The sequence below is a fragment of the Drosophila sechellia genome, chromosome X, assembly GCF_004382195.2.
Source record: "Drosophila sechellia strain sech25 chromosome X, ASM438219v1, whole genome shotgun sequence".
NCBI lineage: Eukaryota > Metazoa > Arthropoda > Insecta > Diptera > Drosophilidae > Drosophila > Drosophila sechellia.
The window spans coordinates 7,384,877-7,527,913 of NC_045954.1; the positions used below are offsets into that span (position 1 = coordinate 7,384,877).

General features: G+C 40.4%; 11 protein-coding genes and 1 long non-coding RNA gene across 16 annotated transcripts; 8 read left to right on the plus strand and 4 right to left on the minus strand.

Annotated features, from left to right (window-relative positions):
- Nucleotides 1-348: 348 nt before the first annotated feature.
- Nucleotides 349-21,706, minus strand: LOC6618998 (mucin-19). 3 transcript variants are annotated; one of them, XM_002043207.2, is made up of 6 exons: nt 13,717-13,946; nt 5,822-7,372; nt 5,265-5,759; nt 4,316-5,197; nt 4,028-4,246; nt 349-3,953 (listed from the first exon to the last, which is right to left on the minus strand). In XM_002043207.2, exons 2-6 carry the CDS (start codon nt 7,369-7,371, stop codon nt 3,371-3,373), a joined length of 3,729 nt encoding a protein of 1,242 aa, XP_002043243.2. In that variant the 5' UTR covers nt 7,372; nt 13,717-13,946; the 3' UTR covers nt 349-3,370. The 3 variants fall into 3 exon arrangements, with proteins under 3 accessions (XP_002043243.2, XP_032580197.1, XP_032580196.1); XM_032724306.1 differs by lacking the exon at nt 13,717-13,946 and adding an exon at nt 21,577-21,706 and having other exon boundaries at nt 942-3,953; XM_032724305.1 differs by lacking the exon at nt 13,717-13,946 and adding an exon at nt 21,573-21,694 and having other exon boundaries at nt 942-3,953.
- A 66-nt stretch (nt 21,707-21,772) lies between these two features.
- LOC116801960 lies at nt 21,773-33,276 on the plus strand. 2 transcript variants are annotated; one of them, XR_004362336.1, is made up of 4 exons: nt 21,773-22,308; nt 24,414-25,085; nt 25,177-25,289; nt 32,873-33,276. It is a non-coding gene; the product is annotated as an uncharacterized LOC116801960 (long non-coding RNA). The 2 variants fall into 2 exon arrangements; XR_004362335.1 differs by lacking the exon at nt 32,873-33,276 and having other exon boundaries at nt 25,177-25,500.
- Nucleotides 29,298-31,032, minus strand: LOC6619000 (histone-lysine N-methyltransferase 2D). Its single transcript, XM_032724307.1, has one exon. The coding sequence runs from the start codon at nt 31,028-31,030 to the stop codon at nt 29,393-29,395; it is 1,638 nt and encodes a 545-aa protein (XP_032580198.1). The 5' UTR covers nt 31,031-31,032; the 3' UTR covers nt 29,298-29,392.
- Nucleotides 33,277-38,751: 5,475 nt separating the features above from the next.
- On the plus strand, nt 38,752-42,443 carry LOC6619001 (protein HIRA homolog). Its single transcript, XM_032725050.1, has 5 exons — nt 38,752-38,788; nt 38,890-40,796; nt 40,950-41,314; nt 41,381-41,585; nt 41,651-42,443. The coding sequence occupies exons 1-5, from the start codon at nt 38,752-38,754 to the stop codon at nt 42,278-42,280; spliced, it is 3,144 nt and encodes a 1,047-aa protein (XP_032580941.1). The 3' UTR covers nt 42,281-42,443.
- An 81-nt stretch (nt 42,444-42,524) lies between these two features.
- Nucleotides 42,525-44,875, minus strand: LOC6619002 (negative elongation factor B). The gene is made up of 3 exons (XM_002043211.2): nt 44,678-44,875; nt 43,301-44,599; nt 42,525-43,238 (listed from the first exon to the last, which is right to left on the minus strand). Exons 1-3 carry the CDS (start codon nt 44,807-44,809, stop codon nt 42,885-42,887), a joined length of 1,785 nt encoding a protein of 594 aa, XP_002043247.2. The 5' UTR covers nt 44,810-44,875; the 3' UTR covers nt 42,525-42,884.
- Nucleotides 44,876-45,294: 419 nt separating this feature from the next.
- Nucleotides 45,295-47,986, plus strand: LOC6619003 (lateral signaling target protein 2 homolog). The gene is made up of 2 exons (XM_002043212.2): nt 45,295-45,897; nt 46,200-47,986. The coding sequence occupies exons 1-2, from the start codon at nt 45,714-45,716 to the stop codon at nt 47,678-47,680; spliced, it is 1,665 nt and encodes a 554-aa protein (XP_002043248.1). The 5' UTR covers nt 45,295-45,713; the 3' UTR covers nt 47,681-47,986.
- Nucleotides 47,987-48,331: 345 nt separating this feature from the next.
- On the minus strand, nt 48,332-51,062 carry LOC6619004 (pyruvate dehydrogenase [acetyl-transferring]-phosphatase 1, mitochondrial). 2 transcript variants are annotated; one of them, XM_032725078.1, is made up of 5 exons: nt 51,023-51,062; nt 50,607-50,959; nt 49,522-50,023; nt 48,864-49,431; nt 48,332-48,806 (listed from the first exon to the last, which is right to left on the minus strand). In XM_032725078.1, the coding sequence occupies exons 2-5, from the start codon at nt 50,718-50,720 to the stop codon at nt 48,563-48,565; spliced, it is 1,428 nt and encodes a 475-aa protein (XP_032580969.1). In that variant the 5' UTR covers nt 50,721-50,959; nt 51,023-51,062; the 3' UTR covers nt 48,332-48,562. The 2 variants fall into 2 exon arrangements, with proteins under 2 accessions (XP_032580969.1, XP_002043249.1); XM_002043213.2 differs by lacking the exon at nt 51,023-51,062 and having other exon boundaries at nt 50,607-51,006.
- Nucleotides 51,063-51,525: 463 nt separating this feature from the next.
- On the plus strand, nt 51,526-53,401 carry LOC6619005 (ras-related protein Rab-39B). The gene is made up of 2 exons (XM_002043214.2): nt 51,526-51,935; nt 52,409-53,401. Exons 1-2 carry the CDS (start codon nt 51,828-51,830, stop codon nt 52,955-52,957), a joined length of 657 nt encoding a protein of 218 aa, XP_002043250.1. The 5' UTR covers nt 51,526-51,827; the 3' UTR covers nt 52,958-53,401.
- Nucleotides 53,402-54,060: 659 nt separating this feature from the next.
- Nucleotides 54,061-56,336, plus strand: LOC6619006 (mitochondrial import receptor subunit TOM40 homolog 1). Its single transcript, XM_002043215.2, has 4 exons — nt 54,061-54,381; nt 54,569-54,831; nt 55,089-55,506; nt 55,607-56,336. The coding sequence occupies exons 1-4, from the start codon at nt 54,168-54,170 to the stop codon at nt 55,744-55,746; spliced, it is 1,035 nt and encodes a 344-aa protein (XP_002043251.1). The 5' UTR covers nt 54,061-54,167; the 3' UTR covers nt 55,747-56,336.
- Nucleotides 56,337-81,416: 25,080 nt separating this feature from the next.
- On the plus strand, nt 81,417-83,261 carry LOC6619007. The gene has a single exon (XM_002043216.1). The coding sequence runs from the start codon at nt 81,417-81,419 to the stop codon at nt 83,259-83,261; it is 1,845 nt and encodes a 614-aa protein (XP_002043252.1).
- A 1,977-nt stretch (nt 83,262-85,238) lies between these two features.
- Nucleotides 85,239-85,729, plus strand: LOC6619008. Its single transcript, XM_032726056.1, has one exon. The coding sequence runs from the start codon at nt 85,252-85,254 to the stop codon at nt 85,582-85,584; it is 333 nt and encodes a 110-aa protein (XP_032581947.1). The 5' UTR covers nt 85,239-85,251; the 3' UTR covers nt 85,585-85,729.
- An 8,792-nt stretch (nt 85,730-94,521) lies between these two features.
- On the plus strand, nt 94,522-95,695 carry LOC6619009. Its single transcript, XM_032725421.1, has 4 exons — nt 94,522-94,714; nt 94,783-94,920; nt 94,979-95,425; nt 95,484-95,695. The coding sequence occupies exons 1-4, from the start codon at nt 94,624-94,626 to the stop codon at nt 95,612-95,614; spliced, it is 807 nt and encodes a 268-aa protein (XP_032581312.1). The 5' UTR covers nt 94,522-94,623; the 3' UTR covers nt 95,615-95,695.
- Nucleotides 95,696-143,037: the final 47,342 nt, after the last annotated feature.

Genomic DNA, 143,037 nt, shown 5'->3' on the forward strand with positions numbered 1-143,037 from the left:
TTGTTCCGTGTGTTTTCTATAAATTAGCAACAAATGGAAATTATAAATTTTACCTTTCATATGAATACATTTTTTACAATCGTTTCTTTGGTTTTCGTTTACTTGTTGTTTGTCTTTTAGTTTTACATCGTCCAAAAAGTAGAAAAATGTTATGTCTAAAAAAATACAGGGTAACATTTTCATCCTAAACATTTTTGTCTTTGCTTTCATACGTACGTACATCTACGTATGTACATACATATGTATATATATAAATAGAATTTATGTTTGATTTGCTTAAGTTTTGCTTGGTATTTCTTAAGTAATTAATTGATTTACTTTGCTTTTGTATATATTTTGTATTTTATGTTTTTTTTCGTTTTTTTTTTTTGTTTGGTACAGAGGTTTTAAAGACATAAAAACAGGCGCTAGTTGAAACCTTGGAGGGCAAACAGATTGATCATCCTATTCATCGGAGAGATATACAAGTTTGTTTGTATGTGGGCAAATATATCTCAATCCGTTCGGTTTGTTCGAGATGTTTTGGATACCCTGTAGTCTGTACATTGTGTGTAGGTGAGTGTCTTATCGTTGTTATCTTTTTTTCAGGCTAAAGCAAGGCGGGGCTTAAGGATCGATTTCTTTTAGCTTCAAGCTAACACTTTAACAAACGAATCTATGAAAATTGGCAACAGTGCGACGTTTAATCAAAGCTCTACTCTGGTTTTGGCCCAGGTTTTAATATTTTTTTTTTGTTTCAACTTCATCATGGGAGGAGGCAGGCACTTACTATAGTTCAACAGAATCCGATCTCTCTATATAAACTCTATATTCATTTATGTACAACTACAAGCTATATTCACATTGCTGTCAATAGGAGTAGAAATTAAAGTTTATAAAATAACAACCCACAAAATGATAAAATGATGTGAGAAATTTAACCGAAATAAAACACATAGAGATAAAGAAAATATTTCACATTTTGATTGGTGTGTATTTGGTACGCAAAAAAAGTTGTATAATCATATATGTAAGTATATATACCATGAATATATACGGTAATAATAATAATGATGCGATATAATAATTAAAGTAGAAGAAAAAACACGGTAACAAAAGTGGTTAGCTCATCGATTGTTTTTTTTTTTTTTGCAGATATATGGTGGATTATGGGCTCTAGAATCTGTGGGTTCGGGAAGATAGTTTTATCCACCTTATCTCGGCAAAAGCGTAAGGTTGTATAACAATATTTGTTGTATATGTACTTTGCTATTGCTGTGTGTGTGTGTGTGTAATCTATATATATATATTACTCGTAGGTATCTATAGCTACATAGAATTTGTTTAAACTTTAAACTTAAGCGACAACGACAACAACACGGGCGGCGATTGTCTTTCACTGTGTGTCGTACGAAGGATTTTATGAAAAAGGGTTGTATTTTGGTTTTTTTTCTTGCTTTTAGGACCTTAAGTTAAAGCTAGGCATACAATTATTTTGTTGTTCTCGCTTCTGGTATTTTAGTCACATTCCTTCCCCAAAATATGCATCAAGGCAATATTTTTACGTAATTAAACTAAAAAAAAAACAAAAACCATAATCTTAATAATATGTTGTTGAGGGAACAAAATAGTTTTAACATTGTTTTTCTGTTTTTTTGTTTTATGTTTTCTTTTCTGGTTTGTAACAACTAGCAAATTGGTTTCTCTTTGACATCAACATTTAGTTTAGTTTCGTAATTGGTAGTTTTAATATATGTATGTATACAATTTTAATGCGATCTTTGCTTTTGCGTTTTTTGCTTTTTGCTAAAAAGGTACATGAAGTGTAAACACTTAGGGCGTTCTTTGTCAAGTTTTTCCTTCCGCCTATTTAATTATTTAATTAATAAGTATTTCTTGGTTTCCACAATATGCCTATGTAAAGATGTGCAGCATCATTTCAACAGCTCAATCCATTTTGTATATATGTACACCTGGGTAGGGAAATTGCAGGAGGTTCATTCAACTAAAATCGGCTAGCTTACGGTTGGATTCTTGTTAACAAATGTTTAGCATTTCAACTATGTACGTAACCATCTAAATGAAGCTTACAATTAGGATTTCCGGTTTACTCCCTGGCTTATCAACTAAATATCTTTGATTTAACATTTGCTTGAGTGTGGTGAGGGGGAGGGGAGCGGAGGGAAGGGGTTACTAGGCAGGTCAAAATATGGATGGGGCCTTAAATATATATAGAATATATATATATGTACTCATGCATTCGTATAACAAAGCAGTTCAAACAATTCAACATTTTCTCTCTTTCGTTTTTAGCTAAGGACTCAATATATAAGGCGCTAAATGTGTGTTTCTTTGTGGGTTTTTTTGCTTGGCTTATCTTACGTTTCTCTATATAACTCTCCATCTATATGTATATATATATATATATGTATATATTTTTATATCGCTTGTTTTTAGATCATGTAAGTAGGGTGTTTTGGATCTTATAAGTGTAGGAAAAACCTTTTCTTGCGGCACAAGACCGAAATAAAAAAGAATCTTAATTCTGGTTGCTATTTGTACAAACGTTGCGTTTGCTTTCTACATTTTTTCCTTTTTCTTGCGCTTTTTACAATTTTTTTCTTATTTTCTTTTACTTAGCTACTCTTTCCTACTTAGCTCAATTAGTTGGTGTTTTATGTGTTGTTTCCTTTGATATAAACCTTGTCACTGATACGCTGGAGAAGTTCACTTTGCTTGTGTCCCTCGTGTCGCGAGTTAAAAAACAAATAAAATAGAGTTTTGTATGTATTAAAAGCTAACAACGAATTGTGGGCCCTAAAAAACCAGATACTTTTTCATTATAACTCTGATTTCGATTTCAATTGGTTGCCATTAAAAGTAATTTCGTTCTGCGATTGGTCTGTAAAATATTTGCACAATTTAAAATTACAAGCTAAAATATAAGAAGTCACTTAACATCTAGGAGTTCTAAGAAATTGCAGCTAGGATGACTTATAAATCATATAGTAATAGTTAATCAAGTAATAATTAAATGGCCAACATTCAATTGCGGGGCATAGTAAAGTCACAGAAAAAAAACCTAAAAACATAAGGGCTAAGGTTTTAAATGAATAATAAAAAAAAAATGGTAGTCAAAAAAACTTCTATAACAAAAACGAAAACACACAAGAATTTGTAAAAGATAGAGCAATAAAAAATCTGAAGAAACTATGAACTTGCTAAGATTACGAAATTTAGTCTAAATGCTCTGTGATTTGAACAATTTTTGCTTTAGAAAGAGACAACAACAGATCGCAGGGGCGGGAGGGCGTATGGGCAGGGGCGTGGTTAGGGTGGCGATCTTTGGACGGCTGTACTAGGTCCATTTACCGCCAGCCTGTCGCCATATTCACCGCATCCAGGCGGACTTTCGCTTAAACTTGGTGCGTAATCCTCGCAATGGTTTCACCTTATTTTTACTTGCCGCCGTTGCAGCACTCAAATGCTGTGGCAACATGCCCGCCGCCACGTTCACCGAGCCCACACCGCCGCCACCGGGCAAACAGTGATTGTTCAGTCCGCCCAGATACATACTGGCATTGTGTCCAGCCGTCGAGGAGTACAAGTCCTGGTGAATCTGCTGCTGTTGAGCGAGTGCCACATTGGCGGCAGCACTGCTCAATAAAGCCATCTTGCTGCCACTGCCATTGGTGTAGACCGCTTGAGTGCTGCCAAATTGCTGGTGGTGATGTTGCTGTGGCTGCTGCAGCTGCTGTTCCCTGTGCTGCTGCAGGTGCTCCTCCTCCAAACTGTGACTCGAGGCTCGCTTGTGCGGGGATCCATGGCTGCTGCCGCTGCTGCCGTTGCTGTGATAATGTGTGGTGGCCACCGAGCCGCACTCCACAATCGAGGAGCCGGATAACGAGAGCAGGGCGTCCACGCCGTCGCGATGTCGCTGCCGATCGGCCATCTCCTCGGGCGTGATGTTGTGACTGTTGATTGAAGGGTACAAAAACCATCGGTTATAATCGAAAAACATACACGAAATCCTTTGCGATAAACTCACTTCTCCTCACTGCTATCGTAGGCAGCATCCGAGCTGGCGCAGTTGCTATCGGATCCAGCGCCTCCCTGGTTATTCTGAGCCTGGGCCACTGCTTGCGCCACGCTGGCCAGGGCATTGCCATTGGTCAGTGGCGTGGAGGAGCCGCTGTCCGCATTGCTGTTGCCACCCGCCGAGTAGGTGTGATCCTCGCTCGGCGAACTCGTTATCACCGGGCCATTACTGTGGAGGAAATAACTGTGGATTAGATATCTGGATTGACTAGAAGGTACATTCATGCCCGACACTTACCCATTCTGGAAGGGCTCACTAAAGGCCTTTGGTCCGTGTTTGAGGTAGAGCATCGCCGTCGCCGCATGCACATCGTCCATGCTGTCCGCTCCGCAATCGCGGGCCAATCGCGCGAAATTGATGCCGTCGGAAGCTCCATTTGCGTTGGACCCAGCACCACCGCTGCCAGCTCCATTTGACCCATTCAAACCCACGTAATTGTACTTGCTGCCACTGCCATTGTTATTATTATTATTGTGATAATCGCCGGACAGCTCGTCATCGAGGGCATCTTGCAGCAGTGGCTGCCCGACCGTATCCTCGCGTATATTGCGAAAAGCTTTGGACAGATTGGGGAATAGGTAGGGATCGAAGCGGGCATGACTGCCACTGCCACCACCATTGGGACTATGCGGCCTGGCCGCGTTTGTGGCCTGACTAGCACCATTGGCCAGCGCCAGACCATTGCTTTTGGTGGGCGTGGACAGAGCCACGGCTGCGGCAGCCGGAACTCCAGCACCAGCAGCCGCTGGCTGAGCCGAGGTAACCGCACCACTGCCGCCGCCATCGAGGCTATCGTATGCGGATCCACCACTGGGACTCTTGAGCGAGGGACTGATTTTATCCACCGCCGAGTTGGGAAAGAAGGGCGAACGGTTTAGCGCCTGGATGAGATTCTGGCGCTGCTGTGGCTCCACACGCCACAACGATCCCTTGCCCATGTTCGGCGCCTTCTCCACCTTGACGAAGCTCTTGTTCAGCGAGAGATTGTGGCGCACGCTATTTTTCCAGCCATTGGGAGCCGTCTTGAAGTACGGAAAGTGCTGCACAATCCACGCATAGATCTCTTTAACGGGCAGTGCCTTCTCATTCGAACCCTCAATGGCCATGAAGATCAAGGAACTGCAATTGGTTGATAACATTTAAATATAACTCAATTATCTCACTTTTCGTGTATGTATATAATTACCTAAAGCTATATGGCGGCTTGTTATTGGTATGCACTAGCGGATCGTATGGCACGTTATTGGGATGCTTTTGCTTTTGCGGCGTATTGGAACCAGCTCCGCCGCCATTCACATTGCTGTTGCCGTTACCATAAGCGTTGGCTCCATTTTTGGACACCGAATATTGCGGCGTGCTTGTGTGCAAGCGTGAGCTGACCACCAGATCGAATTCCTTGAGGGAATCCTCGTTGTCGTAGCTGGCGTAGCTATTAGGACTCCGCAGGTTGGCTCCTCCTCCTCCGGATCCTCCTCCTCCTCCTCCTCCTAGTGATCCATTGTGCACTTGACTCGTGGGCGTCATATTTGGCGGCGGCGGCGAGACGGATAACTGCAGACTGCGCGGCTGCAAAGTGGTTGTGGTTGTGCCCGCTGATGTGGTGCTTGTGGCATAATAAGTTCCTGGCAACAAAGCTGCTCCGGGTGGCGTTTCCGGAGAGGCAACATGCGCTGGTGTGGAACTGAAAGAGAAGGCGTTAGTTATTTGTGTCTAAAGAATAGAATAGATTCTAGATGAACTCACAGCACATGCGGCGTGCTGGCCACTTGATTGACGAAGCTGTAGCCCGGCGGCAGGGATCCGGCACTGATCAATGTCGTTGTGGTCACCACAGCCGGCGACTCCTGGCCATGGAGTATGGCTTGACTGTTGGGTGTGCTGTTGCTGCTGCTGCTGTTGCTGGCAGCCGATGTGGCATAGTTGACCGCCTCGAATACGGTGCTAAAGCTACTGGTCTTGGGCACTGGGCTATTGCCACCATTCACAGCCGCTGTCGAGGAACCCGAACCGGATACAGAGCCTGTGTTGGAGCTGCTAATCGAGGAATTGTTCGAGGAGGCCGGCGAACTGACCACCGTAACGGTTGAGGCCACATGACTGCTGTGATCCATCTGGACGTGCATCTTTTCGCGCAGATACTTCTTGTGCGGATGGTGGGTGGTGGTGTTGCTACTGCTGCTGCTGGTGGTTGGCGAGCTAAGTGCCGGGTTGGCTGCCTTGTAGATGGTCCCGCCGCCGGCTGGTGAACTGCCATTGCTGGTCACGTAAATCTGTTGCGGTAGCTGCTGTTTGGCGGGCGATAGTATGGGTTGGCTGGCACTGCTGACCACCACAGGCATATAGCCGTGACCCACCATTGTGGTTCTTGTCGGCGTTGGCAAATAGGTCGTCTGTTGTTGTTGTTGCTGCTGCTGCTGCGGCTGTTGCTGCTGCTGATTGGCTTTGCTGGCCTTGTACTCCACCACGGTGGTGGTGCCACTGGCTCCTTTGTGCACCGTTGTGGTGCTGTACACAGTTGATGCTGCTGGTACCGACCCACTTGCTGCTCCTCCGGTCGACTCCTGTTCACTGGTTTCACTCAGATTAGTGGGTAGCTCTTCTATCAAATCGCTGACTATACACAGATTGCCATTGGGGGCACCGGATCCCACCGTGCCTGCTGCTCCAGCCGTCGACTTGATGGCCACCGTTGCACCACGTTTTCCTGCCTGTCCGGCCGTAGTGGTCACAATGCCCTTAATTAAATTGGTATCGCTGAGCCAGGACAGTGAACGCAACTCCCCATCATCTTCAGTTGTTCGCACATTGACCAAAGCCTCGCCGGAACTGGCTTCCAGCGGCGCGGCTGCCAGGAGTACTATATTGCCACCGGTGGCACCTACAGTTCCGGTGCTTCCCGCTGCTGTTGTGGCTGCAGAGCCATCGTATGCCGTAAAACCACCATTGTGATTGTGCTGCAGAAATACATATTTTGAGGCACTTGCCGGCATGTTGCTATTGCTTGTGGATATAACTGGTGGTATTACAGGTGGTTGAGCTGATGCTGCTGCTGCTGCTGCTGTTGCTGTGCTGCTGTTGGTGCTGCTGCTAGTGCTGCTACTGCTGCTGTTGTTGGCGGGTTGTTGGGTCGGTGCAATGGTGCGGTATCCATGGGCGGCAGCCACTGTTGCTGCTGCTGCTGCCACCACAGAAGTGGGCGTGGAGGGCACCGCTACTGTTCCGGATTGCAGATGTCCACGCAGTTGGCTCAAATCACGAGTGGTCAGCAACTGTGTGGGATTATCTGTGGACATGCTGCAAAGGAAAATGGAAATGAAGATGTTTAGTCCATGTCAGAAAGGGTAATACCTTAGAAATATGAATTATTCTATTAATAATAGCAACCATTTCTTTCCAAAGAAACCATACAATTATGCAACATCCAAGTTAATTTATTTTTATTTTTATCAAAACCACAGTTATTGTTCATTACATCATCGGCCGATGATTTTAGACATCAGGCTTGGTCATTTCCTCTGAGTCAGAGTTTGCAATTCGCCCTGTTTAACTTTAGCTTGACCAATCCAAAGACCGTTGTTATAATCTGATCTTACATCACAAAATTATATGGCAAATGCGTTGGTATAAGAATCGATTGTGATATTGGTATCGTGACCCGTTGGTATGGCATCAATTGCATTCAAACACTTTAGAATGCGATCATCGAACATTATGTGTTGTCATAATCTCAGTAGATTGCCTCATCATTAGGTATGAAATTCCTTTTTGGTTATCCGGCTATTTAAAGCCAAGTTTGTATTTTTAGCCCAACCCGCTGATGATCTAATGATTGTTTGATGAAATGATCAATTTACTGCACTTTGTACGGTCATCAAATTGACTTTTCGTAAAGTGCGATTATTGTTTACTAGACGACGAAAAACCGCATAACTAATTATTTATCAGTTCAATTTTATATGTTATATAATAATATTGCCTTTCCTAATTTTACGCAATCGAAGACATTTTTTGTGTTTTTATACTGTTTTTGTTGTTACTTCTAATTTACGCGTGTTTGCTTTTTGTGGCATTTTTATGACGCCAACAGGGTTGGTACTTCACCTGCTCTCTTTCTCAAATAATGAACCTGTCTCTCTCTCTCTGTACTTGTAGCCCCCTCTCTTTCTACATGTGTGTGCAGATTATCTTATCAGTATTTCTGTATGCGGGCGTATATTCCCTTATAGCTTCTAGTTATTTTCTTCAACTAAAGTTCCGAGTAATTCGACTCTAATTCAAAGAGAGTCCAAAGATCAATGATCGATGACCAATCAAATAGAAAGTATTGAATTTGCCAGCAGTGAAAATCGTTTCTTATATTCCCAAAGATTTGTTTTAATTGGGTGTGCAAACCTCAATAAAGTTTAAAGGTCAAAATACGTTCTTTCGAACAATTCAAAGATCTATGATCGATCGAACTAAAGTAATCGAGTAATGTATACATCATTTATTCATCCATTTAGTCAGTTGCTCATCACATGCTATTACATCAAAGGCAATTAACTTAAATATTCATTTTGCCCGAGGGGCAACATATATTTGCTGTCGTGCATCGCAAACCTAAAGAGCGAAAGAGAGGGCGAATAGTTGGTTAAACAGAAAGTGAGGGATGCGAACGGTGAGGGGGGCAGCCAACAAAGTGTATTATTATTTATTGATTTTCATTTGGGGCAGGCACAACAAGAATAACTACGGAAACTAACGAAAACTTGACAATAGAAATGTCCAAGAAGCAAATTTACTTTTACTAGCTAGTACAGAGGGACCGCGATAAAAGGAACATATCAACATATAACAGACAAATTGACAAATTGTGTATTCGACCTCTTTTCAAGTCGCGTTTTAATTTTGATTATTTAATTGTATATCTTATTTTTATCAAAGTTTTTCTATTCGAGTGCGGACTGTATTTCCTTTTCTACTTCTTGCGCTAACCTACCTGATTATTACCCATTGTTTTGCATGTGCAAAACGTATGGCAAAAGGAAGGGCAAAGAGACAGGGGCGGGGCGGGAAAGAGAACGAGGAGAGGCAGAAAAGTGCGCGCCACAACAAAACCGTAACCGTAAATGCGAAAAACACAACAAACGCGACGAGAACGAAACGCACGGGCAACAAAAACAATAAAAACAAAAACGAAAAAACAAAGCTCCGCTGACCTCCAACGCCGACAGCGCAGTCGACGTCGCCGTCATTACACTGACCGCCCAAAACAAAAAGTACAGCTTGAAAGTTGTATTTATTATTATACACGGAAAATAAAAATGTATAATTTATGGTGTTTACAGAATGTTTACAGAAAAAATTGGGAATTAATATCGCGGTAGTGCATATTTGTATTAAATCACTAATGAAACTGATTAAATATTAGTCGGTATATAATTTCCTTTCAAATGTCATACATTTTTTTACTGCGTAAAGTCTGGAATTCGTGTATTGTAGCAAAAACGACGCAATTTTTGTTTTCTTTTTTTCGAAAGTCTACTCGTTGTCTTGGCAACTTTTTATTTTCCTTTTTTTTATATTTTTGTATTTCTTTTTCAGAGCAACAACAAAATAATAACAAGACGCTTACGAATATTTTATTTTGCAGCGTCGCAAGAGAGCGGCAAAAAATAGAGTGAGAGCAAAAGAGCGTGTTTGAGATAAGAAGAAGATGAACGGAGGTGGAAGTGGAGGCGGTGCGTTGTTGCTTTGACATAATTAATTAGCAAATATGGCCGCATGGAGACAACAACAATGAACAAGAACAATAAGAATAAGAGAAGCAACAGCAATTTTTGGCCAATGCAGCACTGGAAAAACTCTCCATCGCAAAATGCCGATACATATGTTTCCTCTCTCTCTCTCTCTCTCTGTCCGGTGAAAGGCTCTCTTTTCCGCTGCTCTCAGTTTGAATTTGTTTATCTCAGCTTTATTGTTGTGTTCGAAAGAGAACAAAAAAGAGAGAAAGCTACGCATTTGATTTTGAGCCGCAGCTACGGTTTGTTATTACAGTGGAACTTTCCTAAGGCGAAATAGCTGAATTCGTTTATTTTCAATTTTTGTTTGATTACTTTGGGATTCAGATTTTAGCTGAATAAACAAAATTTATTTTAAATTCGGAAAAAACTTTGTCTGTTCACGTTTTAGAGCGTGCACTGTAAACGTTGCGAGATTAGTATTGTGTTCTAGAAACGTCAACGTCACAGTCAACAAAATGCCTCTCTCGTTGGCTTTTTAGCTTTTGGGCTGTGACCTGAAGACCTTTCTCCAGCACGGAGCCGTTTTAAATGTCATCTGGAAACCCCCCAAAACCATCCACCCACAAAAAAAAAGTAAATGGACAGAAAGAGAACAGGAGAGAGTGCAAGTCTTGCATTTGGGTCTTTTCTTCTGCGAGCCAATTAACAGCAAAAGCCAAAAACAAAAAAACCAGTGGTAACTGTACCTGAGCAAACTGCTTGCTAAAAAACAAAAGCCAAAATAATAAAAAAAATGAATAGAAAATAGTATAGAAGCAGCCACGCTAATGAAACGCCATGAAACTACTGAGGAGAACATGATGATGATGATGGAGGATGAATCATCCAGATACATGATATATATGTATATGTATGTAGCAAAGTGTGCACAAACGCGGCACACGGATGCTTATGAGCGTGTCAAAAAAATAATCGTAAGGGAGCCACTTAGCAGCAAATAAAACCACCGACTAGCAAGTGGAGTTAAGTCACGATGATAGCGAGACACCCGCCCGTTGATACCCTGCAAATTATGCAATTATTAAGAAGTCACTGAGACTGCCAGAAATAGTAACGAAATATGAAGAAAGGTGCGTTGAATATAAATTTATTTACGAGTTCTTAATACATATATTTGTGCAACCGCTTAATTACATTAGTTGGAATCCAAGTAATCATGTGTTAATAGAAGCGCTGTTCCGCATAATTTTTCTGGCCCCATTTTGTTGGTGTTTACATAAAACTATTGATACCCAGCTGACGGTAGAAAAATGGTTAAGCCTCGTAAGGTAATCAGCGTGCGACTGGTTCAATAATACAAACAAACAAATAATTGACAGCCAGCATGTTTCGTTTTTCTTGCTGTTGTTGGGAAAATTGTCGCCCAATTGAAATGGCAGAGGGGAAAATGGGAAAAAATATGGAATATGGAAAAAATGTTAAATGAGTTGTTTCCTCTTTTAATAAATGTAATACGAAAAATGAAGAGCGTGAGATAACAAAAAATAATGGTATATTAAAATGCAATTACGTTTGTCAGATGCCAGAAAGAGAATGAGTAGCCGGCATTTTTGCCATTTACAATTATCATAGATTAAAGTGTAATGGAAATTGCCTCGATTTAAAATGCTTTGTTTGCGGTTTGTGTATTTAATTATTTTGATTTGTGTTAAATAAAATATACAATAAACAATAGGCGAAATTATTGCAACAGCTTTCAAAACATTCAACGTAACAAAGAGCGAGAAAGAGAAAAAGCTTTGCATACTTCCGGCAATCAACAAGAAAGCATAGAAGGCAAAAAGCTAAATGACCACAACAACAACAACAACAGAAGGTGTAATAAAATCGAGAAACAGCGAAAAAGGAAAAGCAGCAGCAGCATTTTTTGAGAGAACTTTTTTTCTTCCTTTCTTTGTGTTATTCGCCCTGTTTCTCTCTCGCTATTTCTCTTTTGATGAAATATAAACAAAAACTTCTGAAATTCATTCAAATAACAGAGAACAAAGGTGAATCAAAAATGATTTTTAAACAATTACGAAGGGTAAATTGTTTATAATACATGTTTGCGATTCAGATTTATTCGGTTTTAGGTGTTCAAACCGCGATAAGAAAAATGCTTAGCATTAATAACTTCAGTATTCAAGAAATTGTATACCTTGTTTGTTAGTTATTCGTATGATACACAGAGTTTACATATGCATGTACTTTAAACATTATGGGCATTTATCGTTTCGTTATTTTCGTTAAACGGCTTAAAATGAATATGTTGTATTTTCCCACCAATTTTCAGGTCGACACTTCGTTAATGTTTCTTTAAAGCAAGACGGTTCACTTTTATCGTCAATTTCGTACAATTTTCTCGATATACAATGCCAATAACAAAAGAAGGAAAATTATCAGAATAAATAAAATGGAATGAAAATAAGATATGCGATGGCGACAACCACGCGGCGTATACGTAATGCCTGACGTTGTGGCCGCCATGTCTGTGATTCTGCCCTGGTGTCGGTGAGTGTGCGCATGTGTGTGTGTGACTGCTCTCACGCGCTCTCTCTCACGCTCTCTTACGCTTTGCCTTGCACATTACGTATACGCCTGGGTCAAATCATCGAAAAGAATAATCAAACACCGACAACAGGGCGTATGAGTTATGAAAAAGATGAAATTGAAAAGGAAACTCATTGAAAAACCAATAAGAAGGGTGCATGAAAAGTAAAAGTTTTCGATTTGTATTATATTTTATGCAAATCCACCATCTTCTATAAATATTCACAAAGAATAAAACATGTATATCTGGCATAAACTATTTACCAAAAGCGAGGCAAACAAAAATTTAGTTTAAAAAAATGTGCTTGGAATAAATATAAATAAAGACGCAACAAATCTGTACAAATTTGGCTAAGTTTTTCTATATATGTACACGACTGAGTTGGATTTGTTTTTGGTTTTTGTATACACTGAAAAACGCAACAAGGCCGCTAGAAAAGCGCTTTTGGCGTTTATAATTGCTGTTGATCGCTTTTGTTGTTGTCTATTTATTGTTAGCTTATTCGCGTCGTTTTCATAAAACAAAAAAAAAAAACAAATGTCATTGCACGTGTGTGTGCGAGAAAGCGTAAAAGAGAAAAATAGTGTGGACGATAAGAGAATAAATATTTTTAGTGTGTCAGCTAGTCTGCAGTGCATTCTTTACAAAATATCTAGCTCCAAAACTAATTACTCATGAGTTTTAATTTTATTATCAATTTCGGAGAAGAATTTCAGTTGTATTTAGTTAGGCGTAATACAATTTCTATACTTTGGAAATAGCGATTTTGGTTCATTAATGAAGCTTTTACTGTGAAATAGCAGTTTAAACTGCTTTAAAGACAGAAGAGAACCAAAATACAGTGTCAGAGAGAAAGGGCAGCCGGAGAAAGAGAGGAATATAAACGAAATTTCAACGTGGTTTTCGTTTCTTAGGCATTTTTTTTAGTTGTTGTTATTTTTATACATTTAGTAGCTAAGTTTAAGGCATGATTATGAAATCGGAGAATGCATAGAAAATCGGGCATTACGCAAAATAAATAATATAGCTCGAATGGGGAATCGATTACAAAATGCCAAGTTGTACTTTTGATTGGAAAAAAACAAATTTAAAATTCAAATTGTAATCTGCGATCCTCCGTCTCTCTACCACACTCGCTCTTTCCCTTTCTCTTTGTTTGCCATTCGTATTTCTTATTATTATTTTTGTTTTACTCACACACAAACACCAACCAACACACACACACTTTTGTTATTTTTATTTTATTTTTATGGCCCGCTTTAAAAAATTTGGTTTTCTTCAATTTTGTAGTTATATTTATTTTGTGTGGATTCAGTATCACATACCTCCATACAAGGCGTTCTTGCAGTTTCGTTGTCGTTTTATTGGCACGCAAAAAAAAATCTTAAATGTTTAGGAAATTGTTGAAGAGTTCTCCATTTACTGTGGCTATATATTTTGTTCGCAAAATTTGTTTATGAATCCATGGAGTAATTTTTTTTTTGTTAAAAGGTTTTTACAAGATTTTCTCGTTAATCTCGAACCGTAAAGCACGCGAGCAGGCAAACGAATGAAGCGAAGCGGCGGCAACAGCAATTGAAAAACCGACCCCCACCAGCCATACTCTTTTGAGCACACACACACCGCAACACCCACACGACACACACACTCTCTCTCTCTCTCTCCCGCTCACTCTCTGGTAAAAATCACACAAAGCTTTCATTGTGTACGAGAGCGGAGAAACGAGAGACAGAGAGAGCCGGCAAAGCGACAATAAATAAAAATAAATAAAAGCCAAAGCAACGTCAAAGCGTCGTAAACAAGCTAGTGAGTAGGTACAGTAAAATATAATTTAAAAATAGTTAATGAAACGTTTATAATCACTTAATTGATAAGCAGCTGTAGCTTTCAATTCATATCTGGGTATTTTAATCTCACTGTAAGCTAAATTAGATCAAATTAAGGCAAACAGTCTGCCTATGTTCTTTAAATAACATATCGATTTCTATTGCCGATTTTCGAGTGCCTACTGTACACCTCTCAATATATTTGTATGTGTCTGTACGTTCGCGCATGACATTGCCATTTATTGAAGTGAGCAGAAACAAATACAAACGCGACAAAAATATGCGAAATAAAACTATACTTTGACAAAAAAAACAAATACTCAAATTCGAAGCTCGTGGAGGCCAGCTGGCTGTCCGTCTCTTTCCGTCCGCAGCCCTTGCAGCTTTCCCCATCTCACCCTTCTTTTCTGCTCCTTAACATAAACAACTTTTGGCAAGGATCTCGTGGCAACAACAAAAGCCAAAGGCAAAAACAAAAATAAGGCACAACAAACAGCTGTTTGGGCTAGGCTTGAATTAACACTCTTTATAGCTCTTACTTCAATTGGCTCTCTTCCAAACTTCTCTTTGCTGCGCTCTTGGGTGAGCAAATGTGACTCAGAAGTCTGTATTTTATTACAATTCTCTAAATATTTATAAATAAACAAAATGGCAACAGCAATGTGCGCTCGACAAAATACGTCATTATTTCTGACTAAAAAACTAAATTTATTTACCATTTAACCACACATATTTGATGACCTAAGTCGCCAAAAACCGAAATCACGAGTTTAAAAATATACGTAACAATCAAATAAGATGTCATAATTTTCTTGAAATCGAATTCGCATAAGAAGAAAAATTGATGCTTTTATTACAATTCATAGTATTTTCAAATAACATAGGAACTATGTTCAATTATAAAAATAAACTCAAATCAAATGAAACAATCTAGCCAATTGCCTAATTTAATTAATTAGAAGTCGCACAAGACAAAATTCGTGTATTAGCAACTGAAACTACACGTCATAATTAAAAGCCGCAGAAAAACATCGCAAACACTTGTTTACTTTCCTAATAAGAAAAACTAGCTCAATAGTTGATTAAATGCATAATTAAATTAATTAATATAACGCTAGCGATTTATCCGCTTGCCAAAATTAAAAAAAAAAAACCAAAAGCACAATCTAAAGCGACACGTGCGACACAAACAGGGCGAGAAGTGGGTGGGTGAGGAGGGGGAGAAGAGAGCCAAAGAGGTGAGCGATAAAGCAGGAAATACAAGAAGCCAAAACGCAAACGCACACACACTAAATAAATTAAGCGAACGCAAATATTCCAATACCAACAACATATCGAATGCAGCAACGCACTGAAAAAAATGTAATAAATTTTTAATACATAATGTATTTCATAATTGTTATAAGATCTATTCATTTTGTTTTTATTTACATTTGTTTTGCATATAAATATTCCAAAGAACATGTTCAAAGCTCTTTACTTCCCGTCATACGACCGAATGATATAAGTTTCTCGCAGTGCACTCGCTTTGTTTGAGTTGTTTTTAGTTTCGCATTTGTTGCTTTTCGGCGTTGCTGTTTAACCATATTTAATTTTAGCAATAGCAGCGGAAAATTGAACAACGACGACCGCTTATGTATCATCCTATATTTGTTGAAAATATAAATAAATTTATACAACTTTTTCCCCATTCCACGGCGCACGCACAACAACGAAATTGAAAATGAAAACGCCAAGAAAAAAAAACAAAGCTAAAAACAAGAAGAAGAAGAAAAAGAGAAAATCACAGAGCGAGAGCGCGCTTTTCAAAGAGAAGAGCGTAAATAAAAACGAAGTTTGCCGGCTTTTTGGGCACGCCAAAAAAAGACTGACAGACACAAAAAACTAAAAAAGAAACCAGAGGCATGGGCAGAAGAAGACGGTGAAAACTGCAGCAGGAGAGACAACAAAAGAAAGAACTAAATATAAATGTATGCATGTAAGGCAAGTATATATTCTGTATGTGTACATATGTACAATAAATAGATGTACATATGTAAATTTATCTATGTAACTAAGTACAAATCTGCGTACAATTGCGGTTAATATGATGGCAACTTTAATTATACATCAGCACTTCGTAAAGCACTTAAATAATATTTATAATCTTACAAACTTAGATGAAGTGCATAAAGTTCAATTAAAACAAACCACTTTTCATAGTGAAGCCATTTTTAAAGTTTTTAATCAAATTCGAATATTATTTGATTTAAATAAACCTTTGTGAAACATAGATTTCAAATCTATACTTCATGACTTTCTTATGGTTATTTTATTGTTGTTTAATTGAATTTTAGTGGTGTAGTATCGCAAGTATATACTTAATGCCCGCAAATGCCTTTCTTTACATACATTTATGTGTTTATGCAGGCATGTTGCTAGTACATTTTGTTTGCTGTTTTGTCGCTTTGGCATTTAGGTCTTTTTCGCTGTTGCCAGGCCAACTTACAGTCCCCGATAATCCCCGCAAATACAGCAACAAAAAAAAAAAAGAAAAAATCACCTCAATGATCATCTGAGACGACGAATTACGGACTCTACCTTTCCTTCGACTGACAATTTCGATTTTATTCAGCTCGATTTTACTCGACTTCTTGTGGTCGGCGAAAAATTTCAATTTCAATTAATTTCGTCGTCGTTCAACCAAAATAAACCCATCATGTGCTCTTTTTGGCTTTTCCTCGTGCACATCTGCATTTCACCGTCTGCTGTGTTTGGTTCAGTTTATTTTTACTATTTTTCTATAATTTGTTGTTGTTTTTGTTTTATTCTTTGTTTTTGCTCTAAGCAATTACACAAGGCGTCGCCTGTGCAAGAACAACAAATTGGGTCAACCGCAATTAATACAACTAAATATAGCCAAAGCGCACATTTCCCTCGAGAAAAAGCAGAAAAAAAGAATAATAATAATAATAACATGAAAAACAATATGTGTGCATACAACAAAAGCCTGGGGGAAAAAATAATAATGAATAATGAGTGTGTTCAGTGTTGACAGAGCAAAAGTTGTTTACCCTTTTGTGGGCAGCAGCCGAAAACGTTCTCAAATACAAAAAAAGAAAAAACAAGAAGAAAAACCAGCAATCGCTGATAAGAGCGGGAACGATGTGCATCGGTGGCGTATACGTGATGCGGCTTTATAAGGGAGCATACTTGTCCCCTAAATGAAATCTGAATGCCACAATTGCATTTCACACAGCCCACCAAAGTGTCACCACCCATGCATAACACATATATCAGCAACTGCTTGAAAATTGATTGAAATCCACATTTTAAAGCATCACAAACTACACTGGGCTCTCCATAACACTGTCCTTTCACGTTGTGAATGCTTTGTACAGTAGCCCCTATTTTAACTAACAGCTTCATCCAACTCATCATTTGGTATTTTCAAAGCCACTTCAATTAGTGTCGTTTCAAGCGAGTGTCCACTGTGACCAAACAGTGCGTGCTGGCGAATGGTTAGCAATGGGATGAAAACTTTCGACAAACACTGTGCTCGTTTGTTTGTTTTTTTGGCACACTCGTACAGTGGGCATCAGGCACAGTGGGATGCCCTTCAATCAACCAACTTAAACCAATTGACACACACTCGTACGTTAAACGTTTCCCACTAATTAGCACATTCGTAGATGATAGAGAGCAGGAAAATACAATAAAAGAAAAAAAAAACTAATATGGAGTACCAAGCCACGTTATTTTTTCGTTAAACATTTGGTTAAATGATGGATTGATAATTGATGGAAATAGGAGCAGGTCGGATGGCATTACGTATTCGTACTGTTGGCTAACGATTAAAGTTGTATTATTTTCTCTTATATTAATTTGCATTGAGTGAAAAACGAACATGTGAACATGTGCTAACAGCTGGGAAAACATTCCATATTGGTCTGAATGGGCGCAGAGTGGGAAACAGGTGTATTCTAAACAATTACAAATGGAAAATATGTATGCTCGCTTGAGTTGAAAATGAAAACGAAAAATATATGTACGAATATATCGCCGCAAAGTGAAATCCAAAAACCAATTATGAGTCTTCATTGTAGTTCGCATAATACAGAGTTCGTTATTCATTCAAAAAATATGCCATGATGGTTGAAACACTATATACTCAACCTCTATTTGATATCTCAATAATCTGCATATCTTAATTTATTATTTACCATTGATACATTTCTATAAACTAACATATTGCTAAACGTGCTTTTGACCTGCTATTTCCGCTGCTTCTATTTTCAATTCGATTGTAATTGCAATTCGAATTCCAATTCTAATTTGGATGCAGATGCGTCGCTCTATTTTCTCCGCCTTTGCCGTTGTATAACAATCGACGACGAAACAACAAAGTTGTCGTCTCCTGTTGCTACTTTTAAGTTTTTTTTACTTTATTTTTTGTTTTTGTTTAGTTGTTGTTTTAATAGTCGCTATATCTTATCGCGCTAACAACTTGGTTGTGAATATGTTTTAGTTGAGCACACCAGCACACACCAGCTCACACACACACAGCATTTGTACATACATACATAATTATTTTCATTTTTTATGTAATCAACAAACAGAAAAAGCAACGCCTCAGCCTCAGTTTGCCTTCTATGAGGTTCTCAAAAAAAGCACACCACACGCCTCAACAGCAGCGGTCAGATGAATAGCTCTCAAGCAATTCAATTCTTAAAGTAATATAAATTTAGTGCAAATGGAGCCTAAAACCCATTTTATAAGTTCTACAAGAGCTAATAAGTTGCCCATGGTTGTCATACTAGCACAAAATGTTTATTGCTTTGAAGAATTATTTAAATTTTTGTAGTACCTCTTCCTTAATTATCATTTTAAAAAACTCTATCCAACTGGAATGAAACATAATGAAACATATGAGAAAAACATAAATAAACGCGGTGAAATAGAGAGAAGCCACTTTGGCAGCACGAGTTTTTCGGCTTTATTGTTGTTTTTGGGTGGTGCGCGTCTTGCGTGCCGCCGACAACCACCCAAACGTCCGCCACCGCCACCGCCCACCAAACCAAACCACCCACTTGCCGCCCCCGAAACGTCGGAAATGTTACGGCCGATATTCAATTAGTTTTTAATCCCGCCCAGCGTCAAGGAATTTCAATTTCCAATTGGTTTTTAAGTCGGAAATTGCCGCCACACGCATACACGCAACCAAAAAAAAAAAAAACTACAACAACAACTAGTAGGAAAAACAATAAACAATACACACAACGCAAAAAGCTTTGAAAGTCTGAAGTATTCATTGGATTTTCTTGAATGCTCGTCGTTGCATAATCGTCTTGCTAATTGCACAGAGTGCTTATGAACCCTAAACCCAAACTTAAAGCTACTAGTTCCACGTGATCTTCACAATCTGCATAACTGCTAGCTAAGATTTTTCGTCATTCCAATTGATGATACAACTGAATTTTACAAACTATAGTAGACGGTTAACTATCAGGGGAAAAAATACAACAGCAACAACAACACGAAAAAGAAGGCAGGCAATGGCGAGGTCGCTTTATCAAGACACGACGCTATATGCTATATAGCACCACTAGCAACAACAAATTAGCGTCTCGGTCAGATAGAGAAAGGCAGCGAGACAGGGAGAGCAACAGGGAGAGAGGGACAAAGAGAGAGAGAGCGAGAGAGAGAGGGTGAGTGAGAGAGTGCCGGAGAGACAGGGAAGAAGAGGAGAGCAACAAATCACACGATCGCAACTCACACATGAAATATGCAAGAGGAGCAAAAACAACAACGACGCCAAAATAAAACCAGTAACGAGTATTGTCGATCAAACATAGCATACCCTACATAGAAACCAATCGCGATCATCAGTTTGTAACTGCTAGAAATCCCAAATTCGGGCTAGCTTATTATGTAAACGACTACCAATCGTTGTAATTTTTTTTACACATTTTTGTATTTGGATATGCTGTATGCTAATTATGAATCAGCGTAGCGATATCTGCCTAATATACCGCTGTGGTACATAAAATACAGGGTGGTATAATCAACGACAAAGCGTTGTCGATATTCTGCGCCTCGTTTCTCTGCCAGAACATTTTCTTGCTGACGCAGCGGCGACGCACACCCCCTCCCCACCCATTACCCCAACTCCCTTTCCAAACACACTCTCGCACACACACACACCGCGCACGTGTGTAGATTTGTGTGCGCATGTAAGGGTAACAGGCCAACGCGAAACCGAGAAAAAAGTGACAACAAACCAAAGTGGATTACAGTGGAAAATCATTAAAACCTCAAAAAACGTGTTTTTCAAATAACAAAGAGATAATTCACTGTCTACTATATATACACAACTTAAATATGTGGTTCCGAAAGCTCTATAAGCGGGATCTTTTGAAATTCATCATAGTTAGGTCCACCAGTAGCTGGTGTAAATTGTAAAGCGCAAACATTCACTTTTCGGGTTAGAATAGGCTTAGGTAAAAGGGTGTCAAACATTCGGCATAGGATTTGCATTAGAATTGAAGTCGAAGACAGGCAAATAACCCAGATTTTGATTGATATGCGTTTATTGCACGAGTGTGTGTGTGTGCGAGTGTGCTTATATAAAAGGCCAACAGGTGGCGACGATTTAATTTCAAAATGATTGATAGAAAGAATCTCAAAGATTCGAAATTTGTGGCTTAACTAGAGTTTATATTATTTTCAAGTTCTTCAAATTCCAATGTGGCATTGTTTTGACTTTAAAATTCAGCTATTTGGTCTGAAAATAATATCAAATTTTGTTTTCATTCTCTGCGTATGGTAGTTTGAAAAATATTGCGTTTAACTAACAATTGTGCCTTGTTTTATTTTAATTTTTCATGCGGGTGCCCCGCCCCCTTTCTGTAGAAACGCCCCTATCCTTTTTTGTTTTGAGGGATCATTGATAATTTCGCTTGCTTCCAGTTTCCAATTTTCCCGTCTTCCAAGCGGGGGGCGTAAAAAGAAGTGGAAATAACAGAAGCAGCAGCAACAACAACAACATAGCGGGGGCACACACTCACATTTGGTGACACACAAACACACACATACTGTGGGCAGCACTAAAAATACTCCTACAATATTTGCTGTTTACCACGTTGTTTAAGCTTTTTGTTGTTTTATGTGTTGTTGTTGCTTTCCCTGTTATTCTTCTGTTGTTTTTTTGGCACTCACTGTTTCTTGGCTCTGCAGCACACTCTCTCTTTTTTCTTTTTGCGAATATCAGTTTCTTTTTTTGCTGGCGGCACTTGCAATTTTTGTTTTGGATTATGTTTAATTATCACAAATGAATTAAACACAAATACACTTGTAAAAAAAAAGGTTTGGCATACCTACTGAATTATTTTTGGCTTATCAACGGCGGCGTTTCGTTAGCTTTGCTTGGTTTGTTTTGGAGTTTTTGCTTATGTTTACTTATTGCAGTTTATTGTTTAAGAGGGTTTCTTTTTCTTTTCGTAAATACTTTACGTGCCCACGTCCGCTGCGCTGAAAGGCAAAAAAATTAATGCGGAGGCAAACGCGAGAACGTCAAGCAGACAAGCAGCGCAGACGGCGGCGGCGTCAGCTGAGGCAGAACAACAACAACAATGGAAAGCGTACCAAAAAAAACAAATAAAACAAAAACACACACAGTTGTTCGCTTACTTTACAGTCGAAACATATATCGTGTGTAAAACTTAAATCTGGCATTGCTGATATTCTTCGAGCTGCCGTATTAACATAAGGATCAAACGGCTAATTGATTGAAATGGTTGCAATTTGTTGATTTTGATTTGTTTTTGAAACGCAGCAAAGCAACGGAAAACACATGGCATAGAAGAGAGTGGCGCTCTCTTGCGCGCTCTGAGAGCACAAGAGCGCAATGAGCGCGTGGCAAACACATGGTTTTTGTTGTTGCCAAAACGTAGAAGTAGCGAAAGAAGAAGAAACAGCGCTTACAGTTACCTCGCGTTGTTGTTCTTGAACAGTGGCACATTTTAAAGAAACAAACGCAAACGTTAATAATATTGTAATATGTTACAACTTTATGGAACTACACAATAAAACTGCTTTGAATTGTAAAATTAGGTAAGATACAAATGTTTGTATGTATACATTATTATATTTGCTAGTAATGATGAAACCAAAGATAGATATTCATGCAGAGTATAGCAAATTTTTGGCTCACAGTATCCTCTTATTTATTATCGACAAAAGGTATTCGTCGCATTTACATAAATGCTACACACTGTATTAAACCGCTTCTGTGTGGGTGAACATATGTCACACGCAGCGGCGAAAAAGTCAATCACACTCGCGTTTTCTCTCTCTTTATCTCTCAGAATTTGTTGTTATTGTTCTTATCGGTCCCCACCCGCGCGCAAATAACAAAAATACAATGTATCGGCATTTACTAGGTGAGAACGAGTGAAAGAGAGATAGGGATGCCGTTATTGTTTTTACGCTGCGTGCGTATCTTGTATTTTAAAATCGCTCTAGTTTTGGTAACTCTCTTCGCATTTTGTTCTATTAATGAAAATTGTAATGCGAACGTGTTAATTAGAGAATGAAAAACGGTGAGAAAGCTGAACGAAACAAACAAAGCAAGCTAAAGAAAGTCAGAAAGACGATAAGCAACATAAAGAAAGAAGGCATGTTCTTATCGTTTGGTTTGTCATCAAAAAAATATACAAAATTTTGATGATTGCCTAGAACACAACACAAGCGCACAGAGAAAGAGAGAGAAAAGATCTCTCGTAACTCCAATAGGAATTGTTTTCCCAATTTTCCGGCCGGTTTATTCGCCTCCAACAAACCGATTTTTCCAACAACGTGGCTTTGGCCAAAAATACGCAAAAGAGATAGAGAAAAGAGCGAATTTAACGAAAACGAAAAACGTGTGTGTTGGAAAATAGAACACTCACACACAGAAAAACAAAGCAGAAGCTCGTGTAGAAGCAGCTGAAAAATATGGTTGTCATACTAATTTTTTTTTAAGTTTTCTTATACAATAGGCAACATATGTATGTAAAAATTGGGAATCTAAAGTAGATTAGTACAATTAATAATTCATATAAACATTTTTGATCACTTCCTAATAATACCTACATATGTACCTATGTTGTAATAGTAAGACAACATTTATATAAAGAAATGGTCTACTTTTCTTGAAATATGACAACCCTAGAGAAAAACTAACAAACAAAAATTATGTGGGACAAACGCGCATAAACAAACTCTCTCGCAAAGATGTGAGTGAAGAGACGCTAGAGAGCGGCCCCAATTGTTTACTCACAACTTTTTTACGCGACGCCACTGTGTTTGTGTCGCTCTCTTTGGCTCTCCCATTTGATTTGCCATGCGGTTATCGTTGTGGTACAGTGGAAGCTACTTTAATTGGCAATAAATGAATATAAAATTTTGTAATATTTATAATATATATAAGCTGATAAAAACTAACCTATAACAGTAAGTTATTTAAATCATTGAACATTTAATATTTAAGCTACAATAAGTTTCGCACCTAATTGCTTATTTGGAGGCCGTACTGTAGTTGTTGTCGCCTGGTCTATATACACGATCTCACATAAATAGTTATACAACTCGCTCTGGGGGCCAAATACCAATGGGCAAGTGAAATTGCAGTGCGAAGGAATTTCAAAAAACCAGTTAGAACCATGGCAACGTTAATAGGGGGCTTACATTACCAACCCGCCCCTGCGCATCAACAAAACAACGCTTAAAACGGCGAAAAAACAAAAACAGTTAAACAGGTGCAAAAAAAGCACAACAAGCCGGAGTCAAAAGAGAGCTAAAAGAGAGTGGAAAAGCTTAGAAAGAGCATGCTTTAGAGGGACCATAGCTACCAAACTCGTCGGACCTAACAACAACACGTGATTTAACAATATAGTTGAATCACACATTACTTACCCTATAAAATGTTGTAAATTCAACATAACCTTTAATCTCGCGTACTTATAATTAATTCAAGTTTTGGTTTTCTTTTACTTTGTTAATGATAACTTTTCTGAATGTAATGGAGGAATCCGGTCTGCATAGCAATACCAAAATATGTACATATTTTATCATCGATTCAGTGAAATGATAAGAGCTTGTATAATGGGAAATAGCTGTAGAAGAGCATTAATTGATCGACATCATTAGCACTACTTTTGAATTCTTAATATTTGCAGATAACAAAAGAATGAAGGTAAACTTTGACGTCACTATGCGCATGTTGTTGCTGTGCAGCGCAAACGACGACGACAGCGACAAATGTGTAGATCAACAGATCAGTCACTCAAAAAGCGAAACTAAAAAGTAACCAAATAAAAAAATGAAACAAAACAAAAAGAACGTTTCTAAAAAGACATTTTCCACCGAACAAACACACACACGCACACACATACAAGCCGCAGGTATACTACATATCTGTATCTGAGTGTGGAGTATGTTTGTATAATCATGTGATACCAAAATAAAGAAAAATTTGAAAATCAAATAGCAGCGACAGCGGCCAGGGCACTAAAAGTCACAAGCAAAAGTGGAGCAATAAAGCAAACAAGCCCGACAAATTTTCTGTTGCCATGTACAACCCCAGACCACAACAGCACCATCCCCATCCCCATCGACATCGCCATACGCATCCGCACTCCCACGAAACCATCCCATCAAAACCGAACGATCAAACCATCTTCATCATCGCCACTATCACCATCAACCCGTCCAATGTCGCATGTAGTTTCGAATCGGATTCGAAATATGCAAATGCCGAGCACCGAAATTGAATGCAATTAAAAACCACACACAATATCACACACAGTTCACATAGGAATCGTATTGAAGATATCAGCTACAGTATCTGTGTGAGTAGCCAGCTAACTTCCTATAAGGGAGGGGAAAAGTGTATAAAACCGCGTTATCCTAACCTTATAATCTCATATTTTTACATTGCAGAACATTGCAGAACTATACCTTCTGGTTGGATATGTCTTTAAGACACTTTTGACCTTGAGTGGAAAAATCCCAATGTGTTGTTGGTAATCCTACCTAACTAACATTTTGCAATGGTAATCATAAAATATAACCCTTTTCGAAATAAGACCTTTATAAACAATTATAAAAGCGAAGTTATCATTATGTCTGCCTAAATGTTCCGAACCTGTGAATGGTGCCGGCGGCTGTATTAAATTTCAATGAAGTGAAAACAAAGCGATCAAATGCGCGGCACTGCATAGAGAAATACACACAATTAAAGATACAGAAAAGCGAAAATCCAAAGGCATTAACAAAAACATTTTTAGCAGCCAGAGGTGTAGAGATGTGGATCCGAATCGGTGGCTATATAGCCCCAAAATGTTGTTAATGGGACGCCAAAGAAAAATGTAGCTCATGCGGTGCACAGTGACACAAGGCTTGCAAAAAATGGCATATAAATGTGGAAAAGTAGAACTACATTCGAATTAATGTTATGTATCTAGTTATAAATAGATTTTCCCAGATCTTCTATCTAAAGATTGCGCTTTCAATATATTCAATTGGCATATTTAGCCTACCTGAGGTCTATCCATGTAATCTGTAGTTTTCTGGATTTCTCATATGTGCGTATTTTGGATAATTAGAATTTCAAATCCCAAATTCCCATTTGCATATCCACTGTATCCATTGATTGATCTACAAGCATATGCACATTAGTAATTGTTTTATCCCATTGCCATTTGCATTTTCGTTCCACGGTGCCTCTTCATCGTCTTCTTTTGTCCCTTCTACTCTTCCCTCTGTTTGCCTTATTGTCTAGCTGAGGTCGTTGAAAAGCGTTGATGGGCAGGGGGAGTGGCGGCGGGACGGTGGGTGGCGGGCGGTTGGACGCATTTAGCCATGTTTAATATTTTGTTGCATTAAGCACGCTCTCTCGCTCTCTCTCGTCATTCTTCGCATAAAGAGCGCGTAAAAATAAGCGGAAAATTGCATAGAAGTCAACGATTTCCCCCATCCACTCGTGTTCGTTAATCTTTGTTTATTTTTATGGCATTTATCTTAGACGCTTTTTGGTGCTGACTTGTCGTTTTCTTTTCATCGTTTAGTTTTATTCAACTTATTGGTTTAATTTTGGTTGTAAATTTGGATATTGTGCATTTTGTTGTTAAGTTTACTTGCTTTTGATTTCAAAGCGTCATTTTGTGTTTTAAATTTTGCTTTACTTACTTTGCTGTTAAGTTAATTTATAGTTTTACTGTTTGTGTTTTTGATAAGTCGTTGTTCTTACATTCTGAATGGTAACATTTTATTTTATTGTTATTCTTATTATTGTTTCTTAAAAATGTCAAGCAAATGACTACCTCCATCTCGCTTGCCCGCACTGCATTTGTTGTTTTAGTTTCTTGTTATTGTTGCTCTTGATAAATGTCAAACAAATAACGGCAGCCTTCTTCTTATTCTCTCTTCCTTGCTCTTTCTCGCTCTTCAAATGGCGTTCTCTTTCACATCTGTCGCTTACTCTCTCTCTTTCTTGTTGGTCCTGTATAGCACCATCCCACTCGCACCTAGCCCCACTTTGTTTTGACGCAAAATGATCCCGTTTACATTACATTTGCCTTTGATTTTGCGTCTTCGTTTTTGCCTATCTTCTTTTCTTGTATTCGTTTCTTTACTTTGAACCCTCCCCAGTTATTGCTGGATTTTTTGTTGATCAAATACGCATTTGAAAATACCTATTCAATAAATTGTATAAAAAATATTTTACTATTTTTAAAGTTACTTAATCGTCATATTTTTAATAAACGTGCTGCCACAATTAATAACTTAGGACCAAGAAACTAAGCTAAATAAATACCATAAGCAAAAAATAAAAAAAATCATATCGCTATCTGGAAAATTTTCTCATAAATATGTATGAGCAAATAAAGCGCGTTCCTCTCTTAATATAATCAGCATTTCGAGCTCATTTACAAGCATGAATTTAATACAACAGCAAAGTCAAAAAAGTGAAAAAAGACAACAAAAGCAGAACAAATAGACAAAATAATGCGAGCACTCACAATAACATGATAATTTGCCGAAGGCCAAATAAAACTCTTTTGGTGGTAAATGCAAGACTGCCTTAAGGTAGTCTGATTTAATTTGTTTGCCAAGTTGGGACCAAGTTCGTAGTTGCTCGAATTTACTTATGTATTTAGTGTCTGAAAATTAAAAGGAACAAATGAAAATTGATTAAAAAAAATATTTTGAACGGGGCGCCAATTCTGTGCTACCCATGAAGACAATATAAGTATGGGTAGCATTGGCCGTCGATAATCTTTTTAAATGCTCGATGTAACGGTTTTGTATGTGGTATCTTAAGTCATAGATGGCGCTCACTGTAACGGTTTCTTATGTGCTAACTTAATCCATAGATGGCGCCACATGTTTCGGTTTTGGGTAATTTCTGAATTACAAAAACAAATTTTTCTGTAATTTTTCTTCCTAAAGTAGCAAATTCTGATTTTTTAAAGTTAATTTAGATGATGCAGTTACAACTTATTCAGTGTTTTGTGAAATAACATATTTTTGTAAATTTAAGTAAGCAATAAATATAATCTCGAGAGATTATAGCATTAAATAATCCCATTCCACCCTATACAATAACTCTTTTTCACGTCTTCTTTAATTTCCTTGCCTTTTAGACAAACAAATCTATCAATTAAGGGGAAAGCTTTAAGCTGTCAACACGCCCAAGTACTTTTGTCCCCTTGGGAGATGCTGCATTCATTGTTTGTTAAAAAAGAAACTCCACCCCATCTTCGCCCAAAGGATTTTCAACGCTTCTTCGGGTTTTCTCGAAATATTTTCCTGTTTTTTTTTTGTTTGTTGCCAGTTAGCCCGAATTGTCATTGGTAAAATTTGTTTTCAGCCGCAAGTTGATCTTATTGCTGGTTGGAAAATCCTTACCCACACCCACTGTCATCCCCATCGTCTTGAGTGGAAACCGCTGCCAATTGTCGACTGTTGCATGAATTATGAGCGTCTGCCAAGATTTATGAATTTCGAGAGGATAACAAAAGTACGCAAGTATTCATGACAGGACCCTCCTCTAACCGCAAAGAACTCCCCGCGGCAGCTAAAAGGGAAAAATCTGTCAGCTGTTAAGTTGAGTTATAAATTTCCTGCAATTAGGTTGAATTTCAATTTCGCTGCTATCTCTTCTTGCTACTTACTTTGATTACACAATCATGATGATGATGATGAGAGCCCCACTTTGCTTCTCTTTTTTTTGGCCCCGCCCCTCCTAGCGATGTCCATGCAAATTTTTATCGACACTTTTGATTCAGACTGTACTCGTTTTGGTTTTTTATTCACTTTTTTGTTTTGTTATTGCTGCTTTGATTGGCTTTCAGTGCACTTTTTCTGCCTCAATGTGCAGAAATTTGCAAACTCATGAAAATCCATACGTTTGATAACAATGTTAAGGGGGGAAAAACAAGAAGCAACATAAATAAAAACGGAAACGGAAACGAGCCTGGTGAACGCACAAGTCGCCACGCCCCCACCGTTTTGCATTGCAATGTGTTCATTAAGCAACCGGGTAGCAAACAAAATCAATGAATGGTGTAAAAATTAATATCCTGTGGGGCTCAAATGAAAAAAGAATAAAAAAACGAGGAATGCAAGAGAACTGTGGCGGGAAGTGGGTGGCATTGTCATCGTCAGCCAGCAGCCGGCAGCAGTTTTAATTTACACAAAGCGTAGTCAGGCGTGTAATGCTCGGTGGCGGTATGATGAAGGCTCCTTTTTTATGTGGCCAACGTTGGTGGGCCTGATGCTCGACAATTCGCGCAACGACATTTAAAAAATGCCTTGAGGCAGCAAATACGTGAAAGATGAACCAACAGGCGACGACGACGGCGTGAAATGATTTATGAAATTACTTTTACCGCTGCATATTTCAAGGGGCAGGGAATCTTCAACTTGGGCCAGAGTTTCAGTTACAAGCTGTCATGTTTATTTGCAAAGAATCGTTGATTGAATAGATCTTTATCATTTTGTTGTATAAAAATCATATTTGGCGAGTGACTGTTTCTTCTTATTTTCCAAGTTACTTACCTTCTTAAAACCCCCAATTTCCGTAGAAAATAAATTAAACAATGATCATATCATGGACACATTAACTTTATTCGTATTATTTAAATATGTAGCCTCAATCGATTTGCGTGATGGAAGCCTCGTCGTTGCTGGAACATCGACTGCTCTCGCCATCCGTGCGATACTTGATGGAGTCGATGATCTCCACATCGATGTCACAATTGCCCTGATTGCCGCTCGTTCCCTCCAAACCGGCGCCCGTGTCACTGGAATTTCGTCCCAGTGAATCTTCATCGCAGAGATCGGGTGCCGAAAGTGAGGCACTAACCGATGCCGATTCCGACTTGGCATCGGTATCCTGGCTCTGCACCTGCGCCTGATGGGCGGCAAACTGACTGTATAGGCGTGGCAGGTGTTGCAACATATAGCTGGCGCCCGATTTCGATAAGTTCGCAGCTGCAGCGGCGGCAGCAGCGGCTGCCGAGAGATTAGCAGCCGTACTGGACGGCTGATTTTCCTTGGTCTCGCCCAGATCATAGTATTTGGCATAGTGCTCGAATTTGTTGCCCAATGTGCTGGTGGTCACTGCACCACCGCCGCCGGCGGTTGATCCAGCCGCATTGGCGCACAGATTGATCGCATCGTTTTGGGCAGCCTTGGGTATGGGTACGGTGAAGGCGGAGCCATGACGTTGTTTGCTCAGCAAATTACTGGCCAAACCGGAAGCGGAAGTGGCGCCCGAGCTGGAACACGAGCCGGGTGAACCTTCTTCGGCAAGTGCATTGTTGCTACTCGAAAGCGGCGAGACATTCTCCTTCTTTCTATCGTATATGTGTCCGGAAACGCGGAGATCGATGAAAAAGTGCAACGGATCGATGCCGTAGGGTGCATAGAGTGGTGGATACCAAACCGGTGGTGGTGGCGGCAGGACCAAGTCCTGTGGTGGCAACGATGCCGCCGGCGGTGTATTGTCCTGCAGGTTAGTGTCCACGGCACCACCCAGACCACCAGTCTTATTGCCAGCCGTTGGTGGTGCCGTCTGCGGCGTTGGTGGTGTTATACCCAAAGCACCTGGTTTGGTTTCCATTTTGGCATAGCCATAGGGTGTCATTGCTTTATTGGTTAGCTCCAGAGGTTTCTCCGGCACCAGTTGCTGCTGAAGTTGCTGATGCTGCTGCTGCTGATGCTGTTGATGTTGCTGCTGCTGCTGGTGTTGCTGCTGCTTCTCCTCTGCATCGCGTCGCTCCCGCAATTGCTCGTAGTATGGCCGGTGCGACCAGGAGCGTTTTCTTGGCCTCCTCACCAAAGCGGCCTGATGTTGCTGCTGCTGTTGCTGCTGTGCCTGCTGCTGTTGCTGTTGCTGCTGCAGCTGCAAGACACGCGCCGTCTCATTATTTCGCGCTTGCACCAAGGAACGCAGCATATCGCTGAAAAAGAAATTATTTGGTCCCACGGGTGCGGAATACAAATACGGTGGTGTGGCCGCCATTAGACGACTGACGTAGTCCTGATTTCTTAGCTCATGGATGTTGCTCTTGCTGCATTGCTGCGGATTTTGCGGATTCGTTGCGGTTGGGTCTGCAGCAGATGCTGCTGCCGCCGCTGCTGCTGCTGCTGTTGTGGGCGTACTAGGCGCACTGGGCGTGGCATTGCTGGTGGTTACCCCTGACGACGTTACTGCTCCTCCCGTGGAGCATGGCATCCCTGCTGTGTTGCTCGACGAGATGTTGCTGCTGTTGCTGCTGTCCTTCATTCCAGCTGCTGTTTTTGGAGAAAAAAGTTAAGAACAGACAAAAGACGTTGGCTCAGTTCTGTGGCTGAAGTCACTTGAGATTTATATTTGTATAGGGATATATTTGCATTGTCTTGGACGGGCATTCCACCGCCTTTTCCATGCTCCCGCCCAACCATTACCCACGGGACAATTAAATCTGAATTTCCTGTTTGCTCCGAGTGAATCTGTCTCGGTGTATGAGTGTGTGAGTTTACTCGGTTGGCAAGCAAGTCTAAATAATGGCTGCAGGGACTTGGTGTTGAACTTAAAAGCGTCTTAAGATTGACTGAAAAGCCAAGACGTTAGTAAATGGAAAGTAATTGTTAAAGAGCCATATAGAAAAGTAGATTATAAATCAGTCCAAGCCTTAAGCATCCAACCAGCGACCTTTGGATTCCTGTATTCGTATCATTGTAATAGCATAACTGCCATGTGCATCAAATCCATTGTACCACAGCTGCCGTCAGCTAAGCTACCTTTATTATAACTTTATTAAGCCAACATCTGTGGCCAGCACCCAAAAACAAATGAAATTTGCATAGAAAAACAGGCGCGGAAGTTCCCCCACTCTCCGTTATCCCCTTAATTTTTTTCCGTCTCCAACTCCCCGCTGATCCCCCAAAAGCTGTTAATAAGCTTACACACATCGCGCCAAATTCCAGTAAATTAAATGTTTCAACAGCAGTGACACACCCACCCCCATTGCCGCCTCCATTTCCGCGAACGTTGGAGGACAAACTCAATTGTTGTGTTGCCAAACTGTTGAGGCAGTTGACGCTGTGTCCTGGCTGCTTGTATCCTGTGCCGCCTGTGTGCCTGTCAATTCTAACCAGGAACAGTACAGAACCACTCATTGGAGAACCCCAACTCCATTTCCACGACTCCATTGCCTTGTTGCTCTTTCATTTTCGCATTTAAAAAGTTTTTAACAACCCACAGACGACGCCTGCAACCGAATACCCTATAATAAACCGAAAGTAACATCAAGGAGTACCAATTAAACAATTTGAAGGCATTAATAGTTGCTGAACTTAGAATATATGCTTCATGTTGTTCTCCTTTCTATGGTTTTTTAGCAAACGAAAAACATAAATTGCAATTATTCATTTTAGAATGTAATGAATTTTTAGGTATCCTCATCTTCTATACGATTGCTGGGAACATTCATTTGCATTCCTTCTGTTTTTTCTGTTATTCCATTTTGGATTTGTGGAATTTTTTATTTTCATTGTTTTTTCATTTCGTTGTAAAAATATATAAAGTTTTCAACCGTCGCAAAAGGAATATATGATTGGGGGTGTCGGAGGCGGAGATTTTCAAAGGGACGGGGTGTTGATTTGCATTTTTTGGCAGCCGTTGTTCGGGAGAGGTAAAAATGATGGTTAGGGGGACATTTTTGCGACAAAGTTAAAATTAGACTATGCTAATTAAGGCGCGATGGGTGTGGGCGGTGATAGGCGTGGCCAAGCCGGCATCTGGTCCTCGGTGGAAATTCCGTTGATTTTCCCCGGCACTGATTGATGCTGCTGGGCAGAGCTTTAATTGCCGGTTTCTCTTCCCGTTTTTAAATTGGGTATGGCTGTGGTGGCTCTGGAGCAACTGGCAGCATTTTAATATTCAATCAGCAGCTGTCGGGCAACTTTCTTTTATGGCCCATGCCCAAGTTTCTGCATAAGTTTTGCAGCTGAGAATATGTCCGAGAACTAAAAATATGGAGCTGAGATTAATGCGCAAAGTGCATCCGACTTTTGTTTGTCTTTCGTCTGGTGATAAGCTGAGTACTAACTTTTGCGTAATTCTTTTTTTTCGCTTCTCAAACAGCGTGGCAATTAAAACCAGAGTAGAAAGTAATCCCTCCACTGGATTCCCCTTGGGTGGTGATCCACCCACTCAAGGCTGCCCAGCTGATTGATGTCGCATCATCGATGTTAAATTCAAGCCACCACCGGAAAATAGAAGAGCCGACTGGGATTGCGGGCAACCCCTGTAAGCATACACTTAACTGGCACTTGGGCTGGGCAACCTTATAACATAATTACTGCATATCAAACAGCGATAAGTTGCCCACGCCACTTCACTCCGAAATCACTCTGGAGTTCATCTTCCCACCCATGGAGTTGCTTAGCAACCCTCCTCGTGCTCACCTGGTGTGCAACCCTGAACGAAGTCTATGTTCGCCATTCAGGCGCGGTTGTAATCTTTGAAAAGCGTGTATCGTGTAATTGGCGCCCAATGTGGGGCTTTATGAACAGTGGCTTGTAATCATTATAGTTAAATAGTTTCAAAGGGTAAAGAATTGGAAAATAAGTTGCTGCCTAAGAATGTAAATCCGAATATAAGCTAATAATTTTAAACATGAAATGATTTATGAGCAAACTAAATCGCTCAAATAAATAACATTTTTAACCCTTGCTCGTTAAGCGTCCTGTTCCTGCCCTGTGTTTAAGCCACCCCGTTCATAAGCACGCACATATGGGGACAAATGAACTTGTTGGCTTGTTGGTGACATGGCGTTGTGGTGTTAACGTTACAGCGTTTGACTGCGAATTAAAATAATGTGCCACTTGTGGCTTTCTGTCCATGTGTGTCGGCTACAGCAGACAGTTACCCCTGCCCCGGATCCGGAACTCTGTCCTTTGTATGTTGTCCGTATTCGTGTCCGTTTGGGTTGCCTGAAAATTTGACAAAATTTCATTTGCAACTTTGCCCGCTGCCAGAGATACGCATGCATCACAACGTTTCCCAAAATCGAATTTGCGTTGAACCCTTTCTGACAGGTTCTTCGTGTAGATTGATCTGGGCTTTTGCAAAGTGTTGAATTCAAGTGCAACCCCTGCATGCGTTTGAATTATGGCTAAATAATTTCTTCAATGACAATTTGAAGTATAGTTTGGATAGTTTGGGTTCATAGACTGATTCAAGTATTTATGGTTTTATTCCAATCATTTGGATTGAATGCTTGAAGAAAGTTTTGTAAAGTTCTTGGATTTGTTAGGCTTTGATCGAAAAGTTTAATTGAACACCAATGCCATATAAAGCTAATATTGATTACATATTAAGCAACATTTTTATTTTTAATCTTAAAACCTGATCACTGATAAACCTGATAATTATTAACAACTCCCAATTGTGTTTTTTTAAAAGAGGGGTTTTTAAGTTTGAATATAATCATTGATTGCAGTTTCACATTAATATTTGTTATCCACGCGATATTTTAACACATTCTAATCCGATCTTGCGAGCGGATCAATTTTCTCACCTATGATTACTAAATTGATAAATATATTTGTTTATAACTTATTTCACTTAAAAAAATATATAAAATAATATAAGCACAGCTTGGGTAACGCGTTGCTAGCGGTCTGAACTACCGTCGATGACAGTTAAAAATCAAATGAAATGAGTGCCAGCAGCGGCAGCAGCAGGAAAGCAGAGCAGCATCCAACGAGTCCTGAGACCGAGACAGAAACAGAAAAACACAGACCGAGTACCAGAACCAGAACGAGGCGAGTTCGGTGCGATTTTAAAATTATGAATTGTTGTAAATGAAACGAGGCGTAAGCAGAGCGCCAGCAGAGCTACTAGGTGGGTGGTGGTGCGCCACAGTCGCTGTGGCATTGGTGGTGCGCATCAGCAGCAGCAGCATCGGCTGTGGCAGCAGCAGTAGCAACATCACCAGCAGCAACAGTTCTAAAGTGTTCATGGAAACCACCCTCGAAGAAAGGTAAAAAGTTTTCAAAAAGAGGACCAAAACTAGAGCGAGACGTAAGCTCATTGGTCTATGGGTTGATCGCTTCCGGTTGGTGCAGTCTTGCCAAATTTTACACGTTAAAGATCGACTGGAAATCGGAAGTCAAGAGACCTTTTTAAAATAGTTATGCTTAGGTAATGAACTGTTTATTTGGCGCCCAACGTGGGGCATATGTGCTTTGGAACACTAAGTTGAAGCTTTGCATTATCATAAATCAATTCTAAGAATTAAATTAGGGAATAAGTGTTATATATTTCTGTGGTGGAACTTTTTTCCCACATTTCTCGTTCAACGTTGCCCGGTTTCAATTACCATTCTCTGGCGGATGTTGCCAGTGGAACAATGGATGCAGTCCTTGGCTATGGGCAACGTGTTGCTAAAACGACAGCTCAACTGCGGGAGTAGGTGGATGATGGGCTGGTTTGAGCAGGATAAGCTTATAATTTCTATTACAATGAAGGCATGCGGATGCGGTTGGATATGTAGAGCGTTGCGTTGCTTTCTTTGCTTAATTTTTTGCTGCCACCGACTGTTTGCGACTTCATTAGCGACACCTCCCCACAAGCTGTTGCCAAGCCATTGCATCGTGTGTCTGTGTACGAAGATCACTGAAAAAATTCAGTGTTATTATAGTTGCCATGTTCTAGTACTGAGTGCTAAGACTTAAGTAAGCATAAATAATTAACATACTACCACATACATTTCTGTGGATTTTGGTTAAACATTTAACAGTTGCTATAGGTTTTTTTTGGCCGTGCATCTTTGCAACTTGCCATCGGCAATGGAATCTGAATCCAGAGCAATAGCGTTGGAAAACTCGTGTTGCTTTTTTTGCAGTTTGCTGGGCTTGTTTGAAATAAATACCGCATTTTTTGGCTCGTCCTTTTTTGCAGTAGTTGTTAGCTGTTGCCACACGTCGGTTGCGTGTTTGCCACCCACTCGCAGTATTACAAAAAAAAAAAAAAGAAAAGCTTCCATGGCTGCACATCAAACGTCAGCACGGAAGGAAGCTGTTTCTGTCCAGGGAGTTTGGGTGTGGGCGCCTGGCATTCGGCATTGTCTAGCATTCCCCGCCACCACCCACCAAAAACCCACGGCAAATCCATTTTTCCCTCACCCAACGGAGGCTGTGAATGTTTACACTTTGGATTTGGTTCTGGTCGTCGCATTTCCCTTCCACCTTTTTTTTTAATTTTTGGTTGGACTCGACTCTGCTCGAGATTTTAAATACATCTCGGTTAACGGTTGTTATGGCAATCCGTTCGGAAAAGGGACCTGGTTTTACAGCGTGTAACAGCGGCTGTTGCAGTGGGGAATCCCCTCGAATAAGTTGGAAGTTTGGGCGGTCAAAAGATGTGGAATTTTTGAAAAGTTCAGCATATCAGAAGTTGAAAAGCCTGATCTAGGTAATCTTAATAGTGTCATAAGTCTTGTAACAGATGTAGATTTAAATAAGTAGATCATAATTTGTTGGAAATGCAGAGTTGCATTTCGATATTGTGTTGATCGATGACAGTTTGAAGTGATGTTGATTCCTACATAAATTATATTTAAAATTATATTTATAGTTCTATTTAAGGGACAAGTTGCGTGCTTTTAACAATTTAAGGACACTATATCTTCCTCTCTTTTATAGTCGCATGCAACGTCTCACACATGCCACACAATTTGTGCCACTTTTGTGATGCGCATCCATTTCCGCTTGGGCGGCGGCACCACTTCCAACGAACCCCACCCACCCGCCAAACCACTCGCTTGCCATATTATCCTTGCTTTTATTATGATTTTTTCACATTTCACTCGAGCGTTGATTGAAATGTTGAGCGAACATATACGTACACACGCACATATACAGACGGAGAGACAGACAGAAGGTTTGAGGTGGTTGGGTGGTGAAAGCAAACAAAGCGGTGCGAAAGGGAAGGCCATACGTTGAGTGGTGGTGGGTGGTTTTCTGGGCTGGCTGGGCTTATTTGTTTGTTTGCATGTAAATTGCAATGTACCACCGTTCTTAGACCCTCCACCCTCCACCCTCCACCCTCCGCCCCCCACCCCTTTAGCCCGTTTCAATTTTTTAGATTTTAAACTTTGTTTCTTGTCTTTTTGTTAAATGTTTGCCGCTCCCTCCGCTGATTGTCATTTGCTTTTAGCGCCGCATTACCACCCTCCATTCTCCGTTATGAGTGGTTCCAGCGGTTGGTGGAACGTCCATCATCCATCCATTTCATCCATCCATCAAGGACAATCAAGGCAAACGCGCGAGAGCTTTTTGTGGGTTTGATTTTGGGCTCCGGCACAAAAACAGAATTTCTTTTCCTTTTTGGCCCAAAACCGGGAAAAAAATGCTTTTGGGGGCAGCGGCTAATGAATTAGTGGGCGGGATATTTAAAACTTTTTTCGTTGGACTTTTGCATTAATTAAATTAAAATTTTATTTCCTGTTTGGTGGGGGGTGTCTTTTTTTTTTAATTTATTTTATGAAAAACGCCTTGTAAATATTAAATATTTATTTTAATTTTTTATAAATTTCATACATCTGTTTATTGACATTATAACTCTATTAGCACGTCACCACATACATATGTAAGTATATCTGCATTTTCTCTGCCCTCCGTGAAAACCGAGCTTGCAATCCTGACAATGCGAACAATCTTGAGCAGCTTAAGTGCCGCTGGCGTCGGATTTGGCAAATATCCGTCAGATACACACAGTGTATCACAAAAGATATCCATGGAGCAGGAATCCCAGGAGCAGGATCCATTGCCGCACACCCATTTCCATTTCCATGTCCCTGCACTCACGCAGACTGTAATCGCTTTACGTGCGCTTTGTTGACAATTGTCAAGTGGCATTCAGAAATGGGTGGGAAATTCTGTGGAAAAACTCAGGGAAAGGGGAAGACCGTTAGAGGAACATCATTGACGCCACATGTTGCCGGCGACAGATGCGTTGGATTGCAAATTGTCCCAGGTAAAGTGAGTTGGCACTGCTTTTATTTCGCTTTTCACTTTATTGAGACAGTTCGGATTGTCAGTCAATTGGAGGCTTGAGATTTGCATTGGATGAATGAGACGAGTGGAAAACGGGAAAAAACCCACACACCCGCACAACTGACAAGGCAAACAAAAAACTGGGCAAACAACATATTTTGAACGACAATTTTCACGCATGCAAATTAAGCAAATGGGTACATTTTGCAAAAGCAATTTTCTAGCTAAATCGCTGGATAAACTTGGCGTTCGTCTTCTCAAAATATTAGTCTTGTTTTGATTCATTTGATACTACCCACAACTCAACCCCCAATCCATTGTCCCCAGCCACGCCCACGGAATAGAAGGAGACCAATGGCAGTTAAGCGCTTAGGAAAACTTTCGGCGTTTTTGCCGTTGTTCGTTTCCTTTCGTTAGTTTCACTCCACCCACCCAGTAGTTATGAAAAAATAAACTAGAAAAAGTGGGTCCTATAGCGTGAGAGGTTCTTTAAAAGGGAGGAGCTATTATCGAAAAATAAATTGTGATTGTTTTCACAGTCATAACAATGAAAAGAATAAAAAAGCGAAGTTCTATTCTTATATGAATGATGTAGAATTAAAATTAATAAAGTTACAGTAAGAAACATATGTGTTCTTTTAAGCTTTGCATTTGTTTCATTTGTTATATGTGGGATCGCTAACATTTTTTAAAGATTTGCGAAGTAGTTATTACTTAAAGCATTAAATGTACTATTTCAGTATTTTTGAAAATTTCGCGCCTTTGACAGTGTGCCCATTCGATCTCTTTATCGAAATATATAGGTCGGCAACGATAATAGCGCTTATCGATGATAAGCGATGATGGGCATCGTTATCGATACCGATATAGCGGTAGTTTATCAACAACATTAGTCGTAAAATAATCTTAACATCTTAACTTAATTGCACTGAAAAGATAATACCTATAAGTAAATCGTAAATGCGGCTCCTTAAGCCGGCCTGGGTGCATCACGATGGTAAGTTTGCACGATGCGGAAAATCCGCAAAAGCCGGGCTTTCCAATTGGTGGCTCCAAATTTGATTGAAAAATAATCCAATTCCATATTTTTGCCGGCAGACAAACAGATATTCTCGGTGGATATCCACAAGGATTGCACGAAATTCGCGACTGGAGGGCAGGGCAGCGATTGCGGACGAGTGGTCATCTGGAATTTGCTGCCGGTGCTCTCCGACAAGGCGGAATTCGATGCGAATGTTCCGAAGATGTTGTGCCAAATGGACCAGCATTTGGCCTGTGTCAACTGCGTCCGCTGGTCGCAGAATGGTCAGAACCTGGCATCGGGATCCGACGATAAGCTCATTATGATCTGGCGCAAATCTGCCGGCTCGAGTGGAGTTTTCGGTACCGGCGGCATGCAAAAGAATCACGAATCGTGGAAATGCTTCTACACACTGCGTGGTCATGATGGCGATGTCCTCGATTTGGCATGGTCACCCAACGATGTCTATTTGGCCAGCTGCAGCATTGACAACACGGTGATTATCTGGGATGCCCAGGCATTTCCACATTCGGTGGCCACCCTAAAAGGACACACGGGTCTGGTTAAGGGCGTCTCCTGGGATCCGTTGGGTCGCTTTTTGGCCTCGCAATCAGATGACCGGAGCATCAAGATCTGGAACACCACGAACTGGAGCCTATCGCACACGATAACCGAACCGTTCGAGGAGTGCGGCGGTACAACGCATATCTTGAGATTGTCCTGGTCACCGGATGGCCAGTATCTGGTCTCTGCACATGCCATGAATGGCGGCGGACCCACCGCTCAGATAATTGAGCGCGAGGGCTGGAAGTGCGACAAGGATTTCGTGGGTCATCGCAAGGCGGTGACGTGTGTTAGGTTTCACAATTCTATCTTGAGCCGCCAGGAAAACGATGGCAGTCCCAGCAAACCGTTGCAATACTGCTGTCTGGCTGTGGGCTCTCGCGATCGTTCACTATCCGTTTGGATGACCGCCCTGCAGCGTCCCATGGTTGTCATCCATGAACTGTTCAATGCGAGCATTCTCGATTTGACGTGGGGCCCCCAGGAATGCCTGCTAATGGCCTGCAGTGTGGATGGCAGCATAGCTTGCCTGAAGTTCACCGAAGAGGAACTGGGTAAGGTCATTTCCGAAGAAGAACAGAATGCCATTATACGGAAGATGTATGGTAAGAACTATGTGAATGGTCTGGGAAAGCATGCCCCACCCTTGGAGCATCCGCAGAGATTGCTGCTGCCTCAAGGCGACAAGCCCACAAGATTTCCACTCAATAACAATAGTGAGGCCAACCAGCGACCCATAAGCAAACAAACGGAAACGAGGACGAAGGATGGCAAACGTAGAATCACTCCCATGTTTATACCTCTCCACGAAGACGGACCCACATCGCTGAACATGAACATTGTGTCCAGTAGTGGATCGGCCACAACAGCTTTAACTTCTTGCTCGGCGGCGGTCGGAGCGGTCTCGGCTGCTCCTCCAACGGAGAGCGCTGCCACGCCCCTGATGCCGCTGGAGCCTTTGGTTAGCAAAATCGATCTGGGTCGTCTGGATTCCAGATTGAAAACCCAACCCGCCAGCCAGCGCCGTCAATCACTGCCTTTTGACCCCGGCCAGAGCAATGAAATGTTACGGACTCCACGGCTGGAGGAGCACCAAAGTAGCACCAGTAGTCCCAGCAATCTCAATGTCACGGCCACCGGAAAGAGTGAGTTTGTGAAGGCCGCTCTGGACTATCGTCTGCATGTCTCGAACGGTCACCTAAAGACACAACACGGTATGCTGGCCAAGGTCACCGCATCGGATTCCAAGGAAATGCTTTGGGAATTCTATGTTGGATCTCCGCTGGTCAATCTGAATCTGTGTGGAAAATACGCCATGCTGTGCTCTCTGGATGGGAGTATGCGACTAATTTCCATGGATACGGGCTGTCCAGTCTTTCCCGCCATCTCGCTGACCAGTTCCGCAGTGCATTGCGCCTTTGTGAGTCCGGATAATTAGCACTTATATAAAGCAGCCATATCACGACTCGATTTTGCATTAGATCCTGCTTTTTTTTTTCTTTGAGAAACCCCCAAAATCCAGTCGCGATCATTGGAGTCTTAAGGAATTTATATTAATTCCTATTTATTCCAGAGTCCGGACAACAGTTTGGTTGGTGTGCTGACCGAGTGCGGATTGCTGCGTATATGGGATATTGCCAAAAAGGTCATCAGCCTGGCCGCCGGCTGCCTGGAGCTAATAAACAAGCATGGCACGGCCGCACAGTTCTCGATAACGAATCAGGGGATGCCCTTGATTGGGTTCCCCAGCGGCAACTCGTACTCCTACTCGACGAGCCTGCAATCGTGGCTTGTGCTGGCCACCAAGGATGCGATCATGTACCATGGAATCAGGGGCACACTGCCTAGGGACATGGACCAAATGCAACAGAAGTTTCCGCTGCTCAGCATGCAGGCCAGCAGTCAGAATTACTTTAGTTTCACTGGTAGCATGGAGTTGTAAGTGAAAACTATTCATACCCATTCCAATATATGACTCTAAACGCAATAAACTATACCTTTTAGGAGACATTCGGAAAGCTGGCAGCAGTGCGCAAAAATCAGGTTCATCGAAAACCAGATCAAGTTGTGCGAGGCCCTCCAGTCGCTGGATGAACTGCAGCACTGGCACAAGATGCTCACCTTCCAGCTGGCCACCCACGGCTCCGAAAAGCGCATGCGTGTGTTCCTGGACGATCTGCTCAGCATGCCGGAGCCGGGAATATCACAGGTGAGCGAAGTCTACACATATGTGATTGTGTTGTTTATAGGATCTCTACTTTCATCTCTTTCTAGTTCGTGCCAAAGTTGGAGTTAATGCAGTGTGTTCTGGATACGCTCAAGCCACATTCCGAATGGAATCGCCTGCACTTGGAGTACACGGAGCTGCTAAAGGAGTGCAAATCTGAGAGGCAGAAGGATATCTTTGCCGCACCAGCTCCGCCACAGCCTAAAGCTGCCTCTTCGGCGGGTTCATCGCCAAGGTCAGGGGAGGCAACCGGTGAGGAGGTCACAGAAAAGGATGGTGCAACAGCAGCAGCTGCTGCCGGTGTAGCAGGATCACGAATGGCTGTGACAACGGGCACAAGCACTACAACAACTACCACTGCCAGCAGCTCACTTTCTTCATCCGGTTCATCCTCATCCACTTCCGGTTCCGGATCATCATCATCGTCATCATCCACGTCTTCGCTGTCTGTGCCACAGCCTGCTCCTAGTCTCTCGCCAGAGATTCAAACTCTAGACTCGCCCACCGTTTGCATAGATGATGAAATTTTGTCGGCCTCATCTTCACTACCTCCGTTGGATACCTCTCCCGTGGAAGTTTCGCCAGCGTCCACGTCCGGTGGGGCTGCTTCCACATCTCCTGCCGCTTCCGTAGCGGGATCAGCTCCATTTTCCAGTTCCAAAATAGATCAGACATGAGACGAAAGACTCCTATCCCTTATAAACCACCTAATTTGTGTGCATTTCCCTAAGCTATAAGCGTTAAAAAACTTTTATACCGAAATTTATTAGGATCTTTCAATTCTCCATGTCCATAAGAAACGCCAGTTATGCAAATCATTAAAATTGAGTAAAAATTGCACTGATCTGTGTATGTGATTACAAAAACTGGTACCGGGAACCAATATTTCTTTCAAAAACCCTGAAACTAAAAGACATTGCCTTAGATTTGTACTCTATATTGTGTACTAGAATCGATCGTTACACTAATGTAACAGTAATATATAATATATATAATAGCCAGCGACAAACGATTGTTGCCTGCCACAAAGCAATACATTTGTAAATATGTAAACTATATCCGATTGCTCGGTCGCAGTGCTGTATGTTTAGTCTAAATAGTAGAATTATGATTTGCGCATGCATGCTAATTGGGGACTGCCATCCCGTCCGCTGCTTCAGAGAAGTATATGAGGTAGCCACATACATGGCCTCCGAGCATCATCATCATTAACATCATCATCACAAATAACCGTCATCATCCGATGACAGTCGCAGGTGGTGCGACTGCCGGTACCTCTAGCTATTGGACATTATAGTGCGGTCCTGGCGTTGGCACACTCTTCAGCGGCGAATCAAACTCCATGGGCGGCGCCTCAATGACCGGCGTCTCCGCCACCCCGGTGCCGATCCTCTCCTGCAGGATTTCGTACAACTTGTGGATGTGCTCGTTATGGGCCGTCGTCGGCTGCATGGCCTTCATCAATGTGGCCAAACGACCGGCGGGCAGCTTATTGTGCACATACCACAACAGTTTCAACATGTGACGAGAGGTCACATTCTCGCGCGTCAGTCCGGCAAAGATGAACTCGTCGAAGAGCGTGGTGCAGAAGTCTTCCGTGGCAAACTCCTCGCTCATGGGGATGAGCAGGGCAATCTGTAGAGGTAAACAATTGAGTCATTAAAGTAAATAATAGAAAAGCAGATATAAATGCTAACCAAAGAGTGCAGGAAGGGATCCTCATACGCGCGGTCGTCCTTGCAGGCGGACAGAATGGCCAGGACGCGCAACACGCCCACGCGATCCTTCAGGCGCGCCGTGTGCAGCGTATAGTACATGGCCAATATGCTGGCCACGGAACTCTCTTGAATGTACGCCTCCACGGCATCCGGTGCCGGTCCCGAATGCTCTATGGTGGTCAGAGCAGATTCACGCTCGTCCGGCGGTAGTTTGGCGTGCAAACTGCGGCACTGGTCGTCAACCATTAACGACATGAGGGCGGGCAAAAACTTGGTGACCACCTGGCAGTCTAGTTTGGGCTCCTTAAAGTCTTGCGAATCGATCATCACCCAGGCACTCAAGCCCAAGGCCAACATTCTCAGCAGCAGAATGAGTATCTGATTGTCACGCGGCATGCCCTCGTTGTTGATCAAGTGATGCAATATCTTGATGGCCGACGTAGCCAGGAAGTTGATGGCATACGGATCGCACAAAGTCATGGACAGATCGCCCAGAACCTGCTCCTGGCCGCGTTTGATGTTGTCAAGAAATCCCTGGAGCTCCCGTGAACGTTTAATGTCCACATTCTTCTCCCTTATGCAGGCGTCCAGGCACCAGGTGAACTTGTGACAGGGATCTATCGAGATGATCTCCTGCACCTCGAGATCGTGTAAGGCCATCAGTAGCTCTGCACGGAGCGTGCAATAGTGGACATTGCGGGTTCGCAGGAATAGAGTGCGCAGGAACTGCAGCACCATATCGTACAGCTTGACACTAGTGCCAATCATGTTGGCCAACTTTTGAACCACTTCTCCCTGCCTTCGCACCTTGGGCGTTGGGTGGAAGAACAGATTGTTCAGGTTGGTGTGATCGAACAGGATGTGCTCCTTCTCGCGAATATATTGTGAGAGCAGAGGCGACACCTCATCACCAAACAACGATTGATTATCACGCCATATCTGCCGCTTAACTTCCGTATCCGTGTCCGCATACAGTTCGCGATCCCTCACAAGGATTTTGAGGTACTTGTCATCGATGTGCTGGGTATTCCTCAATATGGCCATGACCACGGGACGCAGCGACTTCACCCGAACGACGGGGAAGCTCTTAACGAGCAGCTCCTTGAGCTTCTTGTCCCGCTCCCGTGACTCCTTTTGGCCCATCTCGTTGATGTGAGCTATCAGCTTGTCGCGCAGCTCTTCCATAAGCGAGGTATGAAAGTCCAGCCGACGCACGCCGTGCAAATCGAGTAAAGGCAACATGGGGCGCAGTGAAGGCAGCAATACACCATTCTCAAGCTAAAAAGGCAGGTGGTATTTGGATGAATAAGCCCACCTAACTTTTGGCGCCCATTTCGCGGTGCAACGTAAACAAACCTGAAAACTCTCGATGGCCTTCAAGGGATCAGTGCAGGAGGTCAGGGCCTCGCGCAGATAGGCCTGACCCGGAATATTCACGTCCTCCAGTCCAGTTCCATTATTATTTTTCGCCGGTGTACTCATTATCATGCAATTCGTCGGCAAATGGAGCAAAACAAGACACGAAGCTACACAATTGTGTTGTTTTTTATTGCTAGCGAGGAGAGAAAAAAATAAGCGCAGGCTTGCACATGTGCAGTGTTATCGATAGGGCACGTAGCAGCACGGCTAGTAATAGCCAACTTTATATATTTATTATATAGCTATTAATATTATTTGGCCAATTTATTTTATTTGTTTTGTATTGTTATTATTAGTAGAATGGTAAATGGTACAAAAAAATAATAATGATAATAAAAAATATTATATGGGCCACAAATACAATATAAGTACAATTTCTAATAATGTTGGTAGAAAAACTGAACTCGCAAAATAAAAACGTTTAATCTGTTTGTCTTGGAATATCATTCTCGTACGACTAAATTGGATCAGAACGAAACTTTTAATTGATAATTATATATACACGGAAGAGGTCTATTACTTTTCAGTGACGGCGAAAGAGAACGCCAATTCCGCGAAGTGTCATCCCTAACGCGAAATAAGCAACAGCAAAAACAGCCAAAAGCAAAGCAAGAGCATCAAGCGCAGTCAAATTCGCACAATTGGAGCTGAACGCCAAGGACACGGCGATTCTTGTCGAGATTCGCGCGCCATAGCGACTACAAAGGAGATCCTGCTGCACACAATCGCTATCCTTTGCATCGAGTGTGCACGAGTGTGTGCGTGCGTGTTTCTACACCCACATAAGCTGGTGTTTGGCTCCGTTCAAGTGTGCGTGTATTTATGCGTGCATCTCGACGAGAACGAAAGCCTCTCTTTTCGTGGGTAAACAAAAACAAAACACTTGAATGTGAGGAGCAGTATTGGTATCGGGATAAGGATCATCAGGATTTGGGAGAGCACAACAGTGGAAACCCACAGAAGCAGAAGCAACATGTCCTCGTCGACACAAGAGCGCAAGCGCTACCACAAGGACAACGCGCCCACGGACGACGTCCTTACGCTGATCAACCTGGTGCGCCAGAATCCGGTTCTCTACAACTACAAACTGCAGCCGAACCAGCGACGCCGTTCAGATGTCCTCAACGGATGGCAGGAGGTGGCCCAGCAGATAGGAAGTGAGTGCTAGTCATGGCGGGAATTTCTTAGCCTGCTCCTTGTCCGACTATTAAGCTTCTTCCAGAATTAATATGACCTGCCGCTAGGGTTGGTTATAAATGGTTTTAAATTTTGCCTTTGTATTGATAGGCTATAGTTCTGGCGCCGGCTACTATAACACAGCTCATAGTTTCATCGTTACCGAGAAACATTTTCATAAATGTGATGCCTTTAGAGAGGTTCTACCTTGTATTAATTATCTGGAAAAGAATACGATTCCTTTGAAACCCCTCTCATATTTCTACTACCTCTTTCTTTCCAGACAAGTACTCGGTGCAGGAGGTGCGTCGTAAGTGGAAGAACCTGCGGGACACATTCCACCAGTACCGTCTGCGCACGCCCAAGTACATCGAAGGGCGGCTATCCAAGTGGCGCTACGCCAAGGAGCTGGACTTCCTTTCGAAGGTGTACCAGCCGAAGCTGAAATCGCACCGGAACACACAGATCAGCTACGAGACGAGTGGGATTGGCGGAGCCGGTGTAGGCGTTGGAGGCGCGAATAGTACAACATTGCCCATTGGAGCTATGCTGCATTTGAAACAGCATGTGGTCGACGACGACGACGAGGTTATGGACGATGACGGGCAGTCGGATCACGATACCGCCACACTTTCCTCACATCACGGCACCTCACAGATCACCCTGGTCAGCGATGAGGCGGAGACCTTCATCCTGACCGCCTACGAGGAAGGCGTCTCGGATGACACTGTATCGCAGCACCACCATCACCATCATGGCCATCACCAGCAGGAGCATCACCACCAGCCGCACCACCACCACCACCACCATCATCATCAGTCGCAGCACGACGGCAGCATCTCCAGCATTGAGCTCTCCCAGATTACCCACGATGACGATGTGGTCGATGATGTCGATGACGAAGATGATGTGGTCGACCACGACGGTCAGCTAGATATTGTGAAGCACGAAATGGACGAGGACGGGGCAACCGGCGCCGAGGTGGACTACGAAGAGGTGTGCCTGTACGAGGAGGCCAGCGGTGCCCATGTGGATTGCGAAATGGGTGTGGGTGACGCCGTGGACGGCGGTAGCGATGTTACACACGGCAAGGGTTTCCACTACATCGATGCCCACGAATTTTGTATATCGGACATTGAGCCACAGACAGTTCGCTCCAGCCAGCATCAGTTCACGGCTAGCGGTGGATCGGGCAATGGCTCAAATAGTGTCCTGACCGGTGGGACTGTAGTAACCGATGGCAAGCTAAAGAATCTCACGCTGGTCACCACCACGTCTCCTGCGGTTGGGGGCGGTGGATCAAACAATCGTCATGATTCATTGGTGTCAACGCAGCAAATTTCCCTGGTGGATGTGACCGAGGCGACCAGTACCAGTGTGACCATTTCCAGCACGCCGGCCATTTCTCTGAATGCGACCACCGTGACCACCACACCAGCAGCGGCTTTGTGCAACACCACATCCTTTACATCCACGCCGACGGCCACGATCATTCAGATGCCCTCCTTGAACTGCGGATCTGGCCAGCCATTGGCCGTTAGTGCGGCGGCCAGCAGCTCTAACAATCTCATCAAGGAGGATGAACAGCATCAGCAGCAACAAGTGGCCCAGGCACTGGCCAAGCGTGATGAGCTCGATCTGTTCTTCGACTTTCTCAAGAAGAAGATGCAGTGCTTCAGCAAGACACAGATTACGCACATTCAGATGGAGTTCCTCAACTGTGTCAGCCGACAGGAAGCGGTCGAACAGGATAGCAAGGATTAGGGACACCTGTATTTAGTTCTGTTCCCCAGAAAACAACCAACACGATCCCTGAGTAGTTGCCTAGTTTTTTCCATGTATAGGATTAGGATTCGTACCGTTTACCAGTTTGCAAGTTCGTGAATTTCGCGTTCTTCAATTAGCTTTATCCTCCACCCACGAAACCCCGGATCCCTGTATCCTTCACCCATCTACACCATCCATTCGATTAAAAATATATATATACATATATATTAGCCAGCGTTACAATCAATTGTAATTGGAAATAAAAGAAAATAAATCGATTCTCAAAAACTACACAACATAAAATTCTTGAAGTTGATTAGCTTGGTTGCAACAGAAGATCTATACCTAAGTCTTAGGATTTTCCTGAACGCCCACCCCCCCCCCCCCTCCTCCCCCCTTTTATAGACCGAACTAAATTTAAAACAAGAAAATTGGCGTAAATTATAGAATAAGAAGTTTTAAATTGAATTAGATTATATACATTACAACTTGATTGTAAATTTTAAACAGCAAAAATTAATATAAGTAATTGCTTTAAAAGAAAATAGTATCTACTTAACAAAATCACGAACTATTTGAGAATAAATATATGAAGAAACCTTCTTGATTGCTTATAACCCTTGATATATATGTGCATATTTGCTGGGATTTCAGTATATCATTTTTATTTTATTAACAAATGAGACGACCGATCATCATCGCTCTTCATAAATAACAAGACAATTTGCATATGTGATTTTTCGCTTTCCGCGTGCGATTTATTTGGCGGAGCAGTCGTCCGAGGTCCGATGGCGGATGAAACAAACTTAAACGCAACACTTAGGCTAGTTCGGCTGAAGGTTAGCTCGTTAAATATACACATATGCACTCTCGCAGAGATCATGCTACCGGCGCAGTGACCTCCGTTTGATCCACATCGCTGTGCAGCTTGGCAATGTGCTCCGAGTTAAAGTAGATGACAGTGATTGTGATGTCGTCGCGATACAGACGCACCACGTCCCTGGGCAGCGTCAAATAGTACGAGATCTTGGAGTGCTCGATCCCATAGTCGGTGCCGCCCAAAGCATGCCGGATGAGATGCGTGGCCGCGTTCTGGTCCACGGGTTTGCGAGTGAGGCCAGCCCTGCAAGGCAATAAAAAAAATAATAAATAACCAGCATACATTTAAAGGATAACTGACTTTCTTTCGGCCAGCTGCTGGGAGATTTCCTGCAGCGTTGTTTCGCCTTCCGGCAGGCGCATCGGTTCGAGGATCTTTTTGGAGTTGATGTGCTCCCCCACCAAGCTGACCACCTCGCTGGGCGAAAGGAAATCCCACAGGCCGTCGCTGGCGATGACTAGAAACTTGTCGTTGGGCCCCAATTTGTGCTGCTGGACATCGGGGCGGGCGGTTAGGTACGGTGGCGTATAGTAATTCGGGGCCATTGCCTGAACGCCGAACATCGGCAGCACCTTCTGCTGCATTATTTCCTGGGACCACTTGTAGCGAAAGTCCCCAAAGGCACGCAACGGCGCCAGCTGGCTCAGCAGCCTGCCGTTTCGGATCACCGTCTCATGCTCCTCCTTGGGATGCTCGGCCAGAATGCGACGCACCTCGGACATATTGTCAGCATTGTGCTCGATGTTGAGCTTCTTTGGCTGCCACTGCTGAGTCTCGGGATCGAGAACGCCCAACACTGCGCCACAATCACCCGTGCTGGCCACGTGCATCTGCAGTCCCTCAATGTGAACCAAACAGGCAACGGCTCCTGGAAAATAAACACATGCAAAGTTTAGAAAGCGGCAAGTATGAAACGGGTGGCAACTTATATACATAAATAAATGGATACATCACCCACCAGAAAGGGCCACGTTCATGGTGCGCACATCGTTGCTGGCCAAAGCCTCCTGCGAGATCTCTTCATCCAGCTGGAGGAAGGCGTTCACCAGTTCACTGGACACATCCCGCTGCGGTGTCTCTAACAATTGGTTGACGTACTTTAGGAAACTGGCCTCGTAGATGGGCTTGATCATGCTGACAAAGTCCACGTTGTCATTGTGGCACTTGAGGAACGACTGGCTGTCGGCACCCTGCATCATCTGCTCCCGGAGCACCTGGCGCGGCAGCGTGGCCGCCGAAACATAGCGAAGCAGTCGCTTGGACACCACTTGGCCACATGCTGCTCCTGCATGCCCGTCGAAAATGCCACAAATGAAGCCGTTGCGGTGCAGCAAGCTGGCCTCAGTGCGGGAATCCTCGCAGGGCCAGTTGGATCCCAGCTGATTTGATTCATAGCTGCGGATGACTCCATCCACGGGGAAGTTGTAAACGAACTCGTTCTCCCTCAGAACAAGGTTAACCTGTGAAAATAGTTTAAATTAAGAAAGGCTCTTACTCTTTTTGTGGGAATTACAAAGGCTCCCATGGTAATAGTTAACAATCAGTTAATTCTTATTCGGTTCCTAAAAACTCTGTTCTTAAGACGCTTGGTATGGACTCTTGTCCAGTGCACTCGCTCCAATGAAATTACCTGCTCAGTAACGGGGCTATAAATGGTGGCTGCAGTTGAAATATGAATATGGAAAATCGAATGCAGTCGGGTCGACGTCGTTCACTTTGTTTATAAAATACTCGGGACTTTCTTGAAAGCCCTTGAAAGTAGTTATTGGATCTTCAGACAGTTGTAATAGTTATTATAGTTATAGTTATTATTATTAGGCTTTATAGTTAAATTTTTAAACTGTTTAAAGATTCAATGATGAGAGCTGGTTTCTAAAAGTAATTTCTATAAGATAAATCCAAAAAAATTGATAAGTAATGAATTGCTTTCAATTGAAGATCTTACAAACTGATTACATGTTACGAACCATGCCCAACTATATGCTAATGGTCCCCGCCAGGGTAACTAGATCTAAGGCACTTGCCAGGAATCCCGGATCTTACATCGTATGGACTCAATTGAGGCAGTTGCGGCAGCAGGCGCAGTGCATTCAAACTGAAATCCCGCACATTGGATCGCACGTAGCAGGCGGCGTCGTTCAGCACGAACTTGAACATCTATATGGAGATTTTGTATATGCTCTCGCCCCGCTGTGGCTATAATTAACGGTAATGATATTGGTTCCGTAACCAAATCGGGGGAGGAGTAGGCAAGGAAGATGGAGGAGAACGTGGTGGATTCCGTATCCCGGAGCCTCCGGCTGATTCACCGACTCCGGTTGCCGGCTGCTGAGAAAGGGATCTTATTTTCCGCTGCTGCTTTTGATTGGCCGGCGGGTTGTTTGTACATTTGTGTGCTGTGAAATACGAACTGGACAGTGTTCACGGAAACAAACGTAAAAAGAAAATAGAGTGCGTACTAGCGATGGGGTTTTCTCTGCACGAGTCAACCTAAAACGAAAATTAACACGCACGTTTAAATTTATATGTCAAAGCACTGTACGCGGTAAAATCTTTTTGAGTAATTCATTTAAATTTATTAGCTTAATATGAAAGAATATTTTATTTGTTTGTTATATTTTATCAGAACAATTTAAACTAACTACATTTGTATGCATTCATCGTGTCACGCGAGACCGCGTTCTTTGACAATCTCTATTGGGCGGCGGTGCCAGACTGGCGGCGGGCCAGATTAGTGGTGTTGCCATTAGCCGGTTACCGTTTTCAAGCCAAATCTAGCTAGCTTTTGTGTACCGCCGAAATATACCTCTAGACCGTAAAAAAATCTACAAATTGCTAAATTTATGTGAGGGACTATTTTTGTTTAAATAATTTAATTTATAACTGTTTAATAATGCTAATGAAATATTTTCATTGTGGCTACTATCGATTGCTTTTGTTGGTCCGGCAACACTGCCATTATCACACACACGCGCACGCATATGAGAAAAAAAACACAAAACAAAACAATATTCAAGGGAATTTGAATTCTCGAATATTTATAATTTGACAACCACCAGCGGCAGCCGAGAATATCGCATTGCAAAGCCAGTAATCGTGCGGAGAACAGAAAGTTTCGATTTGCAGTAAAACTCCAGGAAATAAGAAGAAAAACGAGCCGTAGAAGGGAATCAACGATTTGCGTATCAAGCGTTCCAAAGGGGAGGCAGATTTTTTGCTGCGGACTCAATTCCAAGAGACAAATCCCTCGAATTCGGCTTCGGAATGGTGGAACCCATTTTCGAGTATCAATTTCGACTGATTTTAATCGGCGACAGCACCGTGGGCAAGAGTTCGCTGCTCAAATTCTTCACAGACGGCAAATTCGCCGAGGTGCGTATGTTCAACGATTTTGGCCACTGTACTTGTCCGCTTGACCCACTGTGCGATCTTCGTGTAATGCAGTTAATGCGTTCATTACATAATTAAGTGATTGCAATGGGCGAGCAACAACAAATAATAGACAAAGGAAGTGGATTTTAAAAGATGCTGTCTTAGTCACCTTGTCAGTGTGTGTGTGCTGGTGTGCATGTTTGTGTGCTCGCCTGATAATGCAGGCAACAAAAACAACACACAAGTCCAAAAGGAACCAGGGTTACTCAAATAACTGCGCGGAAAATTTAAATACGTAGAGATATCATGAATCAAATCTTTCCATAGAGTTAAATCACATATCAATTGGTTCTATTTGTTTGTGTAGAAACAAAAGTGTTCTCAAAAGCATTACCAGTTCTAAACTGCGTCTCTTTTTACTGCCTTCCAAGAACGCGTCTAATCATAAATAACACATTTTTTACATCTTGCAGCTATCCGATCCCACAGTTGGCGTCGACTTCTTCGCCCGCCTCATCGAAATGAAGGACGGCACACAGATCAAGCTCCAGCTGTGGGACACTGCTGGCCAGGAGCGCTTCCGTTCGATCACCAAGTCCTACTACCGGAACTCGGTGGGCGTGCTGCTGGTCTACGACATATCGAACCACGCCAGCTTCGAGCACATACCGCTGTGGATGATGGAGGCACAGCGTCACATTGAGCCCCACCGCCCCGTTTTCGCATTGGTCGGCTGCAAACTGGACCTCATCAATGCGGGCGGACACCGGGAGGTGACCACGGAGGAGGCACAAAAGTTTGCCAAACAGCACGGTCTGCATTTCGTTGAGACATCGGCCCGATCTGGCGCCAATGTGGAGGAGGCCTTTCGCATGGTCACCCAGGAGGTGTACGCTCGCATTCGATCCGGCGAATATAAAGCGGAGGATGGATGGGATGGCATTAAGTCTGGTTTCTCGCGACCCAATAGTCTGGACTTTAATCTCGTCGTAGCAGAGCCGGAAAAGTCATCATGTTGTTGATTCACCCCGACCTCATTCTCTATTATTTTCAATACTGTTTGTGTACATTGATTTGTATCGTATGACCCACCAGCACCCTCTTCCCCCCTAAACACCAATTTGTTGACTCTTTATTCTTATTTAATCGTCTAGTTTAGCTGAAAAACCAAAACATTTACGTATATTTGTACAATGCGTTTTTTTTTTCGAAATACATGTAGTTTCGCTTTTAAGTTAATATTTAGTTAGGTGACTCACGGTAATTAGTGAAGAATGAGTTTGGCCCCCTCTTTCCAAATTAAGTTTATTTCGCCCTTATTATTGATAACCAGTCACACGAGATATACGTAGCCGAAATTCTGCGCTCCTAACTCATACAACACATAACTCCACATACACAAATATGAACGGAAAAGCTATACATATACTTAAAACTTGAAATATAAACGTTTTTATTAATACGGACGGCATGCATTTGGTTAATCAAGGGTTAGCTTGGGCTTTGTTTTTGTCTAATCTAATCGGTTTAGAGATACTGCTCTTTTATAAGTCGTTGAAAGGGTGAATCTTAATTGTGTTTTAATTTTGGGTTTTTATGCACATTCCTCCGCTTTGTTTAATCGAAGGAGTCTGGAAGCAATTGTCAAAAAAGTAACCTGTGTGATACACATTCGTTCGTAACTGTGGACGGTTTCCAAAATTTACAATTTTACAATAAAAGCATTCGCGGCATATTTGGCGACTGTTTACATATCTGTCCTATATTTATTTTATTCAATTTTTCGCATAGTTTAGTCATAGATAACTCAAAACAGCAGCTACTTTGTTCTATTGTTGTTTTACACCTCCGTAGTTGTGCTTAATCAATGTAGATTCTGTTTGAAATCGCTATAAATATTGGAAGCCGCAGCGGTCTGGCAACTACAGGTAATTCCATTAATTCATTAATCATTACTTGTTTCTTGGTGGTGCAAATAGAATAATGTAATCTAAAGAAGTTATAAAAATGTTTTTCAAATTTGCTCGCACACTTTACAGTGTTCCCAGATGAACTTTTTCCGCAACGTTGTGGTCTTTTTTAGGCATACATCATACTGACATCTTTTCGGCAGGGCAAAGAGTATCTTACCACCTGGTAACACTGGCCGAGACATAATAACCTCCGATATAGAAGTCCGATATCGAAACGTGTTGGCTTTGAAATTACATAGATTACATCGGGACATTCGAAATGGGCAACGTGCTAGCGGCTTCCTCCGGCGCCCCAGGCAGTGGCGCCTCAAATCTGGGCCTCGGCCTCCAGGAACCGACTCCCGTGCCCTCTAATTCCGGCTCACTGACCGAATCCTCTTCGTCCGCCGAAGGCTCGGACTCGCTTGCCGCCGCCAAGGACGCAGCGCTGGAGAATCCTGGCACCGTTGAGGAGCTTCACAAAAAGTGCAAAGGTATGTGATGTTCAGTCAGTAAATCTCAGTCAGTCCGGCCGAAAAAACACCGCAAAAAGGTCTCCGCACCTATGATGACATAACCTACAACATGTGGGAGCGAGATGGGGCATAACGGGGGCTGGCATCGGACGGGGTGTTATTATATATTATATGTTATCAACGGACTTTTCACTCCTCGCCACAGATATTCAGGCCATCACCTTCGAGGGCGCCAAGATCATGCTGAACAAGGGCCTGAGCAACCACTTCCAGGTGTCGCACACCATCAACATGAGCAATGTGGTACCCAGTGGATATCGCTTCGGAGCCACCTATGTGGGCACCAAGCAGTTCAGCCCCACGGAAGCTTTCCCCGTCCTCCTGGGCGACATCGATCCGGCGGGCAACCTCAACGCCAATGTTATCCATCAGTTCTCCGCCCGTCTGCGCTGCAAATTCGCCTCGCAGGTGAGTTCTGGCCGGGATTACGCTGCGGAGCTGCTATGGCATCCACTTAAACATACATATCGATGCACAGAAGTGACCATTGAGCCTCGTGTACCTCCCGTGCCAGTTAGCATTAGGCTAGTTAAGTTTGGGCATCAATAGAGCTCAAAATAGAGTAGATAGTGAGACCTAAGATTCTGTTGTTGATTCATTGTATATCACATTTATCCAAGCCAATTATTTGCTTTACTTATTATATCCTTTTCTATATTCCACAGATCCAGGATTCCAAGGTGGTGGCCACACAGCTGACGACCGACTATCGCGGTAATGATTATACCCTCTCGCTGACGGTGGCCAATCCCAGCATATTCACCAACTCCGGCGTGGTCGTTGGCCAATATCTCCAGTCAGTCACTCCAGACCTTGCCCTGGGCTCGGAACTGGCCTACCAGTTCGGTCCGAATGTCCCCGGCCGTCAGATAGCTATTATGTCCGTCGTGGGCCGTTATACGGCTGGAAACTCGGTGTGGTCGGGGACCCTGGGGCAGAGCGGTCTGCACGTGTGCTACTACCAGAAGGCCAGCGAACAGCTGCAGATCGGTGCCGAGGTGGAGACCAGCCTGCGGATGCAGGAGTCGGTGGCCACGCTTGCGTATCAGATAGATCTGCCCAAAGCGAATCTCGTCTTCAGAGGTGAGTGGGGTATACTTGTTGATTTAAACCATAGCCATACTCGTAGACCATATCTTTGTGAACCCTTCGAACCCAATAACTCATCTTTTTGTTCTTTCAGGCGGAATTGATTCCAACTGGCAAATCTTTGGAGTTTTGGAGAAGCGTCTGGCTCCATTGCCATTCACACTAGCCCTGAGCGGACGCATGAACCACGTGAAGAACAACTTTAGACTCGGCTGCGGGCTGATGATCGGCTAAGCCGGATCTTTGGACAGCCATATCCTACTTCAGCCTCAGACCCCAAGCACACACCCATCCATTGTAACTTTTTCACATCATCCGCTAACAACAAGAAGAAGAACAACAACAAACAAAGAGATATATAAATCTGCTAACAAACTTTTTTTATAATGATCTGTCTGTCGCTTGTGTGTATAAAAAATGCCTTGCATTGCAAAAGAGGCGGCCAGCAGGGATCTGGGATCCTATGGAATGGCTTTTATTCTTTAATCCATTATGTACCAGTGTGCCACTGTTTGTCGTCCGTTGTTAATCGATCAATTTAACCCACTGACAGAGTCATAAACGCGGAGTTCAAAATACAAGAATGAAAACTATTCCACAATTAGTATACATTTCTTCACTGAATACACACACATCCAAAACTACAGCAAGAAACTGTCACTGTACATTTTAAGTTGCTTCCTAAACGTACGCATTTATTTAGAACAACCAGCTATTTCCTCCAAACATACAAAAATGAATTAAATAATTAAAAAAAGAAAACAGCAGCAAGCAGAGACAACAAATAATAAATGCGTATGAATTGTATGTTACAAGCTATCAAATTCTTAACAAACTGCTTTAAGTTTATTACTTATAAATTTACAATTAGTTTTAATAACAAAATCTTTGTTAAACCAACCTTAATTACCTTATGGCGTGGAAGAATTTGGCGGAATTCATATAGAGTCGGCGCCGAAATGTTGTGAGGGGATAGAAAACCAAACAAATCAAGCTCCTTAAAAAATAATTAAAACTCAAACAATATGTTAAACATGTGAAATAATTAATTTAAATTGTAATTTACCCGTACCGAAACAAGAACCATAAAACCAACAAAGGAAAACCAGATGATAAAATAGGTTTTAGAAAAAATAAACAATTTAAATAAATCTGCTCTAGTTTTATTCCCATTTTATGCTGTTTGCCGCAATTTGCTGTTGTAACCATGAAATCATATGGGCCACGTCAAGTTCTGGAGTTTGTCCAATGAGATAAGATAACAAGTCACAACTTAATGTGTTGCTAATGAGATAATTTGATTTTAAAGATAAGTGCGTTATTGATATATTTCTGTTTTTTGTTTCAATATTTAAAAAATAGCTTTACTTTTGTCTATGCAAACTTCTTGTTTGGAATGTATTTACTTTTCTTTCAGGTGAATCATAATATTGAATTGGATTCATTTATAGTTTTTCGATATTTGTGTATATTTCTTGTGACTTTTCAGGATTCTTGTGACTTTTCAGGATACTTTCCAAAACTTGACCATCTTTTTGCTTAGAATATCAAGTAAAATCCGATCACAGTCCTCGGCATCACATGCTGTTGACAAAATAACAGAAACAAGTACATAGTGTTGTCATTTTCCCATTTGCAGCGCAAAACTTAAAAAGTTAGCGAAAAACTGTGTAAGTGGCGAACTTTTAATACCTATGAATTTTAAATATATCTAAAATAAAATATTTGGTACTTAAAAAGGAGTTTAGCGGTTGGCTGCTTTTAGACTAGCTTGCTCTTGTTTTAAATTATTGATTTCCGGTTTTCGGAGCATCCCATTGATACCCTCTATTTATGACAACAACTTTACAAACTTTGTTCAATCAGCCATGGAAGCGATTCGGTTGTTGTTGTCGCTTTGCAAGTGCAGTAGTCGCAATATTGTTTAGATAAGAAAATGTTGCCACACTCACACCGACACACACACCGACACACATGTGGTGCTTTTCCGCTTTTCCTGCTTGCCCCACTGTCTATCAAAATGGTTTTTGCTATGCACATTTTCTTTTCGCCCGTCTCCTTCCTTTTTGCCAAATGCAATTTGAACTTTGGCAAAAAGCGGCCGCTTTAGCTGACTTTTTCCCCGTGCCCCATACCTCTTTTCCTTTTCCCTTCCCCCCTCCGTCGCAACATCATTCCCCCGTACCCACCATGACAACCCTTTGCCTTTTCCCGGCCATGCCATTTGTACGATAAGCAGGACAGCGACTTTCATATTTTGTGAAATTTCCAGCGTTTCCTTTTCCCCCAGAGAACATCCCATGTTGGGGGTCGTACACATAGGAAAAATGTGTGAAATATTGAACAATACGCTAATAAGCATTTTGGTTTATTTTTTATATTTAAGATATATTTATATTTAAGATAGATAAGTAATTTTTTTGGATATATTATTAACTCTTAGTGTGGTTACATTTTGTAACAGTGCTCGCGTTATGTAAGCCGCGAAAGCTGTTTTCCAATTCAATTGTCGCAAACCACAGACTCCACTCATGGCCAAGACAAAGGAAATTTGTGTCAAAAGAAGAGCGAACTTGGCCAAGTGGGGACGGCAGAAACTCATTAACATATAAAGTAGCCGAGCGAATTGTGCAGACAAATCTGGTAACTAATTACGCAACAGACGTCCAGCGTCAGCGCCAAATCCCGACATGGCTCATAAGGCAGGACCTCGAGAGCAGGACTCGAGCCAAGTGCTGGCCATGCTGCATTGCTGAAGTGTTTATTCGCTTTTTCGCTAGCTGGTAAAAAGTGGAGCTTAGCGAGTAATTAGCAGTTCATCCCCAATTTTCCAAGCTTACGACTGCTGAAGGGGGGATTTTAAAGTTAAATCAAGACGGTATCATTAACTATTTTGGCTTTAAAATATTACTTTCTTCAATAGTAAGTAACCTTAAAGTAGTTAGAGCATATGCATGTATATTGTATTTCAAAGATCTCGAGTGAAGCAATATGATTTCGTTGAAAGCAAAACGCTCATTTCAACCACATTTGAATGAAAACGCAGTATCCATTGCATACTTTTCGGCTTGTGTGCGAAAACCGGAAGTCCTTGATGCAAATGTAACCCCTGTTGAGAGGCGGCAGCATTCTCGTCAGTTGTTTGCTTAAAACAAATTACAAGCAGAGTGAGAGAAATTAATGAACTTTAAGCCAGGCCAACAACAACAAGTAATTGCGTGAGCAATTGTCTTTTGCCAGTAACTCAACTCCATTCGAGTGGGTGTGTTGTATGCTCGGCATATTTACGCCAACTTTAGTTATTTGAATTACGTGACTTCAGCAACAGTTCCACGACTGACTCGGCACCCCGCACCCCTTTCCCCCCCGCCCATGCACACGTGCATACAAAGCTTAAACTTTGTGCAATTTTTTAAGCACACACAGGGAGCAGCATGCGTACTACTTACTTTACTCATCCGTACTATCTACGTCTGCTGATTACAAATGCATGTTAAAAAAAAATTTGAGAACTGGCAAAGAGATTCGTTAGGGCTCCTATGTGCATACTTGTGTATCAATAGTGCAGGCTGTTGACAGATGATAGGCCCAAAAAATCTTCACAGATTTCAAATCAACCAAAAAGGGTGTCTTAAAATAGGCTAGGATAAGCTGAATCGTATAGATACTTATATATCTTATAATTGGGTTTCTATGAATTAACTTCTGTTCTTGTACTATTGGAAGATATCCATTAATCTTTAATTGCGATTTTTCGATGTAAATAAGCCCATTCAAAAAGGTGCCCTAATCTTATAGAGTGTATTAAGCTCGTGGCTTTTACTATTGTACGTTTTTCAAGCTCCAGACTTTTACTTCTGGCTGCTTCAAGTTGTTATTGCTATTTTTGGCTTTGAGTTTTTAGCCTTAAGCCAAATAAGTGTTTTAGCCGTCATGCAGGAGATAGAAGGCAGGTCATGGGTGGGGTTTACAGGGGGGATTGGGCCGAGACATGGACTTTGGCGTCGACATAAACGTTGTTGCAAAAGCAGTTTTAGTAGAAGAAGAAGAAGAGGAACCGGAAGTTGCCACGACAGCTGCAGGAAACTCTAACTCACTTACACAAACAGCCAAAGCGCGCACCTTTCAAATATGTGTGCGTGGGTGTGTGGGCGTTTGGGTTTTCTGGGTGAACGTGTGACTCTGTGTGTGTGTGTGTGCCTGCCCACGTTTGTGTCTGTGAATTGTTGAAAGTTAGCAATAGATTTTTAACGGAAGTTGCACATGTGCGCACGTGTTCTTCCAAAAATTTCTTGGCCCCTTCAGTCCCACGCCCCCTATATCTTCCACCAGCGGTGCCCTTACCACCCTTTTGTGGCCACACCACAGCAATTCATTCGTCTTCTCCAGAAAACCAAAAAATATTCGGCTTAACTCTTGGCACGTTGTAATTAAGGCTGCGTCCGTGTGTGCATGTGTGTGTGTGTAGCGGGCAGAAGGCTGTGGGCGTGGCACATCATCATCATTCAAGCGCAGCAAGATTAGACCAACCGATTAATGCCTACTACACTGAAATCCAATATGCATAAAGAGACCTAAGGTAGTTGAATACTTATATTGGTATGTTCATATCCTAAACTTGGAATATTATGGTAACAAAAAATTATAGAAAAATAGGTCAACTGCTTAAAAGCTTAAGATTATTTTCGTTTGTTTCGGTGTACCATGCCCACTCCCTCGGAACACATCTTCATCTTCCGGACTTGAATTCTACGCGAAGTGATTCTTCTACTTTCTGGCAGCGATTGCGTGTGCGCGTCTACTTAACGAAAATTTATATCTTTACTGCCGCTGACATATTTACCACTTTAACACAGCTACTCCACGGGATTCTCCCCCTTTTCCTGCGGTTAAGCCAATTATGAGGCTTCGCAATATTTAACCCCTCACCACCCAGGAAAAGAATCGAGAAAAACGCGCAGAACTATAATGGGAGCATTTTCTTTTCGCCGAATTACCATTTCCCATTAAGATTCCTGGCGGGATGGCAGGGAAGGTCGGATTTCTGGTAGTGTCAGTGCAGCCAGTTTCGGTGTAATTTAATGGAAAAAACGCTCAAGATCCGCCGACTTGCCGATTAAGCAGCTTGTAATGCATAATGAATGCGAACTGATGCCATCGCAGGAGCGGCAGAAGCAGCAGCCGCATTGCTCATACGCCTATTTGTCACTCTTGTTAAGGGGTCCCCAAAAGGCGGATAAGGGGCCAAAAGTAGGGGGGCGTGACTGTCTGCTGTTTGTGAAATGTGCGACAGCGTGAGCAGACAGAAATCCGGACTCAAGTTGTCTGCCATTTGCACCTCAATTAGTTCATAATCCTGACAGAGACGGGCGCCACCTGGCGGCAGGCATCAGCACTTCTCTGTATGGCAATTTTTTGAATTTATTTAAATGAGTATATATTATTTCTATGTCCTATGCTTTCTTATTTGAAATATGTTTGCAATGCAATAATAATAAAAATCGGATTTTATTTTTCATTCTACCCTACAGCATAAAAGTCAACATTTTTTGTGGTTCCTTTGATGTAAGAAAGAAGCAAGTAGATAAGTTGGACTGCGAGGCATTGTTTATTCAAAGGATTTATTATTATTTTGCACAGTTCTTGGCTTAGGTAGTGTAATTGCAACTGCAACTGCAGCAGTCAGGTAATAAAACAAAGTATGCAATGCTTTGTAGCTTGCCCAACTGTTGGGATGAAGCCGTCTCCAGAAGCTGTGGACAGCAGCCAGTTCATAAAGAAATGCCCATTGTGCACATTTGATTCATGGATTAGGTCAGCAGATAGCTAAGCTCAAGGCAGCAGATTGTGAAGTACTCTCAGATAACCCATTCGGTGCCATCAAAAACAAGTGCTTTTATTTTAAGGATGATATATATACTCTTCTGATGAAAAACTTATACTTGATTTTGTAGGTGAATTGGAGATTTTAAAATATTCTAATATATGCATAGGCAATCGAAAATACAATCACTCCAACTTAAGTGGTGTCCCATCAATTTAGCAATTTAGTCATTTTCTATAGCTTCAAGGACTATTTCTTTTCCAAACAAAACCGAATAATAATGAAATGTGCTCGAAAGGAATTGTCGCACAAAAGGATCATACAGTCGATGGTGAAATGGAATAAAAATTTCAGCTGCATCATAAATAAATGTTTATTGTGTTCAAACATTGATTCATGGGATGATGTCGTAATGGATTCGGCGTCTGCATGTCCTTTGGACGCCATTCTGGCCATCGTCCATCTGGAAGAGAGTGCGGTGGAAATTAAGATTCAATTGTCTGCATTCAAAGTTGTCAATGTTCATTATCAATGGGACAAACGTATCAGGCTTAGACTTGGATATCGATGCATCCTTCGTCCTTAGTCCTTGTCTTTTGTCTGTACCGAATTTTAGGTGGTGTGTGTTCTTATTTGGGGGAACAGTGATTCTTGCCTGCAGCGATAAACATACTTGATATTCAGTTATAAGCAAGGTTAGTAAATAAAAATATATAGATTTATATAGAAGAAATCTTCGATAATAACCTTGTCATTGGAAATCTTTCTTTTCCGTTTAATCATCCTTTTAATTTTGTACTCTTTTTGAAATTACGCTTTTGGAGTTTCCTACACCCTTGATTTTATTAATTTGTTTATAGATATATAGTTTATTTTACTTGTTTTGCCACATCTTCCTTAAGGACTCTCCACTGTGTCTTTCAGTTGATTAAGATAATTTGGGTTGCAGGACCCAAACTGGCCATTCCAGACCGTGCCTTTGCCGCTTAGGAATCCCTTGGATGTCCGAGCTCGAGTAACGATGCAGCTGCAGGACGCAGGTCGAAGGATGCGGTCCTGCTAGCAATTGTTGTGCCGCATTCGCTGCACATTTGTGCGCTTAATGGACTTCGTATGTCATTTTCAAATTGCAATAGACTTTGAACTGGGGTCAATGCAGAAAAAATGTCACCGCCAGACGAAGGACGAAAAGGAGCTGGAGCTGGAGCGGCGCACCCAACATTTATCTGTCCATCCATCTCGTTCTCACCCCTTCGACTTTGCAAGGATAACTGTCAACAGACTGCGTGAGTGTGTGCTTGTGTGTGCGCGGGGGTATCTGTGGGTGTGAGTATCTGTGTGAGAGCTTCGAATAGCGCTAAATGACCGCAAAGTGTTTTCATTATTTGTGGCTGCCAACAATTTATATCGTTCATTTAGGAATTTCTCTTTTTACACTCTCCATTTCGCCACTCCGCAGCTGTGCAAGTGTGTGTGCCACAAAAAAAGGGATGCCAGTTAGTACACTGCAAAAAAATTCATAGAGTTCGGATATTTGTTTGAGAGATGAAGCAAAACAACATATTCTCATTGTACTCATAACATTTTTATATACATCAACGTTAATAAAGTGGTTTTAGTTTAGAAAACCTCTATGAAACTGATTTAATAAATCAGTAGCTCTTTTTTTTCCCTCTGCCGTATGAAATAGCTGCAAAAAGGCATAAAGGAGTGGCAGGGCTGTGAAGGGGAATGGTGGACAAGCTGAGAGGTCCGGCAAGTGGCGGACATTGGTCCTGTGGCCGTGACTGTGGCCATGGTTGTGTCTCCTTAACGCTCCTCCCATCCTCCCTTTCCCGCATCCAGCAATCCACTCATCTTCCTATCCTGCTGCCTTCTAGTTGGAACCGCATGTGCATGGCTTCATTATCGTTCATCGGAGGGGTTTTGGGGGGAGCAGCAAGCCCATCCGCACCCATCATACCCAATACCCCATCATCATCATCAGCATTATCGTCTTCACTTACAGTCGCATTGAAATGGTCGTTAGAGCAACAAAAATGCCGTCTCAACTTTTATTCGATTTGCGCGATTCGCTTCACAAGCGATTTATCGAAAGGAACTAGTTCAGAAAAAGAAGCATTATGTTTTTCAAAAAAAGTTAACATTTTCTGAGCTTACTAAAAATGTATAGTTAAAAGTAATACCATTATATTATAGTATATTAGTTGCAAGTTAAACGTAATTCATAATAGTAAAGTAAATAAAATGTATGGCCTAAAAATACAGGAGTGTTATTATATTAGTTATATTGTCATAAAAGTCTTACAATTTTTCAATGCTAGTATGCCGCTGTCCAGATTACCAACTCTCTCCCCGCCCCCAAAAAATACAGAGTAAAACCAGACATGGGAAATCGAAGCAACAGCCCAAACAACTGCAAAGTTTCCACGGGCAACTGTGCGGGACAGTTGGACAGTGTTTTGTGTGTGCAGTTTATAAATGTCGATGACGATGCGGTAAGGACATGGGTGGCGGAGTTCTAAACGTTGAGGGGGGGATGGGCGAAAAGTTAGCTGGTTGGTAAATGGCAGCGGAGGCTGAGGTTGTCGATAATGGTCATGGCGTTGACTGTGGCGGTGTTGGCGGTGACTTTCTATGGCTCCATTGGAGTGCCTTTTTCCTACCTCCTTGGAAACCATCCCCCCGAACCACGCCCCATCCTGCGTCACACGCACACACACATCCACTAACGCACACACACTGAGCCAGGCTTTCGTGTGGAAGTGTTGGTGCATCCTGTGCGTCGATGCAAGGAATTTTAGTTGATAACGACAACATCAGCCATAGTTGTTGTTTCACCCCCCTGTTTTTGTGGTTGTTGTAGTTGATGATGGTGTCGTCCTGGCACCGAACACTGAGAAAAATATATATATATCGCATTCAAAAATAATGTCTTGCATTTTTTTTCCTTTTTGGCTGTCATAAAGTATTTAAACTCTACATAATATTCATAGAAATATAAATTAATAATTGAATATAATACCTTTACAATTCACTAGAAACTCAGGCATTATTTTGATAAAAGCAGTTATTGTTATTTGTTTATAGTGTTTTGTGTCGCTGTTTTTGCAATAGTCTTTGTTGCAGCTGTTAGTATTAGTGTTGGGTCGCTGGCATTGGGGCAATTGAGTGTTTGGTTTTGAATCGCAAGTGTCAATTTGGAAAATGTTTATTTTATGCGACACTTGGGCGTTGTTGCCACGCCCTCTGATATGGGCGTGCGGGATGCCTCTTAACCCTCGATTGCCACCTTGGGGTTATTATTGTGTGCATTTAATGCGATCCGCTGATAAGCCGACCGGCAATCGTCATCGCAATCGGAATGCAATTGCAATTGCCATTGTCAGCAATTCAATTGCGACTTTATTGAGCCGTTTGTCTTCGAAGAAGTCCACAATCTCCAGTTTTTCCGGGCGTTTTCATGCCAGCTCCTGGCCCAGCCCAACGATCAAGGGCTTGGCTCCTTTTGCGGACAGTCATAAATTTCCGGCGAATAGAGAATCGGCATCTATAAGTTTATTCCACTCAATTGAATTGCAATTTCGGTTATATTGGGAGCGAATGCATTGCATCTTGTGGAATATACTTATGAAGTAAGTTCCTTTGAGTGCAGGATTAGTGATTCAAATTTCACATATATTTAAAGGATGTCTATGGCATTTGGGTCGTTTACTATCTTATTTTCTTTTAGATTTTAACCAAGTTATTATGGGTTTATTTCACAAATGGCTCAAGCAGCAGGCACAATACCATAAACCTTCTGCTATTCCCATTACTTTCCGGGCCCCTTTTTAAATGCGAATCATTATCCCACACCCACACCATTTTCGAGTCTAATCAGATAATTACATTAGTCGTGCTGAAAAGTGTGCTACATAAAATGTTGGCCTAGTCTCATTAACGCGGCTTTTCCACCCGCTTTTCCACTCATTGCCCGCGTAAGCAAATCTTGGCTCAAAAAAAAAAAACAAAATAGGGAACATAAAATCTTTATGCCACCGGAGGATTTAAGCCATGTTTCGCCTGCTTATTGATGAAGCCATTTAAACGCACGGAGGCAATTTATTATGCCATGAAACGGATGCAGAGCCACTCGAAGCAGGAGGAGAGAGGATTGGTATGGGAATGAGGTCGAGGATCTGGTATCCGCATCCGTATCTGGTGCAGTCACAATAATTGCTGGCAGCAAGTAAATCCAGGAGCTTCATTAGTATCGATTATGCGTTTAACGACCCATCGAGCGGAGATGGTGGCTGCTGCACATAATGATTGTCGCCATAAATGTCAAAATACCCAGCGGTTCGAACATTTATTGAATAAGTTTATTGATTTATACGATTTCTTTATGATATCCCTGCACTAGACGTATATGCGTGTATATGTATGGCTAAATATAAATATACTTCTGCCGACTTCTAAATGTGTATTTATGCCCCGACTATGTGTGCATGCAATTTGCAAAACTTTTAGCAATGCCAGCAATAAAACAAATGGTATTTTACAAAAGAAACTTTTGTCAGGTCCTCCGTTTAGTCGTCTTGCTCTACATTTGGAGGGCTTATACATATATATATATATATATTTGCAGCCCTTTCTATACTTTTTCCCAGCTAGTTTCCATAATCAAACTTTACACATTTACAGCAAGTGCAAATGGTTTCGAGAGCTGTCGAAAACGATGCACTGAATTTTATTTAAATAGCAGAAGTTGACGGAAAGACTGGTCTTAATTGAGGTATATTTTTGGATTTGTAAGGAGCTACAAGTTACTAGTCATATAAATCGGCAAGTTTTGGGCTCAAATTTAAAGCTGTCTTTAGGTTTTAAACTATCGTTGTTAATGCAATTATTCAAAACTATTGGCGGCAAAATATATTGATTTTATCTAAATCTGAAACTTTGAATATCATAAACTAGTTGAGCTTAAATGAAGGACTTTAACTAATGTTAAACCATCTGCTGGAGAGGATTCCCTCACTTTTGGCCACCTTGTCTGGCACTCCACTCGGTCATCCCATGCCAGAATGGTTTTTCATAAATTTTTAAGTGAAATTTCATTTGTGAGCAGAGCAAGTTGTTGGCCTAAAGCCCGTGACCAGGCCCAAAGCCAAGGACTCAACTAAAACCGACTTACGCATACACCGGAAAAAGTTTTGCATATTTTTAAGCAATGATATAAAGCTGAAACATTAAACTTTTTAAGTATATTATTATTAGCAAACGTATAACTTGGTCTGGAATTTGTTATTATAATCTAAAGTGCGCTTAGATCAATTTAATAATTAATTTATTTTTTCTCTGTGCAGCTGTGTGGGTAAAGTTCGGATAGCTAAACTTTGGGAAACGTACGAGTATCAGTGGCAAGAGCAACTTGCAATTTGAAGTGGCTCAAAGCGACTCCAGAAATTTGTTCTCAAGTCGTCCTGGTTTTTGGGGATTTGCCTTGGGTCTCCTTGCAACTAGTTGCAATTTGTTTGCTAAAGTTTTAACACCATTTAGTCGGTTTCACATGAAGACAATTAGGCGAACGATTAAATTTATATTATCAAGGGATAAACTTGGCCATGCTATCCGGTGACTCTCAGTCTTCCTCTGTCTGCCTGTCTGGCATACATATATGTACATATCTTCATATCTCCGGGTCGGTTTCAACTTGTTGGCCTTGTAAACATGACTGGTGTAAAAAAGGGCTTAAACAAGCATAAAATGGGAGTCAGCCGTAACTGCAGCTGAAACAGAGACAAAAAATGCGTTACGCTTTTCATATTCATATTCGCAATTTCAGCTTCAAGTTATTTTTTCAAGGCCCCCGCTAACGGCCATGCCCATGCTCATTAAATACACATTAAAGTTTAATTATAAACATTTTGCTCTTGCACTTGGCAGCAAAATGGCCCAAAGGGAGAAATGGTTGGAATGGTGAAAGGCCGAAAGGGGATGCCAAAAAGTGGCGAAAAGCGCAAGCGAAAGTCAAAGCAATTTAACCTCTCGGCACTCTGTTATACAAAACCGCGGGCATTTCTAAATTGAAAATATCAATACTAATATTAACATTTAAAAAAATTCCAATTCGCCGGGCAATTAAATGTTACAAAATAAATACAAAAATGTTGCGAGTAGTGGTTCCTATTTTAAAACTCCAGTTCCTCAAGGACATCATGATGCCCTGCTGGTTGTAGGGCACTCAATTCGTAATGGCCGCACTTTGCATGCACCTTACCATCCCCTTTCACCAATTGGGTCCACTCCAAATGACTTGTATAAATGCAATGAATATATATGTATATATTTTTTTTCTTGTTGTTGTTTTCCTAGGAGCGCTGCTGGCTTGGCAAACATAATTTTTAACGCAGCATTTCCTCTGGGCGGGTGGACTTCTCCATGGGCTAGTGAAGGTCCTTTGCCACATTTCGCTGGCCCTCTCAGTTGGCCATTTAACATTTTCACATTTCGCACTTTGCACTCGTGCAGCTAATTTGGCCTTAGTTCCCTCTTCTCGCTGCCCCACCAGCAAATTGTACACAACGACAATTTTATGCAACAAATTTAATATATTTATCGATCTCTTCATAAATATTCAAATGTTGGAAAACAGTGTGGCGAATCAATGAAAAGTCAAGTTCTGCGTTATTTATTTATTGGAAAAGCTTTTAATAGTACCACCTTTGTTTTATGTGTGCATTTTCCCTTTTCCCCGTTTATTTGCAGCAGGGATATCCTTAAAGTTTTTGGTCTTGGGTAGCCAAACAAAGTGCTAATAAGCTTTAAACAAAGACAGTCGGAATGCACAGACATCGAATGGAATTTCCTTCGATTCGAGGACAAAGCCGATGCTTATCAGCATTTAATGCGGTGGCTTCTGCCAGCCAACTCGTGCCACCCCCTTTGATTTTTCCCCGGCAAAGGGATACACATTCAATATCGTTTTACTTATCGTTTGGCCATAAAAACAGCCAGCCCAGAAAATTGTTTAGTCCTTTTGGCATGTCTGGCACTTTGAGAGATTGGCCGTCTTGAAGGAGGAAATAGAGATAGGGGTTTAGTGGATTGCTTGCCAGTTGAAGCTAACCGCTATCTGTTGTCCTTATCGCGGGGCCCAAGGATATTCCCAATTCGACGGCGAAGGATTGGGAGCCTCTCATTTAGGGCTTGTCTATTTTTATGGCGGCCGGCAAATGTTTCGATTTATTTGCCTCCAAATCTGCACATCGTCGTCGCTTGTCCAATGATGATGCTGATGATGATGACGGCGATGGGGCGGGTATTTTCTAAATGAAGGGGGTTACGGCTTGGATGAATTAAACTTGCAGAGTTGGGCTATTTTGCAATTTTAGCTTATTGCCAGGCATTTGCAACCATTGAAAGTCTCGACATTGAACTTGATGAGTGGCAAAAAAAAAGGATCTCCAATGGGTAAAAAGGTCAGGACTGCTGCTGTGACGCTTAAAGCTCGTCCTCCCATTTTTGGTATGTCTTGAAGAGGTTTCAGTTTAAAGTTCAAACTTAAAAGTCATGGATCGCTATGCATCTAGCACCTTGAGAAAAATATGTAGCAACTTCCGTTTTCCCGTTACCATTTCCATTCCACTTCCGTTTCCGCTGCTGTTTCTGTTGCGGTTGTCACTGCCAGCGGTTGGCTGGCAATTAAAAACTTTGGAAATTGTTGTTGCCTTTGGCTGTTCGTTTTTTTTTTGTCGTTTTCCTGATTTTTGGAAATATTTTCACATGAAAGAGTTTCTAGTTCCACATGCCAAAATCCCCCGTTGCCCTGGGGGAATTTCGAATTTTGCGGGTCATTTCAATCAGCGACGTTGTAATTCGCTTGCAAATTGCAAAACTTAAATTAAATGTCACCAAATAAAAATAAACAAGCAAACACCCAAACAAATAAACAAAACGGGGCGTGGCAGCGCGCAGGGCGGAAGGGCGAGTTGGTGCCCGGCAGGCAGCTTTTGTCAGCCAGCATAATGAAATAATTAATTGCTCGCAGGCAACGGACAACGGACATCCCCGCTTTCGCTCCAGCGGCAAGCCAATTAAATGGGCTGCACTTGATTATTAAGTGATTTATGCTGAGCACCTGGCTTAGCTCGAATCAGTCCCCCACCTCACCCCTCCTGCCGTATCGCGCCCCGCAATTCCTGGCCCTACCACGCCTCCTCCAGGATATGCCCTTTGGCACGGCACTTTGTCCTCTGCCTTGCAGCTCAATTTGTAATTTGTGCTAATGAGTGCGTTAATTTAACGCCTGATTAACGTTGCGGTCAGCTTGAGGGAGGTGAGGGCTTCGACAGCGCGGAATTACACTAAAAACAAAAACTGTGGCTTTAATCGCTCATCGCGAAATGTCGTAGAAAAAGCTGCGTTCTTTTAGGGTTTTGTGGCTGTAACTTAGCTAAAAGAAGCCGCATAGTAAAATGGCCAACTGTTTTGTGAAACTGATAAGTCAAGCTAACAATCAGTCTAATAATTCACAAAACTAAATTTTTGTAAATTTTTAGATTTTTTTAATGGGGTGAAATTTGCGAAAAATGGGTAAAAATTACGTTTCTCAGTTTTGGATCCTATTCGATTGGAAATTTTGTTACGAGTTCAACGAGCTATGACATTCAACTTTTGGACCACTATTTTCGAGGATTTGGCGAATTTTTTGGCTGAAAATCAACAATAAACTATTTGTGAGAAAATTCGTTTCTTGGTGAGGTTTTCAGCTGAAACTTGGTCAAAATAAGTCCCATAGCCAAATGACCGACTGTTTTATGAAGCTAAAAAGCCAAGCTAACGATCTGGTTCACTTTTGGAAAAATTCAGAAAACCTAATTTTTTGACAAATTTTTGACTTTTTATAAGGGGTAACATCATTAAAATTTGCGAAAATTTGACCAAAATTAGGTTTCCCATTATTTGGCACTATTGGATTGGGAATTTTGTTACGAGCTCAAAGAGATATGACATTCTATTTTTGGACCAATATTTTCGAAGTTTTGGCCAAAAAACTGATATTTATTTAGTTAGTTTCGAAATATCTGTTATCAAATATAACTGCATTGATGTGACGTAGTTTTTCTGTTAGTGTTACTACCTGTCGTGCGCCACAAGTCGACAGTCAATAGGTCAGTTAGCTGAAGTCGGCCAATGGATACGGATTTTCCACTTACAAGGAGCTTTGCGCCAGACCTTACGTCAGTTTTCCCACCCCCAAGCCCATTACCGCTCGCATTAAATTTGTATCATTCGGGGCTTTAATTATGATTAATTGTTATTATGTGATTGGTGTTTACTTTTCAATGACTTGTTCAATGGGCTGTACATAATTCGTGTGGAAAACCGAAATGAGGCGCCGTAATCAAATGAATCAGGGAGTCCGAGAGGAAGGAACGAAGGCGAGATTAACGGGTTGTGTAATAAGCAAAATGTAACTTAATAGGGAAACTGAATTAAGACACCGTGCTGGATGCATGCTTTAAGTCTCTAATATGTTTCGGCACCATATCAAAGTGCACTCAAGTAGACACATTAGTCGTCACTTCATAATCACATTGATAGCCCTGCTACACAAAAGGAAAAATCGAATGGGAAATGCCCCTTATTACGCTCACACTCGCACACTCGCACACACACACATACACAATCACACGTGAAAAAGTTTATCAGCTTTGGATTCTCCTCCTCTTCTTACCCATTTCCCATTCTTTTCAGAAACTTTGGCTAGTTACTTTTACAGTTATTATTGAAAGCTGCAAAAACTTTGGCTTATTTCATTACGCCAAAACTTTTCATTACGCAGAAGAGAGAGCGATGGAAAGTGCGTGGGAATGCTGGAAGGCAGGCACAGATCTATTCCATTCGTTCACTGAGCAAAACAATTTCCATTTTATGCGATGGAAATGAATATCATATAATATACAATATATATATATATATATATATATATAGAAGTTAGTTTTCCAACAAAATATAATTGATTTAAAAATGCTCGCCCCTTCCATTTTAGATAAGCTTCACGAAGTTAGTATCTAGTTTTTTTCCGTGTGTACTCGCTGTATGTTCACTTATCAATGCGAAAGTTTTGCTAAGCCAACACAAAGTAAACGGGAAACAAAGCGAGACGGAACGGGAGTAAAACTTGATCCGAACTAGACGACATATCATGTGACCCTTCAAACAAAAAGTGCCAAAGCCAAAGTCAAAGCCATTTAGGACGTCAAGCAAATTGAATTGTTTGGTGGCCTGGGAAGATGGATATGGTGGCTTTGTTGGTTTGGGCCACGACAAGCGACCCAGTTCCAGTTGGCTTTTAGAGGCCCAGTAAATAGCCCCGATAATTGTCATTCAGTTATGGTTATGGTATGGCAAGTTTTCTTTTTTTTTTGGTTTTCTTCTATTTTCCGCCTTTGAAATCGAATTGCCTGTGACGTGTGAGGCTTTTAAGGTTTTTTATTACATTTATGAAACGAATATCGTTTCTCGTTCGTGCAGGATAGATAGATGGATAGATTGATAGCTCTTGAGCCTGAGTGCCACGGCTATCTGATATGAAAATTGATTTGTATTTGATTAATGTCCATTGTCGCCGGACATGTAAGCCAAGGCCTTATTAATTGCCCCCTAATTGCCCACGGTCACGCAATGGGAAAACTCCGTTGTGCTCCGCTAATTGAAAAAGTCGCCGTATCAAAGTTGTTTATACAAACATTTGTAGCATGCACTTACATATATATGTATGTATATATATGTATACGGAGCTGGAGTGAAAATGTAAATTAATTTGCACCACAAACTTCATCAAAATGCGGGCAAAAAAAGAAGAAACGGTAGAAAGATGGAGAAAACAAACATTTTCACACCATAACCAAATTAAAAGTTCTGCCAACTAAAAAACAATTTTTAAGCCAAAGTTGCAGCAGTCAACAACTGAAAGAGTGAGATGCCTGCAGCACCCTCAGGGTATTTTAAAATATATATATATATATTGTTTTTGTTCAACTATGTTTTTTTTTGTGTTTCGTTTTGTTTTTGCTTATCTAATCAGCGCAGTTGGCGCCACACTTCAAAGCTCTGTGGGCCAAATGCAATTTCTCCTTCACTTTCTACTCCATGTTTTTCTATGCTCACGATATTTTTTGTGAGCGTTTTCTGCTGGGGAGCAAATGAAATCAGTGAGAAAGCCAATTGCATTTTCATATGGCAATTTATAGGAGGCAGTCGTCAAAAGGCCAAAGAAAGGAATCAAATTTGATTGAAAGCAAAGAGAAGGAAGTATTAAAAGTGCGCTTGGCAAAAAAATATTATTATTGAATATGCCTATAATATAAAGTCTTTTAGCTATGATAGTGTTGCAAATTGAAAACACATCTCCGCAGTTTGCATTTTTAAAGCGCAAAGTCACCACTTATTTGGTAACAGTTTCCCTTTTATTCAATTCCCACAGTGCCAAATTGACAACTAACCACCAAGCGATTACACAACCCATTTAAATCCATAAAACCCTAATAATTGTCTTTGACATCATGTTTATGCTTATTGCTGTGCTTTCGTTCTGTTTTCCCCTACTAATTGTTCAGTGATAAGAAAGCCAAAAAGTTAAAGGACACAACTGAACGGCACAGAATAGACCAGAGAACGGAGGATAATGCTTAAAGCTTAAACCCTTTTTGTGGGTTTTAACCGTTTCCGGCACCCGTTTAACGTCGTTTACATGACACTTGAGGCTTAACCCCGAGAAAAGCCTGGGAAATGTGTTAAACCATTAAATGAAATTGAAATTCTTGCCGAGTTTACTTGATTATACTGTCACCAATAATTAAATGTCGCAACAAGTTGCCAAACTCCGGCATTCGCCCAAAAAAAAGGGCAAAAGGGATGCCGAAGGACGAAGGACAAAGCCACCGGGTAACACTTTAAACTGCGCTCCCAAAGCCGCTGGCGCGTGATAAATTGTACTCATTAAAATATTTTAATTTACTTGCCAAAGCGCCACCCGCAAAATGTCGCGACGCCCCTGAAAAATGAGGGGAACGGGGTGGTGGGGGCGTGAAACTGGGATCCCCCTTTTAAATGTGACATTAAATTAATACTCAACACATTTTTGGCAGATGGGGTGGGGGGTGCGAAAGGAGTTGTTTGGTTCTATTTTCGAAATAATTGGTTGGGCTCATTTTCACTTTTTCAACTTCCCCCCTTTGTTATTATCGTTATCCTGCGTTGAGCAAGTAAAGCTAATTAGCTATTAACACTTTAATTATATTGAATTCACTTACTATTAATTAAAAGAAAAAAGCCGTATGTATTCTAAACAGCGGCTATAGGAAGAGCTGACTTTTTTTATAGCTCCACCATAATTGTAAAGTCGCAGCTCATTAATAGACCGCTTATGCTTCAGATAAACGATTAAGATTCGATGGCCTCGGGGATTCCCCGAAAAAATAAAATCCAAAAAAAGGTCTCTTTGGTTAAACGGATAAGCAGAATTGTGTAAATTACCCGAAAATGTCATCAAGTCAATTTGCAAAATGAGAAAAGTAATCAGAAAGAGAAACATGGAATGATGGAAGGGATTTTTTCGGCTTTGGTTTTTGGGGGGTGGTAAATACTCAACAAAACACAAATGCAAAAAGTACTTAAAATTTAAATCACTTCACAGCAAATCCTCTTCGCCGTTTCTATCTCTCTTTTTTGCTCTCTCTTTCTCTGTCTCTTCCTCTTCACACACACACACTCACACATATCCAGCCACAATATAAATTATATTTTGAGGGTAAATAAAACACTTAACGCCCTTTTAGCGGTTGACACCCTGGCCCCTTTTTGGCCAAAATCCCCACCGAAAGCAAAGCCACGACATGCTCTGTTAACGGCGCGTCCTCGCGAAGGACGCTCCTCCATTGCGGAGGCCACCAATCCAACCGTTCGCCCATGCCACCCACTGAGTTGCCACTCCACGATCCACGCTTTTCCAGGCAAAACAAACACATTGTCGCAGCGGGCGTCCTTTAAGCCATCATTACCAAAATGGCATGCGGGCTAAGGACGAAAAGTGGGCGAAAAGTTGGGCGGAAAAGCGACTAAGACTAAACAAATTTGGCCCGCTGATGTCTTCGTCAGCTTTACTTTTTCTCATAACTGTCAGTTGACGGCTTCAGAGTCGCTTTTCCAGCCAGCCAGAGTTTTTCTCCTCTGGCGTTGACGAAAAAAACTTTGGCGCTTTGTTTTTTGTGTGTTTTTTTTTTGTCATTTTCCTCACTTATCACCCGCCACCCTTTTGGGTTTGCTTTGCTTCCTTTACCCTGTAAATAAAGGCATTTTTGGGTATAAGTCATTAAGCATTTATATTTAAAAAGTATTTGAATGGTATACCTGTTCCTGCTGTTATGACAAAAATTTGCCTGTATTCTAAAGAAAATATCTGTAAATGTTAACGAATTTTAATAACTGGGTATTTAGAGTGTCGGTATTTAGGCAAACCTCCCACTCTTTAGTGTTTTTCCTTAGTATTTTTTTTCCGTTGGCTTTTCGGTTTTGGCTGGGCGATTTGACATTAACCTGTCAGCGTCGTGCCTCTGACTGCCGCCTGCCGTCTTGCATTTTATTTATGTCTGACACTGTCTGACTCCGGCACACACATAGCCACAAACACATGCAGCGAAGGCAGACTGATGAACTGACAGACTGAGTAACTGAAAGTTTTCGTGAAGTTGTTTTTTATTCGACGGCTATGATAGACTGCGATTATTCGGCGAGGCGGCAGAAGGTGCTAAATTGTTGCCATCAGCAATTGTTCTATACAAACAGGGAATTCGGTATTTATAATGTAGGTTGAATATTACTGAAGTGTCTATTTCTGGAATAACCTTTTATTTATATTCACCCCATTGAATTAACATACTAATGAAGCACCGAAATGCGTTTCCCCTAGTGTGCCTCCCCATCGATTGATAATCGCCTTGAACGCCAACGACGAAACCGCGTTCTTAACCCTTTTGTGGCATCTCGAGTGTTGCGGCGCGATGAAAAGTATGCTAAGAATTTTTGCATTCAATTTGCCAGCCCATGAATCAAGTGGCGCACTCACTTTCCCTAACACACATACACACACTCACACACAATAATCTGCGGACAACCGCACACAGATAAAGGTGCTCAAGGACATTTCGGCCCCACACGCACACAGCACGCCATCCACACACTCACACCACTCCGGCATTCTGGCAATGTAATTAGTTGCTCGAGGTGCTTAATTAAAATGTATATCCTTATTGTGCTGGGTGTCTCCGTGTCTCGCCCCGTAATTGTTCGTGCCACAATTAATTATGTCAAATGGACGAGGACCTTCGCAGTCGCCTTCGCCCAGCATCCAATAAATAAAACTGCTAGGGTGTGCGCTGTTAACTAGAGTGTTTTTGTCAATCAATTTGCATATCGATGACCTAAACATAAAACCTTTCGATCGGGGACCGTGCGCCGTTTTCAATAAATAAATTTAATAACACTAAAATGGCTCGCGGCCATAAAACTCAATGCGATTGCCGTTGCTGTTGCAATTGCAGTTGCAGTTGCATTTGCAGCCATGGCAAAAACTGGAACGGGCATACTAAATGAAATTGAAATGTGAACCGAGAAATCCAGAGTACTCCCACCACAATTCACAACACCCTGGCTCAATTCGAGCTCAAGCTGCGTTAATAAATAATCAAGTCTGATGGAGTTCGTTTTTGAGACGATTGAAATTATTGTATATTGTATATTGTATATCCATACCTGAAGGCCATAAAATGTTGTTAATGGAATTTTTATGATTTTGGAAAAGGAATGTCTCTTTAATGAAGTGGTCATTTAACCAATAGTGGCATTTATACATACGAAACATTTATGATGTTAATTATGTTGAATACAAAAACATATCATTTAATTTGCTTTCGTAGAGGAAAAATAATTGTTTTGAATCTAAGTAAATTTAAATTATTAAGTTGCAAATAAATTTACATATTATTATATTTTGCAAAATCGTAAAATATTTTATAAATAATGTTTTATAGTTCTTGGTTATCGTAACGTAATTTTAATGAAATGTCGCATATTTTTTTTTTTAACATTTTTCAAGTCCTTTACTCGAAATGAAAACGCAACCGGCAACTTTGAGTGCCAGCCAGCGACTGCTGGTTTTCCCACGAAGGCAGCTCGTTTTTAAGCAGCAATATTGCGTATAAGACTCAAAAATACTGGGAACAGTTGTTATGGGCATGGCGGACTGAGTTATTTGTTTATGTTATATTGAACCGTAAGGCAAAAGATAAGCAGGTAATTTGTATCTACGAAATAATCTTATTAGGTCATTATTAAAAAAATTTCTTTCGTAACCAAAATTTCAGTTTATATAAATGTCTAATAAATATTACCTTAAGATCACTTCCATTATGAAAGATGTTTGAAAATAACTTAATATATAATATAGTTAAGTTAAGTAAGTATTTTGTTTAGTTAATAAGTACTTTTTCGAACAAGATTAGAAAACTGACGATTGTTAAATAAGGCAACAACAACAACTTGTATTAGCCTGAAATGATTCGAGTATAGTATCACTTGATTCGCAATTTTTCCCTATATGGAAATTGAAATCGAATCCTGCCGCGTTCTCTCAATATTTGTAAAACATTTTTAATTTCTGCTCACTTTCGGCATAGCCAAAATGCACAAGGAGCCGGCTTCTTTCTTTGTCTTCGATTTTTTTTAAGTTTTCCTTTTTTTGCGGCTGGTGGCTTTGGCGCTTTATTTGAGTTACGTGACCCTGCGCCATTGAGATCTGGGAAATTCCTTGCGACATGAACATGGCACACACGATGGGCGTATGTGCCCCGAAAGCAACATGCAACATACGTACTTACCAGCCAAATACCACCCAAAACCATCCAGAGCCACCCATTTTACCACCCCTTTGTTTGACTTGTTCGGTTGTCTGTCTGTCTGACTGTGGGTGTATGTAAGTGTATGTGTGTGGGTGTGTGTGTGAAGGGGGCGGTGGGCAGGAGTCCTGTGTCCAACAGTCGTCCTTCGGCCGCCTCGTCCTTCGTCCTTCGGCCCGTCGCTGTGCGAGCTTGTTAAGTTCATTAAGGTTGAATAATAACAACAGTAACTACATTTTAAAGGAGTTGTCAGTTGTCAGGAGCGTGGCCGCCCGTGCCCTATCCATACAGTGAAGCCTGCCCTAATGACTTTTAAATGATTGGCTTAAAGTCACTTTTTATTCACTTATTTTAATGCATCATATATTATAGTAAGTGGAACCCATAGTAAGGGAACCTTCGAATGTATGTCTCATTTATGGGCGAGTTTCTCATGTGGTATCCCCACTGTAGCCACGTTCGTTCCGTGACGTTCAGGTGTCTTGGCTTTCTGCCCGCTGTGCGCTCGCCTTGACTTCACTCATGTTGTTAACTGCTCTTATTACAACTTATTCTACTTATGCGCTCCTTGTTTGTCAACAAGAACGGCAGCAACAAATATAAGGATAAAAAAAACAAAAAAAAACGAACACAACCTGTAACCGAGTCCTTGTGGCCCCGTGTGCCGAGTTTAAGGTGCATCTACATCGGGAAAGAAGTCTTTATTTTAAATATTTGGCCACAAACGTATATGTACGTACGTACATACATCTTTCTATACTTTTCCCGGAATTATTTTTTTTTTTTGGGTGGTTGGAGTCGAGTGAAGCTAATCCCAGTCCGCTGCTTTCCTGTTTGTCTGCCGCGGGCCCAGCATCCAAAACATCTTCCGAGTGGGAGCAACATGGGCCGGCGATTCCTCGACATGTGTGCTGGCGAAAAAGAGCGAGATGAAAATAATCAAGTTTCCGACAAACATCAACATGACGCCAAGATAAAAAGCTTCCAGGATGCGCTGGCATAGCTCAGCCACTGCAGGACAAGATAAGACACATCATCAGGAGTAGCGGATGCACTGGAAGAAACGGCATACTGCCGTATGACTTCTGGTGAGTAAATGAATCCATAAGCTGAAAATATATTAGTCAAGCCATTTATAATTAGCTTTGGCAACTTGAATGCAGTTTCATATATCTAAACATACAACTTGAATTAAATTATTGCCTAAGTATTTTCAAGTGCAGCTGCAGGACTACAAGTTGGTCCATTTCCAGGACTTGGCTTGAAATTGGCTGACTGCTGCTATTGCAGGGGGGCGGTGGGTGCTTGGATGGATGCTTATGTGGGTGGTGTTTTTGCCGGCTGTGGGTTCAAGTGTCAGCCCTTGCCATCTTCTTCTTCTTTGGGCCTTGTGGCAGCCTCAAGTTGTGTTCGTGTTTGCTTTGAAAAGTATATTGGATTGGCCTAGCCACAAATACCCATATGTCTGTGTATGCCTGCTCATCTATCCATCTATATCTATATCTATATCTTTATACATTATGTATATATCTGATATGTATTAGCCTGTTAGCCAAAGGCCGCCTGCTGCTGACGTTGAAATGTTTCCACTTCTTTGGGTGGTTTTTTTCTTTCTCGTTTGCCCCATCTTGCTTTGTTTTTAATTTCGTGTCTATACAAATATTTTCAATCGTTTGCGGTGCACAATTTTATTTTTATTTTTTCCAAAGGTTCACAAACAAAGCCACTTTAAATGTTAAACAAAATTATAACTGAGTTCGTGGGAGGAAAATGGGGAAAAGGTTAGTTGCCCACACATGTCGAACACATGAAAGGAACTGGAATGGGTTAAGGATGTGGCCGAGCGGGGTGGTGAAGAATAGAGTGTGGCGCTGTTTGAATTTCTGCTGAAGTTAACATTTTTATAATTCCATTAAGCGAACGGTCGTGTCTCTATCTCCCTCGCTCCTCCGCTACCCCACTCTCTCCCATATGTAACATGAGGATTTTCCCACTCACACACACACAAAGGCAAAACGGCCGTACAAAGTTGGTCCGAAAAGTTTTTGCATTCATAAATCATTTCCCTCTTTTTTTCCAGCCTCACCTTCACATCCATGTTTAAAGGTGGAAAATACTTTTCGCTGAATTTGTAGAATTTCTCGGTGGTCGGGGGTTGGGGGGTGCTCATGTTTCATATGCCATAAAGGGGTTTTAAGGGGAGTGGATGCGGGGGGAGCAAGATGTGGGCAACGTTATGTTGCAACTTGTTGCCTTCTTGGTTACACGATGCCAATCCTCCCACCCGTCCTGGCATATCCTTGTCATTTTTAATTTATGCGCAGACCAAGCCTGAACTTTCGCCAAACTTAAGGATGAAACTGTGGCTGGGGTAAGGAAAAGGGGTTGTGCCTTGTTTTTTGCCCTTGAGCAGTAATTTAATTGGACCCATGATTGGGATTTTTTGTTTGCCCTAATCGTGTTATGGGCTTGAAATAGAATAATAGATATTAAAAGAGGTTATCTCAAATCAACTTTGTTTGGAGCCTAAAAAATGCTGCTGCGGAAATGAGGCACGAAAATGGGGAATAACTGCTAACAAGCATCATAATTACAGTTCACAAAACATGCTCACACATACGAGTATACTCGTACATGTGTATGTGCAGTTTTCCGCAGCTGCTTTACCACCACCAACTCTTACCCCCAACATTTTCCATTTTCCATCCACTTCAGCACTCCTTTTCTCTAGTGACTTTTGCATACTTTTTGGAAAACTTTTAATTTTCGAACTTTTGTCGCTTGCCTGGCATATGGTCCGTGCTCTTTGCTCTGTGCTCCTTACGCCTTCCCCCAATCCCAACTTTCCACACTTTCCCCTCGATTGGCCCAATCTGATGACGTCTTATTAGGCAAATGAAAAGCTGCAAAGTTTTTCCTTGAGAGTCACTCGAGCCATGTGGCTTTCCAGAAGGACTCTGCAAGCCGGGATTTTCTTAAATATCGTTTTGCAGCTCATATTCTTTTCCCTTTTACCCAGTTCTTTATCGATTTGTTTATAAAAGTCGCCCACTAATTGCATACATAGGTAATGGGCGGGGGGCGTGGTGGAAGCGGGCGCAAAGGGGGGTTTGGCGGAGATAAGCGAGCATGTGAAAAGTTGCCTGGCTCTCAAGGGCACTGTTAAAATTAATTAAATCTCTTTGCACGATTCTTTAAATGAAATATAAATGTATTTTTAACAAAAGGTATGAATATTATTTATAAATCAAAAATATTTATAACTAAAGAGTAAATGCAAGTATATTTGAACGAGCAACATTTTCTCGCTGTGCACCGTGTGCATTCATGCATGCAGCTGGTGCTGTTGCGGTGGGGGGCGTGGCTCCGGCGTTGAGTGGGCGTTTCGGACATATCGCTTCGTTTTTACCCGGGCAACAGTACCGCATTTGCATTTATATGCACATCCTTTGTGCCCAAAGGATATTACATTTTTCCACTTCAAGCATTTTTGTGAATTTAATGAAATTTTTAATTTTTATGCGCGCCAGATGGGCGTGAAGTGTGGACAGAGGGGGGCGTGGCAGCGCCTCCTTTCGCTTGGACTAACAAGCCGCAGAGATATGTATGCTGCATTTGCTTTGCATTCTCAGTGGGTCCAGTGCGGTAACTACTTTCCACAAAGATAAATAAAAACTGGTCCTAGCCAGGGGAATACCCCTTATCCTTATCCTTTGCTCAGCCCCAACCCCGCACTTGTGGTCAAAAGGAGAAAAACAGTTGAATTGGCTTTTGGTTTGCACTTGCATTGCGTTTTACACTGTTCTCGGGATTGCGGCCACTCTTGCGATGATTGCTGCTGCTTGATTACCAAGCACTCAATGCGTAAAAAACGCAAGCAATTCTGAAATATTACATTTTAAAGTATTAAAAAAAGAGTAGTTATCATCAGTAATCAGTCTCGCTTATACAAATGTTATTAAACCCTTAACATTAAGCTAATTGGATGGGGCGATATGATAAGATTGGATCGAGGCCAAAGTGGCTAACTTAGCATTAATAAAACATGGAGCAGTGGCGATTAAGTTGAACTGAAAAGCTCACCATTAGGGAAATTAGACAGCGCATTTACTTGTGAACTCGCAACAGTTTCGTTTCAAATGTTTCACTATCTGTGGCTCCTGATGGGACTTCGATCCCTGGCAATGGGTGCACTGCATCCGCCGCAACCGGAAGTGATGACACCCCTGGTGGCAGCTGCCTTGGAAATTCTGGCCGAGCAGGTTAGTCCCTCGCAGAGCACTTTGGCCGTGATGGATCTAACGCAAGATGCTGAGCACCGGGATGACCGGCAGGAGCAGCTAATGAACATAATCCTCAGATCGGTGGGTTCAGAGATGGCTCTGAGGACGTTCCAGAAACCACCTGCCGAAGTTCCAGCCAGCTTCGTGGTCTTTCTGGTCAATTCCGCAGAGGCATTTAACACACTGGGTTTCCACTTTACGGATATCCACTCCACGCGGGAATTCAACTTTCTCATCCTGTTGACACGTCGCATGTCCTCACGAGCCGAGAGACTTGAGGTGCTGACAGATATATCGAGGACCTGTGTCAGATTTCACACTTCAAATGTTATTTTGATAACCGAGAAGAGAGACGGAGTGGTCCTGGTCTACGCCTATAGTTTGTTAAATATGGACTGCGATCTTAGCGTAAGTCTAGAGTTAATAGATATCTATGAAAATGGATTATTTCGGCATGGTCACGAGGCCAGGTCCATTAACCGGGGCATCAGTCTGTCCGGATGTCCACTGCAGGTCAGCTGGTATCCATTGGCACCATTCGTGTCTTTCATCGGCAACTCGAGTGATCCCGAGGAAAGGGCACAGACCTGGCGACTAACTGGTATCGACGGAGAGCTCATTAAGTTGCTGGCGAGCATCTTTCACTTTCGCATTCTTCTCGAGGAACCGTGCGATAAATGCCTGTCGCACGACATCAAGGATGATTGCAGTGGCTGCTTCGACCAGGTGATATTTAGCAACTCGTCCATACTGATCGGTGCCATGAGTGGTTCGCATCAGCATCGATCGCACTTCTCCTTCACGAGCTCCTACCATCAGAGCTCACTGGTCTTCATTATGCACATGAGTTCTCAGTTTGGAGCAGTGGCCCAGTTGGCGGTTCCGTTTACTGTCATTGTTTGGCTAGCACTAGTGGTTTCCAGTTTGCTGGTGGTCTTAGTACTCTGGATGCGAAATCGACTCGTGTGCGGACGATCGGATTTGGCTAGGCATGCCCTACAAGTGCTCACCACGCTTATGGGAAACCCCTTGGAGGCCAGGAGGCTGCCGAGAAGTGGTCGAGTGCGCATCTTGTATGCTGGCTGGTTGCTTTTGGTCCTGGTTTTGCGAGTCGTTTATCAGGGGAAGCTATTCGACTCCTTTCGATTGCCGTATCATAAACCGCTTCCCACGGAAATATCAGAGTTAATCCAGTCTAACTATACACTGATTAACCAGGAGTATCTCGACTACTACCCGCGCGAGTTGACTGTCCTAACCAGAAATGGTTCCATGGATCGTTTCGATTATATCCAAGGACTAGGTAAGGAGGGCAAATTTACGACTACCTCCCTGATCGCCACCATGGCGTACTACAATATGATGCACTGGAGCACCAGTCGATTGACCCACATCAAGGAGCACATCTTCCTCTACCAAATGGTCATCTACTTGCGCCGCCATTCGTTGCTGAAGTTCGCCTTCGATCGGAAAATCAAACAGCTCCTGTCGGCCGGCATTATTGGATATTTTGTGCGCGAATTCGATGCCAGTCAGTACAGGAAACCCTTTGAGGAGGACTATGAGGTGTCACCCATTCCCTTGGATTCCTTTTGTGGTCTTTACTATGTTTCCTCGATTTGGCTGTCCGCAGCTGTTGTTGCTTTTATTCTTGAGCTTCTCAGCCAACGGATTGTCTGGCTGAGGAGAATCTTTGAGTAGTTGATTTCTTATACTTAAAAATAGGAATATGGTATAAGTATATTTATAAATCTTTTTTTTTTTATTAATTTAAAAAAAAAAATACAAATCTACTTACCTGTTCTATCTAGTCTAAAATTTCTATTCTCAAATCTAAGTCCTCAAATCGCCATATGGGTAGCCAGTTGTTGAACTGCCGCTGGCTTTTTGGTTGTGGCATCAGAAGACAATGGAAAGTCCTCGTTAGCCGGCATATAAAGAGCAACAACAGCAATAAGGCAACAAAATCAAGAGGAGGTTTTTGGGAGGTACAAAAAAAATAATAGGACAAAAACAAGACACGTCCGACATAGAACGAACTCATTAGCCTACATGGCCGCATTTTCTGCCTACACATGTGGCAGCATAAAAGGGGTAAAACATATGTACGTACACCAGCGGTCCAGTTAATAGCACTGAAAAGTTATTTCAAATATTTAAGATATAATCTGAAAATGGTAAATTTATAAAGAAATTTGTATTGTAAAAATTATCTTATCTCATATTCTAGGTAATTTTAGTATAATTTATTGTTGGAAATGAAAAATATAATATTAAATAAAGCTCACATTAAATTTCAAGAAGAATTTCTACATTTTTTAATTAAAGGCGGCTAAAGCGGAATACTATGAGCGTTTTTGAAGGGCTGAAGGGCACACAGGTTCCCAAATGGAACACAAATGCGCTCTGGCTGGTTGCAGCCGTGTGCTTTCCTTGTTGCTACATATTTTGTTTGCTTAAATGCCGGAAGTGTTGCAGGCCACATCAGGAGTGGGCGTGGACGCCGCCCACCCTAACCCCTTTCGTCCCTAAAAGTGCCTGCAAGCAACAAATGTTGTCAGCATATAGAATTCAATTACAAGGTCATAAGTCACTGTCAGCATACTCTACCGTATTTAGGTTAAAATATACTAAAAGAAATATAATAACCAAGGTCTTTTAAAACCATTTTATCATAAAAGCCGCAGTGATTTTTTGCAGAACTTGTAAGGGTTAACAGTCTTTAGCTTTCTTTAAAAAATTGCACATATAATTGTTGACATTTTGACATTCAGTTGTGCATAAAGAATTTGAGCAATATATCCTTTATGACAGAGCCATGTTAATAATGACTAGTTCGTTACCTTACCAATTTGGAATAGGCTTTCCTGTTGTTGTTGAACAACAACAACATTTACCGCCTTCCAGTTATCACAGTCTGTTGTTGCTGCTGCAAAACTAACTCGTAATTATGCGTTTTGAGGCTTAGCAGACTTGTTCTTGCCAATCGACAAACAAAACAAAAGTTTGTGCTCGAATGATGAGATTTACCTGGCCCCGTATTAATTGCATTTAATTGTTGTGGATTGGAGTGGGATGGGAGTGGGCGGGTAGATACCATTTGCCTTATTAGAGAAACATATCCAACCAATGGGCGGGCACTTCACACCCAGTGGATACCGGTGAGACGCCGTGTGATAAGATCTGATAACAAAGGTAAACAAAGCCGTCGCCAGATGGATGCCCTGATGCCCTCCATCATCGAGTTTGGCGGGAAACGCTGTAATTCGTCAGATATTCTGCCGCCCAAGGCGCATGCGTCGCAAAAATCCGACATTCAATGGTCGGAGATGCGTCGGTTTTTGTTCCCACATTTTTGGTATAAGAGCCTCAAAACCAGTATCTACAATGGGACCCAAAATATCGGGAAATTTATGCAAGATAACGAGCCAAAAGCGAAGGTTTGCCGCGCCGCTGAAGATCAGGATCAGCATACGATTATGTCTAATGAAGAGCCAAAATATGAATTCCTTAACACAGTGAATTTTAAACAGTTTAGAACTAGGTCCAAATACTAATTTCAGCACAAGGTCTGACAGACTGCAAGTGAATATATAAAAGTGCATTTCATTTGCCCTTGATAAATCTCGCATAAAAGAGAACTGCAATTTGGGTATTAGCACAGTTGAAGCTCAACGACGAAGACACTAAGATGCTGAGACATTCTTTGATCCTGATTCTAATCCTTTTGGTTGCAGTCTGTTGTTTTTCGGCGGAATTGCCAGGAAATGCCTACTTGCCACCGTTGAGACACAACCAACGGCTTTCCGAAGATATCCCACTAGCTGAGAATGGATTCCTCATCGATATTGAACAGGATTCCTTCGGAAGGTACGCACCCATCTTTGTGGACTATCCGGGAATTCATCATTTGCTAAGACAGCAACAGGAATACGCATTGGATCTGCCGTTCGAGGAAAAACAACATAATCGGAAAATAGACCTGAGTCCTGAAAATGATTCTGCTGCCAACAGAAATTGGTAGGCGTCTTTTGAAGTACGATGGTAATAAATAAAGGCAACGTCAAATGATTACGATAGATTTAAAACTTGGTCAAGAATATATTGTTGTGCTGCTTATAAGAGCATTCACTTTAGAATTATCGAAAACACAGCAGTTTAAAACCGACTTAAACCACTTCGAAGGGCTTAAATACACTAACTATTCTACGTTATTTCTGAGTGGCCTTTATTTTTGGCTGGAGTGTGGAATGAAATGTGTGCAACTTTGACTTTCCGTCAGTGGAGTGGATAACCGCAACTAAATCCCCGACCTGTCCTTAGCCGTATCACAAACTTTTAGTCCGATTCGGGTTTTTGGCTTGAACCCCGCCCTACGCCCCTGGCTCCTACAGTGTGCTTCTGTGCGTCTGTATGTGTGTGAGTGTGCGGTTTTAATCAAGTTTCGCCACTTAAGTTTGTGCTCAGGTGGAAAGCACTCAAAAGCCGCCTGACCGAACCGAACTGAAGCCCCCTTTCCGCACGCCCCTGCAAAAGTTTCAAGAGCTTTGCGACGCGTTGTGTTGTTGCTGAGTTTCGTTTTTGTTATTAAATTTTTTTTTTTTTTTTTTTTCAGCGCTTGTGTTCTATGGCTTTTTTCGGGGTGAGGTGCCTTTCTATGTGGTCTACTCGGCATAGAGTGGATGGTTTTCGGCCAGGTGGGTCAACCTGTTACACATCTTTTTCGCTGCAGGTCCGTTTGCCATTGTGTTTGCCACCATCTCAACCGAAAACTCTACGCTCGCTTCTGGTGAAACTTTAAAATCAATTAAATTGAGTGCCAGCATGATTGGGCAAAATGATTGTGCAAATGTCTTGTGGCGCCATTAACTAAACTCAGTCAAGTTATTTATCAAAAAGGGTAAAGTCAAGAAAGAGGGAGAGAGAGGGTTTGGGAAACACTCAGAATGTATATTTCAATTTATAGTTAAAGAAAAAAATCAATTTACTTCAGTAATTTTACTATTTTCTAATAAATGAATGAAAAAATCTACATAAGACCGCACAAAACCATTTAATTAAAAAGAAGCGAGTAAAGGGGGAGATTTTTTCTTATTCGGTAATACATCTACTTGTGCAAATTTCCCAGACCACGAAATCCAAATTGCTGCCCTCATGAATGAAGCGTGAATTCGCATACAGGCATATGAGTGTGTGTTAGTAAGCCAAAGTCAATTGTCAAATTGACACACACATACGCACACATTGAGAGCGACATATGCTGGCAAGTGTATGTGAGTGTGTGTGTGGCTGTTTTGTTGTTAGCTTCATTATTTGCCAAGTAAAAGTAATGAGACTTTTGTTGCCTTGTTGGGTTGCACATGAGTGCGCCTTCTATGAATTCTTTGTGCTTGCACACACACAAGCACACACGGATACAAGCACAATGCGTTTGCAGAAAATAAGGTTTCACACACACAAACGCGCGCGTTGTGTCTGTGTGAAAGTATGTGAGCGTTGGTCTTTTGTGTAGTGGGCAAACAAAAGCGCAAACCGTTGACAGACAGTGGGTCGCACAGTGGGACGATGGTCAAATAATAACTAATTAAATATTTGAATACATACCCAGAGAATTATCTCCATTACCAAAAGTTCTTATAAGAGAAAGCCTAGGAAGACTTGAAAGTCCAACAGATACTTCTTATTTTTATATCAACTAATTATAGCTCGAATTGATCCCAGTGCAGTTGGGCAACAACAATTGCGGGGGGAAGTAAACAAAGTAAAAGCATTTGGAAATGCAGGAAAGCAGTGGGCTTTGACTGCAATTTCGGTGGATAAGTGGCCAGGGGCCAAATAGGGCTCTTTCAGGGGGGTAATGCAATGGAAGCTCTCCTGCTGGCTGCTGGCCAGTTTGCGATAAGAACCAGCTCCAGGCGCGTCCTTTGGCCCCCCTGCTCTTCTCGCCATCGAAAGGTAGCTGCCATTTTGGCTCTGTCCTCATATTACCGATAGAAAATAAATTAATTTTCATAATAATTGGCTTACGCTTACACCGCTTAACCCACTCGTCGCCCAGGAACCAATTCACTGCATCGCCCCGGGGCCTTCCATTCGCAACCCTTTTTCGGAACTGGGCGCCAATAATAATAACATTGTTAACACAACGTGCGCATGTAATAAAATCGTTTATTGAATTGGCCATAAATTTTCGCAGCTACAACAGCCGCAAAAGGCGCACAAAGTCAAAAAGTTGCAGTCCACAGGGGGCAGTAGGGTGTTAAGGGCTCCGGGGATATATCCATTGAGGGCTTGCCTTTTGTGGAAAAGTTTAGAGAGGAGTGGTAGAGTTTAGGAGGAGAGGAAGCTGAAAATTTCTCGAAGGAAAAGCGAGCAGGGCATTGCTCAGTGGCGTAGGGAGAGGGGGTTAAGCCTCGCCTTGCGGGTTAACCCATTTCGGGTTGGGTTTTTATCTCCTTGCCTGTGTGTTATATCGTTCACCTGTAAGCTGCAGCTAGCTAATTCAACTCAACTGCTAAACTGCTTCAAGCAGTCGAAATTGAGGGTAATGAGCCTTAATGAGCTTAAGTAATTAAATTGGCCGTCAGCCAGTGCGTTTAAATGGCTAAAGTGATCTTTGATATGCTTTTTAGTTGTTCTTTAACTGAATTGCTTTTTAAATATTTCTCATTTATAGCGTTTTTCGGCTCATCAATATTGGTCTGTAGTTCTTTTCTTTCATTTGTAATTAGGCAGAACTTGATCCCTTTAAGCTGATTTCCTTCTCGAGTGATGTGCCCAAATCCTTGGAGGACATTGCACATTGCGTCCATTTATTTGCGCGGCGTTTTAACTACCGACATAAATTGCATGTAGTGTCATTAATAAGCATAAAAGCGTCTTCAAAGGGGGTGTAAACTCGGTCGGAAAAGCGTCTCCTTGGTGGCCACTTCGGTGTGCCGAAGGATTCGCTTAAAATGTTTTCGATGCTGTTCAATAATTTCCCGCAAACGGCCAACAACGGAGGAGGAAAACAAGGACGGAACGAGGACGAAGATGCGACAGCGACTAATGAGCTTGATAAACGAGCCGAGACGATAAGATCCTCTTTCTCCCTTGTCACTTGTTTGCTTAAAAAATTGCGCGCTCAATGAAGTGATGTGTAAATAACGGTATTATATTTCAAAGGCTCTCATCGCATTTAAGCTTAACTTTAACCCCTCTTTTCAGCCCAAAACGAAGTTCCAGTCCCCTTCGTTAATTATTGCATGGCTATGCAACAGGAAGTGCAGACTGTGGATTGAACTGTGGAATGAGGACTTATCTCGCCTAGTGGTACAAAGGACATTCCACACGAGGACTTGCCAATGGTGAATAATGAATGGCATCAGGCTGGCAACAATAGAAGGACTTGTGCTCCTCCTTCGAAATCACATTCTTCTGCTCCCTTTCTCCAGTTTATTGTCGGATTTTTCCAGAAGTAGCCCGATGCACTTGAAAAATCGAACAATTAACTTCGATATCTCATTTTCAAGGTGTGCTGTTTGTTAGCATTACTTTAGTTGCTATTCAGCATGTCCACTTCCGCTATCTATTTTAAAGTGTATCCATTTTGTATTAATTTTTCGTCATCATTCCGCTTAAGTGCAACTTTTCTGTCAGTGTGCCCACTTCACTTTACTTTTAATATGTTAAACTGCGAGAGTTGACGACGCACAAAAGTGCGGCATGCCAAGCATGTGGACCATTACCCCCCAAACCTTAGGCCACCCTTCAATTTCCCCCAACCAACCCCTCGCTCGCCCGCTAGGCAACCAACTAATGTGGAGTTCATAAAAAATGTAACGAAAGGAGAACAGTGGCGGGGCAGGGGGTGAGGTTCATGGAGTATGTGGAGAGGGGGCAGATAGGACACAAAGCAAATGCACAAACTGTAAAACTGTAGCCAAGCACTTTTTGATTTATGGAGAGCCAAGCGGGACTAGGTTAGACACAGTGGGCTAAAACGGGGGCGGCGGTCGAGAGGGGCTTTTCTATGAGAGAGCGCAGTTTGGTCGGAAGTGTAGACAATTTGTTAGAATTTATACAAAAAATGCAGGCCGCTTTGCCCGAGATAGAAATGGGGTATACTGGTGTGTACAATACATATACATATGAAGAGGCCCGGAAAGCAGGTCCTTTTCGGCCATATAAAACATGAGAGGCATTTCATTTTAAAGCAGCTCAAACAATACAAATGCCTCGGCTTTTGTGTGGACTTGAAACTAATGATTTTCACTTACCACAGCGACAGAGGAAAAGCCGGGCCAAAATGGGGGATACCCCACACCCATACGGAATCTCAGCACAGATTTACATGACATTATGTCATTGTTGTTGCTGCTGCCGCTGCTGATGCTGCCGCTGTTGCTGTTGCTGCTGCTGCTACTGCTGTCTGTTTTTATGACGTCAATTATGTTTATGAGTGTCTAAACAAAAAGTCTTATAAAGCCGTCAGCATTCCCGTTGTCCTCGCATATGAGCGGGTTGTTTTTGGCTGGCCCACATCCTTGCAGTGGTAGTTTGAGTTTAAGTGAATTTATTACCATGAGCAAAATTTATTTAAGCAGTCAAATGCACGTGAAGTGCATCTCAAGAAAGCTGTCACACAGTCTGCCTCCTCCCCACATCACCCACCCCCCTTTTTAACATTCTGCACTGTCGTCAAAGGAAGGACGAAATGGTAAGGAATCGGGGGAAAACCAGGGCCAAACTGCAGACACATGCATGTGTAGCAAGATGCTGTTTTTTTCAGGGTCTTCTTCTCTTAAACTCACATTAGGGGGTTTCGGGATTGTAAAACTATGTAAACCAAAGAATTATAAAAGAAATTTTATAATCTAAATGAATGTCTAGACTTTAAAAGGGTTGGCTAATTGCGATATAATTATGTGTCCTCTTATATAAATAATATTAAGGTAATGCAAACCACATACAGCTTAAGAGCTTGATTCAACAAAAGCATAGAAGTATTTTTGTTTTCTATGATTAGTTTAGTGCTTTTTTGACTTGTCTAATTCGTTGACTCACCCTCGTGTGGGGCATTTGTGCCAATGACTGACAACTCTCGCACACACACAGAAACTTACGCAGACACAGGACATACTCGCAGGACACCCGCTCACACACCTACAGCCACTCGCACACACACCAACACACACGAGGCTCGGGGCAATGCAAATTCAACTTTGCCGCTGCTTGAAGCAGTTGTCAGTAATTTCAAGCGAATGGCAGCCCAGGACATTTCACTGAGCATCAGCCGAAGGACACAAAGCAGGAGCAGTAGCTGCGGCAGGATGCGATGGATCGGGATCAGAAACGGGAGGATAAGCATGAGCAGGAGCAGTAAGGGCTGGAAATGGAGGTTGCAGTGCCAACATTGACGAGGACAACTCCTGATGCAGTTGCAGTTCCTGGTTGCCTGAAATCAAATCAAATTCCCGACAAACATCAACAACAACCAGGACATGTCAGCAGTGTCATGTGTGTGTGTGTGTGTGTGTGAGGGTGTTAGGATAATCAGTGTGATGGGGGGAAATTGAACAACAAGTTCCCGATTGCATGTCTTGGCCAGAAATTAAAATTTTTAATGCCAAATAATTCGGCCTGGCTGACAGGCATTGCCTGCTTTTAAAGTTTTCCCCCATTTTGGTTGACAATTTCCGGAGCTTTCGTTTTCAGCCAGCTCCATCATTGAGATTGGCCACCAAAGGTAGATTCAATTAATTACCAATGTATTTATCAGAACCTTGAATGGAATACACTTTCTCATGTTATACTCTCTATGCGATTTTTGAATTGAATGCCCATTTTTGTGGCCAACTTTTATAATTCAATTTATGTATGCACGATTTGGTGTCCTTGAAGGGCGGTGGGCGTGACCACACCTACAATTTCCGCATGTCAACTGCACTTTGCATGAGTGCTCAGCGAGGGGGCGGGGTTAGTGGGCGGCGAAGCACACACAAACACAGTCACCCACACACTTGTGCCACATCAGCACTTCAACTCTTGACTCCTTGGTTGACGACTTGGTTGCGCTTTTCCACTGGATCGTCATCATCATCGGTGTGGTTCGTATTCCCAGTTCCATTTTCCTGCCCGGGTTTTCCGCTTTCACCGAACTCAGTGCTTTGTTTTTTTTTTCTCTGTGGCATTTCCACTTGATTTACAAAACTCAACGCAACAACGAGGATAAGGGGCAAGTGGAGCAACAACAAAGCCGCATTTGACTGACTGACGACTGACTGCCACGCCCCCATAGGCCCCACTATATACCGCCGCCCCCCCACTCACTGTCTGAGCGTGTTCCTCTGTGTGTGTGTGTGGCCTGTTATAGAGTTGATTTATATGCACGTCGATTCGACGTAATTGAAGACGTGATCGAAATTCAAATTTTTGATTTTTAGAACCCGTGACTGGATTGGCATTTGTACAAGGACCTTCCGTTAGTTCCATCCACTGCCCGCCCCTTGTTGCCGCCCACTTTCCCCGTCTCTTTTTTGGCTTAATGTGAATTCGGTTTTCCATTCTCTTCGCCTTGGATATGCTATAAAATAATTTTCATCTCTTTTCGGCTTCTGCCTTTGGCAACAAGTTGCGGATTGTGGGTTCCTATAGATGACATGTTTTTGAAGATGGCAAATTTCCATCATTGAATCTGCTTTAATTACAATTTTTAAGTTAAAAATAATTTTATAATACCCAATTACGTATAGTATATATACAACATACTACAACCTGTACTTAATTTGTGCAACTTATAATCTTACAATATATTTATTAGCAGCCCTATAGATGCAATAAACTATTATGACGTTAATACCATATAATTCAAAGGGTATTTGCAGTTGTATCTTAGCAGATTAAGTCCCTTAACTTGTTTGTCGGTTCTCCGCTGAGACGAGTTCCATCCCATCGCCCTCTCGATCTGTTTGCCATCCCAATCCGGAGCTCAGTTCCAGGATTTAACTTGGGTCTTCGCTTCTGTCGGGGCATTTCCAGCCCAAACCCAAACTCAAACTCGGTTAAATCAGCCATGAAAACGGATTGTCGTCTGTGCATTTTTGCATTTCTTTTGCTCATTTCATTGACTGTAGTTCAGGCTGGAGGGACTAACTGAATGAATGAGTGACTGAGCGAATGACTGAGTGGCGTGGCCTGACAAAACGTGACCTGCTGTCATGTCTAACAGTTTTCAATAATAATGGCAGCCAACTGGCGGCCCTGCCCGCCCACAATTTCCACCTTTCTCGCATTTTTCGCCCCCCCCTTTTGCTTATTAACACCGCCTTCATCTTGGGGATTATGTCCCCTTCAAAAACACAGACACACACTCGCACGCATTCGACTGACATTAACTTCAACACCTGGTGGAAAAAGTGGGCGAAGATGGGCGGCTGAGAAGTGTGGACGGTGGTACATCTCGCACTCATCCAGATGCTAATGGTTGTGTTGTCGACACTCCAGACATTTGCAGGCTTGATGTGTCACCCGTTTGTTGCTTCTGGGCTTCCACCTCCTACCACTTTCCAACTTTTCCACCTTGATCCTGTTGTTCTGGCTCTGAAAGTTCATAGGCTCAGTGATGAGAAGTGATTTCGTGTGGTAAAGTCACAGAAAGAAACTGAAGCAATATTCTAGAAAATATATGAATGCAGTTTGTTTAAATTCATTTTTAATACTTTTTTTTAGGTCTTTTGATATTTTTTATGACAGTGAGTAGCAGTATTTTCCAAGACCGTGACTTCACCCCTTTAAAGAGGGGGTGAGTGCGTGGGAATGTCTGGATGTGAATGTGTTCCATTGAGGTTGCCTATGTTGCGGCTGTTGTGCTTTTGTCTTATGTTTCGTTTGTGTTAATATTTACATAATTGTGGTTAAAAGTAGCTTTTAAGATGTTTTTAACTGGCAGGTGGAGAGGAGTGCTCCGCGTCGCCCCCTCCGTTTTCCATTTAGTCAGTTTGGCCTTTGTTGGCATCTCCTGCATTTAATGGCCCACCCAGTAGCAACAGCAACAACTGACAAATTTTAGAATCCGTTTTATTGCTGAATCTCCGACCCCTTGGCCAAATACTCACTTCATCACCAATCCCAATGGCTTGACATTTTAATAAAGGGAAAGACTTTGCGGCGGGATGAGGCGTAACGGACAACAACTTTAGATACCAGTACTTCGGTTTATTTTGGCTAACAAAAGCAGCAATTTTTCACTATTTACACATAGAAATGCTGAAAATATTTTTGGCAAACCTCAAACATTTCATTTAGAATTTTTCTTTCGATTCTTTTTTGTTACTCATCTCAGCTTTTTTGCTAGATGAATTTGTTGGCAAAATTGTTTGGGTTTTAAAATATTGAAGAGCGGTGTGCGGTGATGGTGGTGATGGTGATGGAACTATCCACATATCCGTTTGTGTTTAGTTAGGTGTACCCACTTTCCCACCTACCCCCCTACCCAAAAATGTTTGTTGGTTTCGCTCAGAATCCGAATTTCCATTTTCCCCTTGCTTTTGTTAGCAAACGTTTACGCAAGTGGGCGGCTCTATGTGTGTGCGGGCGTGGCACTTGATGGGTTGCAACTTTTGTTGTTGGCAGCCACGGAAACTTTAACTTTTTGGCAACTTCGTCTGGCCAGGGGGCATCGAGGGGTTAAAGGTGGTCAGCCGCATAAGGCAAAATTGTGGCCGAGAAAGCTCAAAAGCGCCACAAAGCGGAGAACAAGTGATAATGGTTAAATCTAAGCGGTAACGGATTAGCTGAGCGCTGTCTAAAGTTTCCCAAGATTTCCCTTAGGATCAGGTGCGTCTGGTCAAATATGTTATGTCCAATTTAAAAGACAATTAAATTAGGGTTCGCAAATGGTATCTTTGTACATGTGTATGGAATGTATATTAATGTATTGGAGTAAACTCAGCAGGCCAATTTATATCCTTTAACAGTTTCACCTTTTATATCTCAGTTCCCTAGGTTTATTTTCAGCTATCGAACAAATAATTCAAATATATATTTTTAAAATTTGTTCAAAAACGAAACCAAAGCGAGCATGAGGAAAGTGCTTCTTGGACTGCCCATTTGGACGCCATTGTTCATCCTTTTCTTGCTTTTCCTAGCCGGCGTTTGGGGTAAGCCTTCGTGTAAGCAGAATATATATGTGCATAGGTTTAGATATTCCATAACTCAATTGATTATAATAACCCAACAGTTGGTGTGAATCGCCATGGTCTGCTGGACTCTTATCGTGAACAGATTCATGGAACTCCTTTAACTAGGAAGGAAGTCGAGTGTCCAGAGGATGGAATTAAGAACACCAAGCAAAGCCGTTACGATAGATCACTGAATCGTAAGTTTATCGGATGCTATTTATTTATTTATTTTTTTATATCTTAGATTTTGTTTAGCTTTCAAGGCCTTTCTGACTTGGCCGGATAAACATAAAGTAGATAAGGTTGATAAATATAATCCACTTGATGGGGATTTGTATGTCCACGAAGATCCTCTATTTGATTTTGATATGTCACAGTACCAAGCCGGTGCACCGCTATTTGATAACAAAGCTGATCCCTTTCTAGCCCAAGATTATAAGTCAGAATTTGATCGCAAGCTGGGTGGGATGGATCATGATTATCCAGATCATTTTAAGCTTAATGCTGATCACTTTAATCTCGATGCAGATCAGTTTAATACGGTGTCACCCCGCTTGAATCAGAATGAAAATCATTTCAGTCTGGATGCAGATCAATTCAATCGGGATGCAGATCAATTAAATCGGTATGCCAATCACTTCGACGTGGATACAGATAACTTTAGTCAGCATCGCGACGTGGATATGTTTGACAATTTTCAAGGTTAAGTACCAATTTGGATTAGTCTTTTCGAAAATCTAAGAACTTCCATCAATTATAGTTAACCAGCCCGAATTGGTGAATAATCCCATGATGGACTATAAACGTGAATTCGCCAGCGATGAGGCCAATCCTTATGTTGAGAGCCTTCAGCAGCGTTATGAGCCCTTACCACATGCTTTTAAGGACTAGTACATTAGTACATTAGTTACATTTGTATTTATATGAGAATGTATATTTTTCTATAAATTGTTGTGTATTTAAAGCTTACAATTTGTTAAAATTTCGAGTTCTTAAAGAGCAAGTTACAGTTCACAGCTCAAGCAACTACCATTAATTTCTTTCAACTGAGACAAGTTGAAACTTAATTTATTTTTTTTGACAAAACAATACTTAATTATCTCGTGTGCGGCTGTCCAATTTCAACTGTCAGTGGAGGAATATGGGGCGCATGGGTAATGGGTGGGAAATGGGTGGGAAACGGAAAAGCTCGCTTGATCGGTGATTTGCGTGGCGCCCTCTGTCGTACAATTTGGGGCAATTACCAAGCGATTAAAGAAGAGTTTCCACGGGAAACTCCGTGGAAAAAGTGATGAAAGTTTTTCGACCAGAGCAGCTGGCGCGCAATAAACGTAATCAAATTTAATTTCAACAAATTGCTTTTGAATTACGCGACCTTCGCTGGCGCCGTTCAAGCGCAAAAGAGTTGGAAAATTGTTAAAATAATAATAACTTTTCACCCGCCACCCACCCATTCAATGTGCTTGCGCCGCAAAATAATTGCCACAATAACAACAGCAATTTGCGCTCGAAATAATGGAATGAGTGGCCGCCCACGCGGCGTATACGTAATCATAAAAATTATGATTCATTCACCCAGACAGACAGTCAAATAAAATGCGGCGAAAATCGGACGTGTATTGGAGTTAGAGGAGCTCCAAGCTCTGTTCCTAATAAACAAATTAATTTGATTGAAGCCCGAATGCAAAACTTTCCATTACAACTTGCAAAAGCAAATTTATTTTGGATTTTCCCCATCTACTTTAGTGTGGGCAAATCCATTTGCGAGAATTAGCTTCAGGGAAAGTTTCTGCTTTAAAATTGCAGCGAAAGTGTATTTAAATTGAATGGTTTTAAAGTATGAAAAATTAAAACTGATTTCGATTTGTAATTAGTTAAAGAAAGTTTCAGGCATGCTATTAAAAATCTGCTTAGTTAACGTTAGTTAATCTGTTTAGCTTTAACTAAAGCAGACTGCATTTGAAGAAGTTTGATGAAATCATGTCAAACGAATGCTTGGTATTTTATTTTACCCAGAATTCCCAATGAAATGCCAATGGAAAGCGGCTAATTAAGGATTTCTACGTTGGCCCTTTTGTTCCCAGGTAATTTACATGTAAACAATTGCCCGATCCTGTTTGTTTGCTCTTGTTTTTCAAGCCCTATTTTTGTATTTTTGTTTTCCCATTTCAGTTTAAGCCATCATCAACTGACAATTTTGCAGCTCTGCGATGTCCTTCTCGCCGCCCGTTGCACATTTACGTTTTGGCCGAAAGGGGGAGGAGGGGTCGAAAAGTCAAACTAATCTAACAACTGCTAACAATAAGAACCAGGATTTTCCCCTTACCCCGTTCCTCCTTTTTTTAGCGGGCCATCTAAGCGCCAAGGGCAGCCACTGGTTTTTGCCCCTTTTCCCTACCATTTTCCCCCGGCATTTTCCCGGCTTTGTGCAAGTTGTTTTAACAAAGCATTTTGTAGTTGGCAAATATATCTCTGTGTATCTGCATGTGTTTGTATATATCAGTATATATCAGTATATACATATATATATGCACGTTGACAATTTTGCGTTGTCAGTTGTTGTTTTAATTAGAAAACTTTTTTACCAAACAACAACAGCAGCAGTAGCAGCTCAGCAGCAAAAAAGCTGCTGGAGCAACAGCAAAACTCAAAAAACGATTTTGAACGCCACAGTATTTTCATTCGCCGCCGCCCTCTGCAGTATTTGCATTTTCTATTTTATTTTGCTGCCTGCCAAATGAATAATGAATTTCTCTTCATTTTCACATTTTCGGATTTCTGTTTCTGTTTTCCATCTGCTGTATATACATATTGATATGGGTGTGTGTGTGTGTGCTTGGGCTTGCATTACTTATCGCAAAAATTCATGGGCTCAAATAAAAGCTTTCCACTTTAATCAGATCCACAAAGCAGATATCCTGCTATCCATCTGTGGACCAAGAAACTGTAGTTACCCTCACTGCGAATACTTATTCCGCCATTCCTTCAAACATTTTTTTGGATTTTTCTTTTTGTTTATTTTGCAAAATTAAATCCAACGTTTTAGTTTTATGAGGCAAAACTTGCTTTGTTTGCTCAATGGGAATGGAAAGGGGGTGGGGCGCGGCCAACCACAAAGCCATCTGCCTAAATCGAGGTCACTTCAACTATACGATACCCTGTAATTTTCCATTCTCAGTCTCAGAGCTGAAATAGTTTACTATATAAATTAGCTGGAGATGAGTGAAGAATATCTGCAAACTAACCTATCTTCTTTTACGTCAATATTTATTTGAGATTATTATTTAATTCTCATTGCAAAGCTAATTTAATGAAAGCCAAAATTCATCTTTACCTCAATAGAAGATGGCATTCGATCAATTGGCAGAGTAAGTACTTGATCTGGGAAAGAATAGAAATGAAAACGCTGCATCCGATGATACGCAAACACACACAAACAGACAGACCCACACATGTATTAGAGTGCGGTTTGTTGTCAATCTCGTTAGAAACGAATCCTTTCGTAATCCTTGTGCTTCAACTGCAGCTTTTTTGTCTGTTCGTGTGTGTGTGTGTGTGTTTTTGTGTTTTTGCGCGTTGCTTTATTTTTGTTGCTTGCCCCCATCGCTGACGTCACAGGGCGGTTTATGCGTTTATGCTGCTTAATCCGCTGCCACCATCAAGATGAGCTCCATGGGAGTACTTAGGGGGAATAAAGTTGGGTCAGGGGGTGGCGTGGCTCCATCCTAGCACTATCACTATCCCTATCAGCAGCTGAGCATCTCGGCATTCGCCCATCCAACATGCAGCGCTTCCAATTTCACGACGAGCCCTGCAAATCCCACATAAGAATTTGTTTTCCAGTTATCTTTCATTTTCCGACATCGCTTTCTCTTTGCTCAATGTTTTGTTGTTTTTTTTTTTGGCAGCCCAAAAAAATGGGGGAAAAAGCCTTGTAATTATTTGGGCTAGTTCAAAATGTTAAATGCCATTGCGACATCAACAAATGGGCATCATTATTTATTTTCCAAATACTCTGCCATCCAGCTAAATATGATTGATGTCCCTTGTCGCGTTACGTAATCGCTGTCCTGAGTGCGTGTGAGAGTTTGTGGCTGTGAGCCCTGCGAACTCAAGCCGTAAAATGCCATTATTTTTGCAGGTGCGCCATCAAGGGTGTTAACACTTTGTTGCCGCTTTTGAGCCACTGACATGCAGACGTCACAAAGTTGTTTTCGTGATTTCTAGATAATTATCAACATATTTTGTGCACTGATGGAATGTACTCTCATGTTCAGCAAAGTATTGTGGATGATTAAGACACGTTTGTGCTAACATTGTTATCATTCTGTAAATACTTAACATGCGAGGAACTTACCTTTATATAGAATGCTTCAAATACCCTGTGGCATTAAAATATATACTCATTTTATATCTTAAGGTACTAAAATTGTTTTAGCTATCGGCTTTACAATTGTCCTTGCTCGATTTTGTTCGATTCGATTGAGCTCAAAGGCAGCCGCGTCAAGGACGGGCAACAAACAGGAAACTCGGAGCATTCGAACGCATATTTACGCATTAATCAATGAGGCAAACACGGCAAGAAGATGGAAATAAAAATGAATGAAGGAATGGCCGAGATGGCGAACAGGTATCCCCCACTTTTGCATTTTCCATTTTCCGCCACTGCCTCTGTCCTTCCAGACGTTTTTCCTCCCTCTCCGTCATCGACTCATTTCCATTTTGATCCTAAGCTTGGCCTGGCCTATTCATGTGGAAATCGAGTGCGGTTTGCGCTTCTCGTAAACATAGCAAAAAATTCGTATATTTCAAGAAGATTCGAATTTTGTATACCTGTTGATAAGATACTTAAGTAATTGTTTAGCAAAAATGTACGATAGATTATTTATAAAAATCAAAAATGCTGCATTTAGCCCTTGTAGATTCTTGCAATATAGGCTCTTAGGAAAGAGCTTGGTTGGTCTGTCAAACAGCTTAATTGCCATTACTTTTCCTACGAATCTAGCATACCCTTTAGATCTAGGATTAACAGATATAAAAATATTCGACTTGCAGGGTAGCGAGACGGTGGGGACAGGCGCGTGGCCCCTTAGGACATGGGCGCCATAATGATATGAGTCACTGACTCAATAACGACAACCGACGTCTTCCGCAAAGGGGGATGCATAATAATCGGGAAAAGCGTGCAGAAAATCGGGCGGAAAAAAATGAGGATAAGTCTAGCGTTGACGTTCCATAAAGCAAATCAATTCGATGTTGCCGTAACAGTTTTGTTTCTTTCTGCTTATTTCAGCAAATTGTGTGTGCGCCCTTAGGGCCAACAATGTTAAGAAAGGGGGCGGGTAGTGATGCGGCATGTATATTGACAGGGCATATAAATAAATTATTAGCAAAATAAATGTTTAGCTAAGGGCGTGAGAGTGCCACCCCCCCATCAGCAAATATGGCGTGCCGAGCGAGCAAGTGTTTAAAAGATTAGAAGAACGATAAATAGAATATATTACATATATAAATATCTGATATGCAAACATTATAGAAGTGGGACGTTTTATTTTATAAATTTAATTATATTTTCATACTTGTTTTATTAATTAACATGCATTTTCCGCAAATGGAAAGTTTGCTATACTCGGATTCTCCAAATCGAGCATCGATAAAAGTGTTGCATACTTTTTGGAATTACTTTTGATTGCGATGTCCTCTCAAGCATTTCAAGCATGTAAATGGGCAAACAAACTGCTGGCATTTCAACGATGTCATGGCCACTTCAGCTGCCCCCCCCTAAAAAAAGTGGGCGTGGCACGCGCATATTTAGACAGCACAATTTTGGGGCAAACTGCTGCATATTCCATGAAGATGGAGTTGGCTCCGCTTTCTGGATTTCGGAATCTGGAATCTGTATCTGGATCAATTTGCATGCGCCCCAGAACAAAGCAGCAGTAGAATCGGAATTAAACCAAGTTTATGCCAGGATGACTGACAGGGTGACTCCGTTTTGCTGCAAACTTGACGACAAAAGTTTTTAACCAAATTAGCATCTTGCCAGACAGTTTCCGGCCATCACACACACACATAGACACACACACCCACAACAGCCACAAAGGAGGCATTGGAATTGGCTAAAAACGGGGAAACTTGTGAGTCCTCCACTTTGATTTCCATATGTATTGTTATCCCGGCTGCCCATTTGTTTGTTGTTTTAATTAGAAAACTTGCCAAACAGTCGTCAACGGACGGAATTAATGAATTTCCCATGCCATTGCGAAATCCATGCCACCCCCTTTTGGACTATAAAAAATCGGCCAACCGGCAAATTGGCAATGCCCATGGCTTACAACACTATGCAGTGCTGAAAAAAATGTAGTCGAAGTTGTCCAAATGGTAATTCTATTTAAAAATATAGCAAAAGTCCTAAGAAGGTATAAATTCAAACCCTTTATTAATAAATGCCAATTTTACCCATTACCCGTTACCCATTGAAAACCCCATTGAAAAAGACATTTAAATATTGTTCTCCGTATTTTGTAGCTAATTTCCTTTTCATGTGCAGATACGAATTGCAATACATTTTTTTCGGATTTATATTGCTTATTGAGTGTGGCGCGTGCCAAATTTATTTTGGCACTCCTCCCTTAGCCTTTTTCTCGTATCAACTGGCAAAGTTTTATGACCTCCATATGGGGCTAACAATGCCTGCAATTTATGTTGATTTGCGTGTCGTGGCATTTGCAGCATTTAATTACGAGCTTTGTGTTTGTCGCCTTCTTTCTCAACTTGGGCCGTAATTAATGAGGCCATCATAAATCTGTTTGCAAACGGAAAGTGCCCAGAAGTGTCTGTTCTATTGGTGGGTACTCCTTTTCTACATATCTTTCTTCGTATTTTACTTTCATTTGAGCCAAGGGGCTTCCTCATTTTTTTTTGGCACTGCCCCCTTGAGGGCGTCAAACACTTTCGCTTTTAATTACCGCGCTGTGCTGGCGAAATTAATGTTTGCTGTCATGTTTGCCCAGAAAATAAAAAATGAACGGCCAAGAGTACTTAGCGCAAATGACAAATGTTTCGGGGTGTCCGAAAAAAAGGAGTGAGTTTATTAAGTTTAGCAAGCTTCCGGTTGTGTTTCCACCCAAAAATAACAAAAGTGAAACGATTCAGGGGCGTGGGTAGGATTTTATCGAAGCTTTTACATACGTTGTTTTTTTTATATTATAAAAATAAACATTTAAGTAGTTTTCATGTCTAACTGCTTATTGTCTTTATAATTGTAAAGGCCAGTTTGTGCATTCATTGGTAATGCTTAAAATCCCCTTTTTCTACGCCACTGAAACGATGTCCTTTGACCCTCTGGGCCACTTTATTAAAATCAAACTTAATGCCAAGGCAAATTAATTTTCTTTTGCCCTGGCAAACATTTAATCTTTGGCAGGAATAGTTTTAGGCCCCTGGACAATGGCCAGTGGACAGCTGTCAGTGGGGAAAACGGCAACGAATGGAAAGGAGTGTAATAAAGAGAGTGGAAAAGAATTTCCCTTTTGCCAGTCCGCCTTGCCCTTTTTGTCCAATCCAGAAGTATTATTTTAATAAAGCAAAAATGTGAGTGTGACATTTCACCTTTTGGTTTGTCTCCAAATGGAATTTCCATCTTGCTCTCAACTTGATGAGGGTCATTCCATCTTAAAGCTGAACCTAGAAAATGGAGAAGGGCAACTGGTAAGGAAAGGAAAAAATGTACGAGTGGAAGGCAAGCTGAAACCAAAACCGAGAACCGAAAAACCGGATCGCTATGTGAATGTGACTGTGACTGTGGCCGTGGCGAAAGCATTTCATTAAAAACTTCCAGGCTATTAAGCAAAACTTTGTGCAGCATTTTGCCAAAACTGTGTGATAAGTATCTGAACAAAATGCAAAGCTGCCAAAGGACGCAGGACACAGGACGATGGCGATGGCGATGACGATGACGACTATGAGGACGACAGCTGATGAAAATCGCGAACGCGGGCGCCTCAACTCAGCTTTCCTCAACAAATCACAATTTTCGCCGCAAATTGCTGTCGGGGAAAAGAAGTTCAAACATTTGTCCAAGGATCCAGGGATCCAAGTATCCGGGGAAGGACCCAAATCCTGCTGGAAGGAGCCAAGGCGTTGTTGAACAACAATTGAATTGCAGTTGCTGGCCGTGCCTGGCGTGACAAGAGTGCAAGAAGTGCCGCGGAAAATGTGGGAAATGCCGTGGTGGTGGGCGTGACTGGTGCCGCTTCAAATGCGTGATTCAAAGCGTCGACAACAACAGTAAATACACCGAAAAACACACAGAAAATAATACGACTAAATTGGATGAAAATCGCAGTTCAAATACTCTTCAAGTGGCGTAAGTGAGAACAGTGTCAACTCTACGTGAAGTTTTAAACATTAAAACCCAATAATGTTCTTTAATAATTAGTAAAAATGATTTGCCATTCGAGCTGAATTTTTGCAATATAACTAAAACAAATACTTGTAAATACCAACATAATAAAATTACTTGTATACCCCCAGTGACTTTTTTCAGCACATAACAATGACTTCACTTGTCGTACTTTACCTCAATTTTTTGGCCAGAGTTTGCTGCGTCAATGAACTTAATTTCCGCTGGGTGTTGGTGCTCCTTTGGCTCCTGCAGATCCTTTGACTCCATCCACTGGAAGTGTTGTTTGTGTTTGTTCTATACATTTTCTGGCAATTTGCAGAAGCCACCAGACTCGATGCTTGGCTAATGTAGCACATGATTTATAATATTTCAAATGACAGGGGCTCGTGGCCAAGGGGAATCGTGAAAAGGATTTCTTGGCCAAAAAGTTTTTTGTGCCGTGTTTTGGGCATTCGGTCTTGGTTGGTTTCCTCTTTTGCCAGTAAATATATGCTAAATAGGCTTTTTGACATTCTACCTGTCGTCCCGTGTGTCTGTCTGGGTTTCCTTCGCATCCTGTGAGTGGGGATTGCGAATATCCTGCAGGAGGCTGGCCAGCTGTAGGCCTGTGGGCCCTGGCATATCCAGTTACAATTCATTAAATTTTATTTTTGCCGTGCCGTCTGCTTTCCCTCCTTTCCATCCGTTGCCCCCCTTTTCCTGCCTTGTGGCATTTTCGGGCCATTGTGTGCGTCGTGTGCGTGTCCTTAAGCGGAAACTTCGACAGGAAACACCTGATTCGTAAAATATTGAAAAAGTTTTCATTTTTCCCGTTCTTGCTTTTTTGGCCTTCTCCAACTCAACCATTTTAAGAGGCTGTTGTCTGTTGCCCTATATTTATTTTGAAGTTTAAGAATTTGTCGTTTAAGAAATAAGTCGTAAAGAAAAGAGAGCTAATAAGATTCGAATTTTTAAGTTAAATTTTTTAATATTTGTATTTTTATAAAAGTAGGTTTCGTTAAAATGAACTTTTACTTTAGAATTACGTTTAGGATGAACGCGTTAATCGAGCTTCCCTTCTAAAGAGCATATGAGATTATTTTACATGCGAAATTTTGCTGTTGTAGCTCATGTTTGTTGTTGATGTTGATATAAAATTATTGCAAAATAAATGCAAATTGAATTTCTCATGCATAATTTGCTTAGAAGTTGAGCAAAAGTTATCGCCCGAACTTTGATGTATTTTGTGGGTGTTTACAGTCATCCCTTCTTTCAGTTCTATAAAATGTGTTTTGAATTTTAATGCGACGTGTGTTCTATGCTGCGTACAAAATCAAAAGAAAAATGCCGACATATGGAAAATTAGCGCTTAGGTATCAAATCACCAATTAAACTTAGTTAGTAACCTTTATTTTTAAAAATGTGTTTCTTACTTTGTGTTTCATATTACAATAATAATCAGATGTTTTAGTTCACAGCATCAGAAAACAGTGGATCATGTGGCGTTGCGGCATATCATAATAATGAAACAGTTGAAAAACCAATTATTAGAAACTTAGTTTTTACACATAGTGGTTTGTGCTTGTATACCAACAAAAATCCCGAAAATATTAAAAATAATGGTCCAAATGTGGAATGTCATGGCTCGTTGGACTCGTAATAAAATTTCGAATCGAATAGGGTTCTTAAATGGAAAACCTAATTTTTTCCCATTTTTCGCAAATTTTTGATAAAAAATCGAAAATTGCCAAAAATGAAAATTTTCCAAAAAATGAAACAGATCGTTACCTTAGCTTTTTAGATTCATAAAACAGTTGGGCGTTTGGCAATGCGGCTCATTTGGGCCAAGTTATAGCTGAAAACCTGACCAAGAAACGAATTTTATTACAAATTGTTTTTTTAATGCTAGAACAATATTGTCGCCATTTCTAATGACATTGAATATTTTTTAAGCATGTAAAATTTCGGAACAGACCAAAATGTGATACAGATTGTTGGTTTAGATGTCCTTTCAACAGGACCTCATTAGGAGTCGAACTTAACAGTTTGAAACGTTTGCAAAGGCTGTACATGGCACTCACGTGTGAGTTCTCGTATTTCAGCACGTTTCTCATATTTATTTTGATTAATGTCCACTTATCCACTTGCCACCAGCAATTTCAATCGTCTCCAACTTCTTGGTAGCCTGCGAGCAGCACGTGCTGCCAAAAGCGGGGTCGACGAAGGGAATTGTCTATTGGCCAGATAGCTAGATGGCCAGTTAGCCAGTTGGCAGAGACAGCAATTGATGTTCCACCCACTTTTTGGGACCTTTGCACCTGGCCCAAGGTCCACGTAGACAGCTCCTCATCTCGGGTATCTCGGATATCAGAACCGTCTTGGCCATACCGGAATCCGGTTTGTCCGCGTCTCAGAGATCCAGGCATCAGTTGCACTGGCCCGTGTACGTGTTCGCACTTCGCAGCGCACGTGACTACCAAAGTAGAATTTATTGAATATTTGCCATTGGCCATTTGATTTCTTATTAGGCGAGGCATGTCCTTCTATAAGGGCATACTATATGTCCGAAACGGAGCTTTAAGCGACGTTACGTATGCTAATTTAAAGCCGGCCACACGTGGCTAAAACAAGCTGTGAACGGTACTTACATAATTAAATGCGACCCACAACTGCCAGATTTGTTCGCTGGGGCATTTGGCATTTATCTCTCATCACGACGACCTTTGGCAGTCAGGCCGACAAAAATGACAAAACTCGTGCCACACAGAAAAAGGTGTGGGGCTATAACAACCATCAAATGCACTTTCATTTTTCTTAGGCTTAATGTAACCTATCTTAAGTATAAAAAGTTTTATGAGCAGGTATACAAATTAAATAATTTGTTATTTAAAATAACACATCAAAGTTTACTTGGCTTATTGCATTTTTAAATTTATAGTGGCTCTAAGCACAGGTAAAACCTAAAATCCTCGCAAAACTGGCATGACACACCCTTCCGCATTTTATGGTTTGCAGGGCATAGAAAAACACTAGCTGAAACACACTTACAACGGGGGAAAAAATAACTTTTTAGTTAAAGCACATTCCCATACGCGTACGTGTATATGCATATTTTCATGATTTCCCATGCTTTTATGCGGCATACGAGAAATGTTTTTGCAGCGTTTTTTTTTTTTTTTTTTTTGATATTTTTACACTCGGATGCTGGAAAACTCTGAACTGTACTGGCAGACGACTAAAATGTTGAGGATGACACTTCCGTGTTATCAACTCTCTTGGAACTGGGAGCTGGGAACTGGTAACTGGGAACTGGGTTAATGTGGCAAGCTGACAGCGCCAAGAACTGCAAAAGTTTCTGCCCGAGAATTTCGCCACTAATGTCCTTCGAGGAGGCGAGAACGATGAAAGTGGATGGGTGGATAGCCTGTTTTTGGGCCACTACAGTGGCATTTGATGTGTTAATCATGCGTGAAATTAATTCGTTCCACAATGTCTCATTAGTCTGCATTAACTGAAGCGGCCAAGCGCTCAGGCCAACAAGGACACACAGCAGCAGGACAATGGGACGGCCGGATAGCAGGCAACAGGACATGGACACTCGCACACATGGCTCATATATTATTAAGTTAATCCCAAGCCATCGCCTCACCATCGTCGCTCGGTGCGCTCAAGTGCTTAAAATTAAATAATTAATTAAACTTCAGTCTGGGAGCGGAGGGATTCGGAGGATATGGCTGTGGATCCGGTATGGTGCTCAGTTGTAACAGCATTGTATCTCTATTTAACATCGTTTGTACACCAAGAGAAAACTAACATATGATTTTATATACAATCAAAGTACTTAACTGGCTTGCGCCAACAATAAAAGCTAATGATTACGCTATGCAACTGGCAAAGTACAAAGTAACATTTAATTTTATAGATAATTTCCACAGCTTGGAGCAAACTTTTCGGCCAGTGTACCTGGTATTCGGTAACGGACACTGTATCACAATGCGAGTCACATCTGCGCTTAGCAGCTCATGAATATCGTATTAACTTTTACTTTTCGTGCTCTCAGTGGGGCTACGTGTTTGGTTTTTGGCTTCTTGGTGTTTTTAGCCAAAAAAGGGGAGGGCGAGAAACAGGTGGATGTGGTGGATCAGGGGTAGCTCAAATGAGACTGCCACGACAGGGGAATGACAGGCAAATCTCGCGGTTGAGTATTCAATCTCAGTCGTAAAAGTGCAAGAAAATGCAAAAGTGGAGTTTTGGCTTAATAAGCTAGGTTATTATCTTCAACTAACTTTAAATCAGCTTTAAATATGTTCAATTAGACAGCTATTTATACAGATGCAAGTGGTTGGTGGGGGATGGGTGTTTTTGGTAAGGGGGTGTGGCGTCAGGTGTCTTGCCAATTTTATGGCCAGTCGCCGCTGTTTGTCCATCGCTGGAAGTGAAAACAAAAGAAACAGATGATTTATGTGCTGGCTTAAAACTTTGCGGTTTTTACTTGTCACCGCATTTTTGTTTGCTTTTTTAACTATGGTCTTTGGTCTATGGGGGCGTGGTCAGGTGAGCTATAAAGCCCTCGAACATTTCATTCTAGAGTTGGCCACGTGATTGCAATTTAGCTAACGAATTCTTTGACTTAGTACTTCGAGTATATACCCTTAAGTTATATTGATCTATAGAAATTCTCATATGCAATAGATGTCATTAAACTTTTTTTGCTACACTCGTGCTCATATCTCTGTTACACCCTGCATTCGCACTTACTATATTTCTTAGTTATGGCACATACAACATCCCAATTATACTGTTGCAACGCCTTGCGAAGGAGGTTTCCAGAACTGGGGATAGAGATTTCGGGGTGATTTTGGCCAGAGTGGGCGGAAGTTTCGGCAAATGCTGCCTGCAGGTCACGTAGCGCAAATAATGAACTTGGTTCGACTGGCGACTGCAACCGTCCGTTGGATGGCGCAGTTTGTTTTGGCCAGAAGATGAAGTCCTCGAAATGGTGGCAAGTGTTAAGGATGGTGGTGCAGGGGTCGGGTACGGACCACCCTACCCCAATCCATCGCGTCCAAACGCCAGTTTTAATGGCAACAACGATGGACCATTCGAAATGATTACGGGTTACTGATTACTGCTTCTCCATTGGCGACCGTACAAAAGGGGTAATGGACGGGCTATTCGGGAGCCGGCCAACAATCGACTGGATTGAAGATAAATCCATGGAACATTTATCTGGATATTGGGCAGGAGGAGCATGGTATCCGGGAATAAGAAGTTAAGCCAGACAAAACAATTAGCTTTGCTTCGGTGAGCATGTTTCCTAGCAATCAGCAGGATTTTTTACAATCAGAATCGGAATTGTTTTCTCCTGCCAGTGCCATTTATTCAATTTCATTTCATTACTTTTTTATCAGAAAATTTTTAAAAAGTGGATGTATGGATTTATTTTGTAGACATTTAAGACTTTTTCTCAATCGAATGTTTGGTGTTGATCTCCCATTGGTGCTAGTTTAAGTGCATCGATTTGCCTGTCAGACCTTTCAAGATATCGAATATCATAGGACTATTCGACAATTACTGGGGGGAGGTAGGTGCGTCCTTGAATGGCAGGATTATGGGCATTATGGGCAATCAAAGTCGACAAACTGTCATTAGTGCCGACAGGCGAGTGAATGGCCATATTCAATTTGCTGCCATATTGATTGACTAATTGAGCAATCTTGATAATTCGACCGACTTTATCCCCTCCCATTTCCGGAAATTATACACGCGCTATATGCGAACTTCAATCAACAAATTAACCCCAAGAATTGAGAGCAATATTTGTTTAGATTACATATGCATGGGCCTGGTTTTAGGGGTACCCATTGTGTTACCACTCCGCCGTGGTTGAAATCAAAATGCTTAATTAATAGATTAAAACTAAATTATGTTGGCCAACTTCCCAATCTGCCCATCAATCATTCAATTGAAACGTAAATAGTAATTTGGGATGTGGAAACAACTGGCTACCAGCTGCAATTCAATTCAAATGAGAGTGAATATGAATATGAATATAATTACTGGCGATTGTTGAAACTCAAATTAAGTTGGCACAGTGTGTGCTGCATTTATTTCTAATGCAATAATCTACTGACATTTCAATCAGACTTTGGCCACAACGATTGGTTGACAAAGTTGTAAATTAAATGACACTTTTGATAAACCAACAATTCGAAATTCTTTACTTCATGTTTATCAGCTAAATCTAAAAGAGTTTGCTGTTTTTAGATGTTCCAGCTTTCTAATCAACGTATTTAGTAGAAGTAGTAGTATTTCTATCTCTGCAGCTATATCTTTTTGGACCAACATTAAATGTGATTTTAATGGCTTTACGGATATGTGTGCATATTAGTCAATGATAACTATCACCAAGTACGCATTTATTTATTGTTTGGATAATTACCGAGAGTTGTCGTAGGACATTCGACTTTGGAGTTGTGGGATAATATTATTCCGTCTGTTGTGCTTGGCTTGCCATAATATTACAGCTAATAAATGTTATCCTGTCATGACAATCAGCCGGTGTTTGCCGACTTGGGGAGCGATTGGACAGGGATATTTCTGGGAAGCAAGCTTCCCTTTCCTGCCAGATGAATGTCTGATGTCCTCCGGTTATGCGAACTACAATCACCCCAATAAATATGCAACATGGACGGCACAAATAAAATACATGTATTTAGTTGTATATTTATGTGTAAGTGCCGGCACAATGCGTTTGTGTGTGTGTGGCAATTTTGCATTCCTAATGCGACAAGGCAGAAAAGAATTCATAACAAATTTACAAAAATACATAACGAACATAAATAAAATACCCAAAGCAGCCCCGCACCAAAAACTCAAATATATGTTTATGCACTGCGGGAAAATACTAAATATCTTTTCTTTATTTCATCTTCTATATAAAGTCAATCTAATTCTTTATATATATATTACAAAACAAACTTTTCAGAGTAGATATCAATTTAGCTTGTTCATTTCATAGTTTCCAGTGCATATCCATACAAATATATATAGATATATATTCAGGAAGATAAACAACGCGCGTTGCGGCTGTCCAAGTTATGGATGAGCAGTAAAAGAGGGGGAGGCGGTGGGGTTTTGGCCCGCAGCACAAATCAATTGGATTAGAAAATTGTCAACGAAAACGTCGAAGGGAGGGTCCTTTTTCCCGAATGTGAGAGCGTGTGTGTGAGGACGAGACGGGGTGGTGTGGCAAGGACACCAGCAAGACGACGCTGAAAATGTTGCAGCTTACATTGATAAATTATGGATAAAGGCGACAACAATAATAACAAATCGAATAAATATTTATGAAACTAATGAAATGACATCAGCGGGATTTCTGCTGTCTGTAGCTGTCTCCATATATACATATGTATCTGTATCTGCGGCTATGTGTGTGAATATCCTGAGTATTCATGTCTTCGTTCCGGTATGTTAATCTGTGTGAAGGACGCACCTTACAGCTGAGGAGAAGCGAGGCAACAGAATGATAATGACTCTGCCACGGGGATGATATTTTGATGGGGCTTATGATGATGTCGGCACCGTATAGACTAGAAAAACCTTTTAGAATGTTAATGACTTATGAGACTTTCGCTCAACCCCGCTCCCCACCCGACTATGATGTAATGTCTTGGCTGGCTGAAGGAATATTTTTATTGCTCTTGTTCCATTTGACTCAAGGAGAGTCGTTAAAAACACAAGCCATGACAAGGCACGAGAAACTTTTTGGGAACGTATTTCTATGCCTAACCAACCATCGAAAAAAAAGACAACAAAATGAAGGGATTAAAGCCAGCTAGTTTTATTGGCATAATTAAAATACGGCCTGGCACGCTTTGCCGTTACATTTCTATTATTTACTTATCATAATTGAATATTTTTTTCTGCGTTGCTGTGCATTGCAAATTGCATTCTTTGCCTGGATCCCCGAACAATTAAATGTCCTTTGTTTCCTAATTGAAATTTATTGAATTTTTGTTATGTGTATGTGTGTGTCTGTTTGATTGTGGGTATTTGTACGCGGCTCGAAGCGCTTTAATTAATTAATTTGGCTGCGTTTTAATGTTAACTAAGCACGCAATATCGTTTTGCAACCTCAAAATGCTTTGAAGTCAAGAAAAAGCATGACAAAAAATCAAAGCAGTACGGCCATAAAATAAAATCAACCGGAGACCCTTTTTGAAAAAAAAAAAAAATTATAGGAAATAGATTTAGTTTGATAAAATCTAACAATATATAGCAATTTAATATACAATTATTAATTACAGCCTAGCGCCATTGTTTGGCCCATTTCTATTTGGATAAATCAAACAAAACATACCAGTTATTATATGTAATTAAGACGGTATAGATATGTGTGATACGATTAACCAATTACGTAAGCTTTCGTAGTTGGTAAACCCTTTTTAGCTGATATATCTTTGCCGGAGCTTGAAATTGATGAGTCGGGCTAGGGTCATTTTCAACGTTTTTGTAGTAAACATTTAACGGCGTCCACATGACAAAGGATAACGTGGAACTGACCGCAAAAAGTAAGGAATCCGGGAGTCAAGAAGTTTGGAGTCGGAGTCGAAGTCAATGAGTCGTGACGGGGCCAATCGATTGCTCCGCTGCAAGACCGCAAAACGAATTTAAGAGCCCAAAAGCTAATGTAGCCTAGGTTGAGGTCGAGTTTGGGACTCGGTTTCGGTTTGAGCATCGGGGAATTATTTGAGAATGTGTCCGTGTACATGTTGCAAATCAATTTCGCAGGACGACGCCTGACAGTTGCCACATCGAGTGGCAGTTTGGGGGTGTGAATCCGTGAATTTTCGGGCAGCCTGCACCAAGTCAAGTCGGCCATCCATCAAAAGCTTTCGGCGCCCGAAGCGTTAATCGTTGTCAAAACCTGATAAAGGCTGATTGAGTGCTTAATGGCATCGCTGGGCGCCAAAATCGAACGACTGCCGCACGGACGTTGTATGATAATCAAGTTGATGTCCTTTCGTAAATAGAAAGTAAATCCGGGACGCTGGAGGAGCAGGAGCAGTAGCAGTAGGCAGTGGATGATGATCTAAATCGAAAGATGAGGGTAACGCCGTTCTAGGTGAGTTGGCCAACTGCTGACAGCGCTGATGAAGATTGAGCAGCGCCAGTTCCTGCTCCTGATTCGCTTTGAGAACGGCTCGCTTTGCTTTAAGCCAAATATTTGCTCTCTGTGGAAGGCAAAACAGTTTGTGCAACTGGAAAGATTCTGGAGCCAAAATATTAAAAGATTAGCTGGTGTTGAAAGAGGTGCAGTTTATAAAAGAGAAAATATTAGTAAAAATGCAGTCAGTGTTATTAATTTTTTATTAAAAATATAAATACATTTATTTAAAATATCTGCTAACATTTTCAGAACTTTGACTTTTCGCTTAGTGTCCAAGTCGAGATCCTTCTCTTGGGACTGCCATCACAGCAGAGCTTATTTGGACTATACCTTCATCTGATGCTCCAACGACACAGCCCCTCTGGCCCCCGATCTGTATTTTGGATCCTTGTCCCTGAATAATTCCGCCAGCGGAGCTTGTTTTTGTTTTTCGACCGTTTCTTTTTCTCTTTCGGCTTTTCAATTGCAGTAGAAAAGTATTTGCATATGGCGCTGTGTGTGGACTGCATTAGAAAATGGCTGCTGGTGTTATAAGTGTTAGTGCGTGTGTGTATTTGTGTGCCAGAGTGTGTCTGTGTGTGTTGGCCGCCTTAAGCGGCTGTTGGTGAAAAGCGGCAGCACTTGGCACTTGGCACATGGAAGATGCGGAATTTTCCCTGCTGTTTACAGTGCAGCAAAAGATGGAAAAATGTGTGAGTGCAAATAAAAGCGAAAAAGAAATATGTACACCAAGCCGTGGCATATAAAAATAAAACACACGAACCAACAAACAACTTATTTTTAAACAACTGCCAGAAATGTGTTTAAAAGAGGAACTCTCTTTTCCTAGGATGTTTTCAGTTACTAGATGGTGTAAAAATGGGTCAGAAAGTGCTTGAGAAATGTTTGTTTATTTATATTGATAAAAAACCCCCTTGCCTTTAACTAAACATTTTGATTACACAAATATGAGCTGAAGCAATTCTCGACAATTTAAAGCATTTCTTCTATTCCAGATGCCAAGCGACCTACTGTCCAGCAATAATCTTTCCGAACCTTCCAGTTCGAAGAGAGGAGGCCACACCGCTGCCACAGAATCCCCCCAATCAATTTATGGTAATCAATTTCAATAAACAATAAACAATCAATATGTCATGTGCAACGTGCATTCCATTCATCCATTTATGTATGTGGCCAGAACCAAACCATTCACATGGCTTTTTAAAGTCCTGCTCCTCCTGTTTGTTCTGCCTCTGTTCTTGGCTCCTGCTCCTTCGGATTCTCCTTCTCCTGTGACTCCTTATCGTTATGCTTATCCTGCTCCTGATCCATCGCCCATTTGAGCTCCTTTTCCACTCGCTGCAGGCCTCAAAATGTTCCATTTTCCACTTAAATGGCAGGCAGCAAGTCAGAAATTTATGCATGTCCACTTGCTCTTAACGCTGCCACGCCCACAACGTTCCTGCCTCACACACATACTCCCACACACACACACCGTACACACATTCCTATCTATTCGTGTACTTGTGTGTGCAGTTATAGCTGCAATCATAGATTTCAAACTGAACAATTCACGTCAACTGCAGTTGGATTTTGAAGAGCTGTGCAAGGGGATAGGATGGAATGGTTTGGTTTCGGGTTTCAAAATGCTACGGGGAGGCGGAAGTGCCTCCAGTGGACCGGGGTCGGTTGAGGAACTGCGCCGGTAAGGTGTTGGCATTTTGCACACTTGCAATCAGAGCGCATGGAACACTCACAGAAATGTTGGCTAAAAAGTATTGAAATTAATGTTCCTAGCTTAAATGTTGTTTATGGCTGAATTTTAATATAATTTTGAATAAGTAAGCTAAGTTAAAGAAATATATACACTAAGGTTCGTATTGAATTAGAGTGGAAATGTTACCATTAAGTTTTCAAATTCATATTCAAATCGGTTTTGGTCTAATGCAGTTTTCCTTGTGCAGCCCCTCGATTTTGCGACCACTTTTGGCCTGGTTGCCGATCCGAATGGAACTCTGACCGATGCACTGATGTCCTCGTCCACATACTCCACCTCCTGGGAAGTCTCAGATGGACTCCGGTGGCTATTGGGCCATTGTTCGTCGTGGGTTGAAATAGCAGGCGCAGAGCTCAGTTTAGTTGGCCTAGGTAAATACATCATTAAACATGTAAGGCAAATGCATTGTCAACAGCAACTGCAGCACTAATCGAGTTGTGCTGTTATTCTTGTTGTTGGGAAAGCAGAAATCGGGCGGTGGGTTATGAGGGGGCGGGCACAAGGACTTGACTTGGTGGCTGACTTCTCTCCCGAAATCCGTTCGCATTGCTCGACGTGCTCAAGTGTGTGCCATTATGTACCTGTTTCAAGGGGGGTTTTCAACAGATTAGGTCAAGCAAATAGGGATTAAGAGAGCTGCACAGAAAGATAGTTTGCAATATTATATTATTTAATAAACTTTCTTGTGATAATATAATATAAGATACGAACGATTGTATTTAATGAGACCTACATTTAGCCTCTATAATGGTATAAAATGTATGTTAAGTAATTGCACAAAGTCCTTTTCCTTTGCCACAGCTGTGCAAGGACGAGAACTAGGTGTACTTGGCCTGAGTGATTTGGAGTGCGAGTGTGTCCTGGCATTGACGTGCCAAACAGCGGGCGATTGTCCAGGACCAAGACAAATGCACATTTTGGTAACTTGCATTTGCATTTCGAGAATTTGCAATCATCCGAGGCAATGCAGGTCCCAACTCCTCGGTCGCCCCTCGCCTTGAATATAAACATATATGGCCCAGCATTCAATTGTTGCGTCCAGGACCCTTAATGGCAGTTTTGGTTTTTGCGCCTGGCTACCGTGTTTGCGTTGGGCTTTGTGTTTGTTGTTACTCCCCGGCCCCCTCGCCGGGAAAGTGGTTTTCATTTAAAGCGGAAATTAAAAAATGTCCAAGCGTGCAATGGAAACAACAGAGAGGGTTGTCCAGTCAAAAGGAGTGGTATGGAAAAAAAGAATGAAAATAATGAACAACCAGGGATTAACAAGCTGCCCCACGCCCCACGTCTCCACATTGACTACATTTTTCTTTTTATTGTTGGCCAAACGCCAGAAAGTGTTATCAACACCAATCCACCAGGGGCCAGAAAGAGAGGGCACCAGGCCAGAGGGAAAGAGACGGAGTATGCTAGCGAGCGAATTGGAGATGCAAAAATTGCTTTCGTATATTTATTTGACACGTTTATTGTTTGGTACACTGTTTTTATTTACCAGTAACCACCCCACGTCAAGCACTGGCGATTTTTCCCAATACTCGATATTTATTTTCAATTTCATCTATTTTTCGTTTGTGCCCCATTCTCTGTTGTCTTTCTATCGCGCAAAAGGTGTCACCTTTCTGTGGATTTTCCTCGATTTTCCACACTCGCCCTTCCAACTGTCTATTAGCATTAGATATCAGAATACAGCAGACTGCAGTTTTCACAGGACATGCACAGAGTGGCGAGCTGCAGAACACTTTAAGTTTTTTTTAGAGAAATGATGGTAAGCCTCCATGTTGCAAAATCCCTATGTATCAAATTACATGAATCAAAAATTACATTTTTAATAAAGTTAATGCTTAGCTAAACCGCGGAATTAGTTTTGATTTAACTACATTTTAATTGAAATATTTTACAAATATAATACACAAAAATATATACTTGTAAGATATCAATATCACTGTAAATCAATTAGTGCAGAAAGCCTACAACGAAACAAATACCTGAGCTCGGCATGCTCGCTGAAATCCGAAATATATATATATTCCCATTCCCCTTGACATGGAGCATATTAAACAGCAGGTGGCCATACCCTCGACATGTACCTTAATATATGAATGCAAAATATGAAAACGAATATAATGATGCTCATGTATTCACATGTCACTGAATATCCTTGCACATATTGGGCTTCGATTGCAGGCGAACGGAAGTTGTGGCTGCTCTATGTGTGTGTCTGTGCCACGCCCCCTGTACGAGTAGACCCCTTCCCCGCCCACCGAATAGGAGCTGAACGAGGTGAAGGGTAGCCGCTTAACCCCACTGCCATCATGGCCACCAACACATTTGTCTTCAAAGATGTATTTATGGCAGCGCACTTCATCATCGAGGGTATCATCATCATGATCATCATCGTTCTCATCATCGTTGTTAGCTTTGGTTGCCATTATTCTCCTCCTGCCGTTGTCGTTGTCGTTTTCAGCATTGACACCTCATTGATGTCAGGCCGAGAAGCGAGAAGTGAGTTCCTCAGTTCTGAATTCCCAGAACACAGTAAGAAAAGTTTAATCAATTAATCCATTTCCTATAAGCATACAAATTCAAGTAAAATCACAAAAATATAATCCTTAATATGATACATATACCATAAATTTATATATATTATTTATTTATAAAATGTTAAAAGCCGACAGGGTGTTTCTTGTCACAGTGTAGACGTTATTGCATTTGGCTCGCTGTGCTTACCTCTCTCCCTCCCTTTCCTTAAATCCAGCCGCCATCTCACTCCCACACACACACACACACGAAGACAGTTGCAGTGCCTGTCTGAGCTTTACAACTTCAATCAAATTCAATTGAGTTCAATTCAATTGTAACGTATTGTATTTTTATTGAGGCATAAAAAAAGGGAAGCTGCCGCGCCGCATGTGTAAGTGTGGGAGTATAAGTGTACGCGTGTGTGTGTGTGTGGGGGAAAGCACACTCTCAGATTTAACAAGTGCGACATAATGGCGCTGACAAGCAGCAAACTGGAACGAGATATATGTATATATATATATAACCATATAGGTATATGGGGGAAGGAACAACGCAATCACTGACACGCAGCATACGGCTCAGACCCTCCCCCTTCTGCCCACCTCGCATCTTTTTGGGCGACGACTTTTATGACTTCAATTCAATTTGTTTACGAGCCAAGTGCTCCCAAAGTGTGAAACCGTCAGCAGCCTCCGCTCAGCCTTGTGCCATTTTCAAAGAGTCGCGCACAAATGTATGCTATGCTAAATAAGTAACTCAGCGCCAGCAACAACAAGGTCACAGCCGGTGGGCGGTGGCAAGTGGGCGGTGGCAAGCTGGGTGGTGCGGAACAGCGGCAGGTGATGAGCGTAAAATTTATGCAGCCACATGTAAGGCAGACACCATGAAAGTTGCCCAAAGGGGCAACCAGTGCGCTGCTGGAACCTACACTGCGATATAATCATTATTATTATTATATTATTGAAATATTATTAAAAAACACAAAAGAATTTACTCGTATTGATATATTCTAAATTAAAAACATAATATTTAAATCTAATTGTAAATTCTTGTTTCAGTTCAATTAACCCAATTTTTTCTCTGTACCGGAAAAAGTGTAAAGTACTCGAAATGGGAAAAGGGGGTAAAGTGGGCTTCCCCGCATTAGGTTGACAGATTTTTCGGTATTATTGTCACGTCACGTCTGGCGGCGGATTTACTTTCAGCACACGACAGCTTAAAGCCCAGTGACTTCAGTAAAATTATGGGGAAGTCCTTGAAAAGGCGCCAACTTTAAAGCCATGGCCAAAGCAATCTCAAGTGGCCGTCGCCAGGTGGATTTTGGTTGCTACTTCTTGCATTTCTCGGGCCGCTCTCCAAGTGCAGCCAATTAAATTTCATGGATAAACACTGGGTGGAAAGTGGGGGACGGGGAAGATTGGGGAAATCCCTCCCCGACTGCTGAGGTGACTTTGGATTTGCGGGCGGAATAGAGGGATGCGCTGCCGCTGGCATTTTCAAGTTTCGCTACAAATTGAATTTCCAACAATTTTTGCCGCATTGGCGTTATGAAGGTTCTAACCACAAAAGCGTTGGAAAAAAATCGAAAATAAAAGTGGGTGAACAGGAAAGAAAGTAAGCAACAACAATGGGAGTGAAGAATATAAAGTGCCAGCACAATGGGCAACAAAGGGTTAAGCGCTTGATAAGCAGAAATAGCCGTCTTATTTTGGATTTACTTGGAATTGGATTTGGAAACAAATATTCAGAAGCCATCTATCGATTTAGCGATCCAAAATTTCTATATTTTCGTTCATGCGTTTAAAAATTAATTTCAAATTTTGTATTGGTTTCTGTTTCTTAAGGTTTTGTGATGCTAAAATTCAAATAGATTCAGTTTTCTCTTTGGCAAACTTTTAAGAGCATTAATAATATTCCTTAACCTTGTCCTTCTCTTTTAACCCATTGTGTTAGTGTCGAGGACATTCTGGGACGGTTAAAGGGGGTGTAACGGGTTAATCGGGATCGGAAAAGGAAAAGGAGGATTTGGAGTAGTGCCCGCAAGAAACCAGAAACAAAAACCAGTTAACAGCATTTTAAAATTACAAACAAACAAAAAGGAGGGAAAACCTAAATCAACTCGAGGATGACGTCGTCGGCTGCCTTAACTCCACTTCAGTTCTTCTCGCACCCCCCTCGTTTTTTCCTTAACCCATTCGATGCTCTTAAGCGGCGGCAATCGCGTTTTTGCACAACTTTTTCAGACGTAATAAAAACGTTCAACTTTTGCCTAGTGCCTTGCATTCTGAGCGTTTCTTTCCCCATTTCTTTTTTGTATTTTTTTTTTTTTTTTTTTTGCAGCTGGAGTTGTTTTTGCCATTTTCATTTGCCGCCGCTGCAGTTTTCCTCTAGTTGGCGCAATTTTCCGCGTTTTCATCGTTTTAATCGATGTTGGTCAAAGTTGATGGCGGCGCACAGGGGCGGGGTGGATTGGTCGGGATAAGGGGGTATTTTTCGTTCCGCCAGACAGACATTTGCTGTGAAAAGAGAGTGAAGGAGCAGAACGAAAGGGGGCCGTGGAGCAGGAGCAGCCATCGACAAGAACTAAAAATCTTTGTAACCATAATTAAAAGTTGCGCTGCCTGGGCGATCCCGCCGCCCCCTCGAGCACCGCAATACGCCCGCCCATGGCACTTGTGGTGCAAACAATAATTAATTTAAATTGAAACATTTTAGCGCGTTGGCTGCTGCGGGATGAGAGACGAAGCGAGTGGAAATATCTGGATGGGTTAAGGAAAAAGAGATGGCTATCCAAGGAATAAGTACTTAATATCAGTTAGGAAAAAATATGACAGGAGACATGGGTTAAAGGTTAAGGGAAATTATGTTGATAAGTGGCCAAGACAAAATATTTACTTATTGCACTTGTAGTATTATGATTATTATTTTTATTACTTAGCAAGACTTTATTTCCCGAGCTGTTTGGTAAGTAATCATGGTTTGGAATCGATTATTTGGCCATACCACTGCTTTAGTATTGGCAGTTATTTAATATTGATTAACAAATCGAAGCATAATTATTGCTCAATTTCCGACATATACAAATTGTGTTGGCTTAAACACTTTGCTGCCGTTGGCCATCTTTCAACCGCATTTAAGTCGAAAGGCTAACACAACTTGCGAAATATGAACTGAACTGAAATTGTTCCAAATGCACTGTCGATGATAATATCCAACTTCGAATCGAGGCAGTAGTTGCATTTGAGCGGAATTCCAATGCAAATATTTCGATGGAACTCGGACTCGAACTCGCATATTTATTGAATATTTGTCTAATGCGTTATCAACCACTTTGCCACTGGGCCTTAGCTAAAACTGAGAATTTATTTCATTTTATTTCATTCGATTTGATTTCCGTGCCGTGCGTTTCTTTCCAAATACGTGCACACCGCACACTTTCTGGCATTTAAATATTTATTTATTTATTGTTGCAAAATGTTGAAAATGTCGAAGCATTCAGCTGAAAAATACTCCTCTTTTTGTTGCCTTTTCACTTATTGTTATTGTTACTGCCATTTGAATTGTTATTGTTTTACGCTTGCCAAATTTATTGTTGTTTTTATTTCTGGCTAATTGTGATTGCATGTAACTGAAGCATTTTTAGGGGAATTATCTTTGCTTAATTGAATGACATGGCAATTAATTCGGCTACATTGATGGGCTACATAAATGGGGGTAGAAACAAGGCTTTTTCCTTGTTGCTATTGATTTCCTGAATAATAGATTTTTATGTTCACTTAAGCTGTTCTTGTAGCGATTGAAGGAAAAGAAGCATCTTACCTTTTTGTTAGTAAAACTGTAATATTACCTTTGTATTATTTTTTTGTTTAAATAATCCTTAAAGTTTTTACACTTATCAGTAGTTTTGGTGTATTTCCTGTGTAGGCTTCCTAATTTCATCGCGCTGCCAAAAGAGGAAGTGTCCTATAATTCATGACTTCATCTTCAAATCACCTGTCAGGATCGAAACATAGTAGCCTAGTTTTCAGGGCGCCATTTGCATTATAGCCGAAATGCAGCGGTGGCGCAGTAGCAACTCGCTGCGGCACAAAAAAAGGCGAAGTGGAAATAAAGAAAAATGAGACGGAACTGCTGCTGAATGGATGCGGCTGTCAAGTGCCGTGCAATTTGCCATGCAGCCCCGCCCACTCAGCTGCCAAACTCAACTCAATCTCAGCTGCGGCAATGCACAACAAGCGGGGAGGGTGTGTATGTGTGTGTGTTGCAAGTGCGTCGGTTGCAACGGGGGCACCAACGACGAAATGGGGCCATCTGGCAATCTATCTCCGACGCTCGCCATGAATTTTCGCCCCATGAAAAAGGGGCGGGAAATGCCGGGGAGCCTGTGTGATGTATTGCTTTGTGTGATTCTGACAGAATTAGCAGCAGCTGCTGCTGCCGAAAATTGCACAACAATTGCCGACTTGCTTGTCGGCCAAATAAAGTTTCGCATCTTCGATCAACGAATGGCCAACATAATATTCTTGGCCAAGCTCAAAGTGCACATTGTGAGCAAAAAAAAAGGAAGATACATATATATGTATAAGGAAACATCCCCCGCAAGAAAGCTACAAAAGGAGGGTCGTCAGTTTTAATGTACTTTCAGTCTCCAAGGATATATTAATTTGGTTTTTATGTAGCTGCGCTTTTAGGCCAGCGGCATATTTTTATGTTTATTAGCTATTAGGCTGACCACAAAGTAACCAGTAACAACAGCCCAAGTGGAATGGAAATATTCCGCAGAACTTTACCAATTAAAAGTTGATGCGACTTGGATTAAAGGTTGCCAAATCAAACGAAACTTTTGGATCTTCTTTGGGGGTAAAAGGATACTTTTGCAATTTGTCTATAACCTCAATTTGTTTTGCCCTTGATTGGCTCGGCATTTTTTTACCTACTAAGAAACCCAACTTGGCCACAATGCAAATTAATTACTCATCTCTTGAATTACTCAAGTTAATAACGTATGTATAAAAGTTACCTAGTTAGGCAACGCATAAGCCATTTAAAATTGCTTGTTTTCGTATGCATTGAAGTACAACCATTACTTGCAATTCTTCCCCATACAATTATTCCATATGCAGCTTCTCTGCACAACAATTACATACGGGCAGACACACAATAAAATAACTTTTAATTACGCACAACTAAGGGCTGCTTTGCATATGTGTGAGATATATGTACATTCTGTGCTGGAGTTCCGTAAAATGTAATTAGAGTTTTGTGTAGTGAAGTTGTCAGCTTTTGGATAACCGAAAACGAGCGTTTTAACAAGTTTAATTGGTGCAAAGTTGCACACAAGTTCATCGAGTGAACCACCCACCGTTCGCAACTTTGCCCCAAACTTTTCCCCAAAATGTACATCCGTAAATCCACGGATGCGTTCTGCGTTCGACAATAAGTTGCAAGAATGAGCGGTCGCCAGTAGAAATCCGCATTTCGACGACGTAAGTGGTGCATAGGTAATCAAATTCAAATCGTTGGTATAACGACGCATTATAATTCGGAATCTAACTAAAATCGCATCTTTAGATTCTCAGAAATGATCATTTTGCTTTTAGACCTGACAATATTTTTTGTACAAACCCGAACGAGTACTTCAGTCCGCCATCCAGGTGTGGGGAACTGCCGCCAAATCCCAGCTTAATAGGCTCCGTGTGGTCCAGTCGAGAGCTGCACGTCACGCATCTGGGCTCCCCTGGTACGTGACGAACATGGTCATCGAAAGAGATCTGAAACTTACCCTTCTTGGGGATCAGATTAATTTCCACAGCAGCCGTTATGCCGAAAGGCTTATGGCCCACCCGAACCGACTAGCAACTATCCTAGCTGATCCCATCTCCCTCCGAAGACTGAAGAGGGTACACCCCAGCGATCTCCTTACCCGGAGGATAATATAACATATTACATTTTAAGTAATTGATAACTAGACTAGATTTTTCTTTACTTTATAATTAAGATACCACTTGGTCTCATTTATCTTTATCACACATTAGGTTATGTTCAGAGGAATTACTGAACGATTCCTTTTGAAACCTTAATAAATAGAATTAGTTCCCTTAAATTCAGTCCGCCAACTTTAAGTAAATTTTTGTAAGTAGGTTAAGGCATGGAATTAACGCTTTGTGGTCTGCCGCTGACAGAAATACCCCCACTAATTTCCCCAGGTTAAGGATAAAAAGCCAAGCCAAGAGCTACAAACTTTCGCCAGACAACTTTTGTCATCTCATTCTTGACTTTAGAATTCTTTCTTTGATTTTTTGTTTGGCTTCCTGCTGTTGCTTTTGTTGTGCTTAGTGCAAAATTTTCATATTTACTAACTTATGCAGAAAGTGCCAGCCGCTGTCGCTGTTGTTGGCTAATGAAATGCAGTCGCTGCTGCAGGATCTTCCACTGTCTGAAACAAAAAAAAAAAATTGTGAAAATCATACAAAAAAAAAAAAAAAAATAGATGCGGCAAAGTGTCGGCGGCAACTTTTGCCAGCTGCCAAAACTGGAGACAGTTGATAGCCACCAAAACGAGGAAGCGGTTGGGGAAATGCAAACTTGGACCTAAGTAAATGCTGCCAGTGCACACATACCTTTCCGCCGAGTTTTTCCCGTACCCCCCTCCGATGCACACTTTTCACCTGCTGCACGATTTTCTTCTGCTCTGCTTTTCTCTGTTCTCTTGGCTGGCAAATTGCCCAGCAACAACAACAGCCTCAATTTGCCACTGGTTAACAAATTGAATTGCCAGTGACTCTGTCACTATCTTTGGTCTTTTGACACTGACAAAAACAACGACTAAATTCTCTATCATTTAAGTCTGTTTAAATATGTGTTGTTTTGGGTAAACATTCATAAATTCTTCAAAAGCATTACGACATGAAAACCCTTTTTTTTTTTACATATGACGTTACGTAAAATTATCTTTCTTTCTGTAAGTGTATGAAAATGTTCAGTTCTAATTTCCTATTAGAGAGAACAATTTGCACGTTTTCGGAGGACAGGCAAGAACCTGTTGCATTTGTGCCAAATGAATTGCCGTTAATTAAGCGTTTTTTAAATCGCAGGATTTTTCTAGCTGCCCTTAAACCCTTTCGGACGCCGCCATATCCTTTTTTTGTTGTTGACGAAATCCCGAGGACTATTTAAATGAAAAACATTGACAAACAGATACCACTGCCTGTCGAGAGCAGATCCAATTGACATACGGAATGAGGGGTGCGGGTTGACCTCAGACTCCAGACCCCAACACCTACCTATACATATACTCCGCCCAATCCAATCCGATCCGGACCAATTCTCAGTTCCCTGGGGGAATGGTGGAGCACCCATTGTGAAAACAAAAGTTTGACTGACTGAGTGAGCGGCAGTGAGAAAGGCCAAGAGCAACGGCGCCCTCGTATATTTTTTTCACCCAGTTTTCCCTCCACCTCCCACACACTTCTCCCCCGTCTGTCAGTCTGTCTGGGTCCGGTTTTCACATTGATTTACGTAGGGAATGCGAAGGAGCAGAAGGACCAGCCACTTAACGCTGCACACACGCTTCCTTGGGTGCTTTTTTTCATAACTGTCTGCCTCGAATTTTATGGAGTTTATTAATTTGAGTGCTTTCCACCCTCCGGTGACATGGTTGTTCATGGGCTCAAACAACAAATGGGGATACTTGTTTTATTGAGTGATCCAGACCCCAGACCCCAGACCTAAAAACCCAAACGCTGGCTACTCCAACGCATGTGTCGCAAAACTGTCAATGGAAATAAACGCTTTGAAATACCGCTCTTGACCCGCCAGCAACAGTAACATCTGTCAGCTGTCTGGCCAATTGATTTTCAACCTTGTCTGCCACGTAGTTTAAAAATATTTTACAAATATTGACACTACCGATTAAGCAAGAGGCGAGCACCAAGAAAATGCGAGCAAATAAATCACGTATACGCCATGTTGCTGCTGGTGCGTGAGTGCAGCAATTAGCATGCAATTAGTTGCAGAAAGCAGCCAAAACGAAACGGAAAGGAGCGGGGGGAAGGATGAAGGAGGCGGAGAGCAAGGGTAAACTTTTTGATTTGTGTCATTGTCTTTTCCCCAGCCAGATGCTATTGTTGTTCTTGTTGTTTGTGCCGTAGAACGTGCCACAAGTTGAGTTTTCCAGCCATCAAAATGTTCGTCTTGAGGGAGCCGCCAAAAATTTTTGGGGGCGCAAACTTTTTAATTGTTTTGCTGGAAAGAAAAAAAAATAAGACAGAAGAAGAACATTTAGATCTATGAAGAGTGCTGAAAAGATATCGCTTTAAGCTTGCTTCAACTTTAAACTGGGTATACCACCTCTCTGATTCCCCCTGATTTTTATGCTTGCCCTCTTTAGTTGGCCACAAATTGCCAGACAAGCCAAAACATAAAACAATTTTCCGGCTAAATAACAAAACGCCAGCAAGATGCGACAATGAAGCTGGTGGAATAATGATGATGATGATGAGGATGAGATAAGACTGATGACAACATCGCCAGACGGCAAACCACAACAAAGTGCAAATTTATGCCACAATAAATGTGGTCAGTACGGCTCTGTCCCCTAGATTCCTCCTCATTTGGCCGCTCTGGAATTAAAACTCAGCTGAAAGGAGTTTTTATTGCAAAGTTTTAAGCATACAAATGCAATGCGCAGCGGTCATATGACTTTAGGAATGGTATAAAATATTGCCGAATGCCCTCGGAAACAAGAAAAGTTTAAATTACAAAGAATTTCCAATTTATTTAATAACGATTTCGATTTTAATTAAAATGTAAAAATAAATCCTCATTACTCATGCGTTTTTATTAGATTTAAAAGTCTTGAACCAACTCAAGCTTGTTTTTCCCCATGTATGTACTTATGTATATGTATTTGTACAAGGTCAGTTTCCTTCTCTTTGGGCCCACTTGTGAAACGATTGACGAGCCGAAGCAAAATGAAACAAAACGAGACGAGACGACACCTTGAAAGACCGCTCAACCTTAACCCACAACAGACCATAAATAAAACGTCTTCTTGTCTGGCCACTTCAAGTGGCTATAGGAAGAGATCTGAGATGGTAGATGGAAGCTACTGGATGGACTACAGGACTCCGGGCGTATCGGAGATACAGGAATAGGCAGGCACGTCGCCGCAATTTTAGTCTCCATAAACTGTCAGGCATCAGTAACTTATCGACCCTTAGCTTTTAAGTGGATGATTTCAGGCTTCAGATTTCCGCACACAAACAGGCACACCACGCTGTACATACATCCACACACAGGGAATCTAAGGACACCTGGCCAGGTGGTGAAGTGGATGTGGAAGTGGAAGTTCAGGTGAAGTGGCGAGGAGCAGCCCTTGTCTCGGTATTTTGTTTTATTTCACTTTCTATGCGGGCTCCCGTGTTCTTTCTATTTTCATCTATTTTCTTTATGTTTCCATTTTTCCAGCGTTCTGGTCCCAACTATCAACATCGCCCGGATTCTTTATATAACACTGTAAAAAAGAACCATTCCAAACACCAAAAAAGTATAAGTACATGTATTTATTTTATATTTCTTTTATTTATTGTTATAGTCTCTAAATATATATATATATATATATACATAATATGTAGTTGATATTGGTTTTTTGCAGTGCAGCTTCCTTTCTAACTCTCTTTTCGTATCTTCATCATCTGTATCATCGTTGTCGTCATTTTATTTTATAAACTCCAGCACTTCTGGTCAACTTGACTGACTTTTAGTTGGCTTTAGCGGAAGGGGGCGTGGTTTTCCTTGAAGTGACATTCGGGGAAAAAGGTGCAAAGGGCCAGGAGCAAGGACATGGCCATTTCGAATAGGTCCGAGGTGTGCCAGATCCTGCTGTTGTTGTTGTTGTTGGTCGTGCACACGTCAAGTGTCCTTAAAGGGATTAAGGGTGAATGATAGCGGCTTATGTCTTAGGTGTGTCTGCTGTCCTTTTGTAAAATAACTAATGCCCTTACCCTTCTCCCGGTTGGTATTGCTATTATTGTTATTGCTACATTTTGCCATTGTTGGCGTCGTGATTGTTAGTGCTTTAGATGATTATGATGATGTTGCTGCTGCGGTTATTTTACCTTATTGTGCAAATTTTGTAACATTTTTCTAAATCGTTCAGCCTTGTGAATGGCTTGCTTAACAATTTAAATAATGCTAATAACCTTTTATATTTGAAGAATTATTTTTCTACCGAGATATTTCTCCTAATTTCTCCATGTCCAACCACAGAACTGTCGAAACTCATTGGCGCATCGATAAGGATTCGCAGTCCCAAGCTCTGATCGTAACTCTTCGCCACATAAAATCGGTTGGGAGCAAAGTTATTCCATTTGGATTCCAGGAGTCCTTTTTGGGCGAGCACTTAATTAACACCAAACAATATAATTTTCCAAACATTCCCGATGTCCAAAGTGGAAGAGGGCCAAAAACTTTTGTCATTTGCTGGCCCCAATTTTACCCCAGCCTCTTCCCCACTCCATTCCAATTCACTACTCATTAGGAAAGCTCATTATTGTCAATAGTTGGTAGATAATTTCAGACCCTTTGGGGCCTCTCGCTTTGCCCATTGTTTCATTTCCATACCCTTCTGCTATGTTTTCTTGCCATTTGTTGTGCTGTTTTTATTTTCAAAGTCATTACGAAAGTTTGCCGCATCGATAAATGGATAACCAAAACAGGAGACAGTAGCAACAGGAGCAGGATGCCAGGATCCAGCATCCTTCCGGTGGGCAACTTCGTGTTGTCATTGCGGCCCAAAGCACCCATGCCTGTTCCTATATACCCATGTACCTAAACCAGTCGACTGGTCAACAGTTTTCCTACCTGTTCCTGTCTGCCGAGAATTTCCAATTGACTGCGGTGCTCCACAACTAATTGGCAACAAATGAGCACGAAGTTGGATGGTGGTGCATTGTCTGGCTGTAGGACTTGGATGTAGGACCTTACAGGGACCTGCAAATCAATTAGGCAACGCAGCGCGTTGTTAAACATTGCAAAAAGCCCTTTTGTTGGTCTCAAGAAAAAACGAAAAGGAATATAGAAAGTTGTTAATTGAAAATGGCAAATGTTTCTTTGTCTACTTCCTCCTTTTCTTTGGGTTTCCTTAAGCTTTCCTTCCGTTCGACCAGCTAGCCAAGAAGTCAACTGACCCCTGGCACGACAAAACCAACTGAATTAACACATTCAAGTTACATTTTATTACAAGTCAAGCCAGGACATACACCCGAACTCATAAGAGCAAACAAAAGGCTCGTCACTGAATGGCGGCCAAAGTTGAGTAATAAAAAGAGAAGGCAGTCAGCGGCTCAAGAAGTAGAAACCCAGTGTGGAAATTCTCACCCACAGCCGCCCACTTTAACATACGCACAAAAGCAGGGTGTCAGGTGTTGCGTGCCAGTGAACTGTTTTTCGCCATGTGCGTGACCAAAAGAATAAGGGCTCTTCTAGCCCTTAAGTCACCCAATCCACCCACCAACTCCCAAAGGCCACTCTACACACGTAGGCCAAGTTAAGCTGGCCCAAGTCTGACTAAGGACTGTGGACTCCAAATCAGTAGCTGCTAATTTCCGGAGTTTTGATTTGTGCCGAGCTCTAGCTGGGGAAACTGGCATGGATAACAAGGGATAATGATTTATAGACGGCTTGAGGAAATTCAAGTAACCTGCGAGGTAAAATACGGCCAGGGGGAATAGATAACAGAATAAATATAATATTTAATGGGAATATATTTATAGGGGTAGATTTGAATTTTATAACATTAAGGTATCCTTAGCTCAATAAAACTGACAAATTTTGTATCTTCATTATTTGTGCTATAACAAATGAAGTTAAGGTCTAATTATAGAATGGCATACATCGCTGAATTCGTCCCCAAATTTCCTATCCAATAGTTTTAAAGATGGAAATGTTCGATTTTTGCCATTTTTTTTTTTTACCCCTTACAAAAAATGCAAAAAATTGACCCGACTTTTTTGGGAAAAAATATTCATTATTTTTGCTATAACAAATAAAGTTAAGGTCTAATTATAGAATGGCATACCTCGCTGAATTCGTCGCAAAATTTCCTATCCAATAGTAATGACAGATGGAAATGTTCGATTTTTGCCATTTTTTGAAAATTTTGATGATGGTACCCCTTACAAAAAATGCAAAAAATTGACCCGACTTTTTTGGGAAAAAATATTCATTATTTTTGCTATAACAAAAGAAGTTGCGCTCCAATTATATACTGGCATACCTCGCTGAATTCGTCGCAAAATTTCCTATCCAATAGTAATGACAGATGGAAATGTTCGATTTTTGCCATTTTTTGAAAATTTTGATGATGGTACCCCTTACAAAAAATGCAAAAAATTTACCCGACTTTTTTGGAAAAAAATATTCATTATTTTTGCTATAACAAATAAAGTTAAGGTCTAATTATAGAATGACATACCTCGCTGAATTCGTCCCCAAATTTCCTATCCAATAGGAATGAAAGATGGAAATGTTCGATTTTTGCCATTTTTTGAAAATTTTGATGATGGTACCCCTTACAAAATATGCAAAAAATTGACCCGACTTTTTTGGAACAAAATATTCATTATTTTTGCTATAACAAATGAAGTTGCGCTCCAATTATAGACTGGCATACCTCGCTGAATTCGTCGCAAAATTTCCTATCCAATAGTAATGAAAGATGGAAATGTTCGATTTTTGCCATTTTTTGAAAATTTTGATGATGGTACCCCTTACAAAAAATGCAAAAAATTGACCCACTTTTTTGGAAAAAAATATTCATTATTTTTGCTATAACAAATGAAGTTACGCTCCAATTATATACTGGCATACCTCGCTGAATTCGTCGCAAAATTTCCTACCCAATAGTAATAAAAGATGGAAATGTTCGATTTTTGCCATTTTTTGAAAATTTTAATGATGGTACCCCTTACCAAAAAATGCAAAAAATTTACCCGACTTTTTTGGAAAAAAATATTCATTATTTTTGCTATAACAAATGAAGTTGCGCTCCAATTATAGACTGGCATACCTCGCTGAATTCGTCGCAAAATTTCCTATCCAATAGTAATGACAGATGGAAATGTTCGATTTTTGCCATTTTTTGAAAATTTTGATGATGGTACCCCTTACAAAAAATGCAAAAAATTTACCCGACTTTTTTGGGAAAAAAATATTCATTATTTTTGCTATAACAAATAAAGTTAAGGTTTAATTATAGAATGGCATACCTCGCTGAATTCGTCGCAAAATTTCCTATCCAATAGTAATGAAAGATGGAAATGTTAGTTTTTTGCCATTTTTTGAAAATTTTGATGATGGTACCCCTTACAAAATATGCAAAAAATTGACCCGACTTTTTTGGAACAAAATATTCATTATTTTTGCTATAACAAATGAAGTTGCGCTCCAATTATAGACTGGCATACCTCGCTGAATTCGTCGCAAAATTTCCTATCCAATAGTAATGAAAGATGGAAATGTTCGATTTTTGCCATTTTTTTTTTTTACCCCTTACAAAAAATGCAAAAAATTGACCCGACTTTTTTGGGAAAAAATATTCATTATTTTTGCTATAACAAATAAAGTTAAGGTCTAATTATAGAATGGCATACCTCGCTGAATTCGTCGCAAAATTTCCTATCCAATAGTAATGACAGATGGAAATGTTCGATTTTTGCCATTTTTTGAAAATTTTGATGATGGTACCCCTTACAAAAAATGCAAAAAATTGACCCGACTTTTTTGGGAAAAAATATTCATTATTTTTGCTATAACAAATGAAGTTGCGCTCCAATTATATACTGGCATACCTCGCTGAATTCGTCGCAAAATTTCCTATCCAATAGTAATGACAGATGGAAATGTTCGATTTTTGCCATTTTTTGAAAATTTTGATGATGGTACCCCTTACAAAAAATGCAAAAAATTTACCCGACTTTTTTGGAAAAAAATATTCATTATTTTTGCTATAACAAATAAAGTTAAGGTCTAATTATAGACTGGCATACCTCGCTGAATTCGTCGCAAAATTTCCTATCCAATAGTAATGAAAGATGGAAATGTTCGATTTTTGCCATTTTTTGAAAATTTTGATGATGGTACCCCTTACAAAAAATGCAAAAAATTGACCCACTTTTTTGGAAAAAAATATTCATTATTTTTGCTATAACAAATGAAGTTACGCTCCAATTATATACTGGCATACCTCGCTGAATTCGTCGCAAAATTTCCTATCCAATAGTAATGAAAGATGGAAATGTTCGATTTTTGCCATTTTTTGAAAATTTTGATGATGGTACCCCTTACAAAAAATGCAAAAAATTGACCCACTTTTTTGGAAAAAAATATTCATTATTTTTGCTATAACAAATGAAGTTGCGCTCCAATTATAGACTGGCATACCTCGCTGAATTCGTCGCAAAATTTCCTATCCAATAGTAATGAAAGATGGAAATGTTCGATTTTTGCCATTTTTTGAAAATTTTGATGATGGTACCCCTTACAAAAAATGCAAAAAATTGACCCACTTTTTTGGAAAAAAATATTCATTATTTTTGCTATAACAAATGAAGTTACGCTCCAATTATATACTGGCATACCTCGCTGAATTCGTCGCAAAATTTCCTACCCAATAGTAATAAAAGATGGAAATGTTCGATTTTTGCCATTTTTTGAAAATTTTAATGATGGTACCCCTTACCAAAAAATGCAAAAAATTTACCCGACTTTTTTGGAAAAAAATATTCATTATTTTTGCTATAACAAATGAAGTTGCGCTCCAATTATAGACTGGCATACCTCGCTGAATTCGTCGCAAAATTTCCTATCCAATAGTAATGACAGATGGAAATGTTCGATTTTTGCCATTTTTTGAAAATTTTGATGATGGTACCCCTTACAAAAAATGCAAAAAATTTACCCGACTTTTTTGGGAAAAAAATATTCATTATTTTTGCTATAACAAATAAAGTTAAGGTTTAATTATAGAATGGCATACCTCGCTGAATTCGTCGCAAAATTTCCTATCCAATAGTAATGAAAGATGGAAATGTTAGTTTTTTGCCATTTTTTGAAAATTTTGATGATGGTACCCCTTACAAAATATGCAAAAAATTGACCCGACTTTTTTGGAACAAAATATTCATTATTTTTGCTATAACAAATGAAGTTGCGCTCCAATTATAGACTGGCATACCTCGCTGAATTCGTCGCAAAATTTCCTATCCAATAGTAATGAAAGATGGAAATGTTCGATTTTTGCCATTTTTTTTTTTTACCCCTTACAAAAAATGCAAAAAATTGACCCACTTTTTTGGAAAAAAATATTCATTATTTTTGCTATAACAAATGAAGTTACGCTCCAATTATAGACTGGCATACCTCGCTGAATTCGTCGCAAAATTTCCTATCCAATAGTAATGAAAGATGGAAATGTTCGATTTTTGCCATTTTTTGAAAATTTTGATGATGGTACCCCTTACAAAAAATGCAAAAAATTGACCCACTTTTTTGGAAAAAAATATTCATTATTTTTGCTATAACAAATGAAGTTACGCTCCAATTATATACTGGCATACCTCGCTGAATTCGTCGCAAAATTTCCTATCCAATAGTAATGAAAGATGGAAATGTTCGATTTTTGCCATTTTTTTTTTTTACCCCTTACAAAAAATGCAAAAAATTGACCCACTTTTTTGGAAAAAAATATTCATTATTTTTGCTATAACAAATGAAGTTACGCTCCAATTATAGACTGGCATACCTCGCTGAATTCGTCGCAAAATTTCCTATCCAATAGTAATGAAAGATGGAAATGTTCGATTTTTGCCATTTTTTGAAAATTTTGATGATGGTACCCCTTACAAAAAATGCAAAAAATTTACCCGACTTTTTTGGAAAAAAATATTCATTATTTTTGCTATAACAAATAAAGTTAAGGTCTAATTATAGAATGACATACCTCGCTGAATTCGTCCCCAAATTTCCTATCCAATAGAATGAAAGATGGAAATGTTCGATTTTTGCCATTTTTTGAAAATTTTGATGATGGTACCCCTTACAAAATATGCAAAAAATTGACCCGACTTTTTTGGAAAAAATATTCATTATTTTTGCTATAACAAATGAAGTTGCGCTCCAATTATAGACTGGCATACCTCGCTGAATTCGTCGCAAAATTTCCTATCCAATAGTAATGAAAGATGGAAATGTTCGATTTTTGCCATTTTTTGAAAATTTTGATGATGGTACCCCTTACAAAAAATGCAAAAAATTGACCCACTTTTTTGGAAAAAAATATTCATTATTTTTGCTATAACAAATGAAGTTACGCTCCAATTATATACTGGCATACCTCGCTGAATTCGTCGCAAAATTTCCTACCCAATAGTAATAAAAGATGGAAATGTTCGATTTTTGCCATTTTTTGAAAATTTTAATGATGGTACCCCTTACCAAAAAATGCAAAAAATTTACCCGACTTTTTTGGAAAAAAATATTCATTATTTTTGCTATAACAAATGAAGTTGCGCTCCAATTATAGACTGGCATACCTCGCTGAATTCGTCGCAAAATTTCCTATCCAATAGTAATGACAGATGGAAATGTTCGATTTTTGCCATTTTTTGAAAATTTTGATGATGGTACCCCTTACAAAAAATGCAAAAAATTTACCCGACTTTTTTGGGAAAAAAATATTCATTATTTTTGCTATAACAAATAAAGTTAAGGTTAATTATAGAATGGCATACCTCGCTGAATTCGTCGCAAAATTTCCTATCCAATAGTAATGAAAGATGGAAATGTTAGTTTTTGCCATTTTTTGAAAATTTTGATGATGTACCCTAAAAAATGCAAAAAATTGACCCGACTTTTTTGGAAAAAATATTCATTATTTTTGCTATAACAAATGAAGTTGCGCTCCAATTATAGACTGGCATACCTCGCTGAATTCGTCGCAAAATTTCCTATCCAATAGTAATGAAAGATGGAAATGTTCGATTTTTGCCATTTTTTTTTTTTTACCCCTTACAAAAAATGCAAAAAATTGACCCACTTTTTTGAAAAAATATTCATTATTTTTGCTATAACAAATGAAGTTGCGCTCCAATTATAGACTGGCATACCTCGCTGAATTCGTCGCAAAATTTCCTATCCAATAGTAATGAAAGATGGAAATGTTCGATTTTTGCCATTTTTTGAAAATTTTGATGATGGTACCCCTTACAAAAATGCAAAAAATTGACCCGACTTTTTTGGAAAAAAATATTCATTATTTTTGCTATAACAAATGAAGTTGCGCTCCAATTATAGACTGGCATACCTCGCTGAATTCGTCGCAAAATTTCCTATCCAATAGTAATGAAAGATGGAAATGTTCGATTTTTGCCATTTTTTGAAAATTTTGATGATGGTACCCCTTACAAAAAATGCAAAAAATTGACCCGACTTTTTTGGGAAAAAATATTCATTATTTTTGCTATAACAAATGAAGTTGCGCTCCAATTATAACTGGCATACCTCGCTGAATTCGTCGCAAAATTTCCTATCCAATAGTAATGAAAGATGGAAATGTTCGATTTTTGCCATTTTTTGAAAATTTTGATGATGGTACCCTTACAAAAAATGCAAAAAATTGACCCACTTTTTTGGAAAAAAATATTCATTATTTTTGCTATAACAAATGAAGTTACGCTCCAATTATATACTGGCATACCTCGCTGAATTCGTCGCAAAATTTCCTATCCAATAGTAATAAAAGATGGAAATGTTCGATTTTTGCCATTTTTTTGAAAATTTTAATGATGGTACCCCTTACAAAAAATGCAAAAAATTGACCCGACTTTTTTGGAAAAAAATATTCATTATTTTTGCTATAACAAATGAAGTTATTATTGCTATTGCTATTAACAAATGAAAAGTTGAACGCTTCCTAATTATTAGAATGGCATACCTCGCTGAATTCGTCGCAAAATTTCCTATCCAATAGTAATGAAAGATGGAAATGTTCGATTTTTGCCATTTTTTGAAAATTTTGATGATGGTACCCCTTACAAAAAATGCAAAAATTGACCCGACTTTTTTGGAAAAAAATATTCATTATTTTTGCTATAACAAATGAAGTTACGCTCCAATTATAGACTGGCATACCTCGCTGAATTCGTCGCAAAATTTCCTATCCAATAGTAATGAAAGATGGAAATGTTCGATTTTTGCCATTTTTTGAAAATTTTAATGATGGTACCCCTTACAAAAAATGCAAAAAATTTACCCGACTTTTTTGGAAAAAAATATTCATTATTTTTGCTATAACAATAAAGTTAAGGTCTAATTATAGAATGGCATACCTCGCTGAATTCGTCCCCAAATTTCCTATCCAATAGTAATGAAAGATGGAAATGTTCGATTTTTGCCATTTTTTGAAAATTTTGTTGGTACCCTTACAAAAATGCAAAATTACCCGACTTTTTTGGAAAAAAATATTCATTATTTTTGCTATAACAAATAAAGTTAAGGTCTAATTATAGAATGGCATACCTCGCTGAATTCGTCGCAAAATTTCCTATCCAATAGTAATGAAAGATGGAAATGTTAGTTTTTGCCATTTTTTGAAAATTTTGATGATGGTACCCCTTACAAAATATGCAAAAAATTGACCCGACTTTTTTGGGAAAAAATATTCATTATTTTTGCTATAACAAATGAAGTTGCGCTCCAATTATAACTGGCATACCTCGCTGAATTCGTCGCAAAATTTCCTATCCAATAGTAATGAAAGATGGAAATGTTCGATTTTTGCCATTTTTTGAAAATTTTGATGATGGTACCCCTTACAAAAAATGCAAAAAATTGACCCACTTTTTTGGAAAAAAATATTCATTATTTTTGCTATAACAAATGAAGTTAAGTCCAATTATAGATGGCATACCTCGCTGAATTCGTCGCAAAATTTCCTATCCAATAGTAATAAAGATGGAAATGTTCGATTTTTGCCATTTTTTGAAAATTTTGATGATGGTACCCCTTACAAAAAATGCAAAAATTGACCCGACTTTTTTGGGAAAAAATATTCATTATTTTGCTATAACAAATAAAGTTAATGTCTAATTATAGAATGGCATACCTCGCTGAATTCGTCGCAAAATTTCCTATCCAATAGTAATGAAAGATGGAAATGTTCGATTTTTGCCATTTTTTGAAAATTTTGATGATGGTACCCCTTACAAAAAATGCAAAAAATTGACCCACTTTTTTGGAAAAAAATATTCATTATTTTTGCTATAACAAATGAAGTTAAGTTCCAATTATAGAATGGCATACCTCGCTGAATTCGTCGCAAAATTTCCTATCCAATAGTAATAAAAGATGGAAATGTTCGATTTTTGCCATTTTTTGAAAATTTTAATGATTTACCAAAAAATGCAAAAAATTTACCCGACTTTTTTGGAAAAAAATATTCATATTTTTGCTATAACAAATAAAGTTAAGGTCTAATTATAGAATGGCATACCTCGCTGAATTCGTCGCAAAATTTCCTATCCAATAGAATGAAAGATGGAAATGTTCGATTTTTGCCATTTTTTGAAAATTTTGATGATGGTACCCCTTACAAAAAATGCAAAAAATTAACCCGACTTTTTTGGAAAAAAATATTCATTATTTTTGCTATAACAAATGAAGTTGCGCTCCAATTATAGACTGGCATACCTCGCTGAATTCGTCGCAAAATTTCCTATCCAATAGTAATGAAAGATGGAAATGTTCGATTTTTGCCATTTTTTGAAAATTTTGATGATGGTACCCCTTACAAAAAATGCAAAAAATTGACCCGACTTTTTTGGAAAAAAATATTAACTATTTTGCTATAACAAATAAAGTTAAGGTCTAATTATAGAATGGCATACCTCGCTGAATTCGTCGCAAAATTTCCTTCCAATAGTATTAAAAGATGGAAATGATCGATTTTTGCATTTTTTAAAATTTTAATGATGGTAAAATTTACCAAAAAAAGCAAAAAATTGACCCGACTTTTTTGGAAAAAATATTCATTATTTTTGCTATAACAAATGAAGTTACGCTCCAATTATAGACTGGCATACCTCGCTGAATTCGTCGCAAAATTTCCTATCCAATGAAAGATGGAAATGATAGATTTTTGCAATTTTTTGAAAATTTTGATGATGGTACCCCTTACCAAAAAATGCAAAAATTGACCCGACTTTTTTGGGAAAAAATATTCATTATTTTGCTATAACAAATAAAGTTAAGGTCTAATTATAGAATGGCATACCTCGCTGAATTCGTCGCAAAATTTCCTATCCAATAGTAATGAAAGATGGAAATGTTCGATTTTTGCCATTTTTTGAAAATTTTGATGATGGTACCCCTTACAAAAAATGCAAAAATTGACCCGACTTTTTTGGGAAAAAATATTCATTATTTTGCTATAACAAATAAGTTAGGTCTAATTATAGAATGGCATACCTCGCTGAATTCGTCGCAAAATTTCCTATCCAATAGTAATAAAGATGGAAATGTTCGATTTTTGCCATTTTTTGAAAATTTTTGATGATGGTTACCCTTAAAAAAATGCAAAAAATTTACCCGACTTTTTTGGAAAAAAATATTCATTATTTTTGCTATAACAAATGAAGTTGCGCTCCAATTATAGACTGGCATACCTCGCTGAATTCGTCGCAAAATTTCCTATCCAATAGTAATGAAAGATGGAAATGTTCGATTTTTGCCATTTTTTGAAAATTTTGATGATGGTACCCCTTACAAAATATGAAAAAAATTGACCCACTTTTTTTGAAAAAAATATTCATTATTTTTGCTATAACAAATGAAGTTGCGCTCCAATTATAGACTGGCATACCTCGCTGAATTCGTCGCAAAATTTCCTATCCAATAGAAATGAAAGATGGAAATGTTCGATTTTTGCCATTTTTTGAAAATTTTGATGATGGTACCCCTTACAAAATATGCAAAAAATTGACCCGACTTTTTTGGAAAAAAATATTCATTATTTTTGCTATAACAAATGAAGTTGCGCTCCAATTATAGACTGGCATACCTCGCTGAATTCGTCGCAAAATTTCCTATCCAATAGTAATGAAAGATGGAAATGTTCGATTTTTGCCATTTTTTGAAAATTTTGATGATGGTACCCCTTACAAAATATGCAAAAAATTGACCCGACTTTTTTGGGAAAAAATATTCATTATTTTTGCTATAACAAATGAAGTTGCGCTCCAATTATACCTGGCATACCTCGCTGAATTCGTCGCAAAATTTCCTATCCAATAGTAATGAAAGATGGAAATGTTCGATTTTTGCCATTTTTTGAAAATTTTGATGATGGTACCCTTTACAAAAAATGCAAAAAATTGACCCACTTTTTTGGAAAAAAATATTCATTATTTTTGCTATAACAAATGAAGTTACGCTCCAATTATATACTGGCATACCTCGCTGAATTCGTCGCAAAATTTCCTATCCAATAGTAATAAAAGATGGAAATGTTAGATTTTTGCATTTTTTTGAAAATTTTAATGATGGTACCCCTTACAAAAAATGCAAAAAATTGACCCGACTTTTTTGGAAAAAAATATTCATTATTTTTGCTATAACAAATGAAGTTGCGCTCCAATTATAGACTGGCATACCTCGCTGAATTCGCTGATGGTACCCCTTACAAAAAATGCGAAAAATTGACCCGACTTTTTTTGGAAAAAAATATTCATTATTTTTGCTATAACAAATAAAGTTAAGGTCTAATTATAGAATGGCATACCTCGCTGAATTCGTCGCAAAATTTCCTATCCAATAGTAATGAAAAATGGAAATGTTAGTTTTTTGCCATTTTTTGAAAATTTTGATGATGGTACCCCTTACCAAAAAATGCAAAAATTGACCCGACTTTTTTGGAAAAAAATATTCTTTATTTTTGCTATAACAAATGAAGTTACGCTCCAATTATAGACTGACATACCTCGCTGAATTCGTCGCAAAATTTCCTATCCAATAGTAATGAAAGATGGAAATGTTAGTTTTTTGCCATTTTTTTAAAATTTTAATGATGGTACCCCTTACAAAAAATGCAAAAAATTTACCCGACTTTTTTGGAAAAAAATATTCATTATTTTTGCTATAACAATTAAAGTTAAGGTCTAATTATAGAATGGCATACCTCGCTGAATTCGTCCCCAAATTTCCTATCCAATAGTAATGAAAGATGGAAATGTTCGATTTTTGCCATTTTTTGAAAATTTTGTTGCAAAAAATTTACCCGACTTTTTTTGGAAAAAAATATTCATTATTTTTGCTATAACAAATAAAGTTAAGGTCTAATTATAGAATGGCATACCTCGCTGAATTCGTCGCAAAATTTCCTATCCAATAGTAATGAAAAATGGAAATGTTAGTTTATTGCCATTTTTTGAAAATTTTGATGATGGTACCCCTTACAAAATATGCAAAAAATTGACCCGACTTTTTTGGGAAAAATTATTCATTATTTTTGCTATAACAAATGAAGTTGCGCTCCAATTATACCTGGCATACCTCGCTGAATTCGTAGCAAAATTTCCTATCCAATAGTAATGAAAGATGGAAATGTTCGATTTTTGCCATTTTTTGAAAATTTTGATGATGGTACCCCTTACAAAAAATGCAAAAAATTGACCCACTTTTTTGGAAAAAAATATTCATTATTTTTGCTATAACAAATGAAGTTAAGTTCCAATTATAGAATGGCATACCTCGCTGAATTCGTCGCAAAATTTCCTATCCAATAGTAATAAAAGATGGAAATGTTCGATTTTTGCCATTTTTTGAAAATTTTGATGATGGTACCCCTTACAAAAAATGCGAAAAATTGACCCGACTTTTTTGGGAAAAAATATTCATTATATTTGCTATAACAAATAAAGTTAATGTCTAATTATAGAATGGCATACCTCGCTGAATTCGTCGCAAAATTTCCTATCCAATAGTAATGAAAGATGGAAATGTTCGATTTTTGCCATTTTTTGAAAATTTTGATGATGGTACCCCTTACAAAAAATGCAAAAAATTGACCCACTTTTTTGGAAAAAAATATTCATTATTTTTGCTATAACAAATGAAGTTACGCTCCAATTATAGACTGGCATACCTCACTGAATTCGTCGCAAAATTTCCTATCCAATAGTAATAAAAGATGGAAATGTTCGATTTTTGCCATTTTTTGAAAATTTTAATGATTTACCAAAAAATGCAAAAAATTTACCCGACTTTTTTGGAAAAAAATATTCACTATTTTTGCTATAACAAATAAAGTTAAGGTCTAATTATAGAATGGCATACCTCGCTGAATTCGTCGCAAAATTTCCTATCCAATAGAAATGAAAGATGGAAATGTTCGATTTTTGCCATTTTTTGAAAATTTTGATGATGGTACCCCTTACAAAATATGCAAAAAATTAACCCGACTTTTTTGGAAAAAAATATTCATTATTTTTGCTATAACAAATGAAGTTGCGCTCCAATTATAGACTGGCATACCTCGCTGAATTCGTCGCAAAATTTCCTATCCAATAGTAATGAAAGATGGAAATGTTCGATTTTTGCCATTTTTTGAAAATTTTGATGATGGTACCCCTTACAAAAAATGCAAAAAATTGACCCGACTTTTTTGGAAAAAAATATTAACTATTTTGCTATAACAAATAAAGTTAAGGTCTAATTATAGAATGGCATACCTCGCTGAATTCGTCGCAAAATTTCCTTTCCAATAGTATTAAAAGATGGAAATGATCGATTTTTGGCATTTTTTAAAAATTTTAATGATGGTTTTAAAAATTTTACCAAAAAAAGCAAAAAATTGACCCGACTTTTTTGGAAAAAAATATTCATTATTTTTGCTATAACAAATGAAGTTACGCTCCAATTATAGACTGGCATACCTCGCTGAATTCGTCGCAAAATTTCCTATCCAATGAAAGATGGAAATGATAGATTTTTGCAATTTTTTGAAAATTTTGATGATGGTACCCCTTACCAAAAATGCGAAAAATTGACCCGACTTTTTTGGGAAAAAATATTCATTATTTTCGCTATAACAAATAAAGTTAAGGTCTAATTATAGAATGGCATACCTCGCTGAATTCGTCGCAAAATTTCCTATCCAATAGTAATGAAAGATGGAAATGTTCGATTTTTGCCATTTTTTGAAAATTTTGATGATGGTACCCCTTACAAAAAATGTGAAAAATTGACCCGACTTTTTTGGGAAAAAATATTCATTACTTTTGCTATAACAAATAAAGTTAAGGTCTAATTATAGAATGACATACCTCGCTGAATTCGTCGCAAAATTTCCTATCCAATAGTAATAAAAGATGGAAATGTTAGATTTTTGCCATTTTTTGAAAATTTTAATGATGGTACCCCTTACAAAAAATGCAAAAAATTGACCCGACTTTTTTGGAAAAAAATATTCACTATTTTTGCTATAACAAATAAAGTTAAGGTCTAATTATAGAATGGCATACCTCGCTGAATTCGTCGCAAAATTTCCTATCCAATAGAAATGAAAGATGGAAATGTTCGATTTTTGCCATTTTTTGAAAATTTTGATGATGGTACCCCTTACAAAATATGCAAAAAATTAACCCGACTTTTTTGGAAAAAAATATTCATTATTTTTGCTATAACAAATGAAGTTGCGCTCCAATTATAGACTGGCATACCTCGCTGAATTCGTCGCAAAATTTCCTATCCAATAGTAATGAAAGATGGAAATGTTCGATTTTTGCCATTTTTTGAAAATTTTGATGATGGTACCCCTTACAAAAAATGTGAAAAATTGACCCGACTTTTTTGGGAAAAAATATTCATTACTTTTGCTATAACAAATAAAGTTAAGGTCTAATTATAGAATGGCATACCTCGCTGAATTCGTCGCAAAATTTCCTATCCAATAGTAATAAAAGATGGAAATGTTAGATTTTTGCCATTTTTTGAAAATTTTAATGATGGTACCCCTTACAAAAAATGCAAAAAATTGACCCGACTTTTTTGGAAAAAAATATTCACTATTTTTGCTATAACAAATAAAGTTAAGGTCTAATTATAGAATGGCATACCTCGCTGAATTCGTCGCAAAATTTCCTATCCAATAGAAATGAAAGATGGAAATGTTCGATTTTTGCCATTTTTTGAAAATTTTGATGATGGTACCCCTTACAAAATATGCAAAAAATTAACCCGACTTTTTTGGAAAAAAATATTCATTATTTTTGCTATAACAAATGAAGTTGCGCTCCAATTATAGACTGGCATACCTCGCTGAATTCGTCGCAAAATTTCCTATCCAATAGTAATGAAAGATGGAAATGTTCGATTTTTGCCATTTTTTGAAAATTTTGATGATGGTACCCCTTACAAAAAATGCAAAAAATTTACCCGACTTTTTTGGAAAAAAATATTCACTATTTTGCTATAACAAATAAAGTTAAGGTCTAATTATAGAATGGCATACCTCGCTGAATTCGTCGCAAAATTTCCTTTCCAATAGTATTAAAAGATGGAAATGATCGATTTTTGGCATTTTTTAAAAATTTTAATGATGGTTTTAAAAATTTTACCAAAAAAAGCAAAAAATTGACCCGACTTTTTTGGAAAAAAATATTCATTATTTTTGCTATAACAAATGAAGTTACGCTCCAATTATAGACTGGCATACCTCGCTGAATTCGTCGCAAAATTTCCTATCCAATGAAAGATGGAAATGATAGATTTTTGCAATTTTTTGAAAATTTTGATGATGGTACCCCTTACAAAAAATGTGAAAAATTGACCCGACTTTTTTGGGAAAAAATATTCATTACTTTTGCTATAACAAATAAAGTTAAGGTCTAATTATAGAATGGCATACCTCGCTGAATTCGTCGCAAAATTTCCTATCCAATAGTAATGACAGATGGAAATGTTCGATTTTTGCCATTTTTTGAAAATTTTGATGATGGTACCCCTTACAAAAAATGCGAAAAATTGACCCGACTTTTTTGGGAAAAAATATTCTTTATTTTTGCTATAACAAATAAAGTTAAGGTCTAATTATAGAATGGCATACCTCGCTGAATTCGTCGCAAAATTTCCTATCCAATAGTAATGACAGATGGAAATGTTCGATTTTTGCCATTTATTGAAAATTTTGATGATGGTACCCCTTACAAAAAATGCAAAAAATTTACCCGACTTTTTTGGAAAAAAATATTCATTATTTTTGCTATAACAAATAAAGTTAAGGTCTAATTATAGAATGACATACCTCGCTGAATTCGTCGCAAAATTTCCTATCCAATAGGAATGAAAGATGGAAATGTTCGATTTTTGCCATTTTTTGAAAATTTTGATGATGGTACCCCTTACAAAAAATGCGAAAAATTGACCCG

Bases quoted from the DNA above. Each gene is read 5' to 3' on its own strand.
- LOC6619006 (XM_002043215.2), top strand. From the start codon at position 54,168: ATGGGCAACGTGCTAGCGGCTTCCTCCGGCGCCCCAGGCAGTGGCGCC. The intron at 54,382-54,568 runs GTATGTGATGTT...TCCTCGCCACAG, and splicing joins GCTTCACAAAAAGTGCAAAG to ATATTCAGGCCATCACCTTC. The intron at 55,507-55,606 runs GTGAGTGGGGTA...TTGTTCTTTCAG, and splicing joins AGCGAATCTCGTCTTCAGAG to GCGGAATTGATTCCAACTGG.
- LOC6619005 (XM_002043214.2), top strand. From the start codon at position 51,828: ATGGTGGAACCCATTTTCGAGTATCAATTTCGACTGATTTTAATCGGC. The intron at 51,936-52,408 runs GTGCGTATGTTC...TACATCTTGCAG, and splicing joins CAGACGGCAAATTCGCCGAG to CTATCCGATCCCACAGTTGG.
- LOC6619008 (XM_032726056.1), top strand. From the start codon at position 85,252: ATGCTGAGACATTCTTTGATCCTGATTCTAATCCTTTTGGTTGCAGTC.
- LOC6619000 (XM_032724307.1), bottom strand. From the start codon at position 31,030: ATGAAGGACAGCAGCAACAGCAGCAACATCTCGTCGAGCAACACAGCA.
- LOC6619009 (XM_032725421.1), top strand. From the start codon at position 94,624: ATGAGGAAAGTGCTTCTTGGACTGCCCATTTGGACGCCATTGTTCATC. The intron at 94,715-94,782 runs GTAAGCAGAATA...ATAACCCAACAG, and splicing joins CGTTTGGGGTAAGCCTTCGT to TTGGTGTGAATCGCCATGGT. The intron at 95,426-95,483 runs GTTAAGTACCAA...CATCAATTATAG, and splicing joins TATGTTTGACAATTTTCAAG to TTAACCAGCCCGAATTGGTG.
- LOC6619001 (XM_032725050.1), top strand. From the start codon at position 38,752: ATGCGGCTCCTTAAGCCGGCCTGGGTGCATCACGATG. The intron at 40,797-40,949 runs GTGAGTCCGGAT...TATTTATTCCAG, and splicing joins CCGCAGTGCATTGCGCCTTT to AGTCCGGACAACAGTTTGGT. The intron at 41,315-41,380 runs GTAAGTGAAAAC...TATACCTTTTAG, and splicing joins TTCACTGGTAGCATGGAGTT to GAGACATTCGGAAAGCTGGC.
- LOC6619004 (XM_032725078.1), bottom strand. From the start codon at position 50,720: ATGTTCAAGTTCGTGCTGAACGACGCCGCCTGCTACGTGCGATCCAAT. The intron at 50,024-50,606 runs GTAAGATCCGGG...CTATTTTCACAG, and splicing joins CTCAATTGAGTCCATACGAT to GTTAACCTTGTTCTGAGGGA. The intron at 48,807-48,863 runs GTCAGTTATCCT...ATTGCCTTGCAG, and splicing joins CAGCAGCTGGCCGAAAGAAA to GGCTGGCCTCACTCGCAAAC.
- LOC6619003 (XM_002043212.2), top strand. From the start codon at position 45,714: ATGTCCTCGTCGACACAAGAGCGCAAGCGCTACCACAAGGACAACGCG. The intron at 45,898-46,199 runs GTGAGTGCTAGT...CTTTCTTTCCAG, and splicing joins GGTGGCCCAGCAGATAGGAA to ACAAGTACTCGGTGCAGGAG.
- LOC6619007 (XM_002043216.1), top strand. From the start codon at position 81,417: ATGTTTCACTATCTGTGGCTCCTGATGGGACTTCGATCCCTGGCAATG.
- LOC6619002 (XM_002043211.2), bottom strand. From the start codon at position 44,809: ATGATAATGAGTACACCGGCGAAAAATAATAATGGAACTGGACTGGAG. The intron at 44,600-44,677 runs GTTTGTTTACGT...CTGCCTTTTTAG, and splicing joins AGGCCATCGAGAGTTTTCAG to CTTGAGAATGGTGTATTGCT. The intron at 43,239-43,300 runs GTTAGCATTTAT...TTACCTCTACAG, and splicing joins ATCCCTTCCTGCACTCTTTG to ATTGCCCTGCTCATCCCCAT.
- LOC6618998 (XM_002043207.2), bottom strand. From the start codon at position 7,371: ATGTCCACAGATAATCCCACACAGTTGCTGACCACTCGTGATTTGAGC. The intron at 5,198-5,264 runs GTAATTATATAC...AACCAATTGCAG, and splicing joins AAGCCGCCATATAGCTTTAG to TTCCTTGATCTTCATGGCCA. The intron at 3,954-4,027 runs GTGAGTTTATCG...TTCAATCAACAG, and splicing joins TACGATAGCAGTGAGGAGAA to TCACAACATCACGCCCGAGG.